Source organism: Fringilla coelebs (assembly GCF_963513975.1).
Source record: "Fringilla coelebs genome assembly, chromosome: 1".
Lineage (NCBI taxonomy): Eukaryota > Metazoa > Chordata > Aves > Passeriformes > Fringillidae > Fringilla > Fringilla coelebs.
Genome location: NC_140028.1, coordinates 111468403 through 111612581, shown reverse-complemented (window position 1 = coordinate 111612581; position 144179 = coordinate 111468403). Strand labels below are relative to the sequence as shown.

Genomic DNA, 144179 nt, shown 5'->3' with positions numbered 1-144179 from the left:
GGCATAGAAAACACTGCCAGGGTGGTTTTGAAAATCTTCAGGGATGGAAGTTCCTCAGCCTCTCCTGCTCCTGTGTCTGACCCACCCATCACAACAAAGGCTTTTCCTTTCATCCAGGTGGGATTTTCCTTGCTGCAATTCCTGACTGCTGCCTCTTGTCCTCCCAGTCTTCTCAGGCTAAATTAACCCAGTTCTCCTAGCTTTTCTTTACATATCACACCCCACTCTTCCAACCATCTTAGTGCTCCTCTCCAGCATTTCTTCATCATATTCATAACTCTCTTGTACTGAGAAGCCCAATCAGGACCCAGTAGCACAGGTGCAATTTCACTGCTGCTGAAAAAAAAGGGAAAGGATCACTTTCCTTCATCTGCTGGTCATGCACTTGCTGAGCAAACCCAGTCTGGAATTAGCCTTATTCTGCTGTTTCATGTTCAGGCCATTGCTCACAGGGACCCTCAGGTCCTTTTCTGCAGAGCTGCTCCCCAGTAGGTCCCCACTAATGCAGGGGGTTATTCTAGATGAGGTGCAGGACTTTCCATCTGCCTGTGCTGAACTTCATGAGGTGCCCATTGCCCCATTTCTCCATCTTGTCCAGGTGCTGAAGAGCAGCCCTGCTCTCCAGGGTATTGACCTCCTCCTGTTTTGACATTGTCTCTCCCCTTGTTGAGGAGGTGTTATCCTCCAGTGTGTCTGACATTGGTGCAGACCAATCACAGCCTCAGTATTGACCCCAAAACTCGCTTATGGATTGCCTGATGGACTCTGAATCTGTGACCACTCTCTCCAGAACCTAAGCATCCAGACAGTTTTCCACCTGCTTTCTAGTCCATCCATGCAGCCTATATCACCTTAATTTGGCTACAAGAATGCAATGGGAGACCATGGTGGAAACCTTGCTAAAGCCAAGGAAAGAGGCATCCACTGCTCTCCTCATCCCTGCAAATCAGGGCCCATATTCCATCAGCAGGGCAGGCAGGCTGGTCAGGCACACTTTACCCTTGGAGAACCCATGCTGGTTATTCATAGTCACTCTCCTATCCTTCATGAGGTGGACATAGAGTCCCTCAGGACTTGCTTTATAATTTTCCCAGGCACTGAATTGAGTCTGGTCCTTCCCCAGATTCTCCTTTCTGCCTTGGTTTTTTTTTTTTTGTTTGTTTGGGTTTTTTGTTGTTTTTTTTTTTTTGTTTTGTTTTGGTTTTTTTTGTTTTTTTGAAGGCAGATCTCACGTCGAGCATCGATTGGCAGATCAAACACAGACCTGGCTGAAGCTGATGGATGTAGGAAGCAGCTTTCAAGTATGATAAAAGCACCAAGTGAAGATCTCTGTGCAGAGTGAGAGCTGCTGCAGAAGCCACCACGCTCAGCACCTCAGAGAGCATTGTGCAGCCTGGAAAACACAGCCCCCTTCTGGGGGACAACGCAGGACAGTCAAAGTTAATAACTGCAATTAAAATTGCAGAACTTTTGCAGTTTGACCAATAAATACTCCATGGTGTTACGGTCTATTTTCAAACAATTGAAAAACTCACTATATTGGGTTCCTCAGGTTGAAGAACTACTACTAGTTAGTCCTCTGAAGTGTTTCCATTTCTGCTGGTACTCGTTAATCCTTTCAATTGCATGTATATTGCAGAGTTGAATGAGAGGCATGAATTTGGATTTGAGAATCCGGTCCAGTTCAAGCCTTTCTGATGTGGCTATTTCAGCAGTGAAAACAAAGGCAGTATCAGAGCTGTTGGGGAATACTGTGTCTTTTCTGGAGGTATGAGGGAATTTTTTTATTTCCTGGATGCAAACAGTATTTCTACTTGGTAGTGCTGGATCACTTTTTACTCATTTTCTTTTAAATCCCAGACATGAAAAAACTCTATCTTTTAAACTGATTTTATATTTTTCCTTGATGTAGCTATATACAGCACCATAAAACCTTTCACCTAACTGGCTAATTATATTTTGTGTGCAACAGAGAAATGTTTCAAACTTGCTGTAATAATAAACAGCTCCAAAAGATACTTTGAATATTGACCTAAGGCATGACATGGGGATGATTGTCAAAACAAAACTTCCAGAACAGAACTAGGAAACTGGGCATCTCAGGGTGCCTGACAGCAGGGGCTGAGGGTTGAGGCTTGATTGCCCTTGGGCACCCTGCCACGCTGGCCCTGGCAGGTAGACACTCTGAACCAAAAGCATAAATTTGTCTTTTAGGATGAAGTTTTGGACTTTTATTCTCTGATTGTACAGATCCCAACATTACTTGAAAAACTGCTAATACTGTAGTTCCCCACTGGCAAAACAGCAAAGCTTTTACCTTAGTGCAAAGCCTGAAGTGCTGACGCTCTCAGACCTGAGGGTGTCTCCAAAAGCCAGTGGAGAGCTATCTGATCCTGCCAGCAGAGATCTGCAGAGCTATGAAGCCCTCTCTGCTTTTCAGGTTTCTGATGCAAGCGCCTTGCGTAACACCACAGGCTTCCAGGTACAGGGAGCGTGGCCAGCCCACAGAGCGAGTGCATATCTCAGCCACCTTGGGGCCAAAATAACCTGACCTCCAGATGATCTTAGGAGGATGATGAATAATGTATTGCCTCTCCCAGAAGGCTGATTTCTGCCCGTTCAGTAACTGACAGTTTTCCTGACATGCACCAACTGTGTCAGCTTGTATACTTTGGAAAAGGGTTCTGGGGTTATTGAGGGGGAAAACCTGTAAGGCAAAGGAAAGATCGCTTCGAAAAGAAGTCAAAAACTATTGGAGTCATCAAATGGGTGTGACTTTTGGAACACACGTTGGGATTCCCCTGAGCACAATAAAATCCATCAAAGAAGAAATAGCAGGGAACTGAGGGCTAGGAGAGAACTTCCAAGGAGTCAATTAGTGCTGCGTTAGTGTTTGTGGGCAAGCAGACACAGTAAGTAAGGACATACCATTTAGAAATTCCCAAAGAAGCTCTCTTTGTTGGCAATTGCCAGTGCTGACACACATACTACCCGCTATGAGAGATAATTTACATGTCATTCATTATGGAAAAGGCATTAGAGGCTAAAGTCAGAGTCCTTTGGTTCAAAGAAATCCCCAGGATTGCTTCAGATTAGCTGCCTGCCATCTACAGCTGTTTCCTACTGGGCTGGGGTTGTTTTTGGGAGCCATTGGATTCCCAGAATCAGCTGGGTCAGGGTAGAATCATCTCCTGGTGAGGAACTCCCTACAGTGGACAAGAACCCTCCCATGCAAGGAAAGGCTTGTCTCCCTCTGCTCTCCCTTATCCTGGAGTTGCCATTAAAAAAGTTCAGAAACGGCAGCCTCATGTCAAGAGTCACAAAAGTGATTTTAATTCCCAGAGGGAATTTTTAAAGTGATTTAATGCTTAAAAGTTTACACTTGTTTGGGGATGGGTAAAGCTCCTAAGCCCTGCTTTGGTGCTTTTAAAAATGTGCCATGCCAATTAGCTGCAGATGTGTTTTTCAGGGTAAGAAGGGTGCTACTAGACATTCGCCTGCTTTTTTCAGCTGGAGCATTTCCTGTGAGCAAGCTCTGCAAAATCTCTGAGCTCTCACCCTCATGGATGGCAGGAATGGGCTGCACTACCTTCTGGTGTGGTTTTTGGGCAGTGCTGCCATTTGCCTTTGTCCTGCTCCTCTTGCCATGCTTTTCCCAGTGCTCCACTGGGCTGGATGCTCACTGCAAAGCTGGGGTTGTCTTAAACACTTTTAACAGTGGGGTGGCCTGGTGTTCTTAAATGAAAATATATACTTAGGCACAGCAAATGCTCTAGCTTTTGGGGAACAGCTAATTTTTGGGGAACCTCATTTTCTGCCAGCATAACTTCAGTGGAGTCAATGCAACATCTTTTCCAATAAAGCCTGTCTGCAGGGGATGGCATCTATTATCAGGATTTTGGAACTGCTTGCAAATAACAGCACAGACTTCTTTTGAAACATAATAAAAAATGATGCTGCTGTACGGTTTATTATATATTCATTATGCTCAGGCTGACACCACTTGTGCTCCTTATGTGCTTTTCTCAGTTCCATTCTCGAGCACTTGTATAATTTCAAGCACCTGGAGACCTTGGCTTGCTTTGCTGGATGTTACTTCTGTTCAGCCTGATGTCAGGGTGTGCTGCAGAGTGTGCTACAGTCTAAACAGGTAAAACTACTGGTTTTGACTTAAGTGTGTTTTGTCTCTTATTTCTCTTGGGGTTTTATCTTCTGAAGTGGTTCTCTGGACTAAGCACAGCTCCAAGGTCTTCTCCATGCCTTTGGAAGATAACATCCTCCTTGCTGGGACTTGCTGATTAAACAGTGTGGGAATGAAGGGCCATTTGGCTCCCCAGCTGCCTCAGGCCTGCTGTGATCCTTTAACAGCCCGGGTGACACAGCAGGAGCTGCCTCTTCCAGGGTCTGCTCTGTTGTGCAGAGAAGCTGGGTGCTTAACTGCAAGAAAGCAGGGATACACGAGGTGGGAATTGGGTGTCTCAGCACCAAGGGCACTGGGTAGGAAAGCAGCTCCACAAACTCAACTCTGAATATGGACAACCACTGCAGGAGAGGGTGTGTGGCTCCCCCTGTCCCTTTGACCAGCTGGTTGGTGCTCACCCCTCCCTGAGGTCAAGGTAGGCTCCCAATGCTCCCCTGCAGGCTGCACCCACCTGGCTGAGCTCAGGCAGGGGCAGAGCTCACTCCTGGGGAGGGCTGAGGTGGACACAAAACCTTGCTCAGCCTTTTTCCAGCCAGCGCCTTCTATCGCAAGGAAAGACGACAAATTTTTTGTTAAATTATTTAAGATATTACTGACTGGTCATGAATTATTAAAGTGTTTATTACTTACCATTTGGATGGCAACTCAGGGCAGAAAATCACAAGCCTTTCAGGAAACCTGAGGCCAGCCTCTGCGTGCCAGACATGCCGGGGACTCGGGGGTGAGCCGAGGTGGTGGGCGCAGCAGCATCTGGTGTGAGAAAAGGCACGGCTGGAGCCTGGAGCGTGATGCAGCCTGCGCTGCTGCAGATGGCTTTGCCACTGGTGCTGCAGTCTCACAGCCTCCTGCCGCTCCTCCCAGTGCTATTTTTGTTTAATATTTGCATGATGGCCGTGCTGGAACCCCTTTATACCACGTGCCGTAAAACCTACAACAGAGACAATCCTGATCCTGGTAGTTTGCTCCCCATTACTGCAATTTTCTTATAGCTTGAACTATCTTTAGGTAGGAGAGGACTCTACGAAGCAAGAGCATGCTAAGTCTCATCAGCAAATGTATGTTTGTTTATGGGGTTGCTCTGTTGAAGATATTTGAAATTTTTTATACTGGCCTTATTTCCCCCTCCTTTTCAGCCCCCCCCTCAGGTTAAGTGGGTTTTTGTTTGTTTGTTTGTTTGTTTGTTTGGGTTTTTGTTTGTTGTTTTTTGTGGTTTTTTTCTTTTTCTTTCTGTTTTAATTTTCCCACTCCTTGAAACTGTAACCACGTGCTGATCATCAGGACTTCTGTTCAATGCATACTTATCCTTTGTGATCAACGTTCAACAGCTGGAGGTTAGTGATCAAAGAGAGAGCATGCCTTATCTTCCAGTGTTATTTTGAGGAAGACAAAGCAAGGAGATAAGCATAGTTTGGACATGCAACTCTGCCTAACAATGTTAGACTGCCTCCACATCAGAGTCGAGACAGTCAGGATTGGGCAGTGGTTAAAATACAACTACTTGGAGCAAAAATTCTGCTGGTGGGTTCTGACCAAATAACACGGCTGCTCAAAATTGAGAAGAAGCTCACAATTGCCCTTTGGGCTGTGAGATGAGTTTGGCTTGCAGGCATAGACATATAACAGCACTCAGAATCCACAGGGTAGTCAGCAATTGCTGGAAATCTCTGAAAGTGTTTGTGAAAACAGTCAGCTGAATATGTTTGTCCTTGAAATGCACTGTTTCTTATTTAGTATCCTGTGCTCATTTTTCCTCCCTTGCAAACATTTCAGTCATTCAGCCCAGGAACTGATTAAACCATCCAGTAAACACAGTACAGATGTCAAAGTGAAAAATTCACAAGCTATTCATAACAAGCCATCTGCTGAAAATAATTTGTCTAAACTATTTGGGGAAAATTTACGAAGTAATGAAAATGCTCAGAGATACTTGGGAAGATTCTGACTACCAAAAATCATGAAAGGGCCTAATGAAATGTTTTGGATACAAGTGAAACCTTCACAGCTTGCTGCAGGATTTGGGATACGAAATTCTCTTTGGCTGCTCAGTTTGGAAGCCCGTAAGCCTTTTTCACATTCGTGATTACCCTGCAAGAACGTGCAGTTTGGGAATAGTCCATGGTCTGATTTATATTCCCACGGTGATGAATGGCCAAACTCCCACTCAGGCTGTATTTGGACTATATTGGGAGCTCAGCCTTTAGAAATTCAGTCCATCCAAACAATACCAAGTCATACCCAAGCTTTGCAGACCTTGCTGAAAAAAAGACACACTTACCCTTCAACAATTTTTCCTTCAGGTAAATCCTGATTTTCCTTGGCTGTTCAAATAACTTCTGTCGTGCATTATCCTGGTTTTCAGCGCTCGTGCTGAGTGTTAAAGATGGGCTCTTTTGTGTGCCACGGCTCCAGGAGCATGTTTCTCCATTCTCTGCATCTTTTCTTTGCCTTGGTTTGCACACTGGTGCTTTGACAGACACCTGAGCTAGCTAAAGTGGGTTTTGTGCGTGAAATGCAGATTTGGGCCCCTCAAGATGTATTTGCTGGTACATGAGAGATCTCAGTTTTGAACCACAAGCAATTTCCTGAAGAAGGCTTAAAGTGAAATAAGAAAGAAGTGGAAAAGATTAGTATCTCCAGGGGACGTTTTCCAGCACATCACTTAAATCCTCCTCCCAGCCTACAGGCTGAGTAAAGGTTAATCCTATAGCAACTAAAATCCCATACAATCCACACTCCCTCAATGTACACATTTCCAGGAGGAATTCCTCTGACTGAGTGTAGTTGGCAGTCTCACAGAAAGGTATCTCAGCTTAATGGCCACAAGTCAGTGGATATCTAGATCCATCAATCTCCAGTGGATATAAAAGTCACACAGGGACATTGCTGCTGTGCATGTGCAGGATAGGGGCTTCCTTTGTGAGGAAGCCATGTGGACCAAGAAGAAAGACCTCTCTGAAAGCCCACACCCTCTTGGGTTGTCAGACCTTTCACTCTGGGATTAATGGGCCTGGGGTCAAACAGATAGGTAGGTACTTAATGAATTTTTCAGTAGATGTTACATCTGAAGTCTGTGTTTATGGAGTTGTTCCCATGACCTGTTTCTTCTTTTCTTTGGAAACTGTCAGTATAAATATTCTAAATAGACTGAAAAGTCCATAAGTAAAGCTGCTTGCTGAACTTCACCAGTGATGAACACAGGGAAATTTGTTTTATGTTTGTAGCCAGAACTTCCATTTTTAAGTGACTTCTGATATTGAAGTCCTAATTAGGTATTTTTACATAGAAATGAGCTCATGCATTGTCCAGCTGCTCTTGCCACTATCCTGTGCTTGTTGATAGTTGCCCATCTGCTCTTTGCCAGCTTAAAAATAAACATCCACTACTAAAATGATGTTCATTTAGAGTATTATCCTCATGCTACACAATCCAGTATTTTCCATCTAAAAGGTCATTCTGTTCAATAAAAAAACACCAAAAAAATGCAATAGCTTGTGTTACCAGAGGGACAAACTGAACTCACTTTATGAAAATATGCCATAAAATGTAGTTGCCAAACGAAAAGCTCCAAAACCCGCGTTAGCCTGCTTCCCTCGATCTTTCGCCTTCTGACACCCCGATCCCCGAAGCTGTTTGAGTGTCGGGCTCCCGTTGAGTATGGCGGGAGTGAAGCGCCTGGGTTCGGTTCTACCATGAAAATTTGGTCTGGGGTCTCCAGCCTTGCCCTGCGCGCAGCCCTGATGGAGCTCCGGCCCGTGCCGCAGCCTGCGCTCCCGATGGGAAACGATGGGAGAACGGGATCCCCGCGGCGGCTCCTTGGCTAGAGCCCCCCGTCTGTTTCCCCGGCGGTGGGGCTGGCAGATCGCGGCCCCCGCCACGGAACAGGCGCTTGCGGAGAGCTCGGGCTCGTTCCGGAGGCAGGAGCAGCGGGCACACGGCGCGCTCCCGGCGATGCTCCCGGGCAGCGCCGCTCCCGCCGGGGCACGTCCGGAGACCCAGGGCGCTGCGGGCCGGGGGCAGCGGGGCCGAGGGCAGCGGAGCCGGGGGCAGCAGGGCCGAGGGGAGCGGAGCCGGGGGCAGCGGAGCCGGGGCAGCGCGGCCGAGGCTCCCAAGGCGGCGGGGCTGGCGGCGGAGGGGCGGCGGGGCTCGGGGTCCCGGCAGCGGCAGCGGCCGCCCCGGGCTCGGTGGGTTCGGCGGGGCGAGAGCGGCACCCAGCGGCACCCAGCGGCACCCGGCGGCACCCGGCGGCACCCAGTGGCACCCGGCGGCACCGGGACACGGGACAGCCGCGGGCCGTGCGACACCGGAACGCCGGAGGGACGGTGCACCGAGTTAGCAGCGGCGGCGGCGATAACGCAGCTGGTGATGGGTGCAAAGCGACGAAGGGACGGCTGGGATTGGTTTCTAACAGTGAGGGTGGCGAGATGCTGGCACAGGTGGCCCAGAGGGACAATGGATGTGCCATCCCTGGAAACATTCATGGTCAGGGTTGGATGGGACTCTGAAAAAGCTGATCTAGCTGAAGACGTCCCTGATCATTTCAGAGGGTTTGGAATTAGATGATGATAAAGGACCCTTCCAACCCAAGCCATTCGATGAACTCATGGTTCTATGATACTGTGAGTCTGTGTTTTGGTGAGTCTGTTGTTCTCTGACTCCCAGCCCTGGGAAGGCCTTGAAAACTGGTGTGGCCTTCTGCTTTTGTTTTTGTTTAAATAAAAATGACACACACACACGGAGGAGTGGCAGAGGCCTGAAGAAGCCAGGAAGAAATTCTGGGCTTGCTGCTGCTGTGCTGGGGCAGGAAGGGAAAGGGAGCTACAGCTCTGGGACCTTTCTCTCGCTGTTACAAATATCAGGGAGCATGGTTTCTCTACCCTCCAGCTTTGTCCTACCAAGAGGGAGCCAGAGGTGCTTCAGGGCTGGGTTGCATGAGGCAAACCTGACCTTTCTCTGCCAACAGGAGAAATGGAAGAGGAGATGAAAATCTGTCAGACTTAACTGTAATCCCAGCCAGTGACATTTCAGTGGAGCTGCTGTGGGCTGGGAGTACTGCACTTAAGAACAAATTTTTTGGCAAAAAGAACTTAATCCACTGCCTTAGAGTAACAAACGCCACGTTAATCCCATCTAGAATGGTCTGCAGGTTTGTGTGAACCAGCCACAAAGCCCACAGCCCATCCCTCACCTTCCTCCTCTGGGTCTGATCCAGAAACTGTGCCAGTTCTGCCACGTTTTGCTCCAGCAGAGCTTCTAAGGCAAGTGAATCTTAATCCTACCCCTGTTTAAGGTGTTGAACTTTGCTGTCTTTGTAAGAAGGGACTGTTGATAAGGATGAACCAGCTGTGGGTTAGGAAACATGATAGATAAATAAATAGTGTTCAAATGGCTGCATTTCAATAGGAGTGGTGTTTGGTGGAAAAATATTTTAGGAAAAAGACCTGTATTTATTACTGGTTTAAATCTTTTTAGCGTGATTACAGACTAGGCAGACAATCCACTTTTCATGTGGTGTAAAAGAATCCTCCTAAATGAATAAAATATGGGATATGTTAAGAGCTCAGCTTAAAACCTAGCAAAAAAGAGGAGAGGAAAAAAGCAGAGAGAACACAGGCAAGTCCCTGTCTCAGCTCTCATTGCCATCTGAGAATTCGTGGTTGGGATCCAATGAAAGAACAACCCCTGGTGGGACAAGAATTAAAATTAGAAGAAGAAGGAAAAAACCCCTAAAATACAGAGTGACCCATGAAACCTAGCCTAGAAAGAAGGAGGGCCACCAGAGGAAATGAAGTTAGGGATATGTTTGGAAGGAGTTTGTTTTCTCAAAGCCTTGTGTTTCACTGCAACTGATTTAAAACCAGGGTTGTGTTTCAGCAGCAGCAGTTGTAGGAGCGCAAGAGGGGAGTCTGTCACCTCAGCCTCTGCCAGCATTGCCTCACACTCAGTTGTTTCAGGGACTGGGCTCAGAAGCTGTTCATAGGACCAGACCTGGAGGAAAAGCTGCCCTTTCCTTCTGGTGGCCCAAGCAATGCTGCACAGGGGCACAAAAGGTGTCCTTCAGCCTGGCTGCAGAAAAACCCAGGAGTTTGTTGCCCAGCAGTTTCCCCCGCATGCAGGAATGGTCAGCAGCGATGCAGGGCTGTGCCCACCAGCACAGGGATTTGTGCAGGGCAGGAATTGAACCAGATTTTGCTGAGGAACCAGTGCAATGTCATTAAAATGCCGTTGTGGAGCCATCATTCCCCATCAGCTCAGCTTCTTCCCTCTCCCATCAATGGCTTCACAAGTATGCCTACTTATTTTATTTACTTCTCGCCTATGTTGTACAGGCAGCAAATCACTGAATAATTTTTTTTTCCAGAACAATTTGTCTATTCAGCTCACCTACTATCTTGAAAACATCACTGGAGGAGACCTGACCAAGCAAGTCACAGAGCAGAGCTGAGCCTGAAGTGCTGGGTCAGAAACTTAGCCCCAAAATGGTGTTCGACACAGCAACTTCCCACAAGGAGATTGGGAATGGATACGGAGCAGAGAAGAGGTTTATTCCAAAGGACATGGGCCCTCAGGGAAGAAAGCCAAGCATGTTGTGTGGTGCTGGTGACACAGCCTTACTCCTGGTGGTGACTTCAGTGCAGTGAGGTTTCCATGCTGTGGCTGCACATGGGAATTCCCTCATGGCCAAGTGTTGGCTAAAGCAATGCCCTGCTTGCCTGTTGCCTGCCTCTCCTAAACACACTGGGCAGTGGAAGGGCAGGACAACAAGCCAGGCTGGAAAATAATGTTTTAGCAACTTCAGTGAAAATGTCACTCCTCCTGCAAGTGTACCTGGTTACACAGCACTCTCCATTCCCCCAGGCTGGCTGTCTTCCAAAGGCTGGACTGTCACAAACTGCCAGCAGCAGTGCTTTTCATCTCACAGTGCTGCTCCAGGCAGGCCACACGTGGGCTGTTCTCCACCTCTGGGCACAGACCTGCTCTCCTCAGTGCAATCCCACTACAGCCAGCATAGCCTTGCTCCTCCCCACACTCCCTCTGATACATTCTCCTTAACCACAAAACACTTTTCTTCTCTCCCAACACTGGGAAACTGTGGGGACCATGGCAAAAACAGCTGACCCCTGGGGATTTTGTAGCTTCTTTCTGGGTCAGGATGGTCCTGCAGTGGCAGGTGGTGCCTGCTGTTGCATCTTTCCCAGCTGATGGCAGGCACATTTCCCAGATGTGTTTTCCAGGTTCCAGCCCTCCTCAGGGGTGTGCTGGGTGTCCGTGGTGTCCAGTGATGTCAGCTGGGAGTTGCTGACACCACTGAGCAAACACATTTCAAGGGATGGTTCAAATAAGAGATAAATTATGGGGAAGTTTCTGCTTAGCAAGGATCTTTACACTTGAAATCCTTGTACTAACCGTGTCTGAAAATAGCGGTGAGGACAGGGAAATATAAATTACACAGTCAAAAGCTGAGCTGAGCAAATGCTGCAGCAGGGATCTTTCAAGTTCATTAGCTCTTTACAAAGCCATGCTTATCCTGATTTGGATAGACAAGTATCTCCAGAGAAGGGGTGCAAATCTGCCATCATGGTCCAGGGACTGAAGAGCCTGGTTGTCCCTTGCCACAGCACAGGTGCCTGGGTGCTGAGCCACACTTGGGAACGCAACATCTCACTGCATGTCATGGCTGAGGACACTTTATTGCTTTCTGTCAACACCCCAGCACTGAGCTGGGAAGTAATGTGTGCTTCTAGTGATGTGATCCCTCAGACAGCATTTTAAATCACGCTTCTGTCTGTGGGGAGGCATGAGAGATCCCGTGACAGCATTTTTATTTCAGGAAGAATAAAGGCATTCATCTCCGCAACATTGGATAGATTCACTGCCTTATCCCAATAGGGCATCTTCACATAAACAGCTGAATTTAAACTGCAGTCTGGAATAGCAGTCAGGGGTAGGAAACTCAGGCACTAATTTTACTTCTTCACTGAAACTATCTGTGTTTTATTGCTCTGAAGGAGGGTAGCCAGCAGTTTGTGCCGTGGCTTCCAAATAATGGCGCTATTTTTCCTCCGAGTCATTTTTGTTTGAGTGCTGATAACTGGTGTTTGTATTTTCAAGCCCAGTCGTAGCCAGGACTCTGAGAAGAAAATCAAAAGCAAGTTCCAACCTTTATTTTCCAGGAATCTGGCTGACCTGTGGAGGTCAATCTGCAGTTCAAATCTTTAAAATGCAGTTTTAGTTCTAGGACAATTGCTCTAAGACAGCCAAAAGAGGAATGGTGATGATAATTTTAATACCAATGGGGACAGCTGATTTGAATTAAGCCTTTTCTCTCAAGTGAGAGACAGCAGCCCTTATAAGGACCACAAGTCTGCCGTGGTGGAGCTTTTCATGACCATTCATAGTCACAACCTTCCTGAATGCCATGTAAGCTTTGAAAACATTATCCCGATTTTACACATGTGGCACTGTGGCCCAAGACTTGGCCTGGGACCTCCCCTGAGAGCCCTGAGAAATCTTGCAGTTGAGCTGTAACTTGTGAGAATCACTCCCATGACTTTCTCACTTTCCTTGCCCTACACCAGCATCCTCCAGGCTGGATCTCACCCTCTGCCCCTTGGGCTGATGACAGCCCTTAGATGGATGTCCATGCACTCACTGCCCAGCTGCTTTGAGGGAGGACAGAAGAACCAGCAAGCTCCTCTGGTCCTTGGACTGATTTCATTCTCCAAGCAGCAGAAAATAAAGATAAGGAGAAAAAAAAATCAGTGTGCAGGGTAGAAAGCAAAGCTGATGAAGGTTATAGATTTGTATGCTCAACACTGCCTATAGTGTACTTAAATAACATAGCAAGGATTCAAAAAAAATCCAATCCTTTCATTTTAAAAGTAAGCACCACTTGGGAATGTACAGGTGTGTGAGCTAGTAATTTGGTGTTAATTTTAGTTCTTTGATTTGTTTATGCATTTTGAAAGCTGCTTCAGCCTCAGTGGGTCTAACAACCAAAGAGGACAGGAAAATGTGAAGTGCATTATCCTTGTATCTTTTCTCCTTTTTAGGTTTTGCATCAATCTTGTTTTTTTCACGTCAGTTTCCATTACATTTGGATCTGAGTGTGTCCATCCCCACATTGTAAAGCTGCAAAGCTGCAAATGCACAGAAGGTTGCTGCCTTATCTCACCTTTTCACAGACCCGGCAATTTTCCTTATCGTTGGCAGCAAACGGGGTTAAAATCTGCATGTGAACTGCTTCCAGCAGGACCTGCCCTATTCACCCGGTGGGACAGGACTTCCCTGCCTTCTCTCTGCTTGCCCTCTGCAGAGTTTCCAACAGCGTTCTGGCTCCCAGCAGCTCAGACTACTCCAGTAGGAGGAGAGCTCTGCTCCAGGCAGGCTCCCTCCTTCCAAGCATTGCTGCTGGAGAGACACACAAGTTTAGCATCTCCCACCTGGCACCAGGGTTATTTATGCAACATATTCCCCCTCCTTTTGTCCAGAAAGCTGCATCCCTCTCTCCCCACGACTGGGATGACTCCTGAGGAGCAGAAATCCAACCCCGGGGCTCCATCCTGCAGGAACTGTACCTTGCTGGGGACAAGGAGTGCAGATGGCTGCAGCTGCTCAAGCCAGCTGGGACGGCGGCCGCCGGCCCCCACGCACCAGCCCCGCGGCTCAGGTGTCCTCAGGAAGGAGAGAATTAGTGAGGACTTTAATGCTGGATTAGGCTGCCCCAAGTTTTCCCTTTTTCTCCTACCACCAGCTCAGCCCGTGGAAGCGGGCGGTCTCCGGTGTGGGTTACAGCCTGGGACTGCCCCCCGGAGTGCCACATCCTCTCCTTGACCCACAGCCCCTCTGCCTCCCAGGCATCTGGAGGTGGCTGATGCCTGGGTGTGTGCCTCAAGGGCACAGGGATGGGAGCTGCTGGAGGCTGCAACTTACAACCCCACTCTGTCCTCTGCTGTGCAAAGCCTGGAGCTGAAATGGAGCATTTTGCAAGGAATAAAGGCTTTTGCCTCTTCAATCTGTCTTTTTCAAAACCCATCCACCTGAACATGGGTAGAGCCCTTGCACTACACGTTCAAAATGTTCTCCCCTGTGTTTTTAGGCGTTCCCTTTTTCGATGAAGCCCCTTTTATATCCCATCAATCTGCAGAGAAATCTGCAAATCTGCTGTCCTGGCAGACTCTAATGGCCCTTCAGCCCTGGAGGACTGAGCAACCCAACGCTGTGGCCTCGCTCTTCCTCCACAGAGGGAGACACGCCATTCCCCCCGCGGTCAGACCCGCCACCGCCAATGGAACTGCTGGGAAGCTGGAGCTGGTTACGTCAGGAGTGGTGGCTGGCATAGGCTTCTTGGATGGATTTGGACAGCCCAGCAGGCTGCCCTTCCACAGCAGTCATGTGGAAAGCTGCAGAGAAGGTCAGGATATTGCAATAATGCCATTTTTCAGAGTCTTTCTGAAAAGCCAGTTCAGGGGCTGAATGAGCTCATGTGGATTCAGGACAAAAAATCTCACAGTCATGCATCACAGAAATAAGAATTATAAAAGGCTTAATGTATGATTTATCCCTGGGACTTAGAGATTTGCCAAAACCGCTGTGTGCCGAAATCCAGGAGAACATACAAGGATATCACTTTTACCCCGTTTCTCATCTTTCCTTGAACATCTGCTACTCGTTGTTGCTAGAGGGAGGTTTGGGATGAGGAGACACACCAGATCTGACCCACTGCCATAATTCTTTTACTTTCTGCTATGTGGTATTCACTTTCTAACCCCAGTTGACTTTGAACAACTCAGCAAGGCTTATCTGCCCCCCCTCCTTGGGAGCTGCTCCTCACCTTCTGAGAATTGCCCATCTGAGTTTCCTCCTGATAATTCATCAATATTTCCCAAAGGCTAATTAAAAAGCTTTTGTTAACATCTGTCAGGTCTGCCTGCCAAATTGAAGACACCTTGGAGGGTGCTGTCCTCTCAAAGAAGGATTAGCAGCAGGATTTACAAGCTAGAAGGAATCCAACTACTTTTTATGGAGATACAACCTCGGAGAAACCTCTAGCCCTGGGGATTTGCTTTTCATTTTCTGCTCTGCAAGCGCAAACAGAGTAGAGAAGCTGCACCCAGGCTGATGGCTCCTGACCCCCTTCCTGCTCAGGATGTGAGGCAGCAGGAGCCTGAAAAATCACGGTTGTGACACCACATTCATTAAGTAATTGAATTCCATCTGCCACAGCAAGAGCCATGCTCTGTGCACCACCACTTGGCTGCTGGCATATGAAGTTTCTCAAGGACAGCTGAAGCAAAATATGCACTTTGGAAAGCTGGTGGAGCCTGAGAAGTTCATGCAAAAATGCCGCGAGGAACCAGTGTTTTTCACAAGAAATGTTTTAAAGTAAGCCCAATTCTCCTTTAGTCAGTGTGGTTATCCCTCAGTATTTTCAAACTTGTCTAAACCAGGCTTCAGGAAGGTTTCACTTCCAACACACATTTTTCTTCATAGGATAAGTGAGAGGAGGTGGGGCAGTCTCATGGTACAGACCCTGAGCTGAGCTACAGAGTACAGAGAAAATTCATAGCCCAGGCCACAGACCCTGCCTGTGTGTAATTGTGCCACTCAGAGCAGAACCCCAAAGGGGATGGGGCACAAGGCTATTTGGCTTCTGTTGAATGTGTCAGGGGTCCAATGTTTGCATCAGATCATGCTGTGGGCATGTGCTTCATGCACCAGAGCCCAATTCACTGCACACTTCCCATGTTCTTGTTCCCCTGCCATGTGCTCTGCAATGCTGCTGCCGTGGGTAAATGGCCAATGTCAACCACAGCTTCGGGAAAAAACCTCAAGAAAACCATCCAGAACCCAGCTGAGCAGCACAACTCTTGTCTGCTTGGAGAGGTCACACTGCACATCACAAGGTTTGGGTCCAGCCCTCTCAGCTCAGCTTGGTCACCCTGTTCAAGCTGCTGAAGGTGCTCAGCTTGGGTGGATACCGGAGCAAGTTTTCCTTGCACAAGCAAGTCAGTTTCTGGGAAAAGTTTTCATCAAATTTTAGGAGAAGTTGCAATCTGTGCTAATAAAATTCACAGATTTTTTGGCCTGACACGAGGTAATCCTGTGACTTCCAGCACTAACCCAGCATTCCAGCAGTCATGTGGCCAACAGGACACAGTTTGGTGGCCAACCCCTCACAACTCCAGTGGGAAGAGGGAGCCTTGACAGCCCACACAGCTTGGTGAGAGCAAGGTTTCCATCCCCAGAACAGCATTCCTTACTCACCAGCAGCGTGGGGCTGCCGTGCCAGGGTGTTCTAAGCCAGGACATGCAGTGCTCAAGTCCATAAAACCAGTTGTCAAAGCCTTTGGGGCATTGCTGTCCCTGGGAGGTCCTGGGACTCCACAGGTGACTTGGTGACCGTGTCCCTGTCAGCTGAGCACAGTCTGTGTGAGCCCCATGGGAACAGCAGCCCCTGAGCCCCCACATCCTTCCCTGGGGCTGTGTGTGGTCTGGCACTGAGTGCTTGCAGTTCTGATGCCCCAGAGGTGGGGTGGAGCGAGGGGAAGGTGTGTTGGCATCTACAGCTGTAGCAAGAGATGGCCAGTATGAAGAATAAAAACAATGATCAGTGGATCCCATTTTACAGAATGCAGGTCAGAGGGGCACGAGTGCATTCTACCTGGGGGTCTCACAGCACTGCCCCACCCTTCCTCCAGGGGTCACAGAGGGTGTTTTGGAGATGGTGGCCCACAAACATCCTTTTGGACTGTGAGCAGGGGTCACTGCTGCCTGGGGACACCTTACAGGTTTGAAGATACCAATGGCCAAGAACTTCCCTCTGCTCAACCAAGAGTGCCAAGGGCTCATGCAACACCTGATGTCTTCAGGCACCGCTTGGCACCACTGGCCAGGCTGAGCCAGTCTCATGTGATTACTTTTTTATCAGCTGGCATGAACTCCCATCTGGGTCAAGGAAAATTCCTACCAGAAGGGCTCGATTTTAACTTTTTTTTTAAAGGCAGCTCTTTGATTTATATTCTAAGCTAAAGTTTTTAAGGATCTTGAAGCAAATCCCACCTCAGATGGCAGATCTTGGGATTGCAGATGAAGCAAATAACCAGTAGTAAATAACATGACATGCACCAGGTTTTCTACACATCATTATGGAGGAAGCCATGTGCCCACAAAAGATTTACGACATACAGAAGCAGAAAACTGCAGAAGTAATGAACATTTTAAAGCAGAGAATATGCCTGTTTAATAGATAAACCTTCTTAATTAAAGAAAAGGAAGTATTATTCTGAATATACCCATTCAAAGTGATTTTCTAGTATCAATACTTTGGATTTTAAAAAACTATCTGCTAGAGATCCCCATGCATCCATCCAGGATATCAGCTGATGGCAGGAGACAGCTTGTGCAAAGTGTGCACACAGCTCCTGGGGGCTCCTGGAAAAAACTTGTTTTCTGTGTGACAGCCACCACCTCCCTGTGTGCCACGGTTATTTTGGGCAAGGTTGGGTGGACTAGAGACAACCAGCTTTGAAATCCTCCGCTGTGCTTTGTATGGCAGGATCCCAGGGATGCAGGATGCGGGAGGAGGGCGGAGGCACAGGCAAGCCAGAAGGAAACACCGGGAACACGGAGGTGGGAGCTTTAGAGGATAAAAGCAGGGGACAAGGACAAACTGAGGGGACAAATTAAATGCTAAAGACAGAGTGCTACATTGCTGGATATTTCAGGCAGTTAGAATAACCATTCACACCTCAGAAATGTCATGGTTTATTTAACATGTCATTTTTTGCCCTTTCCCCCCAGCCCTGAAGAGGAGGGAGCAGCTGCATGGCATTGCCAGAAACCCAAATCCTGCCCCCTCTGCCTTCTGTGGAGTAAATTTGTTATGGGAGCTTTGCTTGCAGTATTTGTGCTTTGCCAGCTCCTGCATCTGCAGGTCAGGACCCGGTGTGGATTTTGTCTGCCCTTAGGATGCTCTGAGCTGACAGCACCCATGGATTGGTTTTGCTGCACTGTTACATTTTCCTGCTGCAATAAAAATCAAACCATTGAGTAAAATACTCCCAGTACAAAACAGGAAAATCTGCAAATGGAAAGCATGGGAAAGGGCTCTGTTGCCATGCCAGCCCCATATGCACTGATGAACAATGAAATATAGTGACTTCTGCAACATTCATAAATGCAGAGTGCCAGGGCAGACTTAGGGCTGGTAGAGAATAGTCCCTGTGGCTATTTGGTTGGATCCAGAAGTTGGACTGTCTGCTCTTCACTGCACAAAAAGGAAAGAGAAGGCGGAATGGGAGTTCTGACTCATACCTACATTGAGCACAACACACAAAAAAATTACCAAAGTTTTTCAGATATTGTATGAGCAGGGAGAAAGCAAAGGAGGATGGAGGGATTTCTCACCAGTTGGGAAAAATCAGAACATAATTGCAAAGATCCAGTATCCTTTACTTTCCCTGCTTCAGGAGTTCCCAACGTGAAATGTGCTACTTTGTTCTGTTTTGATGGGGACAAAATCAAAGACAGCAGTGCAGCCATGTGGTCCAGCCATGGAAAGCCAACACTGGTGGGCTCATAAAAGGAACACTCTGGGTGCCTCCCTGCACCCACCTGGTACAGAGTGGAGCTCGAGCACCCCAAAATCAGAGTGGCTCTGGCAGGTGCTCCAGGGGAGGGGGCTGGCCCTGTGAGGTGGCTGCAGCAAGGAGACAGGCATGGAGCCCTGGGGGCCACTGGTGCTTTTTCCCAGGCAAGGAAGGAGCTGGATGCAGGCGGCAGGAAGGCGGATGGGGAGGGATGGAAAGGAAGAACCCCCTGACCAGAGGCCACAGCTGATGGCCGTGCCCAGGGCGCGCGCCCCGGCTGCTTCTGCTCCGGAAACGCCATCGGGGGGCCCAGCGAGGGCGAGCTACGCTGGGAGAAAAGCAGCCTCAGAGCATGTCTAAGGTCGTGACACTTGACCTTTCCAATTCTTTTCCTTTTTGAAACCTGATTACATCTATTTTTAGGCCCGTGCTCTGGGAAGGAGGGGGAGCAGGGCTGGGCTGACCCTGCCCGACGGCGCAGCTCCGCTGTGTTCCCTCCTTGTGCCTGCCCCTGTTTGCGCACTGCAGCGATGGCCCCATGAGCCCACGCACACTCCCAGTCACTGAGTGAGCCAGGAGTGGTAGCAGGGTGCTCTCACCAGCCCTAAAACCCCTGCAGACTGAGGTCTGCCTGGCATGTGTGAGGAGCAGGAGCACATGTTACACCTGGTTTGGACAGGGAGTAATGCTCCATAGTGAGCAGATTCCAAGGGGATTCACTCTGGGTGCTGGGGAAGACACTCCTTTGGTGCAAAGGAGTGAGGTTGCTGCAGGTCTGTTGTGAATTGAGATAACTCTGTGAGTGCTGCTGGTGAGTGAGGGGCTGCCGAGAAGGTACTGGAGTGGAGGAGAGACTTGGGGATGTCAGAGTCAGAAGACAGAAATCGCCAGCTTTGAGACTGATATTTGCAAACCAAGTTAGGCTCTGGGTTTTAGCTTTGGGGCAGGCCAAATCACACTTGAAGCAAAAAGGAAAAGGGTGTGAAATAATCATGGGTGGTGAGAGGAAAGCTGGTTCCCAAGACAACATTGTCTTCATCAAGTATAATGTCTATTTTATTTTACCATTTAGCTTGTCTGAGCAATAGAAAAAATAGAAAATAACAAAAACCTGTCATAACCTTCTGGGAGACTGTTTTGCCAGGCAGACACAGTTTTAGTCCCACTTCAGCTGCCTGACTACCAGGAGTACATAGGGGGAAAGGCAGGAGCTGGGAAGCCTGCGGTACAGTGGGGGTCCCCATGTGGGGCTGGGCTTTCCCTTCTCTCCCCAGGACCTGGTGTTACTTCACCCAGTATGAGTTTTGCATCCTACCTTTCCCACAGCTCTGGCCAAAAGCCAGCTGGGAACAGCAGTGGTGAAAATAAGGGCTGGGGCTCTCCAGTACTTTGTTCTGTTTTATACACTGGTGTTTGGAAGAAAATAATGCTGAAGGCGACTTTGGGGATAATGCTGAGAGAGGGGTGGACTTGGCTCCTCAGGAATCAGCTCCTGTGATCATCAGCCTTCAGCTTTTCAGGGTAATGCGAGATCATGCCCTAAAGGGACAGTTCCATGGGCAAGCACTGAGAAAGTGCTGCTTGGTCTTTCTGTACGGCAGAATCCCTTTCTTTCTTTTTATTTTAAAGCAAAGGTTATCTTGCCCGCCCATGGCCTGACTTGTTTCACATCACCCATGCAGCAGCATCTCACAAACATTCAACAACAACAAAAAAATTGTGTGTCTGTTTTCCAATATGATATTTACATGTTATTTCATATACCAAACACAGACACATACACACGCACACAAAGCTTTCTGCTTTGTGTTTTTTCTTTAAAAGGCCCAGGGTATGGTCAACCAATTCTCTTGGCTGCTTAGCAACAGGCAATTGAGCCTGCCTATCAATTCTCAGTTTATAATAACCTGAGGCAGACCTAGATTTTTGTTTTCCCTTGAGCTTTTGTCTTCCCTTCCCTCTATAATAAATACCAGAAATGTAGGGGCAGCATGTGTCAGAAATCCCACAGTGGAATATCTTTTATCGCGCTGGCGCGGCTGCTCCTCTGGCAGGACAGAGCTCTGGGTCCCACATGCCCCACTCTCCCTTGTTAAAACATTTGAGAGATTCATTCTGCATTAGACCACACCCCACTGTAGATTTATCATTCAAATAGCTAAGTTAAAATTAGAAATTTTCTTTTTTTGTGTGAAAAACATGACCCAAAGATTTCACCTGGACAGAGACTGAACGCAACCCTCAAGATACACAAGTAACCTGGATATCTCTGTCTTTGAAGGTTATTTAAAGAAGAGACAGAACATAATTAATTTTACTGGCTAGTGGAGCTCTAAACAGCATGTCCTGCATGGCTGTGACTTAGGGGGCTGGAGCTGAGGAGCCTGGCTGTGCCCCTGGGGGAAATGGCAATGGCAGAGCATGAATGGGTTGGGAACAGTGTTGTGCCTTAGTGAGTGCTGAGGAACTGCTGCCTTGTGTTGGCGGAGGCAGCACATGGTGACAATGGAGAGGTGTGCATTCAGCCCACCCTGAGGTGTGCCTGATGGGCAGTGGATGGGATGTCTCATGGCCAGCTTTGCTGTAACAGCACACTTCCTCTGGAGCGCTCTTGTTCTCCACTGGCAGCTCCTTAGGGGTGTTGCTTGCTGCTATCACTGCCTGTACTCAGGAAGGAAACGCAACCTGTAAGGCCTGGAGACAAGGCCAACCTCTGGATGTAAACACAAGCAAATGGGAGAAGCCTGTTCACCCACCTCTGCCCCATGAGCAGGCCCTTTCAGAGAGCTTGGGATGGGGATGGTGTGGTCTTTTTAGGTGTGACCCCTCCATACCAGGATGACTACAGTTCTCACAGTTCCCCTGTACCAAACCTAAGCATTCCCATCATAATGAAGCATTTCTAGGAGGCTGACACATTTTTTACAAGCAGGTAAGCAGGAGTAGCCCAGCCACCCCACATGTCCTGGATCGCTCTAGAAAAGAATCAACATCCCTGGTGCTGTCTGCAGCCCTCAGCCTCAGCACAGCTCTTGTGCTCACACAGCGTGGTGCAAAGCTGCAGCCTGCAGCACTCCTCCCCACAGCCCTGCTCATGGCATTCCTTGCCCATGGCATTCCTTGCCCAATCTCCAGGTAGCCTTTAGCTCTCCTGGATGGGCTCCTTGCAGGGGAGTAGCGTTTTCCCTCACATGAGGAGTCCTGGTTCCTGGGGGAGGCTTGGCACCATCCAGCTGCTCACCTTGCCAAGGGGTTGCTGCCCAGTGTGGGTCCCTGCTCTCCCCAGGCACTGCTGGCCTGCGACCCACAGCAGCAGCAGGTGCAATATCAGATGCAGCACTAATTGCTGATAACCAGTGGGACAAGAACACAGCACTGTCCCTCACATCCCCTATGACATCCCAGCCTGTCTGAAGGGGAGCTGCAAACACCCTGTTGCAGGGAGGACTGAAATGCTCTCCTTTCACTCAGGTCTTTGCAAGTCCTGCAGGCAGACTCGGATCCTTTCCTGGCCTCCACTGTAGGCACATCAGAGGGCCAAGTGCTGTTTCTCCCCAGAGCTCATGACCTGAAGGATGGTCAGAAACTGCTGGCAGTGCTTTTGCTTTCTTGATCTTTCTGTGTGGACCAAGGGGTTCCTAGAACTCTGGCTCATGCTGATTCTGGAGATGGCAGAGATGATGTGGGTGGAGAAACCCAGTAACATGCATGGATCTCCACTCAAAAGCACCAGACACCAAAGTGTTCCTCCTGCAGTGTGAAGGGAGGTCATGCCAGAGAAAGAGAACTGGGGATCCCCATGGTTCCAGCACAGCACATGTGCTTACAGCCCTTCCCTCCAGGCTGGAGCCTGCTGAATCGTTCTGAGCTGGTGGATCACATAATACCGTCACTCAGCTTTTGTTTGCTGGAAATTTAGCAGAGGATCCAGCTTTTTATAAAACAGAATGTCTGGAAATGAAACATAGGCAGGCTGTAGAAGAGGACTGGCCTAGATGTTCCCTTAAGCGTAACTTCGTGGAAGCAGCACATCACTGGGAATGCACGTGGACAGGACCTTTCTCCACGAGGCATCCTACAGGAAAGCCACATCCCTGCATGATGAAAATGCAGTCAAGTGAATTTGTCAGTGTGAAACTCGTGGTATGGCTCTCTTCAGAACCTTCTTACAGTGGGAGGGAAATGTCACATTGCTCTGTTGAAGGTTCAGTTATAACCGTGCTGAAGAATGTACCAATCTATCTCCTCCTTCAAGCTGTGCCCTCCTGTTAGGACAGTAAAATTACAGGACAAAGTAAACTCTTCCTTTCAAAATAGGATATTAAGAGAAAAAAACCCAAACAACTTTTCACAAAATCTGAAATTTGACCTGTTCATAGCAGGAATTAAAAATCTACAAAGAAATCCGGGACACTTGGTGCAGTATTGTTTCAACAGTAATTTCTGGAGGCAAAGCATCCAACAGGGATTACAGAAATGCTATGCAATCCTTCAGGAAACAGGAAATGTTATAAAACACATGAGCTGGCTGTCATGTAAATGAGAAAGAACTTCATTGAAGCCACACAAGGGCTTGTCATCACAAAATTGACAGCAATTAAACTGTACATTTAGCTTACAGAAACTCTAGTTCAATTCCCCAGTGGAAACCCACTTCTGCAAGAGTTAATAAACGTTTAAAAGTTTACTTATGGCTAAGAGTATATGTTTAAGAAAAGAGAACAACCAAAAAGGAAACAAAAACTCAGAAAATAGTATTTATTAATAGTATATTTATTAAATATACTATAAAATAGTATTTATTAATAGTTTTTATTAAATAGTATTTTAGCTCACTGGATTCAACTTTGGCTCTCAGAATGTTGACATTTTCCTGGATACACTCTTCCCATAGATCCTTGTATATTTGTGCACCTGTACATCTGGTGCACAAAGTGGAATGAGATCTTTCCCACACTGAGGATGCAGCACTGGCAGTGCTTGAAGAAAACAGCTTTGCTTTACAAAAAAAGAATCAGCAACAACTACAAAGTCCAAACCAGAATAACGCTGAGGATAGAATAAATGCAACTGGGAGTGCAAACTGCTGAGAAAATAATTCATATGGAATCATTGTGTGTCCTCAACTATTTATTATGCTCACACACGTGATGATATATTAAAATTCTTGTTGGCAAAATGTCCTTTCAAAATTAAATGATGCTTTAGCCTCACCATGAGGATTTTTGTTGTACCAAGTCACGTTTATAATAAACTTTATTAAATGCGATAAAATATTACACAGCTCAAACAGAGAAATACAACAGGGAGATCTTGTCCATTTTTGTTAAACTAAGTGGTAGAGCTTTGTCATTGACATTAGAACAGCTCTGAGCTTTGCTGGAGATATGTTCTAGAAAATCTCCCCGTAGCTCTTAATGAATAATTGAAGACTATATATAACCCAGGCGCTTGTTTGCTGCGTCCAGAGTTGGATCCTAGAGGACCATTAAATTAATTTTTAATAACATATGCTATGGTTCAAGTTATAGGACACAAATATTCATTCTAAACATACTCATCACATAAAGAGTAATCCCAAGGTTATAACCTGGCTAGCAGGAGGTGCACAATGACTAAAAAAGGAGAAAGGGAAACATTATCACAGCTTACAGCTACTCTAAGTTATTTTTCAGATTTTGTCTGTTTGGGCCTCTTACCTACCTGTTCCATGACTTTAACAGTGCACCATTGTGTGAATGCTCAAATTTTCCAGGGCAGTTCTCCTTGCTTTTGTGGTCACCTTTTCGTTCCAGAAGCTGGGAACTGATGAGGTCTTTTGAGTGTACGGGGTCTGCACAAGGTCTTACCCATCTAAATTATTTATCAGTGCGGAGGCAATTTCTGTTAGTGCCTCAGGGTGATGCTGCAAATGTTTCACAAATTTATTATCCAAGAAAAATTCAGTATAATAAGTTGTCTGCAAAATAAATTTGTAGAGAACAATGTAATCACTTGGAAATCCAGCCCATTTTAAGTAATTGCTAACTGCACCTAAGCCTCCATTAATCACTGCATAATTGAGTTTCACCTCATATTAACTCTGTCCTCAAGAAAGGCTGATTTATCTTTGGAATAAATGAACATAATAAAAGAAGGGAACAATGAGGGAATGACAAAATCAGCACAAACTTTACACCAAAAAAGAACAGAGGAGTTACCAAGTAGCCTGTGCCATGGATGACTCAGTATTTGTATAGAACTTCTACAGTTTACCACCGAGATGAACAGCATGCAAGAACATATTTGAAGGCAGGTAGACTACTTTTTGAGGGGCTGTGATGGAGCATGAGAGTTTAGGACACTGTGTCTGTGCCCAGCAAAACTTTTTTTTTTTTTTGTCAGAAGCAGAAAGCAGTTTTGGAAAGCCTGGTTTGCAATTTCTTGTATGCAGATATACCACGCTCCCTGTACAGACTTACACAGCTTTACGTGGATGAGAGAATATATTTGCATTTTGGTATTTGAGAGAATATCTTCAAGAGATTTTTCAAATAAAGGCTTGATTAAATGTCAAGGCTTCTAAGAGAGACCCATGAGGTGAGAAGGTCCTTTAGGACTCCTTGAAGACATCTGAAGGTACCTGCAAATGCAGTAAGGTCTCTGTGGCTTTCCTCTACTCCCAGTTAGGGATATGCTACTAAATTATAATTAGAAATCTCAGCTGAATTAGGAAGGAGGTGGGTAAAAGGTCATAAGTGCCAAGCTGAAGCAATCCTAAACTTGGTTGTTCCTTTTCCTCATTTTTAGGCCAGAGCATAAACTGTAGATGAACTGTGGCTCCTGCCAGAAGATTATAGTTATGGTTTTTATACCCAGTAAGGAGGAAAAGAACCATTACAGTATACGTAATTTTTTTTGACCTCCTGAATTTGGCCGTGAGGGGTTTGGACCTTCAGGGCTGTTGTGCCACTCACTTTTCCCCGTCTCAAAATGAAGCACAGATTTCTGGCTAAAACCAGGATGCACTTATATCCCTCAACTTACAGCACAGCTTATTTTCCCTCCAAAGTCTGTCATGCCAGGGAAACAAAGACTGAGCAGTGAAGAAAACTTTGCAGCCATATGGGCTTTTAAATTCTTATTCATTAATTTGAGGGGTTTTTTTTGTTTGTTTGTTGTAATACAGAGTGCAAGAGACTGAGCTGTTCCAGCCATCACACAAATACTGACCAAGACAAGCTTCCCTCTACCAAAACCTTTGTGAACTGGTTAGTCACATCTAGATTAACTCTTTGTGACCTTTTAGAGAAAGGTCTTACAAGCTCAAAGATTAAACAGAGAGGAATGTGCATCTGATCATGCAATACACTAATTGCCGTGTGTTTAAATATCACCGGGCTGGAGGGATTGTGTATTTTGAAGACAGCAACATCACCCTCCAGGAATCCTCCCACATTTGAATTATGCAAAATTGAATCAGAGAATTGACTCAAAACACCATAAGCTGTTAATTCTGTCAGCACTGCTACAAACTCAGGCAGTAATTTAAGAAAGGCCATTCCTTACTTTTGTTTCTGTTGTTATTTTTATTTTTGTTCTTATCTTTATTTTACTTATTATTCATCCTTTTTTTCAGACAAGCAGGGCTCCTCAGGTCACTCCACCTGGAAGGTTGCTGTGATCAGATGTCCTCCCCTGGGACTGCACAGGCAATCCTGATGAAGACAACATTGGCTCACCCGTGCTAACTCAGCTTCTCTGAGACATCACCTTCACTGGCCCCTGCTAGCAGGGTGAGCCCCAAATCATACAGCCTCTGCACAGCAGTGCCCTGGCTGCCAATTGGTGAGAGAGATCAAATTAAAGTACACCTAGTGCTCCTTGTTAAGTACTTCATGGTGCTTTGAATTGCGTGAAATTGAAGCGCAATAAGAATGTACCAATGAAGAATGTACCAATCTATCTTCTCCTTCTTGTTAGGACAGTAAAATTACAGGACAAAGCAGGATACTAAGGGGAAAAAAAACCTTTTCACAAAATCTGTGCATTTATTCTTTTCTTTTTTCCACTACTGCATGAAAGTTGCAGCTCTGTCTCGAAGGACTGTCTGAAATCAATGCAAGCTGAAAATGGAAGTCACCCATGCCTTTGGATGATAACATAAGCAGGATTCAAAAACTCAGTCTACAACTACAACCCACTGACTCAATGAACTTGAAACATCCCATTAAAAAAAAAAAACAGCTCTGAATGAGAAGTTCCCAGGAGCATGACAAACCAGTGGGTAAAATAACGCGTGGGCTGGCAAAGCACTATCAAGGAAACGCCTTGATCTTGAACTGTGGCCGCCAGATCACAGAGCAGTCTTGAGGGAGGACATCAGGTTCCCATCCGATTGCTGCTTTTATTAAATGGTCCCAGAATATCCCATTACAGACAGAGGGTGCACACAGCTACCACAGGCATTAGCTGACTGCTCAACTATGTCCCTGCAACATAAAAAATCAAATGACAAAGGAGATCATGAAAGAGAAACAATCAAAAAGAAATTTAAAGTGACTGGTATCTTAATCTACAGTGTATTGCCTTGTGTTGTCCTGAATAGCTAGGGAGGGATGTTGGTACTAAATAAGAAGAAAATTAACCCTGCTCTTTTTATTTAATCTTGATGTTAAGAACCATTCATGTGGCCATTGCAGCCATTATATTTGGCACAAACTTGGGCCACTCTCACTTTTCTGAAATCTTATTCCCTGTTAAAATCCACGAAAACTTTACAAAGAGAGTAAATAGGCATGCCAATTTCAGGCATGTTGGGGGAGTCTGCAGTTAGCACAGTTCACAGCATAGACATTTAAACCTCTTTTGGTAAATATATCAGGAAAAGCAAAAGGGTTAAAAATTATTTAAAGTCACTAAATTATGGAGCCACACAATAGCCAAAAGCTATGGAAATGGAAGATCACAGAAAAGACACTTTCAGAATATAAAAGCTGGCAAGAAAATATTGAATTTCAGCTCTACTAACTAAAATATTCTCTAAAGGTTTTTTTGTCTTAAAGAGATTGCTGAGCTCACAATCAATCAGTCTGGCTACTTAGACACAGCACCCCATCGGAGTATTTAGCAAAAATGAAGTACTAAATTATTCAGCATTTAAGCAATTGTGTAAGGAATATGTAGCTGAAAAGGACAAACTGCAAAACAAGATTATTTCCCCATTACATCAGTATATACTGTAGTTTTAACAGGGCTTTCCAGGGAGGTACCCAGACATTTTTCCCATGCACAGAATTGAGATCCCAGCTTTTAATCTTGCATTTTAAAGTCAAATTACTGTAGTATCTGAAAAGGATCACTGCTCTCTCAAGTTTTAAAATTAACATTTTTACTGTATTTATAGCTGTTTTCTCTTTCTCAGTTAGGCTACCTTTCTATAAAAAATACCCAACAAAACTTCCTGCCCTTCTCTATTACAAATTTGCATGATGTTAAGCTTATAAAGAAACACTGGGAAAGTCTCATCTTTGTATACATGTACTACACACATACTGTACACAAGTATGTCCAAGGAGTCACAGAGATAACACTTTTCAGACAAGTATTTTCAGAAAGACAACTGGAAATTACTAAGTGTAAAAATTTCAGTTTCAGAAAGGTTTTCAAAGGTTTTTCAGTTTCCTCAGAAAGGTTTGTCATGTATACAAACCAGATGAGATTTGTATTTTTCCATTAAGAGTTTTGATGAATTTTGGATATGCTTTGATACATCAGCTCCAATCTTCTGGAAGATTTTGCCTTTTTAAGTATTTCTCCAGATTCATTATCAACCTTTTGAATGTCTTACAAAACATGAATACAAGCCTACTAGCGCTGGAGACTGTGTCCCAGCTGTTAATACCCATAAGAACAATGACAAAATGGGCACTATTGCATGCAATTTCATGCAATTTTCATACACAGCTGTTAAAACACAGGCAGGAGTTCTGTAACACTGGAATTCACAAAGAACTGATACTGTAAAATGTTACACCAACACCTGACAAAATAGAAAATGTTGTTTGGCAGCGCCTGCAACTCAAGGTCACAGCATTAAATAGCATCAAAATAACTTGTTAAGGTGATAAATTTTGTCTCAAGCCTCCATCTCTTTTATTTTAGCATTGGATTTCCTTCTGGCAGCTGCACTAAAATACTAAACCACTCTGAAAGGCTGAATGACACGATCTGGGCATCACAGTTTATTGACTCATGATGGATAACCAACACACATTTCAATTCTTTGATCAGTGGTAGGGTTTCTTACTTACCTTTCAAATGTATGCTGCAAATTTCTGAACAGTAGAAAAACTCATATCTAAGCCAAACAATAATGATTAAAACGGCAAGACATCAACTCCACCTAATTTAATATTAGGATTTGTTTTTAAAGAGGATGCTTCTTGAAACTTCATACCAAACGTTTTCAGTTATTGGTCACAGAGCAAGCAGGAATGTTGTACTGGATAAAACTACAGTAGATGTCAGTACTCATTCAAATATATTTCCACAGAGTTGTGACAGCACTGTCTGTTGAACAGAATATAGGTGTTCTGCACAATTTAAAAACACAAGAGTTTCAATCCATCATCTGTTTCCATGCTGCCATAGTGACAAAAGATTTTCGGAGTTCTAACGCCTTTTTTCCCCCCTGCCATATATAAAATGCTAGGAATCAAAATGTAATTCTGACAGATATAACCCATATACATTTATCTAAATGGATAATTCTGTTATTTGGTGACAGTCTTCAAAATAAATCAAACATGACCAAATAAACACCTACAACGTGCACCTTTTCCCCTCACTCTTTTTCTAAGTATGCTGAAGAATGTAAAGAGGCCCATATGTTTGCAAAGGCAACTTGATAATTCAGCAGCAAAACCAACAGAAAGTGCACTACAAAATACCAGTTACACCCAGACCTTGCACTGCTGAATTACTGACCTATACTCACCCTTCATTTTTATATTGCTAAACTTCTGAGCAGTTTTAGAAATTTCATAATGCATCTCCTTCAGACCTCAGGGGAAAAAAAAATCTAACAGAAGAGGGAAGGCACATCCCCATAGCATGTGAGATGAGACAACCACCCTGCTGGTTCCAGGACTGGAACTCTGGTTTATTAGACCCAAGACCCTAGCCTGGAGGAACCATCAGGAATGTAAGCTGTCATGCTACCCTTTGATGCATTCTGCCAGAGGATTTTGGCTATTTTCCCTTAGAGAATGGTGAGAATCTTCAGATGAATCCCAGATTAGAAATGTTTTACAGCAATTGCTTCACTGCTTCTACACTTAAGCTCAGTCCCATTCCCCCATGTCAAGCTTTGCCTTCTCCAATCCACATTCCATGTCAGGGTCCCCATTACTTGTGGAAACATCCCATGCTCTATTTCATAAAGGCCCTTTATGTCTTCTTCTCCAGCCAGTTCCAGTAGTCTGTTCTGTGCTGCAAAGAGAAGGTGCAGTCACTGCTTTCAGTGACATTAGTGTCAGTCCTCACAGGATGGCCTCAGGCTCTTGCTTGCATCCACTCACCTTCCCTTAGACCTTTTATCATCTCCTCTACAGTCAAACTGGACAGCTGCTTTGTCCCTCAAGCTCTATAAGGAGTCACTCGACTCAAGCAGGAAAAACCCCCCAGTATAGTCTTTTTATTCCCAAAGACACCCAACTTTCCAAGAGCTGAATGAGGGAATATTGCCAGGCTACAGCTGATGGCACTAGCTCTCTTGCACAGGTGGGACAGAGTAGCAGCAGTGCTAGATGGATTGAGGGAGGGCATGTGCCGTGGAAGTTAACTACTTGAAAGAAACTGTCAATTGATCTTCAAAACCTCTCCAGGCCTTGCCAGTAATCCTCTGGAGTGACGGCCTGAGGAAGTCACAGCTTCTGTCCTGACATTTTAAAACAGGTATTCTTGAGATTACACTGGGGGTTTTTGCTTTAAGTTTGACATCTTAATAAACAACCTAATACTGAGCCTTCTAACAGGAGAAAACAGAGAACCACACCAATTTCCCATCTCAATACAAATAAAAATACAAGGCAAGTAAGCATTTGACAATTCCTTTTCTTTTTGCCAGTTATGGTAAATTCAAATCCAGAAATGTTAAGCAGTTGGCCTTTCTCAAATGATATTTTGCTAAGTAGTAATTCAAATACCAAAATGCATCTTGGCATGTATTACAATGAAAAAGTGTTGACATGCATTCACACTTTATTTTTTTTTCAAGGAATATAAAGTAAGGATCCACACGTTTGCCATACTGCAAACTCCTTGTTCTTACTGAGAAGTACTTACTCTCGCAGACAATCCCACACCAATCAGTGCTTCCTTCCCTTAGATGTCACATTAAACTACTCAAGGTTTATGTGTTGTGTATGGGATCTGCAATCTGTTATAGTTTAAGTAAAGAGGATTGTTGGTATTTATGGAGCAAATGCCGGAAAACAAAACGAGAATGACATCTGCTTTAAGGTAACCACAGACAGTATAACTGGCACATTTTGGAATTCTAAGGCAACAACGCTGGACCAGCATGTGAAATTTTGCTATAGACTCCAAGTTAATGCACTGCCATCTTCTGCAAAGGATAACTATTCCAATGTTTTTTCCCTTGTTTTTTTTCTAATTCAGTGATAGGTGGCAATATGAAATGCCAGCATTGCCACCAGATAACTTCTGTAACTCTGTATTCAATGAACCCCTTAAGATGGCATGTAATGCCTGGCTGGAGTAGTACACTCTTTATTGAAGATGATTTATCTGGCAATATTCATGTATATTAAAAATACACATGCACATTTTTGCAGACTTGAAATTTAATGTATTTTCAGAATTCACTACAAAAACGTGGTTTCACAACTGTAACCACACACTGGGACTCCTACAGTGGTATGGATAACGTACAGATGTCTTTCCCAGGACTACCAATACTGCGCATTGTGCAAATTGTCTAGAACTGCAATCCTTCCTCAGCAGCAGTTGGAAGAAAATTTGTGAGCTGAATACTGATATCAAAATACAGATTTAAATAATTTACTCTTAAAAACATTCATATTTATAACCTCTTACAGAAAATAAAACAATTCATCTGATTATCAGATACATCTCTCAGTTTTTCCAGTTCCAAGGTATACACAGGTCTCCATCCTGCAGCACGGAGTAGAAATGCGAAATGCAAAGGTGCATGCCTTGTAGGTAGGGTAAGGATTCCTCCAGCAGCCGCTTACAACAATCTATCATCTGTGCACTGGAAACACTGGGCTCCTTATACAGCCGAGCCAAAGAAAATCTTTCCATGGAAGTGTTGATTAGCTCCTTCTCTGTAATCATCATCCTAGCAAATGGAGACAACACACAATGACAAACTTACAACTTCATCTCTTAAAACCCCTGCCTTAAAATAACCATTTCAATATATATTGAACACATATTAAAAAAAGAAATACCGAAATTAGTAGATTAAATGCATGCAAACAAAGGTGTCAATTCATATACAGGTATGGTGGAGCTGGGATTTTTGTGACACGTGCCTATCAAAGATGTCAGAGTGAACATTCTTCCATGGCTATGGGCACCACATGCCCATGGAATCACATTTCAAAGCCCATGCCCTGACATCTTTTTGTTCACTGAGTAACTGGGAAAACCACAAAAATCCTGTGAGGCTCCATTTTCAATGTAAGGAATGAAAATACTTACATAACATTGAAAGCTTAGGTTTTAAGCATAAAATCCTGTTCATAATTACTCTGTCTTAATTGAACCAGTACTCTGTATGTCATCAAAACCAACAACTGGTAGGTACAGTAAACTGATGCATATTAAGTGTATTAGTAACTTTCCAATTGCAAAGCTTTGTTGATGTGTTTGGACCCAATGATCTTAAAAGTCTTTTCCAACCTAAATGATTCTATGAATTTTGAATCCAAAGCTTGCAGGTGATTTTTTTCCTTCATCCCAGAGAAATAAGACACCACATGCAAACTCAAACTATTCAGAAAGAAAGTTAATGTGTAGATTTAACTAAGGCACTGGAGCTGTGACTGATCAACTGATGAAGAGACAAGTTCAGGTTCAGCCAGCCCCACTACCTTGGGCACTATGCCACACGAACACAGCTGCACTTCCAAGCCAGCCTGGCTGCAGAGACAGCTCCACTGCTGCCCCACAGAACAAACCCTGCGCTAGACAGGGGGGGAGCTACAGAGCAGCAGCACCAATGGGATGTGAATCAGCCCAAGGTAAGCACAGAGACAGCTACTGAGACCATTTGCCTCACACGAAAATGCTACTGTAGGGCCTCGCCACTACTCCCCAGAGCCCAGCTCACTCTGGCAGTCAGCAATGAGCTGAGCCAGCGAGTTAACCCAGAGCAAGCCTGTCCTCTTATGGACGACTTCCATCCCATCTTCCTGAGTGCATTCCCAAATACCTAAGCACCAAGCTTTCCAGTTCTGTGAAATCCTAAGCTCCCTTGAAGGAAATCCAGCTAGCTGGAGAACTGCAGGTTTGTTTTCTGTCACTTCCACAGGGAGGCTTGCACCTTTATCACCACACAAACCTGATACTTTAAAGAAGCATGGGAAGGAGAATCCTGCATTACTAGAAGACTAACATTATCCACACAGATACTAGAACTTTCTAGAGCAGCGGCGTTTGGATTTCCTTGTGCAATCATGTCAGAATTACGGCCATACTAGGCTGTTTACTGCATGCAAAACATTCAAGTCCATGTGCAAAGTACAGCCAGTACATCTCAAAGTATTTTAAAGGCCCTTTATCATAGGGCCTTTTTAACCACCACACGAGGCTAAGGAAAATCAGAAGGACATGAGTAAGTCCAAGGAAGCATTAAGTGGAAAAGGAGTTTTCAGCTTTGATAAAAGACAAGTAAGAGGAAATGCAACACAGCTACAAAACAAAAGCAGAGGTGATACAGAATGACTGTTTTGTATTTCCTATCACACAAGAACAAAAGAACAACAACTGACATCATCAGGCTGTGAGTATATAAATCACAGAACACCTCCACCCTCTTTCATGCCATATGTGATTCAAATATGCAGTTTGCTGCCATTGGATATTTGGAGCCACAAAATGCAAACTGGCTCAAAAAGTAGTAAGATAATTAAGAGGGGGGAAATAAAAAGTCTGTTGATTGTTATTAACACAAGATAATGTTTCCACCTTCAAGTACTTTCTCAAGTGCAGTCAGACACAAACTGGGAAGGAGTATGGAGTAAAAAACCCACCACATTTTTTGCCCCATGCATAAAGCCTCTCCATAAGCTAATGGATAACGGGGACAGATATTGTCACCCAGTATAGTTGTTTACTATTTCATACAAACCAGCATCATCCAGCACACAAGATATGCATCTTGGCTCTTACAATCTTACAACACAGCTGCTTTTACTCTGAGGACACAGTTTTCCTGGACTGGTGTCTTTATGAAGTGCGGTAGTGCGAGGTTTTTTGGAGAGTGAGTTACCCAGATGCAAATGCATTTATTTGCTACAACATCCCTCCCAAAATCCCAGTACTTTCCCAGTTGTCACATATGGACAGTAACATAGAGAGTTATTCAGTAGTTACAATTTATATGGCAAAAAAATTAAGCTTCCAAGCTGGACTAGAGTTGTGGAAAAATTCCAACAAATCATATTTACTGAAGTCCACCTGCAAAACTTATCTTTACAAGTAATGAGGTCTTAACAGAGCTAAAATCATAGAGCCTTCAGCAAGGCTCATGCCTAAAATAACTTACAAGAACATATCTGGATCTATACATCATGTGTATGACAGTGTGACAGTTCAACAACTCATGAAAAGCTTTCCAAAGCAGAAAAAAAGACTTGCAGTAACGACCTCTGAAAGGACAAGTACCACCCACTTACCTGTAACAGTACTTTATTTAAAAACCCCAGCATCTCTACTTCATCCTCAAGGACACATACAGGGTACACGGTCAAGAATCAAACTCAGTTCTGATGGATACTACAGACCATTGCCCTAATATTAAGTATGGTGCTGTGACTCCCTATCATAATCACTCTTGTCATCTGTGAGAGAGCACCCACAAGGTGTTTCTCTCATCATTCTTCCCCCATTTTTTTTCCTTTGCCTTGTTAGGAACTAATTAATATTTTTCTCAACTGCCTGATCAACAACTAGAAATAATGATTCTTTAGTTGGTCTCAGTTATTTTGAGTTTAGATTTCACTGCTTTTGTTGTCACATTTTAATTAACATTAATAAAAATTGTTCCTTTTCTTATTTATTAAGAAGGTGTTTTCGACCTTTTCTTTGGGGACATAATTGTAAAAAGAATTATGCAATTTTGTCTTGTAAGCAAAGATATTTTACTTCTGAATGATGTACAGTTGTCTCTACAGGGTGAAAGAGGGTATTTTCTAATAACTGTTTGCATTCACTAATGCTGTAATTCTTTACTTAGTAAAGCTGATGGGTAAAGTTCTATTTTAGAAACAAAAGGGTTTTTTTCAGCAAAAGAGTATGAATACATTTTTAAAAATTCTCCTCCTCCAAATAAAAAACAGGACATGCAAAGATTTTAAAGAGCTAAGGGTATCAAGTCACACGAACACTTACTCCTCCTTTCTTTTCAAATTCTCTCTTGCTTCCTGTGCTTTGGCAAAAATAAACCATTGAAGAGCTGCTGGATCACAAACTGTTGGGATCATAAAGTGTCCAAGTTCATGTAAGCTTGGTGCATATCTGTCACTAATGAAACACAATGGAAGTAAAGAACAAGGTATAATATTTTAATGCAACTATTTATATAAATTACTTTCAGAAAAAAATCTAGAGATAAAAGAATATAAATTAATCACAATCAGAATAATTGGTAAAAAGTTATCAAGTTTGGTTCATGACAATGCAGAAATATAGTACATTATGCTTTTTTAAAATTACATTTCAAAAGGAGCTGACAATAATACTCAAAAAATATAAACACCATCATGACAGCACAAAACTTTTGATTTAACACTCTAAACCAGACAACTGAGTCCAACTTGAATGAAACTAAGCAAGATTTTCTTCAATCTGATTCCTTTTTAACCCATAAAAATGCACTTAAAACCTTCAGAAACAAAAAGACTTTGACATAATGAAAATCCTAGATTATATAATTTTTCTTCTTAGTGAGAGCAATAAGCAGTGTAACAAAAAAAAAAAAAAGCTCTAAAAGAAATCAACCTTCCCTGCCAACACCTACCTTTCCAGAATCATTTGCAAGCCTCGCAGACTGCGAGGATGAAAAGGTAATCTGCTGTCACGTAGTTTATTATAGAAAGAGTTCAGAGTCTCGAAGTACTCTTCTAGAGTCAACAGAGGTTGCAGTTCTTCAATGTATATTACTTGGATGCCTCCCAGAAGTTGGCTTATCCGATCTTCCAAAAGCAGCAGCCTTTTTTGAAGCTTATAATAATTTGGCAGTCTCTCAAAAATCTGTGCATACACATGAACAAACATTTTCTGTTACAGAGCTTAAAAGTTAATTTTAATAAATTAAAAAAATAACAAGAAACCATAAAAGAGACACTTAACAATGCAAACATGGAACCAGAGGGGAAAAAAAATTACAAACAAAGAATACCATGGGTGAGAAATATCAAGTATAAATGTTTTGGGACAAGATATGATCAAACAAGCTTTGAAGTACTTTCTGTATTTATAACATAAAGGTACCAAAAGGACATAAGACCATGGATGGATACCCTCTATATATTCAGAAATTAACAGTCTCAGATAAAAAGATATATATATATAATCTGATGCCTATATAAAACATTTAACGCCACAGTTACAGTGGTTGAGCTGTTCCTCATACAGTAGTCACCACCTACCATCTCCCCTGTTGATATTATTTTAAAGTAGCGTTTCATACAAAAAACAAAAAGCTGCTACTGCAACAAGTCAAGTGATTTCAGAACTATCTCTTTAGAAACTCAGGAGAACAGTAGAATAGACAGTAGATAGTTCTGATAGTAGAGTCAGAACAGCTTTTGGCACAATAAAATTTGGTTCGGTATTTGCATTTGTAATAAAGAAAACCAGCAAAAATCCTTTAAATATTGTAGCTCTGACCAAGCAATCTAGAGACTGACTTGGACAGCATTCTACTGCTTCCTACTTCTAGTAATTAGTAACAAAAAGTAATAGCACTTATGACTGCTTTCTAAAATGAGGTAGAATTGGACAAATATGCTCTCTAGAAACCGACTCACCAACCTCATCAAGATTTTCATTGACTTTCTGTGTAACATTTCACATAATCTTCACTGCATTTCAAAATAAAAAGCCTCTGATTTCAGGTTCAAATATATACCATTCTTTTGTCTTCCCAAGCAAATACCATCCTGATATTCTAGCAGGGTGAAATTCCCAACTATGAAATTCCACCAATAATCCTCTTTATGAAGAAATATTTTTTGATAGAATTATCAGTAATGTTTCAGTAACCAAGATTAAAGAAAAATTCCTCAAGTGACATGTTTATATTGCAACATATTTAGTTTTTGGTCCTTTGCATACAATGCTATCATCTAGGATGTCAGAAAGCTTATCAACTCTGAACTTTACACAAGCAGCAGCAGAATTGACATAGTCACTAAAGATAAAATTCTGCAACATCCACATTAGCTGCCTAAAAGAACAAAATGGAGTGACAGGGTTGGTTAGAGTCATTGACTGACATAATCACTTCACAACTCCCTTTAAATCTCATATTTACAAAAGATCAGAATAAAATCCATTAGCTCTTCATGGGAATGAGCTCTTTATGGATTACAAAGTATTCTGCCAGGACTCACTGCACAGACTGGAACAGTGCATAACAAATTAGTTTTCTTTATCTCCAATCAGAAGTAGTACTGACTTACTAATGAAAGCAAAGATCTAGCAAAGACTGTTGTTAGTAACAGCACACACAGGATTAAATTTCAAATGCAGTGTACACCATTATGCTAAATGCATTAGTTAAGTGTGTGCTTTAAAACACTCTTTGGTTATCTGCACTTATTAATATTTTTTGTTTATAGTTTAAAAAAGGATGTCACAACAAGGGGCATTTTCATTGATTTGAAATCTTCTTACTTTGGTCCAGTGATGGTGAACATCCATGGTCCCCAGCATTATGTGACCTGCTGCACTCATACCCGAGCGGTCTGTAAATACCACCGTGCGTCCTAGAGATTGAACAAAGCTCTTTACTAATTTGGCTTACTGCAATCATTCCTACAATTACTGAAGACTTAACCAGGCTGCTAACATGTCACAAGAAATGTATTTCTGCAGCACAAATGCACATGAGTAGGTGCTTCTGTTATTCTTAAAATTTTGAAAGGTTCCTGAAAAGTCCACTTTGGGAATATTTTTCATACAAACCTGACCAGCATTTGCCTTCTTTCTGTTTGAACTTGACAGATTTTTATTTAATTGGGCTTTTTTCTAATGACTGTTTTTAAAATATGAAAATCTCATCAGAGACGATATTCAAAGAATCTGTATAAATCATGTATAAAGTAGGAAATGCACGCTATATACTTGAAGCATATGCAAATTAAAAGTTGGTCAAATAATTATGAATAAGGGCATTCAACTCTATTTCTGAACTTTCAGCAACATGCAAACTGTAAGAAACACTTGCACATTATGTTTTCATTCTTTTTTAAAATAGAGACAACATAAAGGGCTAATTCTAGGTGGATTTTTAGGGGGATAAATCAGTTGTGAGTGTATGTTTTTTTAAGTTGAGTACAAAGATCTTCAAGAATTCTTTAGGGTAAAAGCACAGGCAATTCTTTATCAAAATAAGCTTCCAAAAGTCTTCAGTGTGATGTATTAATCTACAAGACAAGGCTTAAGTAGGAGCTCTTGCTCTTAGAAATCAGTGTTCCGAAATCCCAAAGAAAGAGCAACACTGACTTCAAGGTATCTAATCCATCCTTGTACCCTAAGGCAACATCAACTGTACTTGTATAGTTACTGATAAGTATTTATCCAGTGCATTATTAAATATCTTCAAAAATGGAGACTACATCAGGTTCACAAGACAGACTTCTGTAATGCTTTCTATCATTAGCATGCTCAGGAAAAGAAACTAATTTGAAATCTGATACAATTTAAAACTACTACTCATTGTCCTTCCCACTCTGTCTTTTGGCAAAGGATTAGGTGAGCGCTCAAATGAAAGCCACTCAAAATTGAGTATCTGCAGACAGGCATAAAAGGCAGAATTACAATTAGAGGAAACAGCTACTGCCACAGGTCAAACAGCTGTATGAGAAGAATGGTAGGTCAGGTTTACAGAATATTTTAGTTTTTCCTGAGAAAATACTGACTTTAATATAGCTATTTTATGGAACTCATGAGAAAAGAAAGCAAGTAGCTTTTTAAGGTATTCTAGTAAATCATCACTAGGGTTAGAGACCTACTCACATTTTTGACTTGAATATACCATGGGTAACAATCTACTGCTCACTCAATCCTTTGAGAGGTTCAGTTTAGATTTTTTACTTTCACTGCTAATATTAAGCCTAGTGCCTTCAACAGATTCCACTTGCATTTATTAAGAAGTAAACTAGAAGCTGAGTGCAGTCAATCAATTGCAAAAAATCTAAGGAAAGGTCACTTTAAAAAATACCCAGTAGCTTTAAATGTAAATTCTCACCAGCTTTTCAGTAAGCCTGACAAGTTTGTTTTTGCAGTTATCAAAAGTATCATTTGTAAAAAGAACTAGAGCTCCCTTGTCACAGAAGACCCATGCTCATTTCTGAATCAATACTATATTAGGATATATGAAACAAGCAACAGAAATACCTTTAACATTCTTTAATATTTCAGGTCGCTGTTGGACCAAGCGACCCAGACTGTGTAGCTGGCTACAGCGGTGAGCAATGCCCCAGCTTCTCTGCCACCTAAATAAAAACGAAATTGAAAGCATTTAATCCTCAATATTATTAAAAAAAAAAAGTTACAAAAGTTGAGATGCAACTCAAAGTCTTATAACACAAGCAAAATAGCACCCCAACAGTAATAAAAGCAAAGGCTACCCAAAAGCTGTCCATGTCATATGCTACTTGAACTGATAACAAGCCTAAATAAAATTCCAGTGTTTCTTAAAGTGAGTCCCAAAAAACAAAGAAGGAAAACCAACACCAGGAAAAATAAATATAAAACCAGGTAGACAGAACTTATAAATCTCTCCCCCAGAAAGAAGGGGGTTAGTAAGAGAACAGCACCAGACAACTCAGTATTTGGTTTGGTCATGGACCATGCAGTTTGTTTGGACACTGTGTAATGTTTGTCCAGAGGAGCAAATACAGTATGTAAGGACATTGTCTTCTTTTCTTTTTTTTTTTTGGTTCCTAGCCCAAAACATTACCACAATTCCAATGGAAAATTGCTATGCCTTATTCATATTTTTCAGTGGAGCAATTTTTGTTAAACCATAAAAGAGCCAGGTCTTACCTTGCTGGCTTTAATACACATAGTTTTGACTTTTTTTTCCATCACAGACCGATGAGAATGATTGTTAAGCAAATTTCAAAAAGCATCTAAATTGTGGATTCCCAGTGTATTGGAAAAATACAACTTTTTAAAGACTATTAATTGATATAAAACTGTCTTAAAATGGAAAATTCCCCTTCCTTTACTGTACTGTGTCTGTCTGGAATTGAGTTAATTTTCTTCATAACACTCATATTTTATATTTTATTAACATTGATCATAACACACCAATATTTTGGCTATTGTGCAGAGCCGGCACAGTGTCCAGGTCTGTACTTTTTCTTCCCACTCTGCCCTCTACCATGAGGAAGCAGGCTGAGGTGGACAAGATGCTGGGAGGGGACACGGCCAGGCTGGGTGGCTCCTATTAAAACCAAAGGGATATTCCAGACCATATGTCATGTTCAGCAATAAATGCTGAGGGAAAGAGGGAAGGGGTACCCTAATGGTTATGGCGTTTGTCTTCTCAAGCAAGCATTACACATGCTGAGGCCCAACTGCCCAGAAGTGGCTAAACACCTGCCCATCAACAGGGAACAGAGAATTAATTTCTCCTTTTGCTTTGCTTGAACTCACAGTTTTGCTTCATTTCAGCTATTAAACTTCTACCTTAATCCACAAATTTTCTTGCTTGTGCTCTCCTATTTTCTTCCTCCTTCCATTGGGGGTGTATGAATGAACAAGTGGTTGTGTGGGTACTCAGCTGCTGGCTGGGGTCATCCACAACATCTCATTCAGGAAAACCTAACTGGCTAAACTCACTCTTTGGGATGCAGAGAATGGCACTATGCCACAGCACTTGGGAGGTGATTTAATCAAATACAAGTAATTCAAACATTATTTACTGTTACCTAGCAATATCACTTTGCTTTCAGCAGCACCAGACAGGAGTAGAAAAAGGTGGCCACTTCTTCATCTGTCCTAAACTTATACATGGAATAATGCCAGTGACCCAGCTATTTTTCAGATCTCTGTGAACACTAGCACAGGGCTCCAGAATCACAGGTCATAGTGTCCTATTAAGATACTGGCTTGTCAGATTTTCAACACTCACATTCTTTTCTGAATTATAACAATCTAACTCATGGAAGATAAATAACTCTTCATAGAAGACAATAATTTTAATGTATTTTAGAAGCACAAGCTATTTAAGAAAATGAATATAAGCCATGAATAAAATCAAACCTATGTGTTTAATACTGAAGACTGTTTCAGAATGTTAAAAACCCTCACCACAGCACAGTTACAGAGCATTAGAAATTGTGTTCAAAAAACCTGGCTTCAGCTTAAAGGAAACCAGGGTCTTTTGCAGGGTGAAGTACAAAAGCATGATTTTAGAAGCTCCAACTCTCTCTTTCCTGGTTAAAAAAAATAGAACATAACAGACTAGCCCTTGAAATAATTCCCCAAAGTTTATTTTTCCATTTGTGAATACCTTCACTGATACTTTCCCCACTCTGAATATCTTACTTCACAACATTCTCATTCAAATGCACAAAAATTAAAAAAAGATTGCAATTTTCTGGAAATATTCTGAAGACTCAAGATCTCCAGCTGTACTCAGATCTTTCAAACAAACAAATCTCGTCCTCCGGAGAGTGAGAAACTAAACACTAAAAGAAAGAACATTTTTATTAAGCATTCACAGGATGTCATTATGTACCATGTGCAAAGTTGCACTTCACTGCTGGTGTAGTTGCCTTTGTAGATAGCAACTTGATTTTAGGAAACGCAATTTTAACCAGCAAAACATCCAAACTAACACATACACACCAGTTCTATTTCTGTGTTTGCCTCAAATGCAGCCTATGTTTTCACTTACAAATAGGAGGTCTCTCAGAGCAGATTGTAACAGGAAACTTTTGTCCCAGTAGAACACTTCTAGAAATTTACTCAGTGTCGTAACATTTCTTCATATATGAAATATAGCTGTTTTGCTGAAATAAGCTTTTAAAGTTCATAGCATAGTATTAGACAACACTTTCTTGCTTTGACAGTCTTAATCCAAGTTCAACTGATCGAATTAATTACCTGATATCTGAGAGCTGGAGTTCATGAGAAAGTTCAATTTTTAAACGTTCTAATTCTTTTCTAAGCGGCAAACTCTTTTTCAGCTTTTTTACTGCACTTGCTTCATTCTCATCTAGCCAGGACCTGAAAGAGGAGGAAAAATACTTAACAGTAGAAGCATGCTGCTGGTATGATTAAGCATGTAAGCAGTACAGGTAACTCAATTCTTACTGATAATATGTTTCCAGGTAAAGGGATTTTTTTAAAAATAGCGGATAGAAGATGAAATTGCTAAACGCTTCACCTTAAGATATCTACAAAGGAAACCCTGGCACTTAGTATCTTTGGAGGGGCCTAAGAAATCTAACAATCAAAATCACTGACAGTGTTAAAACTGTAAGACTTGGATGTATGTGTAAAAGGCATAAAACAACAGATCACTGTGATTTCAGGGGAGATCTTTAGAACTCTGAGATTTAATTTAAGGAGTTTCCACAGATGTGCCTTTAAAAAACCCCAAACAGTCCCAAACACACCAAAACCTAACAAAAAACCCCAAAGTGATCATAGTAGACTATTAAATATGGGAGGTGGTACTAAAGGGCTAAGTTAGGTAACTTTTATGGAGCTGACATGAACATAGATTAAACAGGTCAAAGTTTTATAGTTTTTTTGCCAATAATCACAACCAGGCAAACATGACTCTTTAGATGACTCAAAGAGTCATCTAAAATTTCAGTCGGAAATTTTGCTTCTAGGAAAAGGTTACTATTTAAGAGATTTAGCCTTTTTTCATGAAAACTAATTTTCATACTCTAACTTTTGCACACAATTAGTTGCATTCTCATTTGTATTTGAAGCAAAAAAATTCAAACTCAAGTAAAAAGGGAGGCCTGATGCCAGCTGTCTATGTATTAAAACAAGACTGTTAATATGTAACTGCCTGTGGCATTCCTTGTAAATGTGCAAAAATAAGTAAAAATATTCTCTAGTATGTTAAATCTCAGTTAAGTGCTTTATAATTGTGTATTTTAGAGTAGTTTTATTTGTGAGGTGGTATGCAGGACAAGGGACATACTTTGCTCTGAAGATCCTTCCAGCACAGTTCTGCATTCATTTCAAATGGCACTTAAATCTCACTGTTACAAAGTTTTTCAAGGCCCCAAAATGTGTACGTGTCCCAAAATGCACATGTACAAATTTTTTTAAACCACCAACTTTACTACAAAACATGCTACATATAATGCAAGTTCAGCATTTATAACTACATTGACTTAAATATTCAAGTTTTTCTGCTGAACAGCAAATGAGAAGCACAACACTAAGATATAGTGCTAACATGTGTATTAAAATCTTTTAACCTTAGTTTTCATGTATTATCTTCCATCCTCAACAAAATGTGATAATGAAATAGGAACCATGAAGTTAACAGCCATATAGGTTTGTGTTACAGAAGTCCTGTAAGAGGTAAGGAGCTATCTGGAGCAAGTGGAGCCCCTGTCTCTTTTTGAATTGCCACCAATATTCCACAAATCTGAAAAACTAGATCTACCAAAACTAGACTGACCAAACATGACTGCTGGGCAAAGAGACAAGAATGCTTCAGCTTTGCTGGCACTGTAATTATTCCAGAAGCTCATCTGAACTCTAATTATAACAAGCATGGCAAAATTACATGTTGGACAATAACACTTTGTATTGTTCAGAATGTTTATTGCCTACCTTTAAAAAACTCAGCATTAGAATACGACCAATTTAGGTTTCAAAATTTCAGTTCAATGAAAGCATTACATACAGTAAAGTTGTTTCCACTCTCTGGGCTTGCTCTAGTTCCTCCTCAGGATCCTTGAATCCAGTAAATGAATAATAAGTCTTATCCCATTTGATAGGTCTGTTCACTGTGCTTTTTGTTTCCTTGTGGGACTGAGAGCTCCCATTCAAACTCTGAACATGGTCTGTAGACAGACTGCAGGAGTTGAGAATATCTAGTACTGTGCTCAGGAGATCCCTAGTATGTAACGTAAAACTGACTGCTCGAAACCCTGTAAAAAACAAGTATTATTTAATTAAAATTATTTTAAATGCATTCCCATTTATTTCCCCTTACAGAAGAAGCTAAACAAGGTAGTTGGAAATTATGATGATACTGTTATTTCAATACTCATGGCAAATTTCACATGCAGTTTAACTATGTCACATCACTTAGCTACTGGGCCTAATTTCCCTAATTAGAAAGTAAGCTTTTGACTCAAGAGAAGACAGCATCCAGTTCAAATGTTATGTTAAGGAGACCAGACATAACCCTATCATTTTCTTGAAAAACAGCAGGATTTTATTTTCTAGCATGAGGGTCACAATTTGCCCAAGTGTTTTGACTGCCAGGATATATAATGTTGGGTAAGGCATATTGGTACTGGAGACAAACTGTAGTATAAAGTTAATCAAAAGCAACATTCCAAATTTGGCAATATTTTTTGTAGTCTCAAAGTGAAGAGACAATGAAGTAAATTGAAACTTCAGATATCATACAGCTTCAGCTTAGAGAGTAAGTTCCTACTGATTCTACAAGTGCCCTGACATGGTGTACTACACATGAAGTGCAATGAGGACAAGGAACTGTTGCTCCAGTTAAACATGGCAATGGTATTAAAAGCAGAAATGTGATAATTTACATCCACCTTTTTTACTTCCTTATACTTGACCTCAGGGCTGTAATGTCTCATTCTTTCATGGCTTTTTAAAGCTTAAGATGTTTAATTACTTGGGATGGTCCCACCTGCTTGATCTAATACAGATTTTCATGGTTTGACAGGATTTTACCCAGTTGAAAAGTCGTTATGACTGCACAAGGTTAAGTAATGGTCTGAAGGAATTTAAATACAGGAAGATACATTCTACACGATATAAAAGCACCTGAAGCACTGAAGGATTCCTGAACATTAGAAGAGTTTGGTTCTCTTTCTCTTACATAAAAAGTAAGCTGAGTTGGCTTAAAGGAACGAAATCCTGGTTTCTGTAGGTTCTCCAAGTAGCCATTTAGCCTCTTCAGAGAGTTTTCATTTACTTCCTGTTTTAAAACAAAAACAAATAAAAATTACAGATTATTAATTTGGCCATTTTTCATCTAAACCTTTTTAATCTTACATGCAGAATTAGGTTTCACAAAATGTCAGTTGCTTTTAGCAAGTACTAATATGGTTCACCTTCTCAGCATTTATAATTACCTTGCATGAATAAATTTGTATGGTGAACATACTTGTATATTTGTGTACATTCCAAAACCCACTGGCTTTCAAGCTTAAAGAAATTAATTGATTCAAATACAATGCACAGCATTTCAAAGGGATAAAATATATTATAAATTCACCTGGAAAGATTCAGTGTTTTCTTTATAACAATTAGAAAATATGATTAACAAATAAGGGACTTTCAAGGGACCTATCCCTGCTAAAAATTAAGGAAGTGCATCTTTTTGTTCTCTGGTACCAACTATAATTAATTCTAACATTACTTTTCTCTCTCTGACAGCAGGAAAACTAGAAAATTTCCATCCTTGATACATGAAATATTTACAAAAAAAGCATATTAAAGTATTTTTACCCTCTCTTTGGGATGCTGGCCAAAGAAATCTGGATGTACAGCAAAATAGAAAGGTCTGAGAGCATTGATGGCATCAGCGCCTGACAAGGTTCTTGACTGAAGAATGCACTGCAGCAATATCTTGTCCAGACATAACCTAACAAAGTAGTAAAATGTTTATGTAGGACTTACCAATCAAGTGACAAACTGATACAATTACACTAAAATGTGATAGAATGGAGAAAATATTTATAGTTGCAAGCATAATAATTTAAAACTGGAGAATTTAAATTAGGAATCTGAATTCTGGATCTTTCCCCTTGGGATTAACAACGTGGTGTTTTGACAGTGCCAATCCCATGGCTTTGAGGAATGGTAGATGCTAATGGTTGAATAAGACATGTAAATATAAGTACTGAAACTTTTACTTTCTCAAATATGCCTCAAATAAAAATTCCCAGTCAAGTAGTTCAAACTGGAAATACTTGCTTTAGTGCTATTTTTTGCAGACATTGCTGAAGCTGCTCTAAAAAGCTGACCTTTACATACCTCTGAACCTCCAAGTTAAAAAGCCAAACCCAGTATTTTTCAAGCAGTGCCAAAAGAATATTAAATTTTCCCCAGGAATAATAATCACAATTCAGTGAAAAAAAGTTCTGCATTAGTTTCTGAGCTCCATACTTGTGTCCATTGAAAAAAACAAACCTACTTTCCTGAACATACTATTTTATAGAAAACATCAAGTAAAAAGACAATACTATTTGCACTGCTAACTTCATTGAATTACAGAAACTAGGACTAAAAGAAATTGAATGGTAGGAGAAAAAGAGCAGAAGGAAAAGTTAAGTTGAAGAAGTTCTAGGAAGTTCAGAGAGTTCAAATTACAGAATGCCTGCAATTATGTAGAAATTAAGCAACAGTTCTGTAACAAGCACACTTGTGTTACAGAAGACTGAAATGGAAATGAAAAATGAGTCCTTCATTAAAAACCACCAAAATATCGTGCCATAGCTCAAAGGTAATATTCAGGTTTAGCAAACTAAGAAGTAAGAGAGTATACATAGAAGCAGCAAGAAAATGTGAATTGGGAGATACACAGCAATAGGTTTCCCCTTCAGCTGATTTCACAAGCTAACAAATTGATCGGGCCAATTCTGGTGATTAACATTCATTTTAGTTTGCAATCAGAAGGGCAGAGACTCTGCTCTGTTAATGCCGTTTCACTCCTCACAGTATCATTCTAACTGCAAAACCCAAATAGGAAAATATATGGCAGGTTACAGACAAAGCTGCTTCCAACTCACATAAAACAAATCACTTTATTAATAATAGTTTGCAGGACTGTTTTGCAGAGATCTATTTATCCAGCATCCTAGACCAAATAATCATCCTGGACACAGACACATGAGACTTTCCCAACTGCTATCATGAATTAAAAAAAAAAAAATTAAAAATCCCCAAATTTGTGCTCAGACAATAAGCAGAATGTTTTATTTTGGAAAATGATAAGTGTTAATATTTGAGTTGTCAAGCAGAAGCAGTGACCCTTACTTTACCTTTTTTTCTGTCAACCTTCCCAGCTCTTCAATTAGAAACATGAAAGCAGTGAAGACTTAATTTTTCCTGCCTAAGAGGTGGGCAAATATTTAATTAGCAAATCTTAAAAGTCAGCTTGCTGAAAATAGAGGTTATTGTAGAAAAGTGGGACAAAACCCTCATGATGTAAGAAGGCCAATGGAATTCCAAATCTGCTATGACTTAAAAACAATTTTCATGCACGTAGATGAAATGTAAGATTTAAAAAAAGCTAAAATGTATCACTGGCAAACACTTCTACCTCCTTGTTGGCTGCATCTCAGAGACTCTAACACTAAAACTAGTCATCACTACAGCCCATGATCCTACTCAAAATAGCAGGAGATGGTGAAGTACCACAGCAATATAATATTATTAGGGAGAGTGAAAGTTCTTCATGACAAAATCATTCCACAGTTGCCAGTGATGCAGGAAAAACATCTCTACTAGACTAGGCAAGACAGGAAGCAAAGCACTTTGCATTAAAGTCCATTTGGTCATATGCTTTACCAGTTTGGATCTGGAAACACCAAAATTGTCTTGCTAAGAAAAAAAAAAGTTAATTTTTCTCTTTTTTTGAGTAGCAAGTGGACACAAAACAGTAAAAGGAAAAAAATATTTCCAGCAAAGGAAAACAGTAAACTAACCAGTTACTCTTCTGATTGCAGTTGACTGACATGAAAGAAATTCACATCCTCCTAGACCAAGATGCTAGGAGGAAGAGTAGCTCAGTCCTCTGTTCACCTTATTTGTACACCATTTCCCACATCCACTCTCAAGCTACACTGCATGATGTTTCCAATAGTTCAGAAAGAAAAGTTCAACATAGCTGGAAACCATTAATCATACTTCTGAGTTTATTAACCATAAAGTTTCATCTGTTATTCTAGATGAAAAATGGCCAAGTATGGCTAACTTTAGTTCCCTTGTTTTGTATCTAAACAACACTGTCATGCTAGAAGGAAGGCTTAGGATTCCAGCCAAAAGTCTATTTTGAACTTGCTTAAAAGAGAAATGCTCAAAGGCCAAAATTAGTCTGCGTGACAGAAGGAAGAATTCATTCACTGAAGGTGAAAGACAGAACTCTGAGGCATCTTTCAACTGGAGTGACAAAGTAAGTGAATTAAAATGGGTTTAGAGGGAGAAAATTCAAGAAAGATGTTTATGGCTTCACTCACAAGGAGCAAAGATTGTTCCAAGAGCTTCATTTAGATCTGAAGCGCAGAGAAAGGCTTCGTATTGAAATCAAGGTCATAACCACTTTGAGAGCAGCGTCTCTACTTCACGAAAGACATGAAACACAATCTCTACTAGAACACATTATGCAATCATACTCCAAGACTGATTTAATTTATTGGTTTAATAATTCCCTTCAACTTCCTTTTTCTTCACATCTCTCCAAAGTTCAACTTTTTGGCGTATAGCTTTGGCACTGAGGAGCTCAGTTAAATTAAGTTCATAGTAACAGACATATCCACACATTTTGAAGCACTAAGCTTTAATAACTCAATAAAGCAGTAATATGTTGGATATCATATTCATATTTCTCATAATTAAGCCATTTAAAAACCCCTGTTTTGTTGAGAGCCTTTTTAATGTCTCACTTGAGGACAGCATATGGCTTTGGAGGATTTTTCAACTGTGGATGCTCTGTTGAAAGCTCCAAGCTGTAAAGATGAGAATGTCAAAGAAATAAGCATGAAACAAAAATACCAAACCAGTTTTACAAATATGCAAGTCATAAGCAAATACTGAAACATATGCTAAAGGTAAATCAGGTCAGTAACATGCCATACCTTCTCACGGTTCTCAAGCAGCAAAACATTTCAGCAACTTAATGGTTGAGCCAAATTTCAGCCATCCACTAACTCACTTAAAAAAAAAAAGAGAAAACAAAAAAAAACCCTTTTAGAAATGGACATGGCATTTTCCCCTGTTACTTACCAGTGCACTAAATTTTGGGTGATAACTTTTAAAGTCACAATAGTAATATAAAATTGAGCAAGCACACAAAAAACCTGAAGTTTTTTGTAAGAATTCTTTCAGTTTCCTCTACTAAAAGAGAGTCTTGCCAGTATTATGAGTTGTTACAGTACCTTGATTTGAGAATGAACATTTAAAGGTACTTTATGGAAAAGGAACTCCTAAGACTTTAAAAAGCAAACAAACAGAAGCTTTCTTTAAGCACTAACACAAGTAAACTTTTACTAAGTCCTACACCCAAACAAATATTAATACTTTAAAACACAAGTGCCAACTACTTTATGGGAGGGTAATATGAAATCAGAGGCAAAATACTGTCATACAGCAATGCCTGGGAGTCTTCATTGAAGTTTTGCTGGCATTTATGAAAATGAATTAGCAATTCTTACTAGTAACTTATGCACTAGGCAACTGTAGGCTAGAGTTTGCCAACAGCAGACAAACGACTTGGCATGTCAGAGTGCAAATATACACCTTATTATTAGGGATTATGAGGTAAGCTCCCTATTGGCAATGTTTTCAAGCATTTTTTTTTTAAATACTCTTTGCACTTACCAAAGTAACATTCCTGCTGTATATACTGTTTTAAAGAACCTGAGATGAACAGCTATCAGAGAAACATCATCTGTGTTCCAATACAGAATGACACTTCTTATGCCTACTTTGCAAAACACTTGAAGTTTCAGAAGTGCATATTACTAATACCAATATACTTAATGAAGAACCTAAATTTTCACTAGAGGCAGATAGTGGAAAGAAAAAAATACACTGAGCTAAAATATCCCCAAAACATCTGGTAATTTTTGTCTTCTGATTTTCAGATAGGTGGACAACACAGTATCCATGTAATTTTCACTGTCTGTAACAGGAGTCCTAATCATAAATTAAGTTAAATACATTAACGAGCTCTCTAGTCATAAAACAGTTTTCCCTTACTGTAATTTCAGCTTCAGGCATTTGAGTAGAGGACGGAAAAAACTCAACAATCTCACTTAATCCGTGGTGACGTTTTATATAACCAGACAAAAGCATAATTGTTTCTTGCCTTAAACGCTCTATTAACTGCTTGGAAATTGGTACACGACTTAGCTGAAAAACAAAACCTCCTGGGTTTGGCTGAGCTTCACCTGCACCCCACCTCAAAGACAAACCCAGTGAAACATAAAGAAGTATGAATTATGTCGCAGAAGCCTTTGGCACCCCGACGTGTCACATCGCTGCCACCCCCCCGCTCAGCCCGCTGCTGTCTGTCTCAAGGTGTTTACCTACACTTGAGGCAGCACGGAGAAAACACCGTGAAAAGCAACAAGATGACAGCGCTCAGAAAATAAGCTCGGGTGAACGTGACTCGCTCACCGCCCGCAAGGGAATCAGCTGCAGTGGTCCGAGCACTAATAATTTAAACCACCGAAAACAGAGCCCTGTTAGAATTCGCTTTAAGATCCGCTAAAAGCAAGGTCTTCCCAGAGGGCGGCAGAGCTGACCGCGATCCGGCTCTCGGGCCTTTCGCACCCTCAGGAACAAGACGCGGGAGAAGGAGCCGCCGATGCCGGGCCGGGCCGGGCCGAACCGACCGGAGCTCAGCCCAGACCCGGGGCCGCGCGTGCCCGCGCGCACGTACCGCCACGCGCGCGCCAGCGCACGGGCAGCCGCCGGCCCCCACCCCACCGGCGGTCACCGAGCGACGCGGCCCGGCCCGACTTCAAAGCAGACCCCCCCACACACCGCCCGGGCTCGGCCTCGCACCGTCCTCCGGCCGCCGTCCGAGCGGATCCCCCGCACAGGTGCGCGGTGGGCCGCGCTGCCTTCGTTCGTGCCCTCCCCTCGCGGAGAGGCGCGCCGAGGGCCCCCGCCCGGGCCCGCTTACCGCCGAGGCCGGACGGCGACCGCCGGGGCTCGGCCCCATCGCCCCCGCCGACGGCCCCGAAGGGGGCGGGCCCGGGGGATTCCCGCCGGGGGCGGGGCCGGCGCGCGCCTGCGCTCCCGCCCCCTGGCGGCTCCTCCGCTGAGCGGCCGTTCCGGGCGGGCGGGGCTCCCCCCGCCCCCCAACCTCGTCCGGGCTCCGCCCCCGGCACCAGGGGCGCGCCCCGCAGGCCCCGTCCCTCAGGGGCGCCTGAGGGAGGCAACCCCCTTCCACTGCTGAGGGTACTGCGCCCATCAGTCCGGCTACACCTGCAGCGGTTCCTCACGGATACAGAAAATACAGGATAACCCGATACGGGAAAACCCCGACAGAAGGAATGCCTGCCCTTTTGCTGAGGGGATGGGAGCAATTTAGCCATATGCTTGCGCGCACTTCACGTCGCCTTTTGTTCTCCAGAAAAAAACCCACCAAGTAGGCGAAGAGCCAGGCGTGAGCTCTGCAGTCCCGAGGGGAATGCAAGAGCTGCTTTCCTGCAGTTACACAGAATCAGTTAGGTTGGGAAAGACCCCTGAGATCATCGAGTCCAACCTGTGACCGACCATCACCCGGCCACTTGACCATGGCACTGAGAGCCACGTCCAGTCTTTCCTTAAACACCTCCAGGGACGGTGACCCCACCACCTCCTTGGACACATTTCAGTGTCTAATCACTCTGTGAAGAAGCTCCTCCTATTGTCCAGTCCAACCTAAACCTCCCCTGGCACAGCTTAGACTATGTCCTGCAACAGTAACTCTCGATGTACACATACATTTACACAGCTATTTTATTTTATTTTTTTTTGACACCAAGGTAGTTGGTGTCAAAATGCACCCGGACAGAGGGACATGGAACCTCGGAGCAAAACTGTCTATTGCTGCCAGTGTTCAAGTACAAAGGGAGATTAACTGTTAGGGATTGCATGCAATCTATTGCATTTCCAGCCAGAAAAGGTTAAAAAGAGAACTGTCAAGGTTTAGGAACTATCTGTAGTTCAGTGAAGCTTTAAATCAAGTTAACATTCTCACAGCCCTTGGGGGATTTTAATAATTTTCGTAACGTGCAGTGTGTTTTTCACTTCCCAAAAGAAGCCAATCAGTTATGTAAGCAAATTGGCTGGACAATTGTGTAAATGAAAAAATACATTTAATTGATTCAACAGAAAAGCATGCTGTTTGTTTCACCTGGAATTTATTTTAACTTGCTGAGGAATGAAATACATTGGGAGAGGTCATCAGCAAGTGCCAGTGCCAGATACCAGCTCCACTGCTTAGGGTACACATTTTCAAACAGAGCACTCCCATCCTGCCCCAGCTCAGGAATTAATTCCTGCTTTTTATCTAAGTCCCAACATTTATTGTGCTGATGGGAGTACTACTGTGGTTTTATCTGGTCACAATATTCCCTATCCATACCCAGGACACATCCCGCTAGCTCAGCAAGAGCTGCATAGATTTCTAAATGGAAAGTTTGTTTAATAACAGATAAAATTATCATCTGAAAAGGTTTGTATTTTGGCATCTTGAGCCCTAACAGAGAATTTTAAAACATTCTTGCTCCTTAATTCTAAGTTGCTACAAGTGGCAATTGGAACTGTTTTCTCCTCACTCTTTTGTTTCTGTTTTGGTCCTTGGTCTGTGGAAGGTCAAAAACTAGCATAACTTTCTCCAATCCTATCACATGCAATGGTCCAGAACTCCGAGACAATCATGTCAGTATCATTCTGATACTACACATCATTCTAATAATTAAAAAAAAGTGATGCAGAAGTGTAGACTCAAAAATATAGAGCTGGATTTGCAAAAAAACCCTTTTCCAATAAAACCACAAAGGTGCAAGATGCATCTGGAGAATGTAGAAGGACAAGAAACGTGAATAAATGCTTTTACTGTGGCTAAAGTTTATTAAGCTGAGGAGTATGACACTGAGACTTTAGTAATTAAACTTCTACTACTACAGCAGAGATATTTAATTTTACTATTTCTCCTCAAGTGGTGAAACTCTTACTAACATCCATTTGAATTCTTCAGTGAACTGAGTGCAGCCTGTAACCCTGGCTGTAGCCTCCACTTCCAGTAAAAGCTGGAAGCTGGCCATCTCCACAGCTGGGAGTTTCAGCCCAATTTATTCATGAGCATTTGCTGCATTGTGTGCTCTGGTGTGAAGAAGAACTGCATAGTCTGACTAATTTCACACTTAACCTCCTCATGCAGCATATCATTCTCCAGGCTCTTGTAGTGGTTACAAGATATTAAACTCTCCACCTCTGCTTTGCTGCTTGCCTATCTTGCTACATATCTAAGAGTGTTCATTACAGGAATCTGAATATAATTAAATAATTTAATGACAATACAGACTCAGATATTTTGAATGCTTTATATAAATATTAAAAAACATTTATTAACAACTTAACAACTCCTCCAAAATTCTTCCCCTTCCTCCCCCATTGCCCTTTATAAAACACCATAAAACTATCAAGGTCCTACTTCCAGCTTCTCACCTCTGTCCTGCATCTTGAAACTCTCAAAATTATCAATATTTTGAAATAAAATTGTGGTAAGTCTCCCAAACCACATTATTCTGTTTTAGTTACAAGAAACTGTCCACACCCAACAAAAATAATCTTTCCAAGAGCATAGTGTGAAATCAGTGAAAACTGAAGAAAGATTTTCACAGAGGGAATTTCTCATGCATCCAACAACATACTGAAGGAGCACAGTGTCGTCTACCCCAAGCTACTGAGCACAGCACAGGGAAGTTTTTATTTGCACATTTTTCTGTCTCTCTCTCTGCAAACAGGTAAACATACATTTTATTTCCCATATGAAAAAATGATACCAAATAGGCTGTTTAATGTCAAACAGAAGTTCTTTCAGCTTAACTTATACTGAGAGAAAGCAAAAATATGGATATTATCTACTGAGTGGCTGCCTCTGCAAAACTGCATTGCCTCTGCTGTACTTAACGTTATTCTTCAGGATACTTTTTCCATCTTTCCAGGCTCGTTTCCATACCACAGTGGAGTTTTGTCCTGTTTGGCACATGGAATTTCTCTAACCAAAATACCGAGAATGTTACCGAGAGTGTTACTCTGGCCTTCTGATACACATCAAAATGATGAGATTTGCATTATATTTCATGTGGACCCAGAGAGAACAAAAAAGCAAAATACAGGACTAAACAGAAAAGTTGTTTCAATTGCCTACTGGTTTATCATGGTGATAAACAGAGAAACACTATATTGACACAAACACTAGAAGCCTCAGTTGTAACAAAACTTCTGAGCAATGACGTGGGGAGCTTGCTTTGCTTGTTAATATAAAACATGACTGAGATCACATCCTATCAGGTGAAGATGATACTCAGGAGATGGAGCCAAAACATTGCAAATATTTTACACAGTTCCAAGTTAAGCTTGAAGGTCAATGATTAACCTTTGTCTGAAAAATAAAGCAACATTTGGAGTTTTGTCCTGGGGATCATCTGAGTAAAAATTCAAGGCTGCTTATAGACGAAAAAATTCTGCTGTCTCTAGAACATTGCAAGTTTTGAAGCCATACAAAGAGATTTTTGTCCTTCTGTGTCTGTCAAACACACTATTAGCCACATTGGGTACCACTCACAGAAATGTGGGATTTAGCTGAGGTTCAGATAGCCTCTGTCTAATTCCAAGGGAGATTAAGCCACAAAGGATCTTCCAAGAAGTAATTAGCAAAATTGACTTTGCTTCTTACTACCAGTTTTAGTTTGTTGGAACCTTTCAAAATTGCTCTTTACACTAATGCTGAAGTGCCTGCAAGAGCATCAGCTTAGATCCCTCACCTGAAACCTGATTACTTCTTACCCAGTCTTTCAGCTACTGGGAAGCAAAATCAGCAGAATCCATTTAGGTGGATACCCTTACAAATGGCAGAGCTATCTTCGTCAATGTGAAGAGGCAGAACCCAAAGTTTGTTTGGACCAGTGCCAACTGTACTCTAAGACTGAGGTGAATGGCTTCTACAGAAATGCCATCTGGTACCATTGGTACTGGATCTAGCATTTTTACAAGGCAGGCAGATGATCCCTACAGAAGAATGATACCCTGTGAAAAAAGAGCCTCTATCCTAGCATTTTTCTGTACAGGCGGCACAGGAGGAAAGTAGCAATCTTGGTGGTCATCAGATTCAATCCTCTCTCTTCCAGTAGCAACTCCCTAACAGACTGGATGAGAAGTGGTATTGAAAAAGTTCAGGACCTGGCCCTCAGGAGGTCAGGAATCCAACAACTGACAATCAAGATTTATGACATCAGATCAATGGCATAAACTGCAAGACTGGAATGGCAACTTCCCCCAAGAAGAAAAACCCCTGACACCAAAACCCTCCACACAACCATCCAGTACTAAGGTCATGATGGCTTTCATGATTTAGAGCTGCAAAGGACATGTGAAATAATGCTGTAGAAACTGGGAATAGACTTATGCTACTCCAAAGGAGAGACATTTTTCAAACACTGAGGTCCTGTGCCCCCATCTTAATCTCACTTATGATGGAACAGCCTAAAAACTCATGAACTTCTATACCCAAAAGAACTTAAGTGTTCAGAACAAAAGGCTTTAAAGGGGATGGAGAGCAGGACCAAAAGAGCTGTATTATTGTCAAGTTTGTGAAGGTTGGTGCTGAAGATCTAAACTAACAACACTACAAAAGTGGTGAGCTCAGTAAGTATCAACTTTGACAGAGGCTGTACTGTTTTGTCATGAGAGGTTTTCTGGAATTAAATGTTTGGTTCTTCTTACTCAGGCTGTAGAATGTGACTTATGCAACTCATGCTTTGAATGTGATTCAGGATTTTCCAGTGGAAAAAAAGCAGAAATCCTGAAGAACCAGGAACGGTGAAACAAACTTGCTAGAAGTCTCCAACTCATCATGCAGTTGGCAGAACCTAAAAGATGGGCAAACCCATCTTTCTCTAAGAGCACTATCAATGGAGAATGCAAGTTTTCCTTTTCAGTGGAAGTATCCATATATACAAATGTGAAACCATACACAAGCTATTATCTACATCAAATAAATATCTAATTAAATTATCAACTAAACCTTCAGCTGTGAGCAACATGTAGGCTCTCGGTTCTGTGAAGAAAGGTATCCTAAATCAGGCATGTCTCAAGTGATTTTGACGTTATTTTATTCTCAGTGCTTTTTATTGGGCTTTTGGAGCAAAGAAATTAAGATCTAAGGTGCAAACAGTTGGGACAGTGACCTCACAAGTTACTGTGAGTAAGACAAAAGGAAAAAGGTATTATTTCTACAGACTATGAATGAATGTGGAAAATGTCTCACTCAAGAACAGTAGATGTACTCAACCAATGCATTTACCTACACTTTTATTTATGCTTATACTACACTTATATGATTACCTGCTGGGAGAAACAAGCTAAGTGCTAATTCTTTGTAAGAATGGAGAATGTAGGTTCTGAGGCTGCAGCTTCCTCATTATCTGGTGACGCCATTGCAAAACATCTATATAAGTCAGTGTAATAGCTAGGGAAAAAAATTGCTATTTTTGCGCTACTCTCTGCATTACCATCAATATAGTATTTAAAACCACAACTTGAGTTTGAAACCTTGCTGTAAATCAGTAAGGGACAGTCTGAACACAGTGGAAGCTGTTTAGTAACTACTGGAACAGCCAGACCTTCTCAGCCCATTTCATATTCTCCTGAAGCCATTTTAGAGCAGATGAATGCTCCAGCCTGTAAACTTCTTCCATATTAACATTCATTGTCAAATGCTTAAGAAAAAGCTTTGGATCAGATAAATGAGCCGCCTGGATCAGCCTCTCCACTGCCTCGTGATAGGCACTGTTATTCTGAACTGTATCTTCAGATCTGTAAGGAAATTTTAACAAATATAAAATTAGGTACTATACAGGCCTATGTGTCACTTGTCTAACACTTTATACTGGCAGGAAGATTACAAAAACATTAAAATAATGCCTTGTATTTTTCACTGATAAATATTATGCTAATTTCTAGACAGATTATATTATTGTTCTGAAGAATCAAAAAGTTATAGAAAGGGTATTTTTAACATCTTTAATAGTAATGAAAAGTAGTAAGCTTTAATACTAGTGCAAAGTAGCTCTGCAATATTCACAGCACATTTCATGAAAAAAATGTCTCTGGGCTGGAAGATTCAGTAAAAGAATGCAAATCATTTAATGAACTGGATATAGCAAGAATTCATGTACATGCTTGAATCTATACAATTTACTCAGTTTTGGCATGTAATTACTTTTGGAACAAGGTTGTGCCTAAGTGACATGCCTACAGAACTTACTATTTAAGAAAACAAACAGATATACAGTAGCATACACATGGGAACAAGAGATAAAAAACTTCTCACTTATCCAAGGAACAAAAGGAAGAGATATATTATTTGGGAAGGATAAGGAAAACAAGATCTATTACTTACATGATCACATGAATAAATACAATAAAAATGGTACATATTTGACAACAAACCTTTTCAGTATTATTTGAAGAGTCTGACTAGTAGTCCTTGAACTTTGAATATCACTGGCATTTGAAACAAGAAATATTTCAATGGCCAACAGCATCTCAACTTCAGACAGGTAAGAGGGAATCTTCAGGAGTTTGTGATATAAATTTCCCTGCAGCTCTGGGTAGCAGCCCAGTGATAAAGCATCTGAGAGTAAATGCAGAAAATGAGGAATTAGGATTACCACTACTAAACACAGATCTCTCTTCTTCTGTGTGACTAAATGTGGAAAAACCCCAAGCCCAAAGCCTTAATGGATTTTACTATTTCACCTATGAAATGGACTGACTGGAGAACACAGCACACAGCATTCACACATAATATTTAATATGCACAGTTGTAAAATGCTGGAATTTTTTTCAATGAGTTTCATCAGCTGTGATTAAAAAGCTGCATCAGAAGTCTGGAGAGAGCAAGTCTGTGATAACACAAGTACAATTTAGGCAGGTAAGACAGAAGCTGTTAATCATGGTCAAAGTGAGAGAACATTTGAACAGCATCTCCTGCTTTGTTCCCCTCTCTTCTGTCAAGTGATCCCAGCAACCCAACATATACAGCATTTCGAGGGGAAAAAAAAAAAAGAGATGAAGAAAAACTCTAATTTCAATGTTAACAAAACCAAGTATCCATCCCAGAAAGGATGGTCTCTTAAAGCAGTCTGCTAACTGCAACTGACAGAATCAAACAGTAAATAGTGTGACTGTATGGAGAGACCTTCGGCAGAGTGGCGCACCCAGTATTATCTTAGCTCAGAAATGGGGAGTTGAAAACAATTACAGACTATTAGCTTTCATTTGAAATGAATTTTCTTATAGGTAGGATAAAATAATTAGCCAGACTTCTCAAATCTCAAATATTAATAATTTTACCACCACAGAGATGCCGGTACACTTCTAGAGAGAAGTATCAGGAAATCTAATTTGCCTAGATGAAAATGTGAAGATGATGCACTTTTTCAACCATTTCAGAGCTCACATACTTGAAATTCTGGAACTGAATGTAAAAAATTAATTTTATCACAATTACATTTATTTCACTGCAGGTAGTATGCACTGATTCTTATTTTCAACTCACCATTTCCTAGTAAGTATTTTTGGTTACAAATAAATTCCTGAGGGTGACACAGAAGATACTGTTTTTCTTTTTACTCATACTGAAATGCTATGAGCACATTATCTAAATAATGTAAGGGGAGGATATTGTTTAAGAAGCAACTTACTTTTGTAATAGGTCCTAGCTTTGGACCATAAAGAACTTCTTCCCAAAGCTGTGATTAATCCTCTAAGTAAAACAAAATCAATAGCAATTTTTTTGGAAAGCATGAAGTCTACTGCAGAAGATGAGACCCCAAGGTTCTTGTTCTCAAAACAGGCATTTACGAGCTTGTTAAAAAGGCAGCTGTATTGAGAAGCATCAATTATATCTGAAACAAAATTAAAAATATTAACTACTGAATTAATGGAAATGCAAATCTAGTTGAAGGATCATTTCTCAATCTGTACCTAAATCAGAACTCTTGCCCCTACCAGCAAGATGGAACAAGGTTATGATAACACGAATGCTTTATTCATCAAAAATCTTTTCATACAGTAGTTCATTCACATTGTGAAGGACAAGTGTTAAGGTTCAAGTAACAATTTGCTGCCAAAACCAATAGAATCACATAAAAATACATTCACTTGCTCCAGCCTATAAATACAATCTTCATCTGATCTCTCAGATTTAAGATTTCCACCAATTAAAACCCCCTTGGTTTTCTGCCTCTACTCTTACTCTGAACTGTCACCTTTTTGGCAGGACTGAGCAGCCTTGTTGTATTTACCTCATAACTCGAAGAACTAATTCTTTCAGTATTCTCTAAAGTAGATGGTCTTCCAACCAATCTCTCCTAACATACCTGAGGTTTCCTCAGTGGAGCCTAAGTAACTACATATCTCATTTTGAGGTACTCATCCAAAATTTGTCAGATAAATTAAGCCTGAAAGAGCAATCAGTTCTTAACATGGTATGAAAGAGATGCTTAGGTTAGCCAGCTCAGTAAAAGAAAATATCCCTACCTCATTCACCTGAAAGTAAGATAAAATAAAATTAAAATATTCCTATTTTATCCCCCTGTACATACTGTACAGATCCTTAAAAATATAATGAGTCTTTCCTGTTGCCCTGTGTAGTAACTGAGCAAAAGAGGACGGTGTGTGTGCACATCCAAGTTGCACAAGTGCAACAAGAGCTGCAGAGCACAACACATATTTAACTGACACTATACTCTTTGGAAAACACAAACAGGCTTGTATAAACCCATCTTACTTCAACAAATTTTAGCTAGAAAACACTACAAGAACAGCACAGAATCATCTGTTAAATTTTTAGCTCTTTATACAGTATCTTTTTCTTTACTTACCAGAATGTTTCTGCAAACCTGGTAAGTTCTGCAGAACTTCAAATGCCTGCCTGTACAAACTCTTCCTCAAGTATTTGTGCACTATTGCACATAACAGATTATGTCGATTGAGAATGTCCATTTTATCACAGGGCCACAATGGTGCATCTGTGATCCACTCTGACTCTGTGGCAAACAACAGAGCAGTGTTATTTCTAGGAACTGGAACTTCCGGATGTTGAGACGTTGAGCCATTAAGAATGTACTGTAAACTGTACCATAACACAAACTTCAGGATTTCACAGGAAGGGCAGCTTGACTTACCAATAATTTGTTCCTCATGACCATAACTCCTTAGACTGATTCGCTGAACCCTTATATTGTAAATCACCCCTTTTGTGAAATATCACTGCAGTAAAATGGACTGTCAATGGTATATATAGATATGTATGTATCCATGTACAGCTATAAAACCCAACAGCAAATTTATATCCTCAATATCACTTTAAGCATACAGCATTGTATTCTTTTTACTTCTGAAATTCTTCCATTTTCAGCAGATCAGACTTCCAAAAAGCCATATGTAATAATTGCAGAAATATGGTCCTGTTCTAAAGCAATTATAAATTAAATGAGGATTCTGTGAGGCACAAAGGTACATTACATGGACCCAAGCCAGAAATTTGACACTGAATGTCCCCTGGTTCAAAGGAAAACTACACTCCCAGCATGGGACAGCATCATTTTCCAAGCTGCACTCCTCCCTCATTACGGCATATCTTTAGGTAGAATGGTGTTGATAGTAGAATACTGTGAAAACATCTCAAAAAATTAGCTGTAATATTTCTTATACATATAAAGAAGAATATTAACCAGTAAGATGATCACCTTTCCTTTGTTGCCTCACTATTATTGACTGTATTTAGTAACACAGACCAGCTTGTAACTTTTATTTGAAATCTGTCAGAGAAGTGAACTGTTCAAATTAAAGTCAAAATTTTAAGACAGGCTTACCTCTCAATACTCTTGTTGCTCCATCCAAATTTCCAGAATAAAGAAAGATTTCTGCGGCTTTATTAACAATCTGACATCTGGATGCTGACCTCCCTGCACCTACAAGTCCTTTCAAGAGTGTAAAATCTATCTGGAGCTCATGCAGTTTATCCAAAACCTTCCTTCCCTGGGGTAAGAGGGAGAGGGAAAGAGGGAAGGTCAGTGAAAGCAGTGGTATCAGTGAACACAGAGTATATTTACGTAAAATAGAACAGATCTAATTTGGTGACACAGATTTATAGGTATCTATGCAGTTATCTGTTCCAAACTGAGTCAGGGGTGAAGTCTAGCAGAATTTCAAATGAAGAGTTAAGGGTTTTTTTACTATGTAGACAAAAAAACTCTACCAACCTATTGTCGAAGAGCTCCCAACACACTCCTCCATAACATTATTTCTACTATATAATGTTCAATACAGTATTTTAAATATAATTTGTAATAATTTTTATGTGCTTACTTTGGTTTATTAATACTTTAAATTTTGATTTCATTCAGAGCTACACAATCTACAAAATTCTAAAAGATCATACAGAAATTTTCATTTTGCAGCAGAGACATAATTGTTAAACTGAAATAATTACTCCAGCATAAGTCAAAGACAACATTGATGATTGTAAGCAGCAGGACAATAAAGGGAAGAAGTTGGGCCTATCTGGCCAACATTGTAACAACCAACAACTTTATCATCAGATTCCAGACTGGTATTTAGACTGGTTTTCTACAGAAACTTCAGCTTAACAACTTTTTGGCTGTTTGTTGCAAGTTTTTTTTTAAGTACATCTGTTTTATGAACTTTCCTTACCTCTTACAAAGAAAATTCTCTTCAGGACCAAGCAGCATACATATTTTACCCCCAAGAGCCACCAAAGCTCTGCAATAAAGGGGTTTGATGCTCTTGAAGGAAAAATGATATGAAAAGCATATTTAGAGTTTCAGGCAGTCCAACACATTCATAAAACAGCACAGGGCATGTCCTAAAGCCAAAATTAATTTGGGCAGAGCAGGAAGAGCAAATTCATTACTATCTTACTTTCTGGACTACCTTTTGGGCAAAAAAGACATGGACCAAGTAGACACTAGCCCATCAGCCCAGAATTAGGGATTTATCTGATATATATAATGGAGTGAAACAGGTAGAGAGAGGTAAGAATGATAGCTTCCTGAAGCAGAGATAAATTTGGGATCAGCCAGTTCTGATAAAAATCATTCAGAGCAGAACCTCATTCACACTCTAATATGGTCAACACAGGTTGTCTACAAAGCTGTTTGAGGATCTTGGTCAGTAATCTCTTGAAATCTCTTCAGAAGTAGGTTTGATACCTAACACAACACCCTCAAAGAAATAACGAACTTCTGCTCAAGACATGAAAAGAACTTTTGCCCAAGACATAGTAGAAGCATTTACTTTTAGCAACTCATGTTGTGAAAGAATAACAATACATGTGCTTCTCACACATTAGGAGAAGAAACATGAAGATCAATCTCCTTGAAATATCAGGGGTTGTGCAATCCAAGATAAGGCTCTCCCTTAAGATGAACTGGAAAACAGCTAAAATGTCTGAAGGCACACAAACACTATACACTGAAGAAGACAGCCAAAACCCAAGCCAAACGAAACTCTTCAGTGGAAACATGAGCACTACCACTCCTCAATGCCAACAATTTAGATTCTCTCTTCTCTGGTCAGGAGTATCTTAACTGCTCTAACTGCTAAGTTTTGTGGAACAAAACTAGAATTCTAGTGCAGTATTACTCAAGTGCTAATGCAAAGACCCTCTCTCCTTCCCTTTACTCTTAAACAGTACCCCACTGTGCTGCAGCTTGAAAGGGACTTGTTGAAGACCATTCAACTCATGAAGCCGATGCTGCAAACTTAAAGGTTCATCAGAACAGGCATCCTGTCTCTAGACTAAGCACCTCTACTATTTATCCCCTTGGCTTGACCCTGGAAACAGACTGAGCAGTGCAAAGGTTTTTTACATAACAGAATTCCTGAAGGTCATCCCCTAGAGACAATTGTACAAAAGACAATTTAATTCCTTGATGTGAACTAGGAAGGGTTCTCTGATGGTAATTTGCAAAGAAAACCAACCCAAAACTTCAAGAGAGAAAAGAGGACTGAGAGCATTTCCTTCTGTTCATAAAAGTGCATGCTAGAAATCACCCTGTACAAGATGAGGTAAATCCCTGAGGGCTTGGGGATTGACCAAGGTGGGAGAATTCATGGGATGCTACACATCCCAGTACAGCATAATTATTAGCTGAAAGGATCAGGCCCAAGTTCAAAATGTGATCACTGACCAAAACACAATCTAAAATCACTGGGGGTTTATATTATTTCTGATGCTATCACTTTTCATGTTGCTTTCTATAAGAGATCAAGTTTGGTATGCACTGGTCCCTTCCAGGAAGAAAAAGACAAATTTAACATTCTAATGGATTTTACTGCAGTGAAATTATGACCAATACTGCCTGAGGTATAAGGAATGCAAAACATCCAGTCAAAAGTCTAGTCTCTTAGCACTGGCTCTGTGTAATGTTTGACAGCAAAGATATGATTGTAAAGGTATTTCTTTGTGACCACTGGAGTTTTACAAGATTCATGGAACTTAGAAACTTAGATTCAGTGGAAGAAAAGCACTTCAGCAGTTCTGGAGAACAGGCAGATCACCAAGTGCAGACGTGCTATACTGCTTTTCTGTCTTCCTGGCTTTATCCATTCTATTTGAGGTCAGATGCAGAAGCACCAGCGCAGGAAATTGCCCACACTTCTCTGAATATCACTTCAGTTGGGAGGTTTCAGAATGCAAAGTGATTGCCAGGTGGAAGAAAGTAATGTTTCTGGGAAATAATCCCATCAGCACCTCAACCCAGAATCTCAGGAAGACCTGTCTCTTAGTTCAGACTCAACCTCAGCTCAGAAAAAACACAAAATGAACATGAGCAATCAGTTTCTAGGTTGTAAGATCAAGTTATGATAGGCTCCATAGAAGATTACTGCTCAGAATAGCACAATAAATGTGTTGGTCCAGCTGGACAGTTAGGAAGTACTAAGCAGGGAGGCAGGTGGCACACCCAGTCATTCCACTAGAGAAACTAGAGTTTAATATCCAAAAGAGAAATTACTAATTGTTTTTCTCTTTTCCTTCCAGTCAGGTTCCTGTAGCACTGCCTACCTTTATCCACTGCAGTACTTTGTGATACGAATACATTACACTTATCCCAGTCCTTCCAATGAAAAGTCTGTCTGCTTTATTATGCTGTGAATTTTTCATTACTGGAAAGAAAAAGAATAAGGCTTATTTGTTTATTTATTTAACGTGTAAATGCAGTTTAAAAAAAATTACACATTTCAGAAACACAGTAATTGTGAAAATACTAAATGCATTTTCTGAAATATTTGCCATTGAAAGCAGCAACTTCCTAAGTCTTAACATCAGAAGAAGAGTAAATAACTATAGTTTATTTAGATAGTATTTCATAGTAGGCCAAGTCATCCAAAAAATGATTTAATGGCATAATTTAGTAACATCCTTATTTGTAAAGAAAGCTCTACATTTTATGGCACTATGAAAAAATTCTGGTAATTGCAGAACTGAGTAATTACAATCTCTTTGGAAGCACTGTTAGAATTTTTGAGCAGTGGTCTCCAAGGAGGGTGTGAATACAACAATCCACTCAGGTGTGGGAAGGAAATATTTTTTTTGTACTATTAGAAAATAAAAATAATTAAATACTTTAAAATACAGTGTTTGTTTAATATTTATCTGGTATTTGTAATTCCTGGGGTTTTTTTGTGCACAGTTTATAGAGAATTTAATATATTGGTGTAGTAGCACATGTATATAATATATAAATATATAAATTGTGGGTCACTGCTCAAAAATTTTTTACTGATGGAGGTGCCTATCCATTGGGAGACCACTGCTCTAGGAAAGATAGACTAAGTTCCAAGCTCCAACAAAATCTTCTCCCTCTGTCACAACTGGAAGCTTTTTTATGATATGAAAGTCTGTGGTCAGAAAGGATATGTCACATATCTGGAATAAATATTCATTATGTTTTAGTAGATAATACAGGTTGAAAAATATCTAAGTAATCCTTTGCAAAACGATTTAATATTCCACTGACACTTCACCAAGCCTCAGTAATCTGCAAACTCATTAGGAAGAATGATGCAGATATGCAAATGAAGGGGCAAAGGGAGGAAGGAGGCAAGAAAACCTGCCAGAACTATTAAAACATTGGGTTCTTGAGCACCCAGCCCTTGCAGAAACCATTGATTCTTTAGAGAATAAAATAATTCTAAAAATCCAACTTACTAAAAAAAAAAAAGGCATTTTATTCCTACTGGAAAATAGCTTGTACTGAACATTACAGCTGACTGTATTTACACCTCAAAAGATTCAGAATATTGTAACATAAAATTAACTGATAATCAGAAAACAATATTAATTAATTTATCTGTTTTAAAACCTCTAAAAACAGCACTTCTTGCATCTTAATTTTACCTATATCAGCAAAATCACAAAAAGGGACTCCTGGTCTGTCTGTCTCAGAATCTTTGGTTAGAATTTCAGCAATAGACAAAAACAATTTCTGAAGATCCTCAAAATGTTCACATCCAGTTCTTGCATTAAGATACAAAGCTCCCAGCTTGGTCCAATCCCTTTTTTCCTTGCAGTGCTGTAAAGGAGGCAAAGGATAAATATAAGCAAATCTGCTTCCAGAAAACCAAACAGAAAATATAGTGAAATTTGATATATGTACCTGGGATAGACTTAAAGGAGAAAAAAATGCAGATGAAATGCTACTGCCAAGAACATTCATGGTCATATGGCAGATACATGTTGCCAAACTTGCATGGACTGCTAATTACTTCTATCCCTCAAGAAATTAAATTCCTTTTTTCATGTCATGACCCCAATTGAGAAAGCTCATAACTTATTCATCCTATTTAGGAACTGGCATTTATTCAGTATTTTTTTTCCCAGGATGCATGCTGGTTATTTTCTATATGAATTCGTCTTTTGCTTGCCAGATCACTTGATGACTTTGGTGTTAAAGGAGTAAAAAAATCAGTACTGTTTTTTCCCTTTTTATATTTCAATCTCTGGATCTACACTGGATGTGTGATAATATGCAAACTATATTACAATTGTGCATAATGAGTAATCTGACCTTGAATATGAAAGAAACAAGTGTCCAAATAAAGAATGTTTTACAATATTTTCTTATTCTTTAAAATACTGCTCAATGTTGTCAATTGCTTTTACGATTGTGTGTTTTTATACCACGTACAAATTCTATCTGTTAAATAAGGTATTAAATAAATTTTTTGGTGAGGAATGATGTACCACAACCAGTTACAAGCACAACAAATGTAAAGCAGAGGAAATAATTGTTTAAAGTTACAAAATCTTTGAATTCGACGCAAAATGAAGATAAAAAACTACAAGCATGTAAATCACAATACTGACATTACAGAAAGGCCAAAGACAGTTTTCTCCTGCATGTTAACCCTTCCCACACATGGCTTTGCATAAGCTCACTATACTTGATAATAAAGCCCACTAATTAAAAAATGTATAGAAATTGCTATTTCATGTAGGTTTTAAAGAAGTCTTGAAGAATGCACATACTGTACCTGAATTTCAGCCACTGCCAAGTTGAAGTCAAAAATCCATGCCTTTTCAAAATATCTATCCTTAATTCTTCCATATGAAAAAAAAAGAATACTTGAATTTTAACACATCCTATTGAACAACAAATTATCACATACGAACATTAAATGGATGTAGTTTTTGATTCTATTTGCTTCACATTACACAAACTGCTTGCTGAAAACACTAATTTAAAATCTTGCCAAGGGAAGTTAGTGCATGCATTAAACAAATAATTGAGCAAAGCTATTTTCACAGATGCTGCATATTTGGTTTCTACTAAGAAAGGTATGTTAACGAATCACAAATTTAGTTTCTCAACTTGTGTGTATGTGTATTTGATGCAGACGATACAAAAATGAAAAAGGACCACAATCTTGTTCAAGAATCGGGGAAGTATTAGCAGTTTTTGAACAGATTTGACATTTGGTCCAACATATCCCAGCAGTACTCAAAAAATGACCCTCCTCCCTAGTAGAGTTGGCACAAATGTTTATGTAGTCACACTGTAAAGGAAACTAGAAAACTACTTCAGATTATAACTAATCCTAGAAGGGCTGTTTATTGCAGAAGTACCATTTGCTCAAATGGGTAAAAGCATATTAATATTATAAATTATATATTAAATCATGATGTTCCTAATTTGGCTAGCTATATAAACTTCTATCACAGCTGGCAGCAAATTGTACAATGATGATTGATACGGCAAAAACTAATAATTGTGGTCAGAATCTAAATTTTGATTTAACAATGCTTGATCTTTAAAACACAGTAGATTGACAGTACTTTAAAATACAATTGGGCATGTTATGATAGTATTTTCAACCAACACATCTTTTAAAGATTCCACATAAATTTATAAAAATAGATGCTGAAGAAGGAGCTAAGCAGCTATAATTTGAGAATAGCTCCTTAAAGACATACCTGGATTTTATGTTCAAGACAGTACTCATTTCCCAACTGGAAACTTGCAATTGGTGAAGTAACTTAATAATGTAGTCAAAATGTTCTAACTCAAGGAACATACCAGCATCAACGAGCTATCAAACAAGGTAAGAAAAGTATGGATATTAAAAGTTGTGATGACTTAATGCATCTTCAGAGGTAAATGGCAAACAACATTGGGAAAAACACATCACAGTGAATCTCAGTCAAAAATGAAGGAATAAATGAAAATCAATACCATGAATTCAGCTACTCACAATAACACTTTTCATATTATTTCAGTACTGGTTTTTAAATTGGTATGTTTGAGTTTCCAAACAGGCAATATGTGTAAATATAGTATTTCAGAATTCCAACAAGTAGCAGTAGTACAAATGAAACTCATACCTTACAGAAGGCACTGATTAATGCAGGCACAGCATTTCTTATATTCAAAGAAGCCACATGCTCAAAAACTTTCAGAAGAACTTCTACAGCTGGCTAATATAGACAAAAAAAAGCACATTCAGTTTTGCAACTCCCTTCAATTAGAAAGCGTAGAGATTTTGTAATAGGGTATTCTGAATTACTCCCCTCACCCAAGATTTAAGTACCAGAGTAAAAACAAACCTATTACTATAAATGGCATGGTACTCAAGAAACTAAAATGATGAAACTAAGATTTAAAAAATATTACAAAGTCACCTACCAGTGTCTTGATTTGTACAATTACATTCAATATCTGAAATACTTCCTGCAATAAGCAGTTGTTGAGCAATGAAACAAGAAGATCATTCAGCACTTCAGAAGCAAAATCCACACCAGGAGTAACTTCTTTGTAATACTGCACAAATATCTCGACTGAAAAAGCAATTGAATTGAAATTCACTTTGGGGTTAACTGATGCTAACTATTTAAACAAGGTATTTCCTTACATTTTAGACATAGTGTAACAATGCTTATTAATTGTCCAAGATGTCATGGAACAGGCATAGAGAAATATGAGTGAAAGGATCCAGTTTGAATACAGTATTAACCTTACCAGAACCAGACTGACTATTCTGAAATATGTTGTATCATTGAGCTGAGCACTGTAAGCTCTGTAGGTTCCCAGAAAGTTTAGCTGATTTGGTGCAGCACAAGAAGAATGCACAAACCCAGATTAGATTTGGTACATGCATCAAGGTAGTAAGGCTCTTCCAGACAGGAAGCTCTACAAAGTGCTGTGTTACAGTGGATGGTCTTACAACCTGTTCCAGTGCCACCCTTCCTTGACAAACATGTACTGTAGCCTGGTGGTATCCAGTGTTACCCACATCAAAACACTCATGTGTTCAGCATGGGAACACTGCAGCACCTGGTGCAACTGAATTCCCTGTTCTCATTCTGCTACACTCTAGGAAGCTTTCAAAAACTTAAAAGACTGCTCAGGACCAGTATAAAAGAAAACAAAAGCCCTTTCTGACTGAACTCAAAAGCTCAGATGGCTCTGAATGAACTGCAGTCCCTAAAATGTGTTAATCATAATAGTTGGCATATATGGTGTAAGGACTAAACTAAAGCTGTTGGGGGTGGGTGCAATAGCAACACCTCATTTCAAGAGCTTCCATTCTCACGTTTTTGGGTTTTTGATGTTTGGCCAGGGTTTTCAAAAGCACCTTAATAAAATCTGGGTTCTGTTAAGCCTCCTACCTGCCCTATTTACATATTTCTACTCCCAAGTCTAGTTACAGTCAGGCATGTTCATTTTATGTGGAAGTAAGATTTCTAAGAACCTCCTGAGCTAAGTGCTTATCTAAATTTCTAGCCTTACTGGGAAAAGGAACCATTAAAATGCAGGGGTTGAATGTATTCTTTAATTTGAAGAACTTTTTATTCATTGCTGAAGTGGCAACCATTTATCTTTCAACAGCCTATTTAATTTGCTTTAAACAAGCTAAGTAACAAAGATCATCAACAGCTACTACTATACCATACCTGCACGTTTTAGGAGGCCTGATTCTTTGATACTAATGTATGTCCTAAGAATTGCCATGCAAATCTGTAAAAGAAGAAAAAAATTATAGTAAAATATAACTTCAGTTTATGGTGAACAAAAGAACTACTCACAAGCATGAGTTCTATTATATAATGAGCTTTACATTGCTTCCATGTAAGCCATACATACTGATAAATGATATAAGAAAGTAATGGGGTCTGTAGGCCAAGGCTCTGCCAAAAGGTCAGCAAAACAAACAGAAAAATAATGCAGATGCAATGTTTGGGAAAGAGGCTGCTGGAACCACAAATGTTTGCATGTGTATGTATATACTCATAGCAAACAAAAAAAAAAGAAAAAGAGAATTTGAAAATGCAGTTACTTCAGAATTAGTATAAATGTGTCAGACTGTAAACAAAGGGAAGCAAAAATGTGAAAGTGAAATGTGGTAAGTTAAAATTCCATGAATGTACCAACGAAGAAATTAAAAAATCATCCAGAAATGAAGCTGGTAACACCAATTGTCACAAAGAATCATTCATAAGGACACAGAACAAAAAGCTCAAAATTAACTTGATTTAACGAGCCATTTCACCACAGACTGAAGTGACTCAAAAAAAGAAATCCACACCTAGATATTTTAATGCTATTTAGTATTGGAACATTCTTGTCTCAACATCTTAAGCTTTGTGATACTTACACATTTTGCTCCATCCCTGCAGATGAAGAAATGAAGACTACTGATGTTATATCTTAGAATTCCAAGTTATGGAAAACCCCCACCCGCTTTTAGAAACTCTCTGCCACTTCTAGAATATTTACAGTCTTTCTGCTCAACAATGTAAATTGGTCATATTTAATATTATTCTGTGAAATAGTTAAACATCAAGAGACATAAAATGCCCTAAATTAGTAGTCATGGTAATACATAACTGAATCAGGTTTATTTTTACATGCAACTTCAAAATGACACAGGATTTACTCATGAAGTTCATAATGCAGCAAATGAATTATCATCAAAGCAGGAGATACTGGTTTATGGCCAAGACATCTTATTTTAAAGCCATTAAGCTGTTTAGAGCATCAAGCCAAAGAATACAAAAATGATACATCTAAGTATAAATAAAGCTTATTGTTTTTATTTAGAAGCAGTATTGAGCAATGTTGAGCTATATTCCAATATATACCTTTCAGAAAATCATGTCAAATTTTTGATCATTAATATACTTGAAGTGTCACTTGGGAACAGGTTAACTCAATCCAAATCTATACTCCCAGGTGGCTGAGGGCATTTCCACAATAAACTTTAGCTTACAGTATGGAAATTAGTTTGCTTTCTTATGGAATCTGTTTTTCTCCTTCTTTGGACTGACTCCCAAAAAAGGCCAAGATTGCATCTGGAGCTCTGAATGTTCCAAGTATTAGTGAAACTGCTCGGACAACCACTTAAACCACTTATAGTAGTATTCAATCATGGGACATGCTATACTACATTAATAAAAGAAACTAAATGTGTTATTCATTTACACCTTCTAGAAGGCTTCAGTTCCAGTTTAGTTGTGTCAATTTTGAAAGGTGTAACTGCACCCACAGACTATGTAAAAATGTCAGAATCTTTAGAGTTAGCTGTAATAGATTTTGAATATAGGTACATGAAAGAGATTATTCCTCTTTTCAAAAGGTAGCTTATATCACAGTATTCTGTCATCTATCAGTTGATTCCATGACTCATTTAACATGACAGTTTAATAAAACCATAATAAAGGTCTCTGTATTTTATATAACCAACCAACTCTCCACTAAGAGCATGGTCCTACTACAATAACACAGAGGTGCTTATTCAGAAGAACAAGCACAGGAATTCACTAAATACTTCAGCATCTCCCAGACAGTGCCTACTCTGGTGTTTAATAAGGAAGAAACTCCCATACTGCAGCCTTTATCTCAGTGAGATCAAAACCAGGATCCTTCTCACAGGAAGTTTCTGTATGCTGTGGAAGCTTTGAGAGGCACAATTCCTATTCCATGTGGCTGAAACTGACCAAAAGGTTCAAAGGTCATTTAGTGGTGGTTAGAGACAGTAATAAAAGACAGTGTAGAATCACATTTCTTTGGGAAGCCACATTAAAAAAACAAAACCAAAATCCACCACAACAGAAGCATATATCCAAGGCCCCGAAGTTGTAAGACAACACTTATGAAGGATGAAATCTTCCTATTTTATATCCTTTTTGTTTCCAGTTACGAGGTTCACAGGATGAAGGGAAATGAGAGTATGAAGTCACAGAAAGTAAAAACTTCTTCAATGGATAGGAGTAAAGAAAAAACTTAATGAGTAAGGTTCACAAAGCTAAAATAAAATCACAAAGAGAAATTCATCTTGCATAACAACATGTTTTGAAACCACTTAACCATGAAATGATAGCCTGTACCACACTCTGAAGTGTCATTTGAGCAAAACAATTTACTGTATTAAGTTCTACTGTGTCTCACCCTTTCACTGAGAACCACAGAGAAGAGTCCAGCATCACCTCTTTTACCTTCTTCTCCAGCACTGATACATATTGTTAAGACCCACCCTTCCCTTAAATACTCTGGCAAGTATCTGAAACAGTCTTTTGTTTACTTTACCCTAACACAGAACAGATTTCACTGTTTGAAAATAAAAGGCATCTTTTAAAAAAAACTCCAAAAATTGATAACTTGTACAATTTGCTGAGCTCAAGAATATGCTGATTTTCAAAACATGTGATGTTTTTATGAATTCAAGCACTGCTGTCTTGTGTGATCAATTACAACAGTAAAGTGTTAAATACTAGGAAGTTATGCCTTAAAGCATCAACCAGTTACTTAATGAAAAAGAAAAAATATCATTATGGGGAAAGGTATTTCTCTTCAAACACTCTGGTGACTACTATCACTGAGAACACTGAGATTTAAGCAAGTGGACTATCAGTCTGCATAACACTTCTCCTGAGGAGATTTATTTCTGCTGCGTAAGATCAGATGCCATTATAGTTTCTTTACCTGTTTTTCTTTTATGTACTTTGGTGCCACCATGAGGTACTTCGCCTATTATAATTTTTAAATGGACAGGTCTAAAAGCATAAATACATACACAAACAAAAAAACTCAGGCATACTTTTAGACTACCAAGAAAGTTTGGCTAGGTTTGGTGGGTAGAAGTGTTAAAGTCTGCTGGAGTGCTGTACTACAAGGAAAATCAAATGGAATGGATTTTTAATATTCTTAGGCAAACAATTCTTTAATGAGCCTGTTATATAATGAAGCACTACAAACCACAATAATTCAGATAAACTAGCTGAAAATTAGAAACACTTACCACAGCCTGCCAAAGATGTATCACACATGAAAAAAAAGGAAAAATGTTCCATACAAAACTACTCTCAAATTATCCGAGGATTTTTAAGATGTCATATAAATTTTCAAGGGAGTTAGAAAGCATTAACAAAAATATAAAGCAGCTTTTTTTGAGATATATATAATATATATATACACACACACATAAAGGAAAAGAGAAAACATTAAGAAAAATAAAATCCAATTACACTGATGTATTTAAAAAATTCTGACACAGTATATTTAAGATATCAGGAAGATGGACAGGCTGCTTTAGGTGTTAATTTTTTTTAGCAACTATGTCTAACAGGTCAACTCCAAGTTATTTTTTTACATTTTGATTCTGAAATTTTTTACTTACTGACATCAATTGCACTCATACCAATAAGATGGTAGGTAAGAAATAAATCTTGTAAGACCTGATAAGGACAAGTTAGGCATTTGCTATTGATTACCTGCTGTGATGTTTTTATTTGCTTCCAGTTAACTTACAAAACTTTCATACAGCAAATTTCAAAATCTTATTATTTGTCAGTACAACTAGCTCACCTTGCACATTTCTTGGAAGCATTAAACTCAAAATGCCTCTGTTAAATGATTTGAAAACACATCTACTTTGCCCATCATTGGAAAACTATTCTTGCTTGCAAATATTATGAGAATTGTTGCTCTATTTAAGGAGATTACAGCATCTTAAAACAAACATACCTACTGTTGCACAAAATATGCAGAAGGTAATATACCATAGATGGCTTTTGGCTTTAACAGTACATACAAAGTCTTTGCAAAGATTTGCTTCAAGTCTCTGATGCTCAGGATAGAATCTGCTACTCTGTATTTGTACAGCCTAATTGTCAATGTGTGTTAAAGCATGTACTAGTTCAAAATGACACCATGGTTAAAAAAATACTTTAGAAGACCTTGAAAGGAAGAATTTCTCAACAATTTTTTCCATCCAACAATCTCTGATTGATTATTTATTTCTCATATATAAATGAACAAAGGAGATGATGTTTTGGTTTTAAAGTGTTCACATTTAGAATATCTTCCTTACTTTCCTTACTTCAATAATTGATTTTCAATAAATTTTTTTACCTTTTCATCCCCTTGTCCTGGAATATGACAGAACCAACATTTTGTTCTTTCACACCCACGTGAAGTCATGAAATAATATCTGCAGTATTTACGGGGCAAGTTAAGTGCATCAAGGATCTGCTGGACTGAATGAGACGCCTGGAATAAAATAAAATTATAACAAGCAGAAAAGGCCAAATAATATTTCTTGAAAGCAAACATGATCTTTGTTTTTTTTTAATCTAAAAATATCTACAAACTATAAACAAAGCAGAAAATGTGTCTATAATTCAGCCTCTGAAACAACTCTCACTTCTGTACTGTACTTGCAGCATTTCAGAGGACACAAAGATCAATCCCTTGCCATGTCACCTTACTGCCTAATACAACAAAAGCCTGTCTCAAAGACCACAAACAGGGATAATGCAAAAACTGCTAAATGAGATGGACAATGAGTAGAGAGGAAGGAGAAAGGTGACAAGTTCCTGCACAGCTCTGAGTCATCATCTGAGAATTCTGGGGCATCAATTTCCTTAACCCTTTTCCAGTGCCCAGCATCATGGATAAAGCAGGCTGTCTTGAACACGTGAAACCTTGTCTGCTTTTCAGTTCTACAAACACCAATAAAGCAAAAATCATTATCTGATTTTGCTTAAGCTGAAAACAGAAATCAAGAAAAGTTCACTGTGAATAGCAGCCCCTTCATCACTGATTTTGTTCTTGGAAATTAAACTTAGTGATAACATCTTTAAAGGTGTAAAAACATGAACATATACAGATTCACAGTTTCTGACTTGATAAATGGGGAACTGTCTGAATAGCCACAAGAAATTTAGTGCCAAAGGCAAAGATTTAACAACTCACACTTGCATTTTTCTCCATCTTCCATGGCTCAAAATCTCCACAATTCTTCAATGGCAGTGAAGTACTTCTTCCTGAAGATTTGTAACCTAAAAATTAGGATGAGGGCACAAATCACATAATAAAAATGAATCATACTGAAATCACCCTCATTTATCTTATTTTCCTTTATATTTATAGTTCCTTCAAGTCACAGCAATGATTAATGAAAATTTGATTAATGCAGTCTAAAGCCAGTAATTTAAATTACAGTTTTCTTAATTATCCTAAAAGTGAGACTTTACACAAACTTCAAGAGTAAGCACATTTAAATTAAAAACTTCACTACTTTATCCAAGGTTCCTGCTCTAACTTACAGAGATAAGAAAAGGAATAAAAATACCCAGAAGTTTTAATTTCAAAATCTATCCACTTTATCAGTAATCTTTGCATTCCAACATCACTAGCCCTAAATTTAAGCTATTTTTTCTGAACTGATAGAAAACCTTTCATACTCTTATGTTTTAAGCAATGCAAGTAGAAAGTTTAAGCCCAGTGTAAGTTACTGGTTTCTTAATCATGAAACTTGGTTTTAGAACTTTAATTATTATTGAATGACAGTTTTCTTTCTTTGAAAAACGAATAATGTTAATGCAAGATAAAAGTTCAAATTTTCAACTCCATATCTAAAGACAAATGAGAGTTTCTGAATGCCCTGTATTCTAGGATTCCCATCTGGCCCCTTCAAAGAACTGAGGGTTCAAAAGACAGGGTGCTTAGCCCCTTTTAGCAAACTATAGTTACTAGAGAGTGTCCAATAATGAATGTTCTTCTAGAGACTGGCACTAGGTACATGGTTTTTAATCTCCATGTTTTCCGAACAGATAGGGCTATCCCAGGATAGGAAGGACAGAGCATAATGTAGAACAATGAGTATTAAATGTTATGTACTGTCACATTGCAAAAACTTGTGAAGTGACAGTGGGCCACTCGATAAGTTCAGGATTGGATACATTAAGTGACTAGAAAACGACTGAGAAAAGAGCCAACCACTAGCTAGAGAAAAATCCCACTGGAATTTGATCTTTCCTCCAGATTCTTACCATCCCCAAGCACAAAGCTTTTGACCAGGTCCTTTCAAGAGTTTGTATTCTCTTGCTCGCTGTAGGTCAGACTTGTAGGGAAGAAGGCCCTAAAGCAGAATAGCCAATCCTGCCTGCACAGTTCTGGGAATAAAAGGCTGTTTTGTCCTGTCCCAGCACCGAAAATCTTGCTTTGGCAACTTTCAAATAACTTAAAGAAGGAAGACTTTGAAGGAAGGCCAAAGACATAAACAGTTTCAAACAACTGGAGTCTGAAGACATATTCAAAATTGCATTTCATAGCATGTGTTTCTTGCACTACCTGAAAATACGGTTAAATGACATAATGATAAAATTGTTCCACAAGCTCAGACTGACAGTATAATTTGAAACTCAACAAGAATCCCTGTCACTGATCTTAATTCAAGAAATCCATCTTTGAAAATATCCATATTAATCAATAATTCTAAAAACATTGATTTCCAAAGCACCTGTTGCAAAGAAACAGAATGCAGTATCTATCCACAAGTAATCGATTCCTATTTTTCTCTGTCTTGTATGCCAAATAAACCATGCATTTATGCAAGGCTAAATGTCAGATTTGTTGTGTGCAGTGACTGCAGTTCCATTATGATTTCTCTGGTGGCCACAGACATCTGTTCCACATGTGAAATATATTGGGTCAACAAGAAGTGCTACTTATTAAATCCATATAATTATTTGATCCACTCTAATGAATGCCTCAAAACCATATGAATTGGCATAAACAACAAAGTTCTGACCTTCAGCAAGGTGGGCAAACCACTTTAGCAAGTCTTATTAAGAACAATCAACCAACCAAATCTGCAGTCACATTCTCTGACCACAAATAAAGGAAAACAAGCTACTCACTAATAACACGCGTCAAACACAATGTGTCAGACTACTAAGAATGGGTGCACTCCATACCATTAAAGTATCTGAGAGGCAAAAATACCAGATAATATTATTTCTAGAATAGAATTCTGCTAAAAACCCAACCCCAAACCTCTCACTAACCTACCATATGAGATCTTGCAGTTTTGCTTTTATATAAGCAAAGTAAAATTCCAGTCATTATCTTCAGGAACTGAAGATATTCCTTAAGATTTCACTGGCAAATAAAGCACCAAAAAAAATTCTGAAGGGCTCATCCACACAGCATACAATACCATTTGTCCAGGATTTCATCTCTGTAGTTCCACTGAAGAGATTTACTTTTCGGTCATTCAATGGCAATCCTGATAGCAATTCACAGTTCACTTTGTATTTACAGTCACTGTTGAATATTAAAAACCAAAATTTTGTTAAAATCAGTTTGTTTAACCCAATTTAACAGGGGTTTCTTTCATGTACTGCATGCCTTAAAAGAGGGATTAAGTGTATAAAAGATGAGAATTTCTTCAACACTTCAGGCAACACTTTATGCAACACCTCAAAACTTGCCATAAATTTAAATAGCCAGCAGTACCAAATTTTACTTTCATTACTCTCATTTGCCTGGTCCAATCCGATTATGATTTTAGCTGAGTTTATTCTGCCCTAACGCATAACCATATGAAATTCAATAAATAAGCAGAAAAGACACCTGTGAACCACTCCCCCTCCCATGCTGACAATAAAATTGAGATGATTTCTGTCACCTCTGAAGAAGCATCTACTTTACATTAGTCTGTTATATAATATCTGCCAACAAGTAAAACCCAAGGCTTTTCAAATTACATTTAAAGAGTCAACTGTTTTCTTTCCTAAAAACTGACTACTGGACAGAAGATTTAGGTGATTTCAAAGAGAACCCTAATTAAAGGCTGTTCTGCTTTTATTCCCAAATATGTACATTCCAGAGAATTAAATTACTAAAATGTGGTGTTTTCAAAAATAAGCAAAAAATATTGCTAGCAAAATACTTGGTAATGTCGTTTGTGTTTGTAAACAAAGCCACAGGAAAAATATAATCCCTTTTCATGAGATCTTGCTCCCCTTCCCCCTTTAAATTAAGAATCCTGGTTCAGTACAATTCTGGTTTTAACTTGCTTGCTCCTCTGCAGACAGAAACAGAGTTACCACCTCCTATAAGGCATTCAAGATACGTAATACTTCTCATAGCCAAGATAATTCAAATAGTTCCTAAACTTTAGGATGTTTTCAATACAATTTGAAATAAAAATGCTAATGTAGAGAGGAAGAAATTCCAGGTAACAAACCCAAATTTTTTCAAGATGAATCTTTATTCCCATCAATGCATTTGGATTGGTTTCCAGAGGGAACAAAAAATCTGCAGTTTTAGTTACTTTAAAATTTCAAATTACCACATAAAATCTTATGCTTCCTTAGGATGCCAGCCTCAGCTCTGACACAATAGGATTTTCATAGCAGTTTCCCTCCAGATTTCTTTAATCTAAACATGAAACTACGCACAATTTTGCCAGGAACTGTAAACTATATACCTCTACAAGCATTTTTTTTAGTAACAGCATCACTAGAAGAGGAGTTTGCTAAGTAAGAACAGCAACTGTTTTCTTCTAGATAAAATTTTGCAATGGTAACATTTTCCAGTAAAACTAGAGAAAATAGTTCAACAACAAAGGAAGGCCTCTTCCCTAACCACACAGATTACTGCATTGCACAAGCATATTTTGTTTAGCACAATCTACTTATTCTGTAATATAAAGAACTATTTATAGGCAAATTTATATGGGTATTTTATAGCAGGAGGAGGAGCTTGGAGCTCTCTAGTGGATTAACAAAAAGATGGAGTATTCTCCACTGACAGACTTTTGGCAGACTCAAGTCTGTCACAGAAATATGAGCATAGTTAGAAAAAAAGCAGTATTCTCTTCTATGTCAGCTAAGGTTTCTTGGTTATTTTGAAAATTACTATGCCCTAGTTACAGCCAGGACAGGGTTAATTTTTGCAGTAGCTAATTGGTGATTACTGCTCCTAAAGCACAACACTCTAAAATAAGTTATTTCTCTTCTAATTACTTAAGAATTTCATTTTAAGTATACCTTTCCTACAAAAACTAATTCTCTGTCATTTCTGGATTGCTGATGAATGAAAATTTCTCAGTCTGGCCGTAATTCAGGCTCGGCCAATCACCCACAGTATGAAGTTCAACAAGGGAAAGTGATGGATTTTGCATCTGGAATGGGGCAACCCTGGAAGAACAGAGACACTGGGGAATGAGAGGCTGGAGAGCAGAGCTGTGGAAAGGGACTTGGAATCCTGGTTGATGGCAAGTTGAATGGGAGTCAGCAGTGCCCTGGCAGCCAGGAGGGCAGCCAGGGGGGCATCAGGGACAGCATCTCCAGCTGGCCAAGGGATGGGACTGTCCCGCTTTGCTCTACACTGGTGTGGCCTCACCTTGAATATTTTGTGAAATTTTGGGTGCCACAACATAAGAAAGGCATTAAACTATTAGAGTGTGTCCAGAGGAGGGCAATGAAAATGGTAAAGTGCCTTAAGGGGAAGCCTGGTGTGGAATGCCTGAGGTCACTCAGTCTGTTCAGCCTGGGGAAAACAATACCTCACTGCAGTCTACAACTTCCTTGTGAGGGGAAGAGGAGGGGCAGGCACTGATCTCTTCTTTCATTCTGAGAGAATGGCCTGAAGTTGTGTCAGAGAAGGCTTAGCTTGAGTATTAGAAAAAGGCTCTTCACCCAGAGGGTGATCAGGCACTGAACAGGCTCCTCAGGGAAGTGGTCACAGCACCAGCCTGACAGAGCTCAAGAAGCATTGGGACAACGCTCTCAGGCACAGACAACGCTCTCAGGTGTGACTCTTGGGAATAGTGCCATGGTGGGCCAGGAGTAGGACTTGATCCTTATGGATCCCTTCCAAATCAGCTTACTCAGTGATTCTGTAAATCAGACTAAGAAATGTGTACAATAAACACTGCAAACACAGCCTGAAGCTAGAAGAACAGTAAAGCATGTCCTTAACTGCATGTGATGTGTTTTTAAGCACCTTTTTCTACTGCTGGACAAATATTTGTCAGCCTGAATTTGAATGAGATCTTTCAATTCTTTCATAAGCAGAAAAGAAAAAGGAAAGCTTCATGACTTATTTATTACTATTTTTTGGTTTTGTTAAGTTCTGGTAAGTGCTATTGTGGCAAGAAATGCATCTTATGCTACACTCACACTGAGACGCAAAAGTAAGACACTGTCATAAAGTTAATATATTTTGTCACCAGTCAAAAGTCAAGATAAGCCCTATTGTCCTGTCAGGCTATGACTACACTTGTTCTGTACTTTGTGGAGTGAAATTATATTATTTCATGTATTTATTTTCTTCATCACATAGCTACACTAACATGGAAAATGGAATTAAATACTGGTGGTGTTCACGTAACAACATCACGTTTTATTTGTATAGTAATTATGGAATATGACAGGTTATATGAAGGACACACTGTATGTACCTTTTTCCAGCTTCACTCTTATTTTCTTCTTCAACATCAAGCACTCCATCTGCAAGCTTGAACTGTGAAGATATTCAAAAATCATTTTCAGGTACAACAAAGCACTACTTAGCCTGTTATGCTTTACTCTACAGACTTAAAACTGTTAGTGATCATTGCAAGGTGTGGTAAGACAGTCTTAACTGTAGAAACTGTTATTTGGTGTGTAGGATTATTTTTACAACATCTTTGTTAATGGACATACTGCCTTTACACATTGTGTTCTTTAAAATAGTGATTGCTAATTGGAAAAAAAGACAAGGTGACTGTCTCACTTCTCTTTGCTCCCATGATAATCACAGCAATTTTTATATCCACTGCCCAACTTTAACTGTGCCTGACAGATGTGTGGAACACCACAAAAGTTATTCCATCAAGTTTAATGAAATTTAAAACTGCACCGAGGAAGAATTTAAGCCTTTTGCTCAGCTCTACACAATTGTGGATAGTTAAAAAATCCCCAATGATATGGATAAAAAAGACAGCACAAAACATATTTGGAGGAGAGAATCTGAAAAGATTTAATATGGAATGAAGTCAGAGAATCCCATCTTTGTTTCGCCCATTATTCATGAAGTAACTTAGGGCTTCATATTCTATCACGAATTGATTATAGCCAAAGAATTACATATGCAAATGCTCTCACTGGATTTCCAAACTTTATTTTACCAGTTCTTTAATAGTTGTAGCATTTTCTCCATGCATAGTTTTTGCCCTTCTCATAGGATTATTAATTGGAAAAATTATCAAAAAAGCATAATCTGAAAATCTCCCCAGATGGTAGAGTACCTGCAATACGTGCTCTGCCATGGCATTCCCCCTGCATGTGTGCTATTTTCCATCCACATATAGAACAGGTTTAGATAGGGATTAGTATGCATTTTGTGGTTTGAGTTTGGGTTGGGTGAGATTATTTGTACATGATTTTACTGTCTAACATAGCACAGAAAAGTACGCCCTAGGACACTGATTTTATAAAGCCACTAAGCTATGAAACAACCCAAATGGGACTGACCTGGTAATACTGCAACAAGTACTCCACCTTCTGCAAACCTTACAAATTGACAGACCCTTTTTGTCTCTCCAAAAGATGAGCAAACAAAATGGCCCTGTTAACTTTGCAAATTGCATGTTAGCTGCCTCAATTCCATTTGCTGAAGGAAATGTTTCTCTTCTTTTAAACAATTTTGAAAGGGAAACCGATTCTCTGCTGTTTGATTAACTTCTCAATTACTTACCAATTTTTAACCCTGTGAATTTTACAGTTTAACTTATCCAGTTAAAACCACTAGCCACTCCTGAAGTAGTGGAAAACACTAAATGCTATCAGCAATTACGTATCAGTGGCAAAGAGATGTAAATTCCAATTCATTATCAAAGAAGCAAATAGTATAAAACTTCAGCAAATCTTAAAAGACCTAGACTTTATTATCTAGAGGAGGGAAGAGAGAGAAAGGTCAGATAAAGTCAGTATGCATGATTCCCTCTGAACAGCCAGAAATCTGTATGTTAAAGGCCCTTTTGCCCAAGTAATGAAGCCCAGAATAATTCTTCTTTGATGCACGATGACTGTGCAGCTCCCCAGCTTTCCAACACTGCTCCATCCTTCTGATACTGAGAGGCATTTAACAGCAACATTTATAATTAGGTATGTTATGTAAAAATGTCATACATGCAAAGCAGTACTCATAGGAGTACACTGGAACAGTAATTTTCATACCATTGGGAATACAACATTACTGCAACAACTGATGTAACAATATCGTTTCACTTCCAATTTGAAGCTTAATTAAAAAAAAAGTAAAGTTCTGTAAAGTGAAGATTACATTGACAATTCACAGTCATCTATGAAATGCTAATATTCTTTTTATTTCAGGAAATTTAAGATTTTGTTGATAAAATGGCATTAGTAATTAAAATTATCCAATTATGTGGACTATAATTTCTTAAACTATTTAAAGAGAAAAAGCATAATTTCTCAGTACCTTTTCATCCACATCCAAACTTGTCAAAAGTTCATCTAGTTTGCTCTGTTGCCTATCTTTAAGAAAGTCCTCACTAACATCTCCTGAAGGACTGCTTCCTCTGGAGGAGTTGTGGGTCTTCACATCTTCAGCTGAAAATGTATAAATGCATTGCTTTATGGGTTTCCCATGCTACAAGACAACAAGGCTTCTATTTCCTAAATATTACAAAGGCTTAGAACTAATGACATTTAAGAACTCCTAGGACCTCCTAAATGTGAAATTTATATGGAAAAATATTTCATGCTTAAGGCAGGAACCCTTTCAAATAAATATTAGGCTGAATCTGCAATTAAAATTCTATCCAAGCTGTATGCTCTTTAATGGTCCCTGTAGAACAGTACAACACATTTACTTATAGAATATTGAATTCAATACTTCAGAAATAAATTCAGTTAAGCTTTTTTATTAAAACACAGCCAAAGATATGTGCGACAATTTGCTAAGCAAAAAGACTTAGTCTTTGTTAGAAAAGGGCATAAGTTAATCATAATGACATGATGCAACCCTGAACTAAATATAGAAAGCTCTGAGAAACTCCAAATTCCTGTAATATAGTAAACTCGGTAAGAATACAGTGTCAGGAAATTTCAACACCTTTTGCAGATGCCACAGGAAATGAACAATACACCTGGCTGCAACTTTCTGAAAGGGCTGTTTATGTACAACAGAAGAGTTCAGCATAGAAAAAAAATTCAGTACTGGATCACACAAATTACTTCCAACTGCACTGTGCCGTCCAGACACAGGAAGAAACAATCAGATTAGTATTGGAAAGGCTTTTCTCTTATAGTCACTGGTCTCTATGATCATCAAGTACAAGACACACCTGGCTGAAGACAACATACACACCATTTCCACTTGAAAGGTGAAGAGGACTGATGTCATTCAGAATATTTTAACTGTAGTACTTTTTCCCCTTCTTAAATGGTGAAGCCACTAAGGCAAGGAGCCATGACTTCACTTACTTAACACAGGACACCAAAGCAGTAACACCTATTTCTAAATAAATACATAAATAGTCAGTAATTAGAAAAAGCAGGCACCCTTCTTTTGTTCTGTGCAGGTCTTTTCAAAATGTCATGTATTAAACGGTAAGTTACTGTGTGTATATTCATCTAAGATTATGATGGGATCCTGCTTCTCAGATCTGGGAAGAAGGACTTTAGGCACCCCAAAAAGAACCAAAGACTTTCAGCCTCAAAGTTTGCTAGAACATGAAGTAAAACAGCAAAGAACATGCAGAAGTTACTGAATAGTACAAAACTTATTGCCAGGTTTGGCTTCAATCACCTCAGCATTGCAGATTCCATGGCACAGGCCCCCATCTCTTTACATGGCGAGAGGCATAACTGTGCACATCCTCTTGACTCCTCCTCAGGGAACTTGTGTCTATTTCTTGGTATCTGAGCTCTTAAAACCTCATTACCTTTTATTTTCCCTTCTACTACCTGAAGCCTGAAATCTTTTCTTCCCCTAATAGTCTCTAGTCACCCCTTTCCAGGAGGGACTATCTGCCAAAATCACTCTTTGTACGTGAGTACAACACATTAATGTGCAAAACCAGCACAAGAGGTACTGTCACAGACACTTTTCAAGCCTGAAGCAAAATCAACATATAATGTCAGAATGTCAGATTAACAACAAACTGACAAACTGATACCAGAAGGGAAACACCATGAACCTCCAAAACCAGTCTCAGCACTCTGTATGTTCACCACTGTCAGTAAAGGGCTTCTATTCAAAGTCAAAATCCTGCTCTTCCAACCTATCTAGCAGAAACTTCTACATTAGGTATACCTTGGTATACCAGTAGGTCCGATATGCAAGCTGTAGAAAACAAATCACATTCATGTGCTGCCTAGCTGGACTGTTCTGCTTTAAATAGGAAAAAAACCCCCACTAAATCAGAAGTAACCTTATTTCCTTAGAAAAAGGCATCCTTTAAAAACAAAAACACCATCTCAGTGGAATGGGCACAGCATCCACAAAAAAAACCCCAAAAGGACAACCTGGAAATAAACCTGACTACAAAATTCTGTGTGCTGAACACAACAGAACAACCACCTCTAACTCTAACCTAAACTTACAGGACTCAGAGTCTTACTATGATCTTAACAACTAACAGAATTCTTTGCCTAAAGGTGTCAGAGAAATTGTCAAAAAAAGTCAAAAAACCCCAGAACCAAAACCAAATTAAAAACCCCCACTCCGACCTACCAGTCCTACCAACAGACAAGTAATACAGAGAAGTACATGCTCCCTGTATGACTCAGGCTTGTGTCATTTTGAAAGATATTGACTCAATATGCATTAGGAAACAAACTGCTGTAACAAGAAAAAGATAATACAAAACCAGACCAGTAGAGAAGTTCTTTTTTGTTTGTTTTTTTCTTCTTTTGATTATATACCAAAAATTTCCAGAGACTCTTACCTTTTAACACCAAATTACAGGAATTTTCAGTATCACTTGACTTTCCAGATTCTTGTATGCATCTGTTTTGAACAAAAAGTGTACTTAAGATTTCCATCTTGCACAAAAGCAAAAATAATCAGTTACATAAAATCAAAAGTTCTTAGCCATGGACAGAACACTTACAACCAACACACTGTTTTAAGACTCTTTTTAACTTTCTCTTTTGGCTTTCTTACGTTCATCCCTTCAGATGTACACCTAAACATGTTAAGTAAAACCAAGACATTTCAAAACCCAAAATTTTCAGTAAAAGCTCATGATCTCATTTAATCTTTGCCTAAAATACTGGGAAGGGAAATTTTCTCTGTATAGCAAATCAAGAAAATACTGTGCTAATGAGCCAATTCATCCATTTCTAAAAAATGTGATTTATAGTAATTTTATATTCAAGATCATTTGCTTAACAATGAATCTCAAAGAGAGTAACAAAACCAACTGTTCTTGGGAAGATACTTATTTCACCTATTTCAAAGATAAGCTAGGAAAAAAGAAATACTTCTTAGAAAAGCTCAGGAGGGACAAATACGTGTCTTAAATGTTACACATAGAATATATAAAACATGATCATCACACATTTTAGAAGCTTGTACCTGGTGAATGCCACCAAGTGTTATTATAGTTGTCCAATCAAGTCAACAGAAAATGGCAAACAAAAGCATATGTGAAAAATTAGTTTTACTGTCCCATTCAGGGTTCAGGCCAGAAGGTCTTCCTTATGCCTGGAAGTGACCAGCACTCTTCTCTATGTAAAAAGCAAACACCAGAGAAATAACCTGTTGAAGTCCCAGTTGTATTTGGTAAAACTCAAAAAAAAAAAAAAAAAAAAAAAAAAAAAAAAAAAAGAACTGGCCATGATCTGGTGTTATGTGGTAATATCATAAACTGTGGTAAGGTCTATTGCCTTATTTCAATACTCTCATATTGAATGATAATATTAATATAATTCATATATATTAATATATTTTCATGATGAATTATAATATTAATATGTTTCTGACTGCTACCAACTATGTTCAATTACCATCTAATAATCTTTGCATCAAATTATGGAAGGTAAAGAGCAAACCAAGAAATTTTGCCTGTTTCTTTAGCAAATCCAGGGGAAATTCTAAGAAAGAAGAACCATGCATTTTTATTTCCCTTGGCTAATGGCAAACAAAAGCAACAGGTATCAGAAAGAAATTAATATTCCTTCTATTATATTTACTATGCTACAGCCTAGCTGCTTCTCAAGAAGTTGGATGCTCCTACCACAGACTTGCCCTATTCTCCAGAGGCTTGTTTTTGGCAGAAATTTTATTCATCTAAAAGTTTTATATTCTCATGTTCAAAAAAGCGTTCAGCACCTCAAAGAAGATTCCCTTCCTCTTCTGCACATGGGTTTAATGAAAAGGAAAGGATAAGGAGAGCAGTGAGTAAAAAAAAAAAGAATGCAGTTATAAGGTGGTACAATCCTGAAAATAATTGAAGTGTTACTTAAAATACAGGTCACATAAAGCCACCTAGAAAGACCACACAAAGAAAATTAAAACACCCATTCCAATTAAAAAATTAATCTTTGGAGGAAAATCTTGCATTATTTCTATCTTTTTTTTTTAATGAAAAATTCAATTTTAAACTGAACGCAAGTGTCAAAGCTTAAGAGAGAAAACAGGCTAAACAACAGATGAGTTCATTCCATGAAGAACTGCTACCTCATTTATGAAAGTTAGGTTCTACTTTAAATTTCTTTTCCTCCTCCTGTGTCTTTTATCATCATCTCAAAACCCAGTAAAACCTAATGATTTACACCAGGAACTTGCTGAATGAAGATGCAGGATGATAAACCTCTGCAACACCTTAGCCAAATCACACATCTGAAAAATATTCACGTCTGGGGATAGGAAAAAAAGAGGGAAGAAGAATGGCAGAACAGAACTCTACTGTAGAGACAACCATTTACTCTTACAGACTCAAGAGAAGAATAAGCGACACCTAAAAGGTAAAAACATTTCTAAGTATTATACCACTTTACAACTAAGAAAACTGCCTGCAAAGGGATATATGCTATCTCAAATCAAGAATATTATTTTTAATTATCTTTGTTGCTATTTTCATATTTCACTTCATTTAAACAAGCCCTTTAGGACTATCCTGTCCTACAATTCAGAGTTTATCCCAGCTCTTATGAAGAACAAATTAATTTATCTGCATTCAGATTACTGTCATAGCTCAATCAAACTTAGAGACTCAAAATCAAATAAAGAAACAATTTCAACAGAAATTAGTGGAATTCTCTAAGGAAGCCTGATGACTAAAACCAAAGCATATGGATATGAGATAGAAGTACTTGGGAATATTGTGATAAAAAAAGAATTATATGCATACCTAAAACTACTCTCTACTGAGTATGTCTTTTCTGAGGTAACAGGAGACTCCGGCTTAATATACACCTTTGTGTCTTTAATGCAGTTTGCAGAGGATGCTTTCACTGGACAATTTTCACAGCATGCAGGTGCAAGCTCTTCTTCATTACTGGTTCCAAAAAGGTCAGGGTCATCCTGAATTACATCAATGACAAGAACATCTTGGTTGTAAGCTTCAAGGACATCTGGTAAATTTTGACTTTTGACTCTTTGTGAAAAATTCCCTCTTGGTTTTCTATCACCATTTATTTCTAATCCAACAAGGTGGTCAACTGCATTCCAAGAATGATCAGGAAAACTAGATTTCAGCACACATTCAGAACCATAGAAATCAGGCACAGACGGCTCTGGCTGTCCATCAAGAAGAGGATGCTGATATATAGAAAAACTTTCAGGGAGTACAGACATCTCATCAGAGAGGTTTACAGAACCATTGTGCTGGAAGTCCTTACTATCAACCTCATCTGCTTTTTTCTGTATGGAAGCTGGAGATGCAGCATCACTCATGACAGGAAGAGGACGCTGCTCAGATTTTACCAAGAAGGTCTCTTCACCTGTCTTCTGCCTTCCTGGACTAGTGCTTTCAAGAAGCTTTAGTGGACTACAAGTTTTGCTTTCAAATGAATGGACAGATTCCTGTTTCTTGGATTTGTTTCTGCATAAAGGAATTTTGAATTTTGTCAGGTTTCCAGAGGTTAATGGTTTAATTAGGTTTAAATCAGAAAATGTCTGGTTCACTACTGATACTTTAGGGCTGAAGTTTATACTGTTTGTGTTATTTGCAGAAGTACCACTCTGAACTGTCACAGACAAGTTCCTGTTTGTCGCACCTCCTTCATTTTCATCCTTTTGCTTTGTTATATCGTTCTGGATGATCGCAGGCAGGTTTCTGTTTGTCACATCTCTTTCATTTTTTTCCTTTCGTTTTGCTGTACCATTCTGGACTGTCACAGGCAGGTTTCTGTTTGTCACCTCTCCTTCATTTTTATCCTTTTGTTTTGTTGTGCCATTCTGGACTGTCACAGACAGGTCTCTATTTGTCACAACTCCTTCATCTTTATCTTCTTGTTTTATTGTACCATTCTGAACTGTCACAGACATGTTTCTTTCTGTTACATCTCCTTCATCTTCATCTTTTTGTTTTGCTGGAAAATTCAAGGCTGCTTTAACTTCTTGCACATCATCATGGTTAAAAGCCACAGCACTTTTATCTGTATTAACTGGTGATCCCCCATTTTCATTGTTCACTGTCAAAGTCTCATAAATATCCACAGAAGAGGATTCCATTGTTTCATGTGAAGCCTGACAGTCAATATTTGGATCGATCTTTTTATGCATAATTTCTTTTGTAATTTCTGCCAATGATGTATGCAAATCCAGCTGTCTCACATTCCCAGTCACTGCACTACGTTCCACAGCTTTAACACTGCTTTTATCAGAGGAATCCTCAAAAGCAGCCTTTAAAAATGTTTTTCCTTCTGAGATGAACCTATGACTTTTAAGAAACCATTCAGAAGTCCTGGCACAAGATTCAACAGGCCAAACTTTTTTACCAGTCATGGGTATTGTTCTTTGACAGGTAAACTGCTGCAATTTCAAATTTCTTCCTGTCTTGCTTTTGTGATGATCAGAAACATCATGGACCTGAGCTAATGCTCTAAGGCTATCTGAGGCAGCTGCATAACGTGCCACACTGCTTGAATTTTCTCCTTTTACTACTGCAGAGAGCTCAGATGTCTTCTTAAAGCCAGTTTCAAATGCAAGTAATTTGGTACTATTCTTTCTCCAGGCTGATACAGTTTTTACTTCCTTAGTATTTTTTTCTGTATCAAAATCTGATGTATGATCACATGAAGTTGAGAGAGTATGATTTAGTCCTGAAACTGAAAATGAGCTTGACATGGCAACTGCTGGTTCTGTTTGTAACTCACACTTGCATTTACTAGCCATGTCTGCAGATTTCTCTGTGATTTTCATCTTTTTTCTAGGCTTTCTACCAATATTCCACTTTTTTCCCCTTAAACACTTACTGCTTTCACTCAGGCAGCACGAAACACAGCCTTCTTCATTTTCATTCTTTTCTTTATTAAGTGATAAACCACCTTTTATGAGTGATCTCTCATTTTGCATTCTACTAGTGCTGCAAATTCTATCACTCAGGTCTCCAGTACCATGGGCTACATGGAAGAATCCATTTAATTTATAACTGTTGGTAGTAGTTCCACTAGCTGAAGGCTTCACTAACGTGTTGATGTAACTACAGTCCTCTAATACCACAAATGGATTCTTTTCGGCTGCACAGAGCAAGCCACTGCAATGGTTTAGGGCATTACTGCCACGTTCAGCATCACATTTTGTAGATGTTTTCATCACTTCTTCAGCTGCAGTCAAACTTTGCAACTGCTTGATTTTACCAGATCTGTGTTGCCTTTTTCTACACTGTACACTGGGCTCTTCTGTTACGGCATGGCATAGAAAGCTCTTGCTTTCAGTGTCACCTGAAGTAGAAACTGTAGAAGATTTAGAATAGTGAGATTCCTTTTCCTTAGAATCTTCTACCCTGTTTTGCTTTGTCATAACCTTCTTTACAGCCTGTGAAGTACCAGAGTCTTGCTCAATTGCTTTCAACTGTTTCTCTGCTGATTAAAAAACCAAAGAAGTGTCAATAAAGAAAACTCTAAGAGAAAAAGTCAACCCTATTTTATAAGGAGAACCAAAACCCCCAAACATTAAAGGCTGCTAAAGAACATGACACTATATAAGGCTAAAATATTTCTGTGAAGTTTTACGACTTTTTTTTTTAATGAACACTATTGGAACACAGAGTAAAAAGGATGTATTCCCTTCAGGAACAAATGCAAAGAGGAGAAGAATTGCACAGTGTCATAAGGACAGTGTCATAAGGACTGGAAGCTGTGTATTTGTTGTGTATTCCACATAAGCGGAAAACAAATAAGAGCAAATCTGGCAAGAAAATGCAGATGCTGTTTGCACGCTCAGCCTTAAAATCTTTTGTTTGCACAGCAGGTTCTCTGTAGTAGGAACACTTATTAATATCTTTCAGAGACGCAGTCCAACCAAATGCATCTGACTGATCAGGAAGATCCAGAAAAACTGAAGGACTTGCATTTTTAGAGACTACTACTTTTTATTTAAAAGCAAATACAGATTATGTAAAAAACAGTATATCTGAAAATTCAGACCACAGAATGGACTCAAGAGCATACTAGTATAATGCCCTTTTTTTTAGACCTTTGTTTTCAAGGTAAGACACAATGTTAAAACCTCAGTCTTTTAGAATATGTTTCTTAGATAAAATATTAATAATCTATAGTAGGTATGTTATTTGAATGTATCCACTTCAAAAGCAATGTTTTTAGACAATCATCCTGAAAAAAAAGACCTTAAAAACGCCTCTTTCAGAATTGTTCCAGTTGGACTCAACATTCTCTTAAAACATCAAAACACAATCATTACGTCTGTATCTTTTGTGACTTTTCATAAAATAGCAAGTAAAAAGTTCTGAGAGCAAACCCCAGCACGCTATAAAGGCAGACACCGTAACAAGACAACATCATACATAATCAAAAATAAACAGATGAATGAGGAATTGACTGTCTTTTATTCTGGCATTGCTGAAACTACTGCCCCCTTTCTTGCTTGAGGCTGACCACCTCTGAAGAAATGGGGAATGCTTTGGAGAGAAACAAACTCCTACCACTCCCTACCAACGGCCTGCCTGTTTCTGTCCATACCCCTTCCTCTCTCCCTTTCTCCCCCACTTTCTCTACCCCCTTGAAAGGCTAACTGGTCTCCTCTCCTTGGTGTTAAACAGGCTTCTTTTCTCCTTCAGGAAAAGCCTTTCCTCCTTCTGAAAATCTGTCTTCTTCTAAGACTGGTGGTATTCACAGTATTGTGAAGCATACCCTAGCTTTTCTCAAACTAAGGCAGCAGCCAGTTTTTAAAGGGGTCTTACTGCAGGACCAATTTGGGAGCCCAAATTCTGTACCTGTACTTCTACAATGGAGCTACCAGTGCTTACCACTTTCCCCTGGGCTGTGTGGTCGTTTCTGAGGGCCTGAGCTCTGCTGCTCTTCTTTCATGCAACGCTTCTTTCTTTTGGTTGTTGGTTGCTCTTGTCCACTCAGATCCTGCAGCTGCTGTGACAGCAAGGCATTTCTGTTCCTCATACTCAGAGCTACTTTTCTGGACTCTGGACACTGTGTATGCTGTTTTAGCAAGGCAGAACTACCCCTCTCCTTAGGACCATGTACTTTTGGTTTCCCCACTGATCTCCTGCCTTTCTTGCCCAAGCTTCTCCCTTCTTTCTCCTGTGTCCCTAGTGTTCTTGATCCAACTAATGGACACCCATTCAACTTCTCCAGTATACCAACCTCTTCCTGAGGTTTTGGTTCAGGGACAACTTCCTGAGCACCCAAATTCTTCCTAAAATCTGGGATTTGCATATTCTGCATCATTGTAGAGTCAGTCCATTGCACTTCAGTACTCCACGTGACCTTTTTGGGTCGAAGAACTTCTGGTTCTGGAAAACAGGATATTCCATGTCTCTCTGTGCTCTCAATTTCCCTCTTCAAGTTCGGGACTTGTAATTTTACTTCCACACGGGAATGTTTGCCTTCTGTTCCTGAACTACCTGAACCCTTGTGGAAACCTGAGAAGTTCAGGTCTTCTGAGCAATGTTCATTCCTTTCAATCCCTGCTGAGAACTTTTTCTGCAAAGTAGTTCCTGAGAAAAACAGCTGTTGACTTTGACCTGTCCCTCTGAGAGTCTCCTCCCAGCACATTGCTGCAGCCGTGGCTTGCCAATCTTCACACTCAGCTGTGTCTGAAATCAGTGAAGCTACACCCTTGCTTCTTCGGGGAGACTTCCTATGCTGGATTCCCTTGGTTCTTCTACCTGGGAATTTCTGTCTGTTCTCCCCTTGCTCCTTCTGCATGGGCACAGGAAGAGCAAAACCCTTAAAGGAAGTGAGAGAGAGCGTGGCAGGTTGTGGAAAGGAAGGTAAGGGCTGCTCAGGCTTTTTCTTTGGTGCCAGGCGACGACTCCGCTTGACTACCAGCTTTCCCTCTGGCTCACACCCTGCCCGCGGAGAGCCGGGGCTGCTGACCTCGGGGTCAACCGGCTTCACCTCGCCGGTTCTCACCACTTTCCCTGACCTCAACTGCGGCATCTCGGTGGCGCAGAGACAGCAACAGAGCCCACAAAACCCGCTCGCCAGCGCACCTTTCGCTGCAGCCTCGCTAGCCCGGCACCCACGATGGCTGCAGGCCCGACCTGGGAGCGGGGAACAGCCCCTCCCAGGCTGCCGCCTCCGGGGACACCCGGGGGAGCCCAGACCGACAGAAAGGAAGCCCAGGCCGCCCAGTGAAAAACCACGGCCACCGAAAAGTCCTTCCTGATACCCTCACTGCCCCGGCCCCCAAACGCACACCCGGAGCAACCTCTCACAGACCAGGGCGCTGAAGGAAGCGGCCCCGCACCTCTCCAGGCTCAAGAAGGCCGCTGCCTGCAGCCTCCTGCGCCGCTTTTCCACCCTCTCTCTCTCCTTCACTGTCTGCCCTCGTCTTCCGATCCGTTCCCCTCGTCCAATCGCCGCCTGCCCGCCCAAAGAGCCGAGCTGCCGCGGCGCCGGCGGGCAATGGTAATGCGGCGGCGTGAGGGCGGCTCCGCGGCGCGGCGAGGCGGGGGGCGGCGGGAACACCAGCCCGGCCGCGCTGGCTCGCTCGCCGGATCAGCGGTGCCGCCTGCGCGGTTAAACCCAGCAATGGGGGCAGCGAGCGCGGCTCCTCCGGGCGGCCGCGAGTCGGCAGTCCCCGGGCAGGCGGGAGTGCCTTTGCGCCGCGCAGCCGTCGTGCTGCCCCCATGGTGCCCAAAGCGCCCTGTGGGGCTGCGGGCCCGGCCGCGGGCACGGCCGCGGGCTCAGGGCCGCGGGCTCAGGGCCGCCCAAGGTACCGGGATTCGGTGTGGAACTCCCAGAGCCTGGGAGCAAACGCCCAACTCTCCCCGAGCTCGGAGTCCCGTGGGTAAACACCCAGGCTCACCCATTTCGTCGGGTGTTCCATCCCCCTCAGTGATTCCTTCTTCGAGCACAGCGCTTCAGAAGCTCGCCAACACTGAGGGGCCGTGCGGTTGTTTCACAGAATCACAGAACGGGTCAGGTTGGGAGGGACCGCAGTGGGGTCACCTCGTCCGACCTCCCTGCTCAAGCAGGGCCATCCCAGAGCACACGGCACAGGATTGTGTCCAGAGAGTTCTTGAATATCTCCAGTGAGGGAGACTCCACACCCTCTCTGGGCAACCTGTTCCAGTGTTTGGTTATCTGCATAGTAAAGATGTTCTTCCTCACATTCCAGCAGAGCTTCCTGTGCATCAGTTTCTGGCTGTTGCTTCTTGTCCTATTGCTGGACACCACCAAGAAGAGCCTGGCTCCACTGGCACCCCCCCTTTAGATACTGGCAGGCATTAATGGCAGGCATTAATGAGGTCCCCTCTCAGCCATCTCTTCTGCAGGCTGAACAGGCCCAGCTCTTGCAGCTTTTCCTTAAATGTTCCAGTTCTGTGATCAACTTTAAAGCTCTCCACTGGACCTGCTCTAAATCTCCATGTGTCTCTTGTTCTGAGGACATCAGCTTTGTATTTCAAATAACACAGCTTCTTAGGCCTGGAGTTAGGGGGAGAAAATCACTCAAAAAGATTATATAGTCGGAAAACAATAGAAATTGGTGTTTGGGCTTTGAATGGGGTGATAGTTTCAACACAGGTGGACACCAAAGCTTCAGAACCATCCACTGCGTGATAATGTGAACATGTAGAAGTTAGCTTAAAAAACAAGGTTGCACAAAGACTGAATCTAAGTGGCAGGTGTTATGAAAATCCCAAATTATTAAAGTTAATAAGGTGGTATACTCTAATGCCAATAATGCCATCAGCAAAATTGCACATGGTTGGTAAATGACCGTGTCCTACAAGCAGTCTCCTTGTGTTTGCCTCAGCTGGTCTGAGAGATGAAATACCTTCTCAAATTCATTTCACTATGGCTTAGTGCATTCTGGTGTTCACATTTCATATATCCTAGATCCATGCAAAGAAATAAGGCGCTTTATATCACAACTTGCTAGAAGTGCAGTCTTGTGAAGTTAAAAGAGTAGTTGGAGAGGTGTGTTTTACTGATTTGCCTTGGCTCACTATATGACTTCAGCCCACATAACTCATTCCATCTCTGTTTCCCCTTCCAGAGGTAGAGATAATACATTTCAGTCCAAATAAAGACAGAGAGTGTTGCATTTTTGCTAAAATCTCTTCACAGATGAAGAAAGAACAACAGGGAGGCTGGGAAATTGTTAACTTTAATTTTCTTATGGTCTTTTTACATTGCACATACATGCTTAAGTACAAAAAGTCAGAAAATGGTTAACTAAACCTAATCAAAGCAGAAAATACAGATTTCTTAGGCATTTTCTCCCATGGCTCAGTATTGTGCTTCTGGTCCTTAGGACAGAAAGGACCCAATAAAAGGGAGTTAACTGCACAGTATTTATCATTGTCGGTGTTCTGCAAGGCTGGTATTGCATAAAACATTCAGCTCTGGTGAAATTTAGCCATTTAACCTTTCATTTCAAACCTTCTTCAGTGTGTAACAGAGTCTTTTAAGTTTTATAGCAAGATGAAGACATGCTCAAAAGCAGTAGTAAAGGAAATCTGGGAAAATGGCATATGAATTCTTACTGCTAGCTCTAATTTTTAGGATGTTAGTATTTAGTCAGTTATTTGAAATGATGAGAACTCTCCTCAGACCAGATTTTTATGAAATGAATAAAAATCTACTTGAAATGAATACTAATTAAAGGCATTCTTCATTAAAGTACTTTGAAAAAAGCACTAGAGCTTCAGAAAGGACATTTTGAAGCAGCTGTGGATTATGTTAAAAAACAGCTTGCATTCAGTTTACAATACTGCTAAAAAGAGGTAGTATAAACATTGTCTTGCAAAGTGGATCAATTTAACCATCTTTTAAAAATACTTGAAAGATAAGAGAATTTTAATATATAGGCATATTTAAAGAAATCCTGTGTCAAGTGTTTATTAAAACTGTAGGTTATTAAAGTGGAAAAAACTTTGAAAAAATCATATAAACAGCTTAAGGATGAAAAATTAGTTATTTTCACATTCCAGCAACATTTGAATTACTAATATTGCAAGGAAATGTTTAAACTTTATTTTAAAATTATATCTTGTTTAGAAATAAAGATAGATGCTTGTTCTTCTTGAATTTTATAGTTATCTATCTCAATGCCATATCTAAATTTTAGAACTAATTCAACTTTTGCTGATCCATTGCTTTGTTTCACTGATTTCTTGTTCATTCTCAGACAGTAATAGAAAGATGAGGTACCAGGTGTCTGAAAGTAAAAAGGCAGTTGTGGTGCCCAAAATATTTTTTTCCCCCAGAATTACCAGTATACTTAGAGATGCCTGGAAATTTTCAAGTGGGAAAAAGGGGCTTGTGTCACTACATTTATGTAAAACCCATAAAATTTTTTCTGTTTTTTTTTCCTCAGAGGAGTGTGTGCACTTATCTCTCCAGCTGATGTAATTTACATTGCTGCTGTGGAGAAATTGTGGCTGCAGATCTAACAATGATACATTTGAGCAATCTTCCAGAAGTTTTTGAAAGATTGAAATTTATAAACACATAATCCAGCTACATAGGTGAGATGATCATATAAATTTTTTATTGAGCTGTATTTTAGACTTTGCTAATATACTCACCTAGCAACAGGAATTAAGCTGTCTTTTTTTTAGCTGGGGAACTGGAAAGAATTAACTTGAAAATGAACCTTTTTTTAGTGAAGCAATGTGAAAAATGTCCCTTTGGACCACTTCTTTTTACACTGCTCGCATCTTTATGCTTGGCTGAGGGATAGAGTTGTTATCTCTAGCAAACCATGGTGAAAAGAGTTTGGCTGTGCTGTAATAACTGAGGCTGAGCTCAGAAGAATATGTCTAGTCCATTACATTCTTAAAACACACCAAATTAAGCCCTTAAGTGATACAACTAAAAAGAAAAAGAGTTTCAGTCTAGTATGTCTCCTTTTATGACCACAAGAATTTATTAACAGTTCTGAGCTATTGGTTTTGCAAAGTTAGAACCCAAAGATAGTAAATATTGATATGATTTTAAAGTAACTTCTTTATCCCTTGTTTTCTGTTCAAATACGTGGGTGCCTTGGAAATAGATGTATTGCTAATCTGTTGAAGTAAGGAGTTGCTTTTTCTTTCAAGCCATTCACGTATATCCCTCTAAAATTGCCTTTGCTTTTCATTTCCCGGCTCTTGAGTCAGGAGCCACCTTTGATATGGCATCTAATGAGAGTGCTGCTAACTACCCATGTACTGGCTTTGAGGTACAATGTTCATGGTCAGCTCATGTCCTTGGTATCTCCCCTATATGTAGGTGTTGACCCAGTTCATACTGACAGCTGTTTCCTTGTCTGCCCTGACACTGTGAACTCCATTAGACAAGGGCCAGTAGGGTGGTGAGAGTAAAGATACCTTGCTGGAAATATGTGATCTGTTTTGTGAAACTGCTGAGTGATTACACTGCATGGCAGGCTAGGTAAATCCAGTGAGTAGCTGGACACCTCAACTTTTATTTTCATGTCTGTTTTTATTATAGAGCTGTACAGGGCAGATTTAAGTAACTTCATTTTCCACCAGTTTAAAATGAGTCATTGGAGAAAAAAGGACAGCTGCTATATTTTCTAATGAACCATCTGGCATTTCTTGGTAGATCCTCTGATTCCTAATTTGCTTCTGAATTGTGACAGCATGAAAATCAAAATTATTGATTGTATGGAATCAGTATTTCCCTCTGGCAATTCTGTTTCTGTCAAAGGATAGTCGTAGGAGGGATAAGGACCTCTCCCACAACGTTTTGCAAGCCTTGAAAGTCATCTGTATAATTTGCCTTTTTTTTCTGAAATTTTGCTGCTTTACATTTATTCTGGAAGACTGACTTTCCAGATGATCACATCTGATCTGAACCTTACAGAAGGTGGCAGTAATCGGTTTTAAGGTTCCACAAGGGAACTCCTATGTAAAGTTCGTATTCTGTTTTACTCCCTTTCATTCATGTACCTTTAGAAGTTTAAGAATAAACTAGGTAGCTTTCTGGAGTTAGAAATTAAAAAAATACACAAGCAATAGAGGATTAACTAGTAAAGTAGAGGACTATACATTTAGTCTTGATTTATTTTTTAAATTCTCTAAATAAAACATATATTTGCTTTCACATAGATAATACATACCGTGTACCTACCACTAAGTCTGCCTTTAGAATCAACACCTTCTAGTGGCTGGATGGAAAAGATGGAATTAGAAGGAAAGCATCTGTACACCAGCAAGTACATGACACCTCCATCTTGCTGCCAATAAAAGATTATAAAAAGTGATTTCTAGATGAAAAAGTTAAAAAAGAAAGGGAAAGAGGAAATTAAAGTTGAGTAAATCAGAACTAGAAAAGGCATAGAATTAGAAATGGTAGGGGTGCAGTAAGGTATAGATAGAATGCAGTAAACCAGTAAATAATCAGGAAGGACAGTGCTAGACAGAGCACAGACAAAAAAAAACAAACCAAATGGCTTCAGAAAAATCACTCTTTAAAAGCAAAAGGGAGTGGTGAAGACTAAACTCAGTAATAGAAAACTTTCCTGTGGTTTAGACTGACTAAAGAAACAGTGGGGGATTGTTTTTAGCAGTGTTCCTAAGAAAAGTAAAGAGAGCCTGAACTTTGAAAAGTGACAGTGATCAATCGCAAACTGAGACCCTAATCTGAGACCTAATTCATCTTGCTGTTAGGCATTGAAAGTGACTGGCTCCTACATTCAATTTCTTGTGCCTTGGTCATCCATTAAGGATGAGCTTACATCTTTGTCTGCTTATCAGTGTCAAGGTGGCTGATGTACTGAGTGTGAAGCCTCAGAGCAACCTGCTGTGCCTTTCCTTCCTTGGGTGATGCATCCATAAGCATCAGGTCGCTCCACATCCCCCAGTATGTTACATAGTTTGTATGTATAGTTTTGAATCTGAGGAGTGTATTTGCTGTTACTCTGTGTTTTTAGAGCTGCAGATTTAGGAAATGTCTTCTACTTAAATATTAATAATTTTTTTGAGGTAGTTTTGCTCTGTAGCAATAGAAGTACGTTCTGCAGTTGATGAAACTATGCTGACTGTTGTGCAGTGCACTAATTATACAGCTTCCCCTAACCAAAGCAGCATGCAACCATTTTGGAACATATTCTGACTTTACCACTGCACATTTTCCCACTGACATATCCAGGGTAATCTATGGGAGGAGTTGCATGAAAGCTGACATTATTGGTTCACATATACAAGAGTGCAACAGCTTGCTGTGTAGGAAAGAGCAGAGTAGATCAGAGATTTACTTACATTTGCATTCATCTGCTTACTTCTTCACGTGTTATTAATTATGCTATTTGAAAACAACAGAAAATGATCTTCAGATAAACCAGGCACATACTAGGTGCTGTAGTGAGGGTAGGAGGTAAAATTTGTTGATGCTATGGCAAACCGAGGCAAACTCCATTCAACATGGAGTTACATCCATCATAGATTATTTGGTTAATATTGACATCACTTGCATATCTTCATACTTTGGTGGGCTGAGTGGCTGGATCATAACCTCTGAGTGGTATCTCAGCTATTTGCATTCTGTATATGAGAAGACAGTTTCATTTAAAATCTAAATACTTCTTTTCTGTGTGTCCTACAGCATTTGGGAACAGACAATTTCTTTTTCACCTCTTCACCTAGATAAATGTTTTTGTTATCAGCATGAGGATTGTTGATGTGCTTGTGATGGCCCAAGTTCCATGCTGTGCTAACTACAAGAGCGTCCACTCTTTGGCTTGGCTGTCATTCGGTGGGTCAGACTGAGCACATCAGTAATGGTGGAAAGCATGATTTCTGGAGTCATTGCCCTGCAAGCAACTACTCTGTTACTGTGGAGAGCTGATCAGAATGTCACCGTGCTTGCTGGTGTAGACAAATATGTAATTACTGAAAAAATTTGATGGTTCACTATGATAGGAGGAATTATTTGCTGGACTTCCCTTCAGTCTTGCCACTTTCTAGAGCAATTTCTTTGACACAACATAGAGAAAACATTCTTTAATAATATAACACAACAGCTCCGAAATCCCATTGTGAGTCACGACTCCACTGAAGGTTTTCTGCGTAATATTCCTGTTACTATTACTATTACTATTACTATTACTATTACTATTACTATTACTATTACTATTACTATTATGTTGGTAGAATTCTTAAGTGAGTAGTTATATTCCTGGTCCCCAGGTCAGTCAGCTGAGGACAACTGAATGAGCCATCTCAAGTGCTAGTTTCATGAAGATATGAAGACTTTCTGAGCAGAGACTGAACATGGATGGTTTAAAGACTTTAATTCATGATGGTAATTAAAACTATAGTTTCACATTCACAACATTTGGCATGTTGCTTGAGATTAAAACTGGGGTGTTTTGCATTAATCATGAGGAAATGAGGTTACGTATTCACACAGCACAGGGTACAGAAACGAAGGAGAGTAGGTCTTCTCTGGTCTTACAGTATCTATGCAAAAGTACCTTCCTTGCACCTCAGGAGCCTTCTTTCAAATGCTGTAATTTGAAATTTCACCTGTAAGAAGGCTGGCAATAAGTGATAATTCTCAATGAATAGCAATGTTGTTGTCACCATCCAACACAAGTCAGAACTGCAAGGCAGTCAATTTCCTTTTTGGCTGCAGCAATTGTGTTACATTCATTATTTGTGTGCCTGCTTATGTCACTCATTCCTTCCTGGTCTCTGAGTAAGTATTGGGGAATTTTGTCTAAATTTGACTGTCATGGGATAGAGATCAGGGCTGTTAAGTTCCTGCATATTTCAGGAAGATGGACATACATGTAGACAAGAAATCATTCATGGAAAAAAAGGCTCACCCTTTATTAAATATGAGTGAATCCACAGAAAAGAGAGATGTCAGATGTCAGGTCTTGTCCCAGTGCTTACAAAGCTACAGATTATAATATCTTGAACAGGATTTCAGGCAAGACTGGATGGCAGGGGGCATCTTGCTTGTGAGGGGAGAGAGCTTCCACAGGAGTTAAAATTGTTGGCAGAGCTTCATGACCAGAAGGCCCTAAATGTTGTCCCTGAGGGAACAACTTCCTAAAGCTGGGGCACACCAAGCTGTAAATCAGTATTAATCCCTCTGTGGAATAATATGTTTCCTTACATGGCACGTCTGAACAGTTTTTCAGGACTGTTCCTTGGTCCATGGGAATTTAAAGGAAAATAATTTACATATGTGGTTTATGTTTTGTAGTGAAATTTCAAATAAATGTAAACAATATATTTATTTACATTAGACTGATGTAAGTTGCTTTAGTAGACATGCAAATAGGTATTTATCTTTGCAGCTTATGTTTGAGTTTCCTACTCTGTTTTGAACCGTGAAAGAAGCCAGGTATTTGTATTCATTTCACATGCTCAACAGTCTGAAAAGAGACAACTGAAATCAGTCAGTTGCCTTATGTGGGCTAAGAATGATGCTGGCAGAGATTCAGGTGATCAAGGCTGGGTGAATGCTGAGCTGAAACCTCTGCCTGTGCTGCAGGATACACTCAGTACCTTGTCTTTTCCCCGCTCACCCATAACATTTACACTTCAGGTAGTGGTGGTTTGTCACATAAATCTGCATTGTGGTCTTTCTGGGGGCTGTTAGCTTGTTTTTCCTGTCTGCTGAGGAAATTAGTATGTATAGCCAAAGACAAAGAGTTCTTTCCAATCAGGAATCTGTTTGGATGTTTTTAATTAACATTTTTTTCTTTGGAGTAGTTACAGGCTTCTGTGAATACATTTCCTTACTTTACAGGCTGTATTTATTAAAACAGAAAGGTGAATTAACAAATTGCTGCCTCATTTAAAAAATGAGGCACTATAGACAGCATTTGCTTTTTCAGATACCTTTTTTCTGATACCCTCATCCTTCTCTTCTCTTTCTCTAAATAAATGTTTTCTGTGGAGTGGGTTGGGAAAGTTACTGTAAGCAGTTCCGGGGCTGCACCGAGTCCTTACATTCAATTTGGAATTTGTTGGTGCAGCTGAACATACTGCACTGCCAAGGGGCTGCCCATGGGGTTGTGTAGAGCTCTCTGATGGGTTTTCTTGGTCTTACCCTTTAATGTGTGAGTAAATGGTAAGGACACACCCCAATGTGAACGAGAACTGGAATTCAAACAACAAATCTCTCCATGCCCTAACCTCACCTTTTCCATGTTTGAACTCTTAGCTTGGGTTTTGTGTCTGTTTTTCACTTTCAGGGTGACAAGTAAACCTGCTTGACCAGCGTGTGCTGGCCCCATGAGCTGGAGAGTGTGCTCTGCCCCCACAGGCAGGCTTCACACATGTACAGACCTCTGAATTTTGGGAGAAGAAAAAGAAACAGGAGAAGCAGGAGACTATAGATAGGGAAATCCTGGTATGCTCTGTGAGGACACTACCATTTCTTTTCCCTTGTCTACTTGCTGCTCCACCATGCATGAAGGCTTCAAGCCATATAATATGAATTAGTACATAACCTATAAAAAAGCTATAGTATATAGCCTGGTTTTGCTATAAAAGCCAAACGAAACCAGCACGCCCCATTAGTCAAATGGAGATGCAGAGGTACTGTTCTGAAAAGGAGTTATATACACTGCAATAGTACTCACTAGGACACACAACCTATAAATTCTTATTATCCCCTTCCTGATAACCCTTCATGTCATCCTTTTGGGGAGGCTTGCCATTTAAATTGTAGGCTTTTGGGTCAGGGACAATTATTTTGGGTGTTGTTGATACTCGCAGTGAGGCATCAGCTGATGAGAGTGCTGCTGTGCCCTGTACATGTGAAATAACAGTGGTGACATTCACAGGGGCAACTGAACAAAGAATTTTGTTGCATATGGCCTTTAAATATTGACTAATTGATTTAACATTTGAGAAATATTTGGGGCTTGTGGATTTGTCTACTGAAACTGTACATAGCTGCTGTGAGCAGTCTCCAGCTGGATTCAGAGAACGCTGCTGGTCACAGTGACCTTCCCTCCTGTTCATTTTTTGTTACTAAAAATAGTTGGAAAAGAAATTAATCAGGACTGTCAGGACTGTGAATTTGCATAATTCACATTATTCATTTGGATAATTCAATAATCCAAACTCTGTTAATTCCCATGTTAAAACGTACCTTTTGTGAAATGAAACCATTTTTATAAGAAGGAAACTAAACTATGTTGAATTAAAATACCAGAGATTGTTACTAGTTAGGTATTTATATAGATTTATACACTCAATTTCCCCTGCTGCTTTATGAAATCCTCATGATAGAAATTGTTTTCCAGATTTATAAAATGTTTTAGGAGAAATATAAGCTGTGGCTAGTAGATTGGATTTTTCAGGAATGAAGGCTGCCTTGCTTGCAACTTCAATCATGGAGCAAATGACATGGTGATGTAGTGAATTTGCAAATCTGAGGCCAGGTAGTGATGAAAACCTAGTAATATTTGGATTCATTGATAAACAGGGAGCATTTATTTGAAAAACATGACAGATGACCCTTTCTTGATTGTTAATCCATGACAACATTCTCAGCGAATAAAAAGTTAATTCTCACTAAAAATCTGAACGCACAAGCAGACTTGTCAGTGCTAACTCAGTCCACGGGGTTACCAAAAGAAGCAGAAGAGTTTTTTAAACAAACTAGATGAATTGGCTCTCCAAGTGCCTCTGGTCTTTAAATCTGATATATTTTGCCACTTTACAGCATGCATACTTGGTTAGCTGATACTGAATAATGCCTACCATTCCACTGAGAATTCCTGGATGTCTTTCCTCTCTTTTACTCAGTGTAAAGTTTATACCTTAAGATGATACCATTTACTTCAACTCACTCTAAGCTACATCATACTAAGGGATCCTTGGCTTTTGGAGGTTTTGGGTTGCTTTTGAAGGAGATCCAAGAATTAAGGTTTTGTCAAAAATGTCCTACCCCAAAACTCCAGGAGTATCACTCTGTATTTCCTTCTGTGAGCAAAAAGTTTGGACATATTTCATTAATGTCCTTCTGGCCATGACTGTGCCACTCAACAAGATGGGATGAGGAGATTCCTGAGGAAGGACAAATTGAGGTATTCCCCACAACAGCAACAGTATGGTTGTCTCAGTGTGTTGCCTATACCCTCAACCAGCCCTTCTGAAGTTGCAGAAATTCTGTCCTGCAGTATCCTTTCAGGGTAAAAGTTTTCTGATTTCTGTCAAAGGTTCAGACTCCTCCAATGAATGCTTTTCTGAGAGAAAAATAAAAGCCTGCCAAAATTTTCCAGCTGGCTCTTGTTGTTAATGTAGGGAGGACGCATGGTGTTTTTCATAGCTAATAAAGATGTTGATGTCCTACTTTATAATGAAGCTTAGTTTTGTCTGTGGAAATGTGACTGATTTTCCCACAGATTTAAGGCTGACATAATAACTCAGCAAGTGCTATGCTCACTAGCTTAGATCTCTCATCTAGTAGCTTCTTTAGTTGAATTAACCCTTACCTTTTCTGTTTCACTTTTGAATGTCTGAAGCCAGTCTCCTTGCAAAGGTTGGGCACCGAAAAACATTGCTCAGTCCACAGGACCCTGCCTCCTGTTCCCGGCTTCATTTTGGCATCACTAACCTGAAACTGTATTGAAATGACTTCTTGAACAGGACCTTAAAATGCCAGCTTTCTGTGTATCCTGTTGCTTTCTGCAGAGTCCTCTGAGCTGCCAAGTGCTCAAGCAATAGTCTGATTAGCCTGTGGTGGTTAATCACTTCATATTTGCTGAAAAGAAGGGCAGAAAAGCAGGGAGATGGACATTTTCTGTGTGTGTCGTGTTTAGGACAGGTGGGGACAAACGCTGGTGCTGGAAAGATTTGTCCAAAGTGTCTGTGTTCCCAGCAGATGGTGCTGCACTGGTGGCCACGAGCGAGGGATGTGTCCAGGACTGACAGCTGCTCGTTCCAGTACCATCCCTCCTCCAGCCCTTTGTGAGATGCAACTCGAGATGCAAAGTTTATTGAGGGAAAGGAATCCAGAGGACACTGGAAATCACCACTGTGCAGTATGGAAGTGGCCTGTGTACCCATAGGTGCCGTGCAATCTGAATTTCCCTTTATGATGTTTTGTTATGTTTTTCTTAATCTTTAGCTCATTTGCACTTTTGGCTTTGTATTGTATTCCCTCAAGGTTTGCATAATTTGTATAAATATACAACTTACTTCTGGGGCTAGAAATTATGTGCACCTTCATTTTGTCAGTACTCTTAGATGGATCAGGCAGTGCACCTCTTCCATTCTTGACTCAGGAATTTTAGAACCTTTTGGTAAAGAAAGAAAAAAAATCGTTGTCTCACTTCCTTCTCTCTATTTTGGAGTGATTTGTAAATGTGAAAAGCACTTAGCAGGTAGGTAAGTAAAACTGCAATTTTTATAGTTTGCATTATAAAAATGACATTTTTGCCACTGTAACCACAAGCACTGTAATCAGGAATTAACACTAAAAAAGGTGAGTTTTCACTGGCTAGTGAAACTAGCACTGGCTAATGCTTCCTGAACAGGAAGAGACTGGCAATGGTCAGAAATTATTTTGGTGATATCTTCCTGCCATGTCGAGGACCATTTGCCTGTGACCCATGTAGTGACTAATTGGGAGTCAAAGTTCCTGAGCAGTGGGGAAGGGACCTCATAAGTGACATCGTGGATGATAAGACCAGCCCTAGCAGAAGCAGCTTTTAAATATTAAAGTTTTCTTACAGGTTATGTCTAATAGTCTGAACAGACAAACTTTTTAGGACAGCCTCCATATGATTGGCATCTTTTGTGCCTCATCTAAATATGTTTCATAGTGCTTAAATGCTGTGTTTGAAAAATGTGGGAGAAAGAAAAAGCATGTGCAAAAAAGCCGTGAATTGCCCTGTGCTTTGGAATACAACTTGATTTTTTAAAGACTTGACTACAAAGGTCATAGTAACAATATATTATAGCCCCTAGTGTTTTTTTAGTAGTAATTTTTTATCAATCCTGGAGTCAAAAAACCTGATTGTCAGTGTTGAATGTAATCAGGTAGAATGAGCATATAAGAAATCTTTACAAGCAACAAGACAAAGCAGCTCAATGTTTTTTTCCCTTGCAAGGCCATGGCCTTTTCCTCACATTGATCACGTAGCTATAGCAGGGCTTGCAGTATTTTTTTCTTTGCCTTTGTGATTATCACTAAGCAACTGGCCCCTCGCTGTTGCTGTGCTCAGATCTGTTTTAGAGAGATTTGCCTAATTTTGAACTTTTTCTCTTTTAGAAACTGCATCAGGAATTAATGGACTAAAAGGAAAGTGCCTGGGATGAGTGACATTTCTTTGTTGAAGAATTAGAAATTACATTATCTTCTCCAGCCGTCTATGGAGAGAACATGAAAAGTTCTCTGCCACCCCCACAGCATCCTACTTGCTGTTGAAATTGTGCAGGTTTGGAGAAGGTGAGTTTTGGAGGTGCCTACAAACAATATAGCAAATCTGTGTGCTTGCACATAATTTCCTAGTTCAGCAGTTGAGTAAATCATATGCTGTCAGTGCAGTTCAGATGGTTTGCTACACTGCAGCACAAGAGACAAGATACTTCTATGCAGAAATCCAATTTATATAACCTGTTTCCCCCTGAGGATGAAATCTACTGAAACAAAAAAAATCTTTCTATACTCTTTCTTTTAGGTCATTTCCTAGGAGGGGGGAGATCTGTATAATCACAGAGTTTGACTTGCACTGTTGCATAGAATCATAGGCTCTTAGAATGTTAAGGGCTTGGAATGGACCTTAAAGGCCATCTAGTCTCAGTGCCCCTGCCATAGCCAGTAAATCTTTCTTTCCCACTCCAACCATCACATGTTAGCTATGGGAGAAATGATTTTTAGATGTATGCCTACATTTTCTTTCTAAACACTGGGCATAAAAATGAGTGCAACAAAAAGTGTGTGTCCTAAACGAGCTCTATTCCATGCTCACTGAATCTGCTTAAAAAGAGTGGTAGCTTTTCCCAGAGATGCTAAGCTCTTACATACTACATCAGAAATTTTTCAGGGTATCAGCTGAGTAAAGCCTTTTGTTAGCCTCTATTTAGTATCAACAAAGTGAGATAAAAGAAAAGGATGTCCTGGAGATTTTCCTAGGGCAGACTTCATCCCTTTTATTACATCACAAAATGAAGAGACATCCCTGAAGGTACCACACATTTATGAAACAGGAAGCACAGAGATGCTTTGTAGTAAAGCAGCAAGATGCAAAAAATGATGTGGAACCCCATCATTAAGAAATGGCATACATGTCATGTTTGTAAAATGGCTGTTGCTGACATGAGTTAGGTGGTTAGTACCTGGGTGAAGCTGACCACCTTCAGTGTCAGATATCTTCAGAGAGTAAAGGAAAATCAAGTGACTCTCAGCTTCTCTTTTTTTTTTTTTTTTTTGTGCTTTAATCCACTTCTAAATGTCATGGAAATATGGGTTGCTGTGTAGCAAAAATCTGTATTTTTAATTCAAGTTTTAATTCTATAAATGATCATGTTCTTCAGTTCATCCTTATACCAGACTTTCATTAATAAGTAGTAGGAAATTATCTAAGAAACTTCATTGCTTGATACAGATGACTGTGGCAAGTTAATTGCTGGTTCAAAATTCCCTCCTTATGATTAAAGTTTCAGAGAGCCTCCTGACACAGTTATGGGACACTGCTTTTCTTTCAGATTAGTTGTCTTTAATGAAAGACTAGTTTTACAGCTTCTGGTATTGGGTGTTTCATTTGAAGAAACCTAATTTTTTTTCCAAGCAGATGAGCCATTCTTCTCTCTGGTGAGACTGAATTGAAGGGGGCTTGTGAAGATGGTATGAAAAATCCCATTTCTGGATGATAGCCATAATATGAAATGCCATTCCTGCATTCCACAGACACACAAGGGAAAGCGTGCTTTGGCCCCAGACAATCAAACCTTTAATTGTAAAGCTAATGCTGATTTATTGCAGACTACAATGTGATTTCCCGCCCCCCCTTCCCCCTTGGCACTTAGAATAGCCAGGTCTCTCCCCTTTCCCTTGTGCCTTTCCCCCGTGAATGGCATACGCCATGGACTGAGGTAGCTGCGCTCATGCCTGGAGCCGCAAAACTTCCCCTTACAGCAGCACAGCAAGCTACCATTTATTTTTAATTGCTCCCCACCGTGTAGGCCAATTAAGGATGAAGCCAGCAGGGCAAGGATCACTGGCAAAGCCTTTGAAGGGAGCAGACCCAGCATTTGCTTCGCCGGAAGGCTGCCATTCACACATTTGTGCAAGAATGCAAACAATTGGGCTCACTCAGTGGGATCAAGTGCTATCTAGTTCAGTCTGAACCACTTTCTAGTGCAGATGGCAGTGAGAGTGGCAGCACCACTGAATATTATCCTCGGGGTTAGAAACTTTCCAAATGAGATTTCCATTCCTGACCCTCCCCATTTCAGCAGGAAGCACCTGCTAAAGCAGCTTTAGGAAATGCCTCTCATTAGCAGCTTCTGTTTGAGCTCAGGCTTTCCTAGCCATCCGAGTTCAGCAGGCTTAAGAACTTGATCTTTTGATAATATGAAAGAGAAAATATTAGAGGATCGTGGGTACAGCCAACATTTTGGGCTCATGTTTTCTACCACCATAGTTACTCCTTTAAAATCCTTGTTTGACGTATTTATTTTTCCTAGCTTTTGAACCTCCTGGAAAAGAGGATTTCTGGGCATCCTAAACCACTTGGCCATTTCCAAGAAATCCTGGATGAAGGATTGGAATTAGCAACCCAGTATTTTTAATGGTTTGGGGAAAGAATGAGTCTGCAAATTTGGTCATGAGTGTTGTGAGCAGTCTGTGCTTTCCCGCTTCTGCAGAAGAGACCCAGGATTTATGTGCAGGGAAATACCAACCAGCATGCACAAACCCAAAAATCACTGCAGAAAAGTAGGAATAGGAAGCATGGTTTTATCCTGGGTAAAGTTTTCAGGAGGGCTTGCTGTTCCTTGCAGTGGGCTTTTACAAGCTGTCAGGTGTGGCTCACAGTCAGCAAGGTTGTGTCTGCTCAGTGTTAGGGGGACACAGATGCTGGGCTCGGGAGGGGTTTGGTGTCCCTTCATGTCTGAATGGACGACATGCAGGTAAATGTTAGTCAAAATAAGCCCAAATTCTGTCTTTGTTCTTCTGTTCATTGCATGAGGAACCTGCTGGTGTCTCCATGAGCTGGTTTCCCAGGAAGCTTCCCAGTTACCCGCAGGTCGGGATGGTGGAAGCAGTGGGTGCGGGCAGTGCTTCGGGCTAATAACAATGACCTGCCCTGCTGATCGTTGGCACATCTCAGTGATGTCAACTCCACAACGTTCAACTTTAAAAAAAAAAATTATTCATAAATGCCTTTGTGTTTTCCAGTGGAGGAGAAGGCCCCCCTGTATGAGAGATCTTAGATTATTAACAACCAGCCTTTTAAGAATTACTTAAAATTCTGGCCAAAGCTTTTATATATATGCATAAGAGTATTTTCTAGATCAAGACAGCCTTCAAAGTGCTCATTAAACCTTTTACCTGGGTGATTGTTTAGTCATCTCTCTGGGGAAGCCCTGTATGACTGAAAGGGCTGATGTCAGGTTGTAAATGCTATTCTTTATACAACAGCAATGGAAAATGACGCAGCTGAACTGAGACTGCAGTTCCATCATGAGTAGGCATGTTTCCTTTCACATGGATGCATGCAGCCTGGTTTTGCATGTTGTAGAAAACAGCCACTCCCTGTTTTGTCTCTATATTGGATTTCCCCACAGAAACTCCCACAAACATCTGAGGGAGAAGGCCAGTGTGGCTTGGGTTATTCCTAGCTGCTTCCCACCTCCCCAGGCCCCTGCAGCACATCGCCCTCCTCCCTTCCCTGAGCTGCTCCTACTGCCAGTGCAGCCACTGCAGCCAGCAGAAAAGAGGAGGAATTTCCTGACACAAGCCAAGCCCCAGGAGCATCGGCTCCCTGGGCTGCCGGGCTCTTACTGACGTGGCATTGGTGCTGAAGATGAGAGGACTGGCATGTCTCTAGGGCTGGAAAAGAAACAGAGCTTCTGCAATTACTTCTGTTCTGATCGTAGTTTCTCTCTCTGTGTGACTGCTTTTTAAGATTTCCCTGCATTTAGACTTCTGGGGATACTGCAGCTTTCAGTGCCACATGAAGTCATTGTGAGGATCACTTACTGATGGCTGTTAAAGCAAGCCAGCTATTAACATTGCTATTTTCCTTTTTGTTGTTACATTAAATGTACTTCAGCAGTAATGTAAGATTTAAATTAAATTTTAAAGTCTTTAATGATGCCAAAAAAACACTGTTGTTTTACAAATTGTTCAAATATCTGATGGGTGTAACTTCATCCTAAATTTAAAAAGCTAATAATTATATACAAAATATATATAAAATGAATTGCTGCATTTATTTTTTTTTTCCTTTAGATACCCATAATATTACTATGTTATAAGGATGGAAATTCTCAAACATTCTTCTCTGGAAAGAAATTCAGCTTCTTAAAACTGTGCAAATAATCACTAAAAGAAGATATTTTTGTGCTTTGCTGATAATGGAGTAATATGGTGCCTCTGTACACTTTAATCTTGCATTTGGTGATTGTACAGCATGGTGGTCTAACAATCTTCAGATTTCAGAGCCTGGATTCAGCAGCACACACAGAATTATTTTCAGCATGGTAGAGAATTGTAGCGAGAGAAGAGACAAAGCTGTTCAGTGTTAGACAAGAGTTTATCACACCTATTGTCAGTAGTGTATGTTTTGTAAGTTAGGATATGACTGAATGTCTATTTATATGGCTGTTATAGAAATATATGTGTGTGTGTGTGTGTTTGGAATGTGATTTTTCAAAAGCAAGCTGGATGTGCACTCCTGAATGTAGTTAATTATTTCGCTATGATGCTTATATCATGAAAGCTCAATAACTGTGTTACAACCCCCCCCCAATATTACCGTGGTTTGTCTTGTTTTCTCCACAATTGATAAGTTCTAGGTTACATCAATACATCAAAAGCAAGTTTATATACTAAAATAGGAACCTGTCATTTCAGAGAAAAAAAAACCCTGTTAGATAAAAGTAAACTGCTAACTTATATTCATGAGCACCTATCAGCTTTTAATAAAATAGCATTGAGTTCACACCAAATGCCATATCCTGCCTTGTGTTGACAATGCTATCTCAGCCTGGGGATTTGACTTGTTATATTTGCTTCCCATGTTTTTGTAGTCAGAAAGTCTTTGAAAAAAAACTTTTGTTCTGATTTCTTACTGAGATGAGAATCACATTTTCGTCAAGAGGGAGTGGCCGGGTCTGCAGGTGCTGCTGTAATTTTGGGTATTTTTTTGTGCCTGTGGACTGGAAAGTGCTCTGTTGCATCTCCAGAGCCATGATATGTGTTAGGGCAGCTGAGATAAGAAGACAGAGAGTCAGCCTACCATGACTGTCCATGCTGCTGAAACGGAGTATAGGAAACATAGCAGGTGTTGCAGGCTTTAGGTATCACCCCCATTGCCACTGAGTCCTGGTGTGCTGAGCAGGGAAGATGGCCATGGGGAGAGAGAATGGCCAAGCTGCAGGAAAGCAAGTACAGATGGAAAGAACAGTCACACTTTGGAAACAAGAGATGGGAAGAAAAGCTGGCTTTGGCTGTAATTGTGAGTGAGACGCCCAGGACCTGGGTTCACTATTTACTTTGGCCAAGGCTCTCTGTGTCATAGTGGGCAAAACAAATGCAGTATTTCTGTCTTTCTGTCACCCATGTGCACCCAAGGAGTTTCTCAAGGCTTAAGAGGATCATAATGTAGAAAACCTTCTGGTTAGCAAGCTCCAAACATCTTAGTAGTGTTCTTTGAAGGAATTTCTTTGCTGGGGTTCTTTACAGTTCAAGCCTCTACCGTTTTTCCCAGGAGCTGTCTGTTGCTGTCAAAAGACAGGTTTGTCTTATCTGGGTACAAATATTTGCCTTTCAGTTTTCATCTGATTTCAGTAGATGGGCAACACCCACTATTCAAGAAATGTATGTTTTCTCTTGCTAGAGGAATTGCTTTTCTTTCCCCTGTTAACACCAATCACAGTATCAAATATGTTCCTGAACCCTTGCTCAGGTCATGGAGCTATAAAACCAGCACTGCAAAGGAGCTAGCATGAACCTAAACCCGTGCTGGCTTAAAAAGCCAAAAAAAAACCCAAAAAAAAAAAAAAAACCTCTCCAACCTCCCTTTTACATGCACAGTGAGAGGGGAGAGAGCACAAAACTGGAATTATTGCATGTCAGCAAGTATCTGGAATAGAACAAATGAGGATGTGTGTTTCAAAGAGGAGCTGAACATCTAAATCTCCATTTTGTTTAAGATTTATTGATCTTTTGTGGTCATACTGAGAAGCAGTCATACAGGGAATGGTCAGTGGTATGCCACAAGAACAGTCCAATAGGACTTTTTTTATCTGCGTATTTCAAATCCCCACTTCTATCACATAAACGCTAAAATTAGAAATGTTTCTCAAAAATCATTATGCCTAAAATGCTAGCAAAAATTATTTTTGCTAACAGTGGTGCATTTAATTCTCCTAGTGCAGCCCAGCATCTATCTTACTAGCCTAAATTTGCATTTGATGTAACTGCATGCCATGGATTTTGTCACCAATTATCATTCTTTTCAAGGGAGGATGTTTGTGATTTGGGCTGAAATATGCTAATTACTGAAAACCATCGACACGTGAAGAACTCAGTATTTCAGCCTGCTCCCGATACCAGCGAGAGCGGTGAATGTGAAATACCACCTGTCAAGCACTTGCAGCAGATACAGCACTCATTCTGCAGTGTCCTACGGGGTAAGAGATGTGGGAAATAAAACTGCTGGAGGGGGCGATGCTGTTGCTTGCCTCTACGGTCTGTGCACGGAGCAGCCCGGCAGCGTAGCATGACAGGAATTCCTCTGCTGAGTAGGAAAGGCAGCATCGCAGCAAGCTGCTGAGCTCGGCAATGCTTCCCGTTCCAAAGGGGGAAAAGTTTGCTTGGGGAATTTTTTTTGTTTCTTTAAAAGTCGATACTTGCAAACCAGCGACTTACATGCAAGAACAACACCGAGGATTATTTTGAAAGTGCTTTAAAAAGATTGCAAGAGAAGGGGACTGCTGATTGTTCAGAGCCATGCAAAGCTGTTGCTGCCTATTCATTTCATTCATCCTAAATACCCAGTCGCAGTTTAATTCCTAGATGTACTGTATGCCCTTTCGTGGATAATCAGCCTAATTTGTCTTCAGCTGCAAGCAAGTGAACCAAGATTCATTTAGCTAAGCAAGCTAAGCAAAAACATTCTTTGCTCACAGATGGGTAAGCCAGCCGATATCTTAAGATAAATGAAGGGGAATTTTGTTTTCTTTTCTTAGTTACTGTAAGGACTCCTACGGACGGAAGAATGACAAAACAAATTTTGTCCCTCCATGTTTTTAATTAGTTAAGCAGGGAAAGACTAATAGATCTCATCCTGGAATCTGGAATCCTAATTTGCAATATTGGATGTTGTTTTGACTTCAACTGGCACTTTTAACAAATAGACTTTTCACTAGAGGTTTTCAGAAAGACCGCATGTAATATTAGATGAGAGGTACTTAATTAATGTAGGAAAGCGCCAACAAACTATCAGCCAGCACTGACTTGTCTTGGATTTGAAATAAAAGGTATTTGCTCTGTGCTGCCTGCCTAGCAATTACCATTAAATGTGTGTGGATTTAGGCCAATTCTTAATGAAAAAGGGGCCAGCTCACAATAAATGTCACCCGTGTTGTCTTGGGTTACCCTGATAGCATGGTGAATGAATCAAACAAAATGCAAACATTAATCTGGCTGACCCCAGGGCAACCAGTGGGAGGCAGAGATCAGTCATGACCCCCCTTATCCCTGTGCCCTGTCTGAGGGCACCAGGCAAGGAGCCAAATCTGCCCATCACACCTCCCACGTGAAGAGCAGAAAGATTTGCAAAATAGCTTCAATAGGACATCATGTTGTCAAAAGAGTGTATACAGAGCAAAGTGCTGGGAATTTAAACACTCTAAATCCCAATGATCAATTTGCATATTAGCAGGACTTCCTACCAAGAGAACTGTGTAACCATTTTTCAGCCATATACTTCCTCCTGACTGCATGCTGGTGGGGAGTGGAGAAAAGCAGAGAAAAGTGCACCTTTCCAGGCACTGGCATTTTTTTTGGTAGAGGAGCAAAGTCCAGGACAATTTGGAAGTGTCTCAGCCCTTCATCTCAGTGTCTCATCCTCACAGGGTCAGAGAATAAGTGAGCCTGAACAGCTCTTTCTGCTCATCTTTGTCTTCGTGGGAGAAATTCTAGAAGGTGCAGGAGCAAGGGAGGACATATCCTGTTCTGCCCCCTGGAACAAAGGAGCCCCTCTAACTAGGGATGCAGGGGAAAAAGGAACGGTTTGCTCTGGAGTTGATGGAGAAGGAGGCTTTGCAGTGAAGAGGTTAGTTTAGGAAGAAGGAGACAGTATCTCCCCAAGACTATAGAGGGAACCCAAAGATTGTGAAAATTGCAGAAATCCTGAGAGCTCTTGTTGAAAGGATTTTGCTTGCCACAGAGCAGGGTGCTTACCTTGGGACCGGTAAGAAACCAGGGAGCTGGATACCCTTTCCTGTCTTCCCCTCCCTGTGGTTGTGAACAGCCACCATGAAGGTCCACTCCCTGATTTCTCACCTGTGTTCACCCAGCGGGCAGCAGAGAGCAGGCTGGCAGCTCCCTTGAGCTTCAACATATAGCAGAGGTGAAAAATATGCTAACTCCCCTGCCTAAAGTCTCATGTCATCATCATTACCTTCCTTCTCTTTAAACAGTTTACAAATAGCAGTTTAAGGTAAAGATTTTCTTGGTCACTGTCCTTTCCCTGTCTCCACCTGCTCCTGGCCAATGTCTACATTAGGCACTACAAGAGACACTTCTTGTGTGCGAATGTTTTTCTAATTTCAGCACTGTGCAAAAGGGAGTTCAGCCCTGCCTGGGGCCAGGTCTGTGCATGCCCTGCTGCTGGATAGAGCCTCTTCTCCATTTCAAGCTCCTTCAGGTCTTTCAGCTGCTCCTGGAGCAAGCATGCCCTGTGTATTGCTCCCCCTGGCAAACACGGGCTCATCCTGAAGCAGGTCAAGGTAATTACTTGGAAAATAAATCCTGTTTAGAGAACTTGTTATTTCTTCAGGTTAGTCAGGCACAGCAGTCAAATGGGGATTTTCTGCATAGTCTTCAGGTCAGAAGTATGGGATACACTGCAGTTATCTGGGAAGGTATGGTTATATTTGGTACTGGACACTCACTGGTGTAATCACGCCTTCAGTCTCACAGTCTCAGCTTTTCTGTGGTAGTGGTGCTCAGCAAGCCTTTCTCTTCTGAGCCAGCTTCAGGTGCACCAAAGGAGCAACCTTTGGTGCCTACCTGCAGCCCTGGTTGCCTCCCATTAATTCCCTTTGGCCCCCTGCCATTTGGATGAGTTCTCTCTGTTATTACCTTTTTTTTTAAAATCTCAAAAAGCAATCAGATTAGTAATAAATTGAATTACTTTTTCAGTTACCTGGTTGTTAGTGTAACTGAAGGAAGTGGTTAATTTTTGAGCACAGTGGATTATTCACAGCACTAAAATTAGTTTTTCTTTTGTTAGACCAGAGATACACGTGCCGCTAACGCAGTTAAGGCACAAACCAGTATTTGGATGAAAGGTGAGAAATGAAAAACGCATTGATTGACCAAAACCTTCTGTGCCACTGAACACTGTGCAGTGATCTAACTAGCGGTGAAACAAATAACGTATCACAGCATTGGAATTACATTCACGTATTGGGAAATTCTCTTTTTTTTGTTCACAAAAGGACTTGATCACATGCCTTTATTCAGAGACTAGCTGAAATCTCTGCAGGCCTTTGCTCTAGAATCTAAAAAGCCCTTTGCTTTTACTATGGTAGGCTTTGGCAGCTACAAGAAAATGCAAAATGATGGCTGTGCTTGTATCGATTATCATCCTAATTCTGCTCTCAGTGAAGTCCATCACAAACCTGCCACAGCCTCCCGTGGGAGTTACTGCAGGCTGTGTATAATTGCAGTTACTTTAATACAAATTTACTTACTTGACGCTTGAAATTCTGCATTCTTGCTGCAGTAATGCTGTGAGCAGCATTAAATGAACTGTCTCCCAGAAACAGACTGAGACCGCCCATACTCACCTATGGCCCTGTTTTCCTCACCTATTGTCCTATTTTCTGCTGGAGGAGTGACAACCCCTTGCCTGGAGCAAGTCCTGTAGCAGTGCAGGGCTTTCTTCTGCTTCCCCATGTCACCTGTGAGATCCCTGTGGCATACTATGTCTTTGTGATGGATGCACTGCCCACTGGCAATTGCTCATTTTGATGCTCTGCATGATGTCTCTGCTTCATGTCTGGTCCTTATCTCCTTATTTATTTTATGACCTCTCTTACCCATTATGATCTTCAGTCACTCCAAATTCTCTTTGTTGCCTACTTCTCCTGTTTGGTTTGCTCAGTTAGTAGCCTGCATCTGGTTTTTGGGTCACGAGAAATGAACAGGCTCTGGTTGAATGCCTCCTTCTTCAGGTGGGAGGTATCTATAGTTTTAAAGCCATTCAGTGCCTTTTATGAGTTCTTTGCATTGTCCAAACACAGTATGTACAGACATTGAGCTTTGCCAATAGGGCACCTTCAATTATATCTTTAATTCAGTCTGCACAAGAGGGAGTCACGAGGCTGTGGCTTTTTGCAGAGTCTATTTTAGGTTTGTGGGTTGGGCAGAATAACAGAAATTGAGCAGTTTCTACCATCTCTTTACGAGGTGCAGTGTAAACCTCAACAGCCCTGATGCTCTGTTGCACTGGGGAGGATTCACCTGCTCACAGCTGCTCTCTAAGTGTGTCACTGGAGCAAAGCCTCTTGACAATAACCCATGAATTACCTGCTTCTGCTGTGTGCCAGGTCAGCAAGTGCAAGGTCAGGACCTGGTTTTAACCTCATATTAGATCTTAGACCTCCATGTACCCACTTTTTTGCATACAAGAATCAGCAACTTAAAAACTGGCTGTTCTTACTGCCTGCAACTCACCAGCTGCCTGTCAGTGCAATATCCAGGTTCTACAGAGCTGCTGAGGGAGGAGACAGAGCAGTGTATCACAGCCTATTTGGTTTGCCTTTCAGAGAAATCTCTCTGCCCTAAAAGATCTGAAATACCTCAAAGCATCATTTGCAGATGCTAATATGGAGAGTGCTGGGTACCCAGGGGGTACAGGCATCCAGTAAGCCTTTAGAAAGTGTCTGTCCCAAAGCTGAAGAAGTCTTACATTTGTGTTCCCTATTGAAATTACAACCTTTTGCAAAGAAATAAATACTTCCAAGATCTCCAGCTTGTCCTGGTTTCAGCAGAGTTCATTTTCTTCTTAGTAGCTGGTACAGTGCTGTGTTTTGAACTCAGTATGAGAATAAAGTTGATAACACTCTGATGTTTCGATTGGTGCTGAGCAGCAGTCCTTACACTAAGCCAAGGACTTTTCAGTTTTCCATTCTCTGCTGATGAGGAGGTGCACAAGAAGCTGGGAAGGAGCATAGCCTGGACTGTTGCTCAGAAGCGGCCAGAGGGCTGTTCCATACCACAAAACATCATGCCCAATATATAAACTCGGGGAAGCTGGCCAAGAGGTACCACTTTGTGCTCAGTGAAGGGCTGGACATCAGTCAGTGGGTGGTGAACAACTGTAGTGTATCAAACATCACTTGTTTTACTTGGGATTTATTTTTCTTGGGGTTGTTTTTCTGTTTTCATTAAATAGTAACAATAATAACAAACAACATCATCAACACCACAATTATTATTATGTTGTTGTTATATTTTACTTTGTTTCAATTTTTATTAATTTCAATTACTATCTGAACACATGAGTTTTTACTTTTTTTCCAGTTCTCTTCCCTATCCCACTGGGCTGAGGACATGAGTGAGGAGCTAGGTGGTGCTTGGTTGCCATCTGGGGTTAAACTATGACACAACTATCAGCAGGTTCTGTCTATCCCTGCAAAATCTTAGGGACCCCATGACTGCTTTGGGGGAGGACTTTGCAAACACAGCTGGTAAGAGTGTTCAAAACTGTGACCTTGTGACAGGCCTCTGGTTCCCTGGGTGAAGTCCATACTCCACAGACTTGGTAGATGTACCCAAAGATGAGAATGGTTCATGCAGCTGATCCTTTCATGGCAGACATATGAGTGGACCTGATCCCATATATCCAAGCTCCAGAGGTCCTCTCCATGGAGATCCTATATACTCTCACAGCAATGGGATGTGGCTATACTCTGTATAATGATTTTTTTTTTTGTTTGCTGAAGAAGTGAATTGGAGCTGAGGTGATCACATTGCCTCCTGGGAACTTCCTGGGTGACTGGAGCAAAGGGAAAGGCTTAGGAAGAGTTTAGAAATTATGCTTGCACAGAGAATTTGCTTCACCACGTCTCCTCCAGCCTGGGAGCAAAGACCACTGGTCAGTCTGGAGACAGCTATGTAGTAGGGGTTGTGATAAAGTCCAGTTTAAACACAGAGACTACAGTGCATAATTTGCATTTTTATATCACAATGTAAGGTTTGAAGGAACCACTGCAGGTCACCAAGTCCGGCTTCCCTGCTCAAGCATGTCAGGCTCATCAAGCTCAACTTGTTCTATGGTCTAGGCTCAATTATCTTGCAAAACAGAGCTTCAGACTTTGCAGGTTTAGAGGCAGAGCCACATGAAGATCCTGAACACAGCTGGCTTGCACCCTAGACTGGTGCTGCTGTGACTTTCACCATCACACACTGATTTGGGGTTCCCAAAAACAGAGGTGCTTTGGAAAGGTAATATATGCAGACATGTACTGACAAATGACAAGCTCATTTATCTTAGTCCTCTTTTGCAGAACACTTGGAGGAGCTTTATAGATCCTGAAAAACTTCAGATTCTTGCAGGTAGAAAAATTACCGATGCAAAGAGGACAGATTTTAAATTCTTAACCACTTCTCATATGCTGTTGTATGGGACTAAGAAGTCATATAATGCCATAGCATGTAAAACATTATGTCACTAATTATATAAATTTTATTTCTTCTGGTCTCCAAAATACACAAGTAAAATTTATGAGACTGTATCACAAGTTGGATATTGCCACATAAACATGATAGATACTGCACTTCATGGTAGTCAATCAAAACTAACTTAGAGGTGCATTTTCCTTCCTATCCCCATATTTTCCCCTTGAGGTAATCAAATACACAAATATTAATTTGACAAGACACTTAAATCTGACAGGAGAGGAGAGAGTTTAAGAGTGGGTACCAGCCTTAGTGGGGCTAAATTGCAGGCACCTTCTGGTCTGTAACTGAGCTCTGGAGATGCAGGAGGGTAATGGCAACATGTTACAGGGCTCTGTCCCTGCAGACAACCAGGAAAAGAAGAAGGATGTGCACATGTATGTATGAGACTCAGTGCCTCCATAATCAGACTGGAGAGATTTTCATGTGTGGCTGAGAAGCTGTGCTGAATCCATCCATCCTCTGCTGCAAATGAGTGATTTTATGAAGCCCTTGGTGAAATATAAGCCATGATGGGGTTTTTTCCCCCACTCATCATGAAATAAGATTAAGGGAGTAGCAGAAGACATCAGATGAAATAAGGAAGGGATTCCATCAGGGATTCCCCATCAGAGAAGGACCTATGGGCTTGTATGAGCCCTGGTCTCTGGTTCCTCTTCAGCTGAGATGTCTACAAGCTCATGGAACAGTGTAGAAACTATGGGTGCTTCTCTGGTGGTTTATTCCACTTCAAAGTGGCCTACAGAACTCATTTTACCTGGCAGTTGCACATAGACAAGAAATTTAATTTGAGATTATGAGTTTCCCGTTTCAAGTTTCCCACCCTTCCCGAAGCAGCATGCTTGAGGACCAGTGTCCCAACCAGTCACTGACTCACCTGCAGAGGCTGAGGCTGGAGGCACAGCTGATCATCTGTTGAGGCTGAAGAAACTGTTTCTGGTTGAGACTTTTGGTTTTTTGTTCAGCTGACAAACAGGAATTATTGGAAACTCATTTGCATTGCAAGTGTGCATTAAAATGCATGAGGCGTGTAAGGCTGGGACTGGTAGAAGAAAAATGTGTGCAATTTGTGGAAACTGTGGATTGTTATGACTCCTGAATTGGCATATTTATATGCTTCATTGTTCTTAGATTTGGGATTTTTGGTTTGTCAAATCTAGTGTGTGTGTGTGACATACATACCACGACAGACTTTTTGCTGGTTTTTCTTTCATGGAAGACCTTCCAGCACAATGAAGGCCGTAGCATAGCCATCACTACTGGGCAGCAGGCTAGATGACCCAGGAGAGATTCTATCCAGCTTAAATCATTCTTTTTCAGGAATACAGTTGCCAAGCTATGATATTTCTTGAGAATTCATCATACTACAAATCACAGTTGGGGAATGAATACAAATCCTGTGTGATGTCTCCGACTGAGACAGTATTTTTAATCTTCCTTTCTCAGTTGTCTAAAGGCAGTAAAATTGAAGGCAAGATTAAGACCTGCTAAGCACAGGATCAAAAAATGTTTTTTGAGGCATAACATTAAGAGGTGTTTTTTGATTTGGGGTTCCCAAAAGCAGAAGTGCTTTGGAAAGGTAATATATGCAGACATGTACTGACAAATGACAAGCTCATTTATCTTAGTCCTCTTTTGCAGAACACTTGGAGGAGCTTTATAGATCCTGAAAAACTTCAGATTCTTGCAGGTAGAAAAATTACCGAGGCAAAGAGGACAGATTTTAAATTCTTAACCACTTCTCATATGCTGTTGTATGGGACTAAGAAGTCATATAATGCCATAGCATGTAAAACATTATGCCACTAATTATATAAATTTTATTTCTTCTGGTCTCCAAAATACACAAGTAAAATTTATGAGACTGTATCACAAGTTGGATATTGCCACATAAACATGATAGATACTGCTTTTTCATTAGATGCATTCAGCATTCCTCTCAGAGAACAGATTTATTGGATAAGGTCTTTTTCATCCCCGGAGTGATGCAGGGCAGCCTCCAGGAGCTCTTGCAGACCTCCACTGTACCAGCTAAAAGCTCCTGGTCCCTGTCATGCCTCAAACCATGGGGCTGTAAGGTGGGTTACAGCACACATCTCCAGTGCCCGACAGAGAATGAGCTTATTGGCAGCATGAGAAAAGCGTCAGCTGAAAAGGAAAAAGAAATTTAATATCTTGTAGTTTTTATCATACAGGCAGCAGGACAGGCTGCCAAAGAAAAGAATGATTGACTGCTGCTGGTGCTGTCTAATGCTGGACTTGGATTTCAGGAACTGGGAATATGGCAGGTGTGTGGGAATTGTGAATGGATGAGGAGAAGAAGGAGCCAGGGAAGTTCCTTTTGTTCAGAGCTGCTGTGAGGGAGGGGCCATAAAACTGGCATTCTCTTGTGTGACAGAGGTGGTGACAGAAACACCCCAGTTCTCCTCAGGGATAATAAAAAGGGAAGTTGTATAGCTTCAGGCAAGAACAAGTTATCCCTTAAAAACACAGAAAAAAATACAGTATATTTAATGTTTGTGTGGCACTTTTAAGCTAGAAATTGTTATGAACGCTAAATATTATGTTCTCTAATGTGTGTAATGGTGACAAATACTATTACATTCTGTCATACAAGAGCCCTTGGGATGCAAATTCAGAGAGACACAATAAATAACTGTAAAAGAAAAAAAAAAAGGGAAGGAAGGAGAACAGAACCCCATTTCTTATTTCAGTGGCAATGTGCTGATTGATACCAGACTCCTGGAAACATTTCTCCTCCCCGCTTGGGCTGCAGAGGACACACCCTGTTCAGGGAGAGGAGCAGCTGTGGATGGGCACTGCCTGACTGCAGGAACCCCCTGTGTGTGTAGAACCCATGGTTCTGGACCAGACTCTTCCCCTCATCTATTTCAAACCAGTGGACATAAGTGTCAGCGCTGCCCAAGGCTTACACTTCCAAGCTGTTAGAGTAAAGCTCTTGGCGGGGTTTTGAGAGCCCAGCAGCAGTTTTTCCCACAATAGCTCTGTTTGAAAACTGCTGCTTGTGTAATGCAGCATCTCACTGCCACCCACTCTCCTGACTCCTGCTGGACACTGCCAGTGCTCTGGAGTGAGGGATACAGCCTTCCTTCCTCCTACACTGCGTCTGCATTCATTTTTCTTTGCAGAGTTTTTACATAATTTGTATGTGCCGTTGTCAAATGAAATTGCTACAGGCTGGGGGAAGAGTGGCTGGAAAGTAGCCCAGTGGAAAAGTACCTGGGTGTGCTGGTGGACAGCCAGCTGAACATGAGCCAGCATGTGCTCAGGTGGCCAAGAAGGCCAGTGGCATCCTGGCTTCCATTAAAAATAGTGTGGCCAGCAGGACCAGGGCAGCGATTGTCCTTCTGTACTTGGCACTGGTGAGGCCACACCTCAGATCCTGTGTCCAGTTCTGAGCCCCTCACGACAAGAAAGACATTGAAGTGCTGGAGTGAGTCCAGAGAAGGGCAATGGAGCTGGGGAAGAGTCTGGAGCAGGAGTCCTGTGAGGAGCAGCTGAGGGAGCTGGGGTTGTTCAGCCTGGACAAGAGAAGGATCAGGTGAGACCTTATTGCTCCCTAGAACTCCCTGAAAGGAGGTTGTAGCAAGGTGGAGGTTGGCCTCTTACTCTCAGGTAACAAGCAACAGGACAAGGTAAAATGTCCTCAAGCTGTGTCAGGGGAGGTTTAGGCTGGACATCAGAAAATAATTCTTCACAGAAAAAGTGATTAAACGTCGGAATGGATTGCCCAGGGAAGTGGTGGAGGAGTCTTCATCCCTGGAAGTGTTCAAGAAACAGCTGGGGGTGGCACTTAGTGCTATGGTTTAGTGGACATGGTGGTGTTCCACCAAAGGTTGGGCTCAGTCTCGGAGTTCTTTGCCAACCTTAGTGACTCTATGATTCCATGAGTGGTTTGTAATCAGTTTTGGGGGGAAGCAGGATCGTGCCTGACCAGATCACTTGCTGTGTTGAGATGGCCACCTTGGTCTCTAGGCAGTGGGGAATGGTGGTGAATGCCATTTGTCCCTGCTGTAGCATGTTTTTGCCACAATGGCCCACACCACCCTTGTAGCCAAACAGGTGAGATGTGGTTAGGGGGTCATTTCTGGGGCTCCTTCAGCTTAATGTTCCTACTGGTGAGCTGGGTAAGGGAGCAGAGCACACCCATGACAAGTTCCTGCTGGCACTCTGGCAGGGATGGCCCTGACTCAGTGCCCCATGCCACTGGTGACAGCCTGGTCAAAGCCCCACACAGGTCACAGCTGGGATGTCCTGCAAGTCCTGCTTGTTGCTGCTGCTGGCTCTGCAGAGGGGCAGGGCTCTGGAGGCAATGTGCAGTGGGAAAACCCAACCCAGAAAGAGTAAAAAAGTAATGGGATTGTTTCCCTAAACCCAGATATAACGAGCAGAGCTTGATTAAATGTGCTGGGTGAGTTCGTTTTGCGTGTGGCTGTTTCTACGGGAGTAATTTTTTTTGTTTTGCTTTTAATTAGCCAGGCTTAAATTAGCAGCATCTACTGTTGATATTCCGCCTTGAACAGCCAGAACACTTTCAATCAGGAGACTTAATAATATGCAAAAAAGTGATTTGTTTTGATTTGAGTCTGGAAGGGTTTCCCCCCCCGCCCAAGTTTCCATTTCAGTATCTTCTGTTCTAAATGAAGGTGAAATTGCTGTGGCCATGTAGGAGAACTTGGGTTATCTGGGGAAAGAGGAAAGTGTTAATGGAGAGTTTCAGAAACTCCCATGTGGGGGCTGGTATTTGTTCTGCTGTATTTTACTATGCTGAAACAACACTGTGCCGTGGGATAGCAGGAGACTCACCCAGGCTGCTGTGCTCCCTCATAGGGTAATCAAAATGAGCACCATACAAATATTTTTCCTTCCCAAAGGTACTCAGCTATCTCATCCTCTCCCAACCTACAGTTTTGGATGGGAGGGAGAGGTAAGTTTCCTCACTCCATAGGTTCTGAACCACTTCACTGATATGTTTACATCACTGTATTTACACTGCAGATAACTGATGCTGACCTGCACACAAAAAGACAACCCAGCAAGCCTCACACATGGTGGGCAGCTCCACTGGGTCTTGCTAAGAATGTCAGGTCCAAGCACCATTTCCTTGCTGTGAGTTTTTTGGGGTGATGTGGCAGCAAACTTAATTTGTTTATTTCTCTAATCTGGAGGTCTTTGGAGAGGTGTAGGCATCAAGAGTTAAACTGGGCCAAAACACTGAAGCAGGATGCTGAGGGGCAGTTTTGGGATGTAGAGCATCATAGGTCTCCTCCCCAGCTTGCAGTGGTGGGACTTGGTCAGCCTCTCTGTAGGGTCTGTCCTGTCTGTAGCACACTATTGAAAGACCACAGGTCTTTAAATCCATTTCTCTGAGACACCCACATGGGGATGGCCTGGGCTTTTTATTATCACTTGTGTGAGTGTTTAAAAACACCCTGCTGTGGGTCATAACCCTGCTGCCTTGTGTGCAATGCGTATACAGAGAAAGCTGGGGAAATGCTGAAAGGAAGTCTGAAAGGGGACAAATTTCTTGGCTTTTTAAGCTCCCTTGGCAGCAGGAGTGGCAGAAGGAGAGACCCATACCCATGCCTGCCCACCCTGCTCCCTCGTGGAGGTGACTTGGGGCACCCAGACCCTTGCAACTGCACTGCAGAGCAAGGTCAGTGTGGGCAAAAGCTTTGCCCTCTGCCTTAATGCTTATTTTTGTCAGAAAAGTGTAATTTAGAAATGGTTTGGATTTTTATTTTTCTCTAAGAAAATCCTAGAGTCTGTCACTGTTAATCTGGGTTATATTCAATAACAGAGTGTCTGACTTTTTCTATCAAACTGTTTCCAAATATGGATTTTTCCTTCTATAAACATATGGGGAAAAGTACTTTTTTTTCCTTGACCAAATGTAGCTATGAGACTTGGTGGACACCAGTTGTGTGCTTAAATTCAGAGACTTAATTCTTCAGACGCAGAGTCAGATTTGTCTTGGGTTTGAACCAAACAGATTGTGAAAAGCAGTGTTTTACACAGTGTGCATCATCTGGTCTGGCACTATTTGCCTTAGGCTGGTTGCGTAATGACAAGTGTTGAGCTACAGAAAGTTACCTGATGTTCATACCACCCCCCCAGTCAGGTACACCTCCCAGCTGGAGATTTGGGACATGAACTCAGGAAGAGAAAAGAGGCTACCCCATAGCAGAGCCAGAACAGAACCTCAGTGCAGGGTGAAGTCCCCAGGCTCCCCTTCAGCTGGGGGCCTGCCTGCGAGGCCACGAGCAAGCCAGAGAAACAGCAACTGAAATAAATGGGGCTTTGAGTAACCTGGTGACAGGATTGATGGGACAGACTGATGGACCGAAGGACAGAAGCTGTGGGTCCAGCGAGTAGCAAGTGTGCCAGGGTGCTACAGTCCTGGCCCCTGTCTGTGCCCAGGAGCATTTGATATTCAAAAAGCCTGTGAAGAAAGGGACTTGGACTGCCAGAGCGTTGCCTTCAAAAGAAGAGTTAGTGATTGAGAGGCGTAACAGCAATGCCTCTAGGTGACATTTGCTGTGGAGGATTGGAAGGACACACTTCCCGTGTGTTTTCAGTGTGCCTTTCTTCAATTGCAATTCCTCCTGACTCCAGGGAATTGGAGCCCTGTGTGTCCCTGGAAATTAAAACAAAAACTGGCTTCAGTGATATTTCCTGAAATGCGTTTTCATCTCATTGAATCTGTCCTAAGAGCAGCCCCTAAGCATCCAAGATTTCATTTTCATCTAGTAGTGATCAAAAACAACATCAGCAAGGAATAAATAGACAAAGCCATGCTGCGGGGATATTAATTCACATGACAAGGCAGAGCAGTTTGCTTTATTAAAAAAGAAAGCTCATGTGAGGGTTTTCTTGGTCACTGAGTATTTCAGTCACTATAAACATCTGTATTTTGCAGTCTGGTATTTTTTGGGGTCTTGTTTTGGAAAGAATAAATCTTTGGCTTCTTGTGAATGAAGCTGCAGCCCTGCTGGAGGTGCCTGAATTTGTGATGTGCCCGGGACACAGGCAGGCAAGGACAGGGACTGAGGGGGAAGCTCAGCTTCATCATCGTGGAGGCATCAGTGTTAATGGTATTGGGAATCTGCTTACTCATCCTGGCAGGCTTTTTGGTGAATGTCTCCCTTTTCCCCAGCACAAATTTAACTCCTAAAGGAAAAACCAGCCCCAACCATGTGGGTTGTCTTTCACGTGGGTTAAAACAAGCCAACTCCACCCAAAGCTGCCCAGGACTGAGCCACTGTGGCTGCCCTGGCCCTGGGGCATGCACCACCTCCCACGCAGGCAGCTGCCTGCATGCTCGCTGCTGCATTGCTGTGGGCAGAGAGGATTTCTACATTTCTTCTTCCTGACAGCAGACACATCTCCCCCATGACAGGATGAGTGATGCTGTTCCCTCTGCATGTGCTGTTGGGAGCAGTCACCAGCTCTGCTTCCCTTACCTTGTCATTAAGCAGCAGAGACATTGCCATTTTGAATTCAAGGCTCAAAGCCAGTATGATTTTAATTTGAGTGATAATACTAGAAGGGCTCTTACAGCAACACAGCTTCCAGAATGTGATTCAATACTTTTGGGTTTAGACTAGCAGAAAGTGGGAAGAGATCAAAACCCATTCCTGGAGGAAAAGAGCTGCTGCTTCCCACCAGAGACTTACCACACACTGCAGCTGACATGGGAGATGCTGTCATAGTGTGACAGGTCTCTCTGGAGGTCCCCACAGTTGAACAAGAAGTTTATTTGGAACAATAAAATAGTAAACTAGATGTGTTGAAATCCAGCAAAGGGAGAGGTTATGGAGTGCAGGAGCACTTTCCTGGTAACACTCTGTGCATGTGCAGCAGCTCCCCAGGCATTAGGGGATTTTTAATCTCCAAGAGTCTTCCTCAACATATCTTCAGAGTTGGGGTATGTGCTGACCCACATGGCTGTTACTATGGAAACCATTATTCTAACATAGTAAAAAATAGTCATGTAAACCCCCTAAAAAAGGCGTAAGCCTTTTGCCATTTATCAAGGAATAGGACTGCCAGGTGTATGGGGATATAGCAGCACCTTTTCCAGTAGACTGTCCTGCTTGGTATCAGCTGAGGGTGGTGGGCACCTACAAAAACCAGCACAAAGCTCCTCTGCCTCCTCAGACCTCCACCAGGTCTCACATCTGCAGCCGTGAGGTTCAGGAGATTTGGAAATGAAACACCATTTGCAGAGTTTGCAGCTGTTTCAGTCCACGGCTGCTATTCACACAGAGAGGCTGCTGGCTTTCCTGAAGAGCCCAGGGACACACAGTTCCCAAACGACACATCCCCAGTGGCAGAGAGACCAGGGTACAAAGAGTTCAGGGCATGACACCCCTATGCAAGGGAAGGAATTAAGGTTTTGTTATCTTAATAACCACTTCACTAAAGGCATATGGCAGGCAATGGGTTGGGATGTTGAGTTTTGACATATGCCAGAATTATCTAAAATTGAGCTTTTCTTCCCAAACTGCCAAAATTTTTAGCTGAATCATGGAGATGCCATACACTCAAAGTACAACATAGACCTCAGACATCTTCCCAGCTCTGCTTTTTTTGTGCTATTCCAGACCTGGAATGAACCAGAGCATCCCAAGCCCTTGCCCCAGACTTTGCAGACAGAGCAGCAGCAGGGACAAAGCTGCAGTGGTACAAGGGTGGCCACCTGGTGCCAGCCTCCCTCCTGACACCCAGACCACATCCCTGTGAGAAGAGGAGGCTTCCTGGCATGAAGAGGGTATCGGAGTGCAGCTGGCTGGATTGCTTTGCACATCATCTTTTCCAAAATGGTCTTTGACAGCAAGAGCTGCATGCATTAAGCTTGCATGCGTGGGCAGCGCTTTCCTGCTAATGCATGGTTGGAGAACTAGGTCTAATCAAATGCAATGTTAAAAACTCATTAATTGAGGCACAGGTAGTCTTGTTAAGGAAGGAGGCAACTGTTTGTCAAAGAAGGATCATAATTTTTGGAATTTCCCATATACATAAAGACAAAGAATATGACACAGCAAAGTCTCTGCTGCTTTGGCTTTTAAGTAGAGAGAATCTCCTTAGAGGATAGGTTATAAAACTTCTCCAAGTAGTTTACGTGATCTTCAGAGACTGCTTGCTCCCTTCTGTTGTTCACATCAACCTTTGAGTGAAAGTTTTTTAACCTTGATTATTTAGCCTGGTGATTTTTATGCTCTTTGTGGTGCCACTTCACTGCACAATGGGGATGTTCCTGAGCCTTTTATGTGCACGTCTGAGGCCTGACTATATACTGTGAGGACTCTTGATTTTTCTAAAAATACCTGTCTAATATACCTAATATGCTGTGTTTAAAACAGTAGCTGTGAATGAGCCTCTCTTCCTCCTCCCTAATGTCACCTCTTGCTCACCATGTTAAGATGCCTGAAGACTGTTTCTGTATTTTTCCCCTCCCGTTGTGAAGCTTTTATAGCTGAAACTGAAATAAAACCTGACTCAGGTTTGTGGGTACCAAAATTCAGCCCCACCTACTGTTTGCTTTGCAGTGCAGCCTGAAATATCATTTTAATTTCACCTTATTTGCTTGCCAAAGAGGAAGCCCAATTAAAGAGATGAAGAAGAAATCTGTTAATGGCACTTTTCATGAGGACCACCACAGTAACAAAGCAGCGTGCATGCGAACACAGAGAGTGAGAGATGGTGAGCCCTACTGTGCCTGTCAGCTTGGCTGTTGTATGCAGGGAAAAAGAGAACAAAATTTACAAGGCTGCTGCTCTCTGAAGTGGTATGTGAGCTGCTGGTGAGCCCGGGAAGGAAACAAAAAACCGATTCAAAACAATTGAAGAACAGCGTGGATGTGCTGGGAAAAAAACCCATCTCATTCAAATTTCAAAGGGTTCAAGGGTGAAATTAAATACTATTTGCTTAGATATAAGAACCACTTTTGGAATAACAACCCCATAAAAAATATCTCACAAGAGACTACAACCCAGCATTTCAGGTTTGATAGACTTTGCTCTTTTCTCTACCCCTCATTGCTGAGCACAATGTTTTATTAAGGTTATAAAATCAAGCCTTTCAACAATTCTAATGGGGTATTTTTGCAGGGTAAACTTCCACTTTTTTTTAATGATAATACACGAGTAGGAGAAAGGATCTGTAACGCACCAGAAAACTCTCCACACTGCAGGGGCCTGCCTCTCTTTTGGAGGGCTGTCCAGAAACCTGGTGAGCACCTATTTTTCCATCTCAGCATCCAGGACCGGGATTGACATGAAGATGAACTGCAGGTGCTAATTAAGAATAACACTCCACAAATTTAAAACCTATACTTAACTATTTATTTTGTGCGTTCACCTTTCACTGCAGCACGTGCCAGCTGCTGAAGGGAGCAAACAGAAATTGGTTCCATCACCTGAAGCTGACAGTCAGGTTTTCAACCAGCAATCCTCCTCACGAGATGACATGATTAGGCTGCTTGATGACAAGCAGGAGTGCTTGATTTTCAGTAGCAGAGCTGCATTATGGCCTGCATTCATTTGCTAGGAAATCACTTTAGAAGAGCATAAAGGGTGATGCATTCGAGTTAAGAGTTGTAGTACAATAAATGCCCCAAAGGTACCACTGAAGTGGGCTTTTCCCATGAAATTCTTTAACAAAAGGAGCTGAAAATGACCTGTCTCTACATAGCATAGTTGGAGAAGTATGGAGAGAGTCTATCAGGTCACCTGACAGCAGATATTAAGTATTAATGTATTTCAAATGTTATGTGTATTTACTGACAGAAACTGAATAGGTCAAACATGTTTCTGGCTCACAATAAAAGATGAAATGGTGTTTAGTTCCATATATGAATAGCTGCTCACATAAATTACTGTGTGCAAGGGTTGTTGGGACTATTTCCTTGATGCCTCCTGTTTCTAAAGAATTTTGTGCATTGTCCCAGGAAGCAAACTCTGTAGAGAAAAGTTTCAAGGTTTAAAACAAGGTCATAACAAACAATGAGATTACCACACAGAGCAAACAGTTTGTGTTAGCGGAGAACAAGTTTATTAAACAGTGTTCTTGCGTGTTGGATTCACAAATTCATAGTGCATGAATGAGAAACACGATCTAGTTTTTCCTCTCATCAATGACAAAACCCCACAGGTTGCCCTCCTAATGTACAAATGAGCCTCCCATGCACCTCTTACATTGTTCAAGGTATTTGACTTTTTGCTATAAAAGGAATTCAGGGCTACTTGTGCAGGGAGTCCACCTGAACAGAAAGATTAGATGGGTCCAGTGAAACCACCATTGTCTCCTTTCCTTTGCATTTCCAGGCTGGCCCTTACTATTTCAGATCTTGTTCAGATATCCTGACTCTCCCCTATGTCTATCTCCCTGCCAGCAATAATACATCCAGGATGGAATTTAAATCATTTTTACTGCCATCTTCAGTCAGATGAGTCAGGATAAAGAAGAAAACTTTCACAAAAACCCTCATTGGTTCTACGTTACCTGAATAATTTCTCTCTGCACTTCTCCACTCTTTGCTTTAGACATATCTAGTGGTTTATGTCATACAAGGGAACAGCCAGACACACCTGAGAGCACAGAGCCATCCTGAGGGGTGGGAGGAAGGGAAAACCCACCAAAGAAAACCCCATCCTGAGACCAAGACCACATGCCTGCTTTCTGAGATCAAAACTGAACAGCATTTCAGTTTGACTTAAGGGATTGTATACCCCAGCCATCAGGTGTGTGCCAACCTCCCTGTACATGACCCAGGTTTGGATGGAAAACACCTTCTGTAACCCACTCCTCTCAAACTAACATCACACTGGTGGTGTGGTGCAAAGGAGGAGGCAGAGAAGAGCCCATTTTTAAAGTCTGAAGTGCACAGCACATGTTACATGCAGGGTCACTTGGTTTGAGTGTGCCTCACTGTCCCTCTACACCTAGAAGTTTATGAGGTACTGCTTTAGCAACGTTTTCTCTATTTAGGACTGCAGTTGTTGGTACCACTTCTGGATGATGCCACCGTTTATTTTTTCATTCATCACAACACACCCAGGGCTGGTTTAGATAGAGGCACGTTGGCAGAGGCTGACCAGGTTTAGTGTCAATAGCAAAGAGCCCAGTTTTCCCTGGTATGTACACAACCTGTTACAGAGCCTACGCGGCTGGGTGTCGAGGTAGGGAAGGGATCAGAACAAGTCACAGGCAAGGACCACAGATGCAACTGTCAGGGAGAACCACACGTGGAGCATGCAGAGGGGTTTTTTGTACTGTTTTCCACAGCTTAACGAAAGGTTCCCGTTCCTTAACATTCCTGTGGCATGTGAAGGGGCAGTGACCGTGCTGCTGACAGTGCTGCCCTGTGCCTGCTGAAGCTCTGCACTGCACAGCGACGCAGGGTTTCGGGGCCAGACCCACAGAGATATTTAGGGGCCTAACTTCTATTTCAGACTTCAGTGGGAGGCTGGTGCCTAAATAGGAGTTGAGCACCTGATTACCTTTGCAGGTCTGGGCTTGTGTGGAAGCAGCCAGGAGGTGCTCCACGTCCCTTGCCTGCCCGCAGGAAGCGCTGCTCTTCTCCAGCCGGCGGTGGAAGCGTGGTGCGGTGCGACCCTGGTGTTGTGAAGTAGCCGTTCTCCGACTGGTGACGGCCTGATTCACAACACCAGCTGCTGCACAGCACCTGAGGGGACCCCTGGCCAGGCTCCCCGCTCCTGGGCTCCTCTGCGCTCTGTCCTTCTCCTCCGCAGTCCATCTTCTACGCCATCGAGTGCTGGAAAGCAAAGTGACAGGGTTAGATCCATGGACCCCAGCAGTTATGTACCCCTGTCTGTTTGAAATACAAACGCGTCAAGGGTGAATGCCTCCAAGAAAAGAAAAACAGAAGAAATAGAAGTGTCAAACTGGCTTGGCACTCAAGATCTAAGGCTTTGCAGAGGTGGCCATTGCAGCACAGTACTGCAGACGTGTACAGCTGCACTCCTGCAACTCATTCCCTGTGCTCATCTCATGAGAGCCGGAGGCTGGAAGGCGGAGGAAGCAACCTAGAAACTCAGCCAAGCCCTCAGAGACATGGGAGAAGCAGGCTGCTTTTTAACAGATCCCAGGATGTTGCTGAAAGGAGAGCAGGACCCGAGGGACCGCTTCGTTTCCCAAGTGCACCGTGGCCATGAACCTTCATGCCTGCATCCTTTCTGCTCCTCTGAGGTGAGTGAGACACCAGGACGTGTGTGGTCCATTCCCAGAAGCTTCCCAGCACACTGGCACTCAGGAAGGTGCTCCCCCCCCACAAATGTGCCTGCAGGCCCTTCATTCGCCTCCAAGGCACCCATCCCTCAGGAGCTCTCAGAAGCTGAGGGACACAACCCACTGCTGACCAGGAAAAATGAGCTACTTGTAAAATCACAAGGGGAGTTATGGATTCTGGGACTCAAGGGAAAAGGAAATCTCCCTCCCTGTGCAGGACTGACACTGGTGAGCATGCCAACCATGACAGCATGCACACAGCATCTCTCGAGCAGCACAAGGGCTCAGGGTTGCAATGCTGCATCACTACAGAACTGGGGAGAGCACAGCTCCAGGTGGTCCTGCAGCTGTGGTCCTCCACCTCTTTTGGTGGAAACAGACACGTGGCTCTTCCTGATTCCCCTCCAAATGCTGCACTGGTGGTACAATGACTCACTTGCCAGGGCTGGGTCATTCTTAAGGGGTTACCAACTCCTTATTGGGTTAACTAATCTAGGCACTTGTGAAAAATAAGCAAATAATAAACTTGATCTTGTGTATTGGAGACCTTCCTCAGCAACCAACCTCCAGAAGGCGGCAGAGTTCTCTGTGAGGTAGTTCAGGACTACCCCTGGGATGAGGACTCATTGGGTCCTTAAGCATACTAGATAGAAAGAAGGTTATATACAGCCTAGCACACCTCCAAGAAGTGCTGGTTTTCAATAGCTCTCCTGAAATGGGTTGGATTTGGAGGCATAGGGAGCATCCCCCCCCTCCAAGCCCACTGCCCAATTTAATCCAAGGGAAACTTCAAGCCCCTGCAGAGAAGGGAGATGTGTATAGTCCCTGGGCAGAGAAGCGAGTAACATATGCAGTAGCAAAAAATATTCCAGAGAGACAGGTTATGCAATCTAGTTGCTGTAGGAAATGGAAATAAATTTCTTGACACTTGTGCATGTGTGCACACTTGTAAAGTCCCAGTAATGTTGTATTAAACGAGCTTTTATTTAAACAGCAGTTTTCAAAATTTTAACATGTTGAAACAAACAAAAAAAGGAGTATTTACATTTTATGTGTATCTAGTATTCCCACCAGCCTGCAACTCTGAAAGGAAGAACAGAAAGCTGAACTTGTGTTGTGGCTGGTGCTGATCAACGGTGACATGCTAATGCTGGATGAAGGGGAATCATCTCACCAGAGCAGAGCTTTCACTGTCTGTGGTGGCACTGAGCACACTCAGTGAACCACACTGTGTCACACACAGAGCAATGCCAAATACTTTTAGTACATTCTCTGTTCCCTGGGAACACTAAAGTCTGCCACTAGTACAGTGGGTGGGAAAAGGGAAAGCAAATGATATGAGCATTTTTCAAGGTTGCTGAAATCCTTCTGAAGCCTTGAATACCACCTGCGCTGAAGCATATCAGATTACTTTAAAAAAGCACATTACCATATATGCATTGCTTGTAGTCTAGAAGAAACAAATCTAAAGGCCTTTTCAAGTGAAAAACCAGAATTATATGTTGTACAAATGAGAAATGAACGCTTAATCTACTTTCTCTCCCCTTAACACGCCAGGGATGGAGGTTGGTTTCCTGCTTCTTGATTCCCTTGGTCAAATAGTCCAATGTAGTCTTTGGGTACAACTAAAATTTTTAAATTTTAATATTCTCCCATTTTTCCTTAATATGATTTTATTAGTCATCTACTGGCAATAGCATTCAGGTTCTTTGGCACTACGTGGTCTGAAAGCCTTTTTTACCATTTCAGCTCGACTGCACGCAGGGAAGTGTAGAATCTCCTGAACAGCTGAGTAACACACAGTGAGGGAACAGCATTCCCCCATGGCCAGCTGGGTCCACAAGCCCTGAGGAAAACCACCAAACCCAAATATTTATTTTAGGATAACACTAGTGCATTAGGAGAAGAAAGTCATCTCCTATAAATAGGAAAATAAACTTCTCAGTTTGGAGGGGGGGGGGGGAAATCCACCAACACAAACCCACCCGGTAACACAGACAATCCTGCTTAGGAATTAGCATTTTTGTGTGTGTGTGTATACATTTATATATATATTTAGAAAGAGGAAAGAGTAATAAGTAGCTGTGCCAACGAGCTGGTTTTTGTACACTGAGGTGCAGGCGGTGAGCAGGACTTGGGCGTGGGGTCAGCACTAGACTCGGGGCATTAACTGCAACCCCACCCTGAAAGGTTATTATCGCCCCTAATATCCCATGCAAATAGATTTTCTTGCTTTGGTCACAGCAGTCTATTAATTCAGCCCTCTTGTCTGGTACATCTTTATCCTCTGCAGGTTAATCCTGCCAAATTCCCTTGCTGTAGTACATGTCACACAGCATATAATATCCAACAATGCAATTTTGCTAATCCTGTTTTATCAGCTTTGTTGCCTTGTCTGGTCAATCCAATAGCGAAAAAGCGCACATAAGGTTTTTGCCAAGATCTCCCTCTCTTTTGCCCCTCCACCCCCCTCCCCTTTTGTACGGTTTCAATTAAATAGTTTGAGAGCAGAACATAGCATTTGGATATCTGCCAATGTCCTTCAGAAGCAGAATGTCAAGGCACTTAATTATATAGGTCTCCCAATTCTTTCAGGCGCCCCACCTACCCAGTCAGCTGAATTTACTAAATGCAAGTGTAAAAAATCAGCTCAAATCTCCTTTTAAAACACTCCCCATGCATTAAGGACTTGAAGATGGCTGAATAGCGACATATTTATCGCCCATTATCTTAGTAAAAGATTAAACAAATGAGTAAAGACTGTCTCATTAACAGTTCTTTGTTGTCTTGTTTACTGTTTAGTGGACTCATTAACATTAATTATTAGAAGAGGAACATCAATTATTGCAATAACCTTTGTCAAGCCAAGCAAAACTGACTGCTAAACAGCAAACAGATCCTCGTTTACCAGTCAGGATTTGCATGGACAGAAAGAAGAAAAAGAAAAGAACCCCATAAAATCCTCAACATCACTGTAAAGCAGGAGAGATCCAGTGTCGCTTGTTAAGTCTGGCATCAGCAGCACGTCCTGCTCGAGACCTCTAGACAGAGAATAAAAGCGTGAGTAAATTCTGAGGTTAACTCCACAAGACTTGCTTACCCAGCTCTAAGTGGCGAGATGTGAACAAAGGGATCCCTACTTCCTCTGGCGCTTGCCAGGCTGTATTTATTACACTAATTATTTTAACGCAGGGAACAGCCCTTTCTCTCCCTCGTCATCAGCGCAGTGCATATGCTTGTATAAATATAACGCAGACTGCAGCATCGATTTCAGGATTCTCCATCAACACGCTGCTAGAGCTGACTGCTTCACTGCCTCAGGTGAAGGGCATTCTCACAGTCACAAGATATTATGGCTCAGGCTTTTTCCTCCTTCCTTCCCCTCTTCCTCAAATTTCTTTTTCCTTTTGAGAAAACCAATCCCAGGTGGAGATCTCCTCCCCTGCCTGAGCAGAGATTCGATGTTGTAGCAGTATTTTAAAGACACCATATATTTCAGCAGCTCTGGCAGGAGTTAAATGCCAGCAGTAGCACATCCATTATTTAAAATACTCTGAGGAAGAAAGCTGAGTCACACTAAGCTGGATCTGTCACCTCTGACACTGCTTCTCAGCCTAAATACAAGTGCTAGCCTGTGCCCAAGTACAGAATGAACCTTTGCAGAAGTACCCTGAGCCAAATGCAGAGGTTTAGGATGATATTTATATACAAATAGAAACAAGGGCGGCAAAGTGCTGCACTTTCTGCAGATGCTTCCACAGCTACACGCAGGGAGTGAATACACAGATCTGTCCTTACACCAGCCAGGTTTTAGAGAACAGTCCCTTGCAATTTCTGAGCAGCTGCCCTGTGACAGCTGCCCCATGCTCGGTGTCACAAGGAGCCTTCCTCCTCACCCCGGCCCCAGCAGCGAGGTTCACCAACACCTTCCCCTTGCTGCCCCTCACCGCACACTGACCGTGTCTGGATCCCCCCACTAATTAAAATGTGAAACAATTAAGCTGTTTGCTAAATGAAGGATTCTGCCCCTACAGCCTCCTGGCCAGAGAGAGAGGTCCACAGAGACAGCATAGCCTGTTACCTCGGCGTGAATTTGTGCTGACAGGACAGTCCATCCGTCTTCACATCTTTGGACAGCTGTGCTTACCTAGCAGAATGCAAACATCTCTGAACTTTGCTTACTGGATAAAAGGAAGCATTAGTTTCCTATTGCATTTCCTCCTACAAGATCAATCATACACACACGGGCCAGACACAGCATCCCTGTGTTTGTAATTAATCTCGTGAAGGAAGAACATCTCCTCTCAATCGATTGTTATATTTGTATGCAGCCTTCCTGCAAGGGAGGGAGTAGAAGAAAATAAAAGCCAGTAGCAGAATAATAATCAGCTTATTTCTAATAAAGGCTGGTACATGCTATATATGCACAGCAAGATGCTTTTTTTGGTGAACTGATTCTCTGCTGGAAAAATCACCTTGTAATCAATGTTGATCATTAACATTGAGGACTGCAGGATTGCCTTTGGATGTCCTGATGGTGGGAATCTGTTTGATCACAACAAAATTCAAAAGGATTTTCTGGCTTTTTTTCTGATGTTTTCACTGAAACAATACATGTGTACTTCAAAATAATCTCCCAGATGCTTTATTGTCTCTTGCTAAGTGTTACTGATTGCAGATAACCAAACTGAACACACAGTCACTGGGTTCACTGCCTGGTTATAGGAGACTCCTTCCCACCAACACATCTGGCCATGAATGATGCGAACTATGTCTCGTTCGCATTTTCCTTACTGTGTATGGGGATGTTTAAAATCCAGACTAAGGAAATATTTATTAAGAAACCAACAAACACCCCCACAGCACAACCTGCTAGACCATCCTCTTCATGAAGAATAATTTCCTGCCCTCTCAGAGAAAGAGGTATTTGCAAAGTTATGCCTGTCTGAGGCTGAACAAGACTCAAATTAGTGGGCAGAGGGAATCAAATGCACAATGTTTAAAAAACAAAAAAGGGTAAGTAAGTGCTTTTCAGCAGTTCTGAGGACCCAGGCCTGCCTCTTTCTACTGTTTTAGATCTGTCTGTTTCATTGCACAAAGTGCACTGAGCTCACTGACATTTACACTGGGCCAGAATATTCTTTATAATGAGAAAATAAATACTCTCCAAGACATGTTCAGATGAAGCGTACACTTCTGATAGGCACCATACTAGTCTAGGGTGCTGCTGCCCATTTTGGTTTAAAGGAATGATATGAAAATATGCTTGCTGAATACAATATTGAGACAAGTCAGCACCCTCTTCCCCATTAGACAAACAGCAGCAGGACAGAACTGCTACCATTCATGACAGGACTTGCTCCGTGGTACTTCACACAAGCTGCTTCACAGGATCTAATGCTTACATGATCAAATATTCAAAAATATTGAATTGTACATGTCTGAGAAAAAAACATCGTTATATTTTAGGAAACTGATTTACAGCAATAGAGAACAGCATCAGTATAATCACACTTTAAAATAAAATGCAGGCGTGGTATTATCTCCCTGACTTCCAACACTGCAGCCTCATCTGCAAGGCCTATGAAGATCTGGAAGCATCCTTCTATCCTTCTTCCCATCAGCATCCCAGCATTGCATCAGGTAACAATGCAGTCCTTGATAAATGCTCTGCTGTGGTACAGCCCCTTTCAGGACAGAAGCTGATCATTTTTATTTTTTACTGCTCCTTTCTAATTTAAACTTCCTTTATCTCCACAAAAAATGGAAGTTTTGCCTCAAAGGAAAAGATACCTCAAACATCCACAAAAGTGTACCATTTTCTTTCAGTGGACTCAAATTATGCACTTCACTTGGATATATATATATGATTTGAATAAAGATTTAGATGCCAACACTTCCATTTTAGAATTTCTTTATTGGAAGATCCATCTATGTGGTAACAAGCAGGCTTTCATCTGGGAAATCTATAGCCCATTACCAGACTCCCGTTCACTGTTTATAGGCACAGCCAGCAAAACCAAGTTGCAAATCGTTGCTCTGAATGCTCCCACCTCTGTTTGTCTGCTCCCTGCATGACAGAGGGACAGCCCTTGGGCCTGGGGGGCTGGCATCTAACCTGAAATGATGGACACTTCAGGAAGAGTGTTTGAGTGGCCAGCGCCTCGACTCTGCTTCCCACCCAGCCGCAGCAAAGGGCATCTTCCCTCGCCACCACCAGCAAGATTTCCACAGCTGTGATGACTCTTAGGATGTCTCCTCTCTGCCCTTCCTTTACCAAAAAAATCTGGATGAAAAGTGTGAAGATGCTGTTTGCAAACACTGATCACTATAATTAAGGCACTGTTCAAACCTGCAGTGTTTAATAAGGTGCAAAGAAGATACAGTCTGGTCACAACTCACTGGCAATGTAAAATACAAAAGTGGTACACACTCAACTAAAGGACACATGGTGAGCCCAGGGCGGGGTACTGAGTGTTAACCTCTGCCTTCTCTGTGTGCCTGTTTAACAGGAGACTTCAGACACTTGGCTGACTTGGAAGTTTTGATGCCTCGCCAGTTGCCTTGAGGCTGCAAATCTTAGAAGATGAGATTTTCCTGTGGCATTTTGACTTTTCTGCCTGAAGCCCAGAGAGCTGAGGAGCAGACAGAATACAGGTGAAAGTAACCCACTACAAATTCACTGCAGGTTCTAAGTAAAACTTACATGGAGTGCAAAAGGAAGGGAATTTTCCTATTCCCATTTCCTCCATATCTGAATGACCATCACGGTCCTTTGCCCCTACACATACTGCTCTCAGGTGTAGAAGATCAGTAAATGCAAATCATTCTTCAGAAAAAGAAGATCCCAAACTCCTTTAAATTCTATCTGCTGTTTGTTTCTCTTTTTTTTCCCAACTAGCTACCCTTCCGTTGCCAGACCTAGAGAGGTTGGAGACAGACATTTCTCAAAGCCGGCAGGAAGACAATAACAATTAACAGAATTATTCAGCTCTGTTGAAGCCAGATAAAAACCACAATCTGCATAAGAATTCAAAATTATATCCCTAATGAAATTTAGTTTCTGATCCCAGATATTTTTTTTCCTAAATAAAACCCCCGAACAAACAACCAAACAAAACCAGCTAACCAAACTCCAAAACCCTCAAAAAATCCCCAAACAAACAAACAAACTGAACAGCCCAAAGTAACTCCTAAGGACAAGTATGCAAAAGTTTCCCTTTCCTTAGCAGAGTCACAATACCTTTGTTAGTGCAAGCCAGCTGCACAAAGCCAACCCCACTTTTGTAATTGAACCAGTGAGAAAATATGAATCAAAGTGGAAATACTTCAGAGATTTCCCATTAAAGCTGCAGACTTGACAGAGAATCACATATGGTCAGTTGTACCACACACACAGAGTCACAGTCCCAAATCCAGCTGGTCTCCTTCATGAGAACAGGATGCGTCTGTCTAGCAGTAGTCACTGAAAGAGTGAAACGATCTAGGATCTGGAACAGGGCAAGCTGGAAGGAGGCATGTTTGAGGATTTCCGTTTAATTAACAGCAATAGATTTTATTATCCTCTGCCTCCAGTTTTGCTCTTAGTTCTTTTCATATTTGCTCTCTATTAATGAACAAAATGTAATCAGGAAAACTAAGCATAAAGGAGTTTAATTAAGCTTTTTTTTTTTGGGGGGGGGAAGGGTGGAACACAAACAAAACTGCAAGAAAAAAAAAGCAGGACCACCATGTATTTTGGATTTTTACTATACAATATTCATGTCTCTATGGGGGTGGGTGTTATTATGGCACTAATTTGTTTAACACAAACAAGCATAAGAAGCTGAAGATGAAACCTGTACCTAAAGACATGGCTGACAAAACATACTCATATGTGCAAATAGGATGCTTGGGAATAAAGCTAAGCTGGGGTTATTTGCACAAATAAGAGGTTTTTTTTTCCTTCCCCAGCAGAGCTGACAATAAAAGTACTCCTGTCATCACCACAGCCTCCTGCAAGGCTAACATTAAATTTTTCTGTGTGTGCATGTGTGCAGGCAGCTTTTGTTAGCATTTGTCTATAAAATCATAATAGGTGTCTTTCCTTGTGCACTGGCTTGTGTGATAGCGGTTTAAGAGACAAAACCCAGCCCTGTCTTTAATATAGTGTTATCAGAGGCATCTCCCTTGGGGAGGGGTTATGGCCATCTAGCAGACACCTAGATGAGATATGTGCTTCTTTGGAGAGATATTGCTACGAAGCATTTGAGAGAAAGAATGGATGCTTAGTTAATAGATGCGCATAATTACTAATCTGCGATGCTCCTTAATGGGAGATTTTGACAGGCAGTTTTGAGAGGTATCATAAAGACATGCAATAGTGCTGCTGAGTTTGTAACTCATTCCCCTGGAATCTTCCAAGCTTAACTTTTATTAGCTGTAATTTATTTTTTTTCCACCCCCAATGATTATTTGGAGAACCCAGCCCATTGCTGCCCTTCCCTCCCAAGGAAGCGTGTTAGAACATGCATCCATATTTCCCTCATCTGCACATGCTGGGCACAGGCACTGCATCACAGCCGAGCAGGATTGGTTCTAGTGGAGGAGAACACCGCTCCTGTTACGAGAGAGGTTAATGTGAAGATACTGCTACAGAAATGGAAAGGAGTTAAGGTGAAAAGTCTAGGGTGAGATGGGGTGTTAACAGAGCAACACATCTTGGGAGGCCAATCACCCTAACTCAGGCTGAAAGTATATGGGGGACCATGTTTTGCTCTCACTACTGGGAGCTGCAAAACCACGTACAGCAGTTGGGTGTAAGGGAAAAGACCATCAGACTCAGAGGCAAGTCACTGGCTGTATTTCCCTATGCCGCCTTCTGCATCCCTGCATGCCGGCACAGCTGAGGGCAAGATTTCTGATTCTTGCTATTCCTGTCCTGGAGAGGCAGGGTGGCCTGATTCACCGCTCAGCTGGTTTTGCTCCTGTGATTTCAGGGGATGGCCTAGATGTGCTGCAAGGAATTAACCCCTCGCCCTCCTTCCTGCACATGCCATTTTCTGGTGAGGTGTAATATCGAAAGAAACCACTACGACAACATGTCTCGCTGTGCGTGAGAACGATCAGCACAAAGCACAAAAAGCCCAAGCCCTACTTGCAAACTGTTTTGAGTACTTTAAAGCAGCCTACATTTGGCTTTTGTCCTCATCCATCCTTCGGATTTCTATTGTACCTGGGCATCCTGGCAGGAGGCGATCATTCTTGCTAAAATCCCCTCATTTGCCTCACCGTCCATCCAACATCAAAGCACACCAATGCTTTGAGCAAGCAACCCAGAAGCTCCCAGATTAACAGAGCAAAATGTGACTGAAAATGCTCGTGAGATCATGTGTGTGACAGGTTAATGTGGACTTTTTTCCAAGGTGAAACGGAGGCGCTGAGGTCCAAGGGCAGCAAGTGGCACGCTCCCAGCCGCAGCTCATGATGAAACCGGCCACCGGGTGTCTGCGGCTTTTCAGAAGCCCTGTCATGCATTGCAAACATATTTTGAAAGGTTTTATAAACAAATCCAAAGGAGGCTATTAAATTCATCATTCTGTGTGCAGAAGGCATGAAAAAATTGTTGTGAATCGGGTAAGTAAATAGAAGTCTAACAGCAAATAATAAAATGACATAAATAATACAAGAATGATGACTAGATTGCTGTATTTTGAGCGGATTTCAGACAGATGTGAAACAGGTGGTAATTATTTGCTACAGAGTAACTGCAATTTACTTGAATTAACTCCATAATATATTTTGGCCAGAAATCCTGGTATTAAGGCAATGTTTTCTGAACTTCTTTAGGGAAAAACATCAGTCGTGTGTCAAGTTGCATTTCACCACAGCGCTCTCATTTTTTTTATTGTCAATAAAATACAAACATCAAAGCAGATCTCTAAGGTCATACAAGCAGCCCGGGCAGCAATGAGCAGGAGCTCTCAGCAGAAAATGGACACTGGCTCCATGCAAGAACTCCTTTCCTGTGGATTTCACCCCGGATTTCAACAGAGGAGAACACCACATCTCCTGCTGCCGTGCTCAGAAATTTCCCTTTGGGCAGCTCCATGGGCCAAGCAATGGGCTCGTAGGGTAACTCCTGTGGCTCTGCTTCCATCACAGACATATCTACTGCACCTCTCCTTGTAAACTAATTAGAATGATCTTCCAGAGGAAACTTCCTCTTGGATTTGGCACACAATTCTTTCAGCACACAATGATGAACAATCTTAATTTCCTTCAGACAATCCCGTCAGCTGTATTAATAAATTAAACCACCAAAAATAAGAATAGCAGTGTCTGAAACTCCACTGGCAAAAAAAAAAAAAAAAAAAAAAAAAAGAGAAAAAAGCATTAAGAAAAAAGTATTAAAACTACCGTGCAAGGCACACATTTGCTATATTTAGCTTTTTTTACCCTACAGGATGATAATCCTAAAGTGGAAGGAAAAATGTGCTGAATCACTACATCTAAAAAAAGGTGTTCTTCTTCGAGCAAAATGTACCAGCCATGTAACACTGAATCTGAGTGCTTTTCACCCTTCATTAAAATACTTACTGAACTGAGGGAGATTAAGGAAAACCTGAGACCTTCCCAAATGAATGCTTCAGAGGAGCGGGGAATTAAATCAGAATTCACGCGGTCGGAAGTTGGTATGCAAATTGTTCTGTGAAAGGAGCGCTCTATCTGTTTGGATAACCCAAAGCTCCATGACCTGGGACACAGGCATTACACGAACATCAGATCCCAAACTGCCTACCTCCCTCAGGAATAAGGGCAAGAGACCCAACCTCAGCAATGCTACTCACGCACGTTATAATCTAGTCCTGCAGATCCTTCATCCAGTGGCGAGACTGATAAAAATGTGGGGGGAAAAAATGCAGATCCTCGCCATAATTTGCAAAAGTCTGGTGTAGGAAACTTGTCAAACGCACGGGCAATGTGCATGAACAGAGCAAGCCTCTAAAAATGTAGGCAAATGCTGAATTTTTGAAGATGTATTTTAAAACAGGAGTCATATTTTTTCAGCTAAAACATAATTTTAGAGAAACTGTTCCTACCTTGCTTGAATACACTCTGGTACCATATGGCAATTTCCACCTATGGTGGTAATAATATCTTTTTATAAAAATAATATCCTTTTTCCCCTCAACAAGCTTTACAGATGAGTAGAAGAAAAAAACCACACTTGAAATAAGCAGATGCTTATGACATTCCTCCTGGCCATATAATGTAATTTATTGAGTTATACTGCAGTCTTCGGCTTTTTAACCAAATTAAGGCTGAAAAAGAAGCCAGCAACTAAAACATTTTTCCTTTTTTATTTGTATTATATTTAGTTATGTTGTATTTTTAGTTAAATAAAGTTGTGGAAGAGTACAGAAGCTACAAGACCTAATGGCCCGGATATGTAATTAATCAGATTTGAAAAGCAAGGACCATCTATCTACATAAAACAAATAGAATCTACCCTATTAAGATAACCCATTCAAATCACAAACCTGGCTGCTGCTGGTGAGAATATTTTGCTTGGCAAAGGTCCTAAAGGTTCTAAAATTATGTATGCTATTTTTATTTCCTCCTTGGATTGGATTAGTTACTAAGCAACTGAAGTGTTCAGTTCTCTTGGTTAACAGACATACTGTATTTCATAAAATTGGTTACTGTATAGGACATAAATGCCTGTGAAGAAAAGATAGGATCGTGTTTTTTGGGGACTGTTTGAATGGTTTTGTGTGATGGACTTTCCCAGCTTACCTTTCAAATGTACATAATTAGTATCTGGGTTGCAAGTTTTTTAGAAGTTTTATGTCTAGGTTAGATTTTTAAGAAAACAGGAATCTCCAAGTCAGCGTCCTACTTGACAAGG

The 144179-nt window shown here is 41.0% G+C and overlaps 2 protein-coding genes across 4 annotated transcripts; both read right to left on the bottom strand.

Annotated features, from left to right (window-relative positions):
• Positions 1-30808: 30808 nt before the first annotated feature.
• On the bottom strand, positions 30809-51453 carry TCAIM (T cell activation inhibitor, mitochondrial). Of its 3 annotated transcripts, none has more exons than XM_084203075.1 (11): positions 51371-51453; positions 49317-49392; positions 45967-46102; positions 45280-45433; positions 44162-44408; positions 42388-42510; positions 39667-39764; positions 37942-38033; positions 36062-36294; positions 35434-35565; positions 30809-32155 (listed from the first exon to the last, which is right to left on the bottom strand). In XM_084203075.1, the coding sequence occupies exons 2-11, from the start codon at positions 49343-49345 to the stop codon at positions 31930-31932; spliced, it is 1470 nt and encodes a 489-aa protein (XP_084059201.1). In that variant the 5' UTR covers positions 49346-49392; positions 51371-51453; the 3' UTR covers positions 30809-31929. The 3 variants fall into 3 exon arrangements, with proteins under 3 accessions (XP_084059201.1, XP_084059202.1, XP_084059203.1); XM_084203076.1 differs by having other exon boundaries at positions 51250-51388; XM_084203077.1 differs by lacking the exon at positions 51371-51453 and adding an exon at positions 51229-51246.
• Positions 51454-57065: 5612 nt separating this feature from the next.
• On the bottom strand, positions 57066-92881 carry TOPAZ1 (testis and ovary specific TOPAZ 1; the record flags this gene model as incomplete). The annotated part of the gene is made up of 20 exons (XM_084213712.1): positions 57066-57276; positions 57913-58096; positions 59169-59372; positions 60351-60515; positions 61344-61509; positions 64559-64659; positions 65894-66068; positions 67030-67096; positions 67970-68085; positions 68378-68470; positions 68679-68830; positions 69947-70010; positions 74403-74540; positions 75246-75331; positions 77494-77600; positions 80746-80801; positions 82770-82900; positions 85243-85304; positions 87652-90328; positions 91732-92881. 20 exons carry the CDS (start codon positions 92879-92881, stop codon positions 57066-57068), a joined length of 6105 nt encoding a protein of 2034 aa, XP_084069838.1.
• Positions 92882-144179: the final 51298 nt, after the last annotated feature.

Bases quoted from the DNA above. Each gene is read 5' to 3' on its own strand.
- TCAIM (XM_084203075.1), bottom strand. From the start codon at position 49,345: ATGTTTTGCTGCTTGAGAACCGTGAGAAG. The intron at 39,765-42,387 runs GTAATTAATTCG...GTTTTTATTTAG, and splicing joins CTCCAGCTCTCAGATATCAG to GTGGCAGAGAAGCTGGGGCA. The intron at 35,566-36,061 runs GTAGGTGTTGGC...GTGTTTCATTAG, and splicing joins TTGCAAATGATTCTGGAAAG to TGACAGATATGCACCAAGCT.